This window comes from Aquarana catesbeiana, linkage group LG10 (assembly GCF_042186555.1).
Source record: "Aquarana catesbeiana isolate 2022-GZ linkage group LG10, ASM4218655v1, whole genome shotgun sequence".
Taxonomy (NCBI): domain Eukaryota; kingdom Metazoa; phylum Chordata; class Amphibia; order Anura; family Ranidae; genus Aquarana; species Aquarana catesbeiana.
The window spans coordinates 33,172,024-33,315,259 of record NC_133333.1 but is presented as its reverse complement, the minus strand read 5'-3'; the positions used below and the strand labels follow the sequence as shown (position 1 = coordinate 33,315,259).

Genomic DNA, 143,236 nt, shown 5'->3' with positions numbered 1-143,236 from the left:
TATTTGGCTCTGTCCATCTTCCCATCAACTCTGACCAACTTCCCTGTCCCTTCTGAAGAAAAGCATCCCCACAACGTGATGCTGCCACCACCATGTTTCATGGTGGGGATGGTATGTTCAGGGCGATGTGTAGTGTTAGTTTTCCACCACACATAGTGTTTTGGTCTCATCTGACCAGAGCACCTTCTTCCACATGTTTGCGTCCCCCACATGGCTTCTCACAAACTGCAAACAGGACTTCTTATGGCTTTCTTTCAACAATGTCTTTCTTCTTGCCACTCTTCCATAAAGGCCAGATTTGTAGAGAGCACAACTAATAGTTGTCCTGTGGACAGATTCTCCCACCTGAGCTGTGAATCTCTGCAGCTCCTCCAGAGTTACCATGGGCCTCTTGGCTGCTTCTCTGATTAATGTTCTCCTTGCCCAGCCTGTCAGTTTAGGTAGATGGCCATGTCTTGGTAGGTTTGCAGTTGTGCCATATTCTTTCCATTTTCGGATGATGGATTGAACAGTGCTCCGTGAGATGTTCAAAACTTGGGAGATTTTTTTATAACCTAACCCTGCTTTAAACTTCTCCACAACTTTATCCCTGACCTATTCCAGCCTAATGAGAACCTTCAAGGCAAAAGATAGCTGACATCCTTCAATATGTGGTGGGTTGTGAGGCATAGTGGGTGCAAAGGTGGTAAAAGTCATTGGGCGCCAGACACTTCTTGGATGTAAAAAGGTTTTATTTCTTTGACAGTCCTTTTTATATTTTGTAAGGGAAAGAGGGTTAGGGCCAGGACACCCTTAAGCAGTTGCAATTTCAAATGGCAGACTCCGAGACTTCAACAGGACAGCCGTACAGGGAAAGGCCCCAGCAAGGTGCCACTTCTGCACGTGCAGGATTGCTATCTCCTATAGTAACTTAACTCAAAGTAGCAGTTCTCTCAGCTGTACTACAACTTCTCCTTGTAGTTCTTCAGCCCCTTGAGCTCCTGGTCTCTCACTGGACCCTCTGATTCACTGACTCTGAATCCCGTCAGCTCCTCAAGGCTTTTGCGGGGGTATCTCCCTCAAGCATCACTCACGCTTCCTTGCTGGGTCCCTAGCTTGGCACTTCACCCCCGCTGACAGGCTCGGTCCCTGGCTTGACACAAAAGGCTGCTCTGCAAGCATCACCTCCACTGGTTGGGTCCCTGACTTGATCACCGCCTGAAGTTTCCCGATTCTCCACCGTGCCCGTTCGGTGAGAATACTGCTCCGGTACTTGCTTACGTTACTCACTGTGGTCCCTGGTAAAGGCGATTGGTCCCTTTGTGGCGACAGCTTCCCTTCTACCTCCGACCACGACAGGTTCTCCGACCGGCAGAACCCTCACTTTTGGTTGAACTGCAAGCCGCAGTCCCAACCCTGCGCTGCCCTCTTACTCTGGATAGGCCCTCACACAGCCTGGCAGCCTGATGCCCCCTAGGATAGGCCCAATTTCCGGCCTAGCAGCCCGGGGCAGACGACACCAGATGGCGGTCTGGGTGGCACACAAGAACCTGGATCACCTGACCTCACACAAATATATAGGCTCTCCCAGCAAGCCAAGGGATTCAACAAAATCCCTGCCCATTGGCTGAGATACCCCATATACCCATGACCTGACCTTGAGTTGTCCTTCTCAGTCTAATACCTCCAAGTGCCCGGCCACCTGGGGGTAGAAGAGGAAAGTACAACCAGGCCAAACTTAGGGAGAAGTCAATGGATCCCTAATAAGTAACATCAAGTTCTGACATGGAATTTAGTGAGGAGCTCCCTGACTAAACCCCAGGGCGCTACATCAGTTAGGGGTATCAGAGTAAAGGGGGCTGAATACAAATGCACGGCACACTTTTCAGATATTTATTTGTAAAACATTATGAAAACCATTTATCATTTTCCTTCAACTTCACAATTATGTGCCACTTTGTGTTGGTCTATTAAATAAAATCCCAATAAAATACATTTATGTTTTTGGTTGTAACTTGACAAAATGTGGAAAGTTTCAAGGGGTATGAATACTTTTTCAAGGCACTGTAGGTGGCACTGTGGGGGATTGGGGAGCACTGTGGGTGTTGAGGGGCACTGCTGTCCACTATGAAAGGTTGGGGGGCACCATGGAAGCTGGGAGGCACTGTGGGAGGTTGGGGGACACTGAGTGTTGAGGGGTACTGTGGTGCACTATGGAAGGTTGTTGGCACTACAGGAGCTGGAATCGACCATGGCAGGTTGGGGCATCTGCAGCTGGCTGGCGGTCTGGGAGGAGGGAGGCAGTGTGCCATGGCCTGGTGGTGGAGAACCACTAAAACAGACTATATATATATATATATATATATATATATATATATATATGTATGTATATTAAACATTGCAGGTAAGTGTTGAATGAGTGATTACATGTGAATGGCTGCCAATAGCTGTGGCAGCTGTCAGCTTCCCATTGCTTTCAATGGGGCTTCTCACCTGCAGCTAATCACAGGTAATCTCTTTGAGTCCTCCACAAGTGTGAATGCAGCCTTATACAGTACATTGTGCAAAAAATCCCTAAAGCTGATGAGCAAATGCTGGTTATGTCACATAGAACAAATGTGTATGCAAATACAACTCAACCTTTTTGAGACCAGATTCTTCCAAAACCTTTAATCCCCCAACAGTAAAAAAAAAGTTTCTATTCACACAATAAAAGAATGGAAATGCAAAATATGTATTAAAATGTTGGAAAGCTCTGGATGGGGCTGGGTGTTACTGGGGGAGGATGGGTATTCTGGAGGGGGTTAAGGGACTTTGCAGCAGACTTAGTGGACCTGTATGGGGGTGAGGTCTCTGGAGGGGGTTGGAGAGGAAACTGTGGTAGATTGTATATCTGGGGGGGGGCGTAGGTCTCTGCAAGAGGCTGGGAACTTTGCAAGGGTGCTGTGGGAGACTAGAGGATGCTGCAGGGGTGAGGGACACTGTGGGAGGTTTGGGCACTATGGGGGGCTGGAGGTTCTCTAGTTTGCTGGGTGGTACTGTGCAAGGTCAAGATTTAAGAGTACTATGAAAGTCGAGAGCTGAGTGGCAATGTGGAAGGTTGGGGGGCAGTGTAGGTGTTGAGGGGCACCGAGTTCCACTATGGAAGGTTGGGGGCACTATGGGGGCTGGGAGGCACTGTGGGAGGTTGAGGGGGGCACAGCAGGTGTTGAGGGGCATTGTGATCCACTTTGGTAGGTTGGGGGACACCATGGGAGCTGGGGGGCACTGTGGACGTTGAGGGCACTGTGGTCCAATATGGAAGGTTGGGGAGCACTATGGGAGCTGGGAGGCACTGTTGGATGTTGTGTGGTAGTGGGAGGCACCCTGGGACATTGGGGGGCACCAGGGGTATTTAGGGGCAATGCAGTCCACTATGGAAGATTGGAAGACACTATGGGAGCTGGGAGGCAATGTGGGTGTTGAAGGGCACTGCAGTTCAATATGAAAGGTTGGGGCCACTATGGGAGCTGGGAGGCAGTGTGAGAGTGTGAGGGGCACTGTGGGTGTTGAGAGCCACTGCAGTCCACTATGGAAGGTTTGGGGGCACAGTAGGAGGTTGTGGGGCATGGCAGGAGGTTGGAGGGAACGGTGGTGCACTGTGGAAGGTTGGGAGCACTATGGGAGCTGGGAGGCACTGTGGGTGGTGAGAAACAATGCAGTCCACTATGGAAGGTTGGGGGTCACTATGGAAGCTGGGAGGCAATAATTATATAACTATATATGTACTGTATATATAAAAAATTGTGCGGGAGATGTAACATGTCATGGTGGAAGAGTTGCAGAACTTTCAGCAAGAAAACATTTTCGTTGCCAAAGACGGCCGGAGCCAAAATTCATTCATACATAAAGGTAACAGGAAGCCATGGTGTTTATACATGCATTAGACCAGGACAGATGTGAATGGTTATTCGCAGCCAGTGAACATCTGCTTCTGGTTATTCGGAGAATGGCTCGGAGCTGCTGTTTTGGTTCAGAAACACTTCTTTAAGCCTCGTGCTCTGGGTTCAGCTCCCCAAGGCCTCTCACATGCCAAGTGTAGTATTTTCTCCAGTAAACTGTACCCCATCTGTGGATGTTAAATATAGACTGTGCGTCCTGTACGTATGTTTCTGTGCAGTGTTTAAAATTACCTATAAATTGGAGGGGGTTGTAAAAAGTCAATCTGAAATGTTTGTATGACTTTTCTTTTTTTTGGAGAAACCCATATACAAGGCTGAATTTACAATTTGGTCTAGTGGGCCCTGTGCCTCATAGGCTGCAGCACCAAAAAGATTACTTTTCTCTTTTCAGTCTTTGGCTGTGCATTTATTCCAAACATCAGTACACACATAGTAATCTCCTCTACTTATACAATGGATCTCATTCATTAAGGTGCAATTAGCACTTAGGGCTCTTGCACACAGCTGGGGTAAGTTCCGGTATATTTCTTCATGTGGGAGCTCATACAGCCACCTATAGTATAAGTCAATGACTGTTCTATGTATATGCAAGTACCTGTGTATGCATACAGGCATGCAACCTTATGTCCAGAGCTGTATGCAGTGCTGCTGATAGAAATCCTGGGGCCCTGTACAGCCTACCTGACAGGGCCCCCCCTCCTCCGAAAATATCAAAATATTTTTGCTAAAATGCAACGCCCGCAATGTTATGCTTTGCAGCCATGGCAGAAATTATATCCCTGTTGAAGAAGACCTATTCAAATGAATAGGGCAATATCTGCACCCCCACAGTGTTCATTTAGGGTGGTGTGTTCATTCAGGATGGTGATTCCCCCTGCTCACCATCCTGAAATAACCCACCGGTGTGCCCGCCTGTGTGCAGCTGCCAGCGGGAGAGAAAAAGAAGGAAAATGGAAGCAGTGCGGGGAAAGAGGGATACAGGGGTCCCAGACAGTAGGGGAAGGAGGCACAGATACTAGAACCAATCCTCCTGCAATGCAGCCAGAGGAAGAAAAGTAAAGAAGAAGCCAGAGGCACTGCATAAGAGTCACAATTGTCAGCAATAAGGCACTACTGCTGAGCCTCCTGCTCGACAGGTGCCCGGGCCCCCCTTTTGAACTGATGGGGCCTGGGCCCAATACAGGAGAGCTGGTTGTCCTGCCTTATTAGCGGCCCTGGCTGTATGACTGCATGCACATGCATTTTTAAGCGCATGCAAACGTAAAGCCGCATACAACCATTGAATTCTTTAGCTAGCTGTAAGCAGCACCTGTGGGTTCACAAAAGGAAAAGTCGGTACTCTGGATAGGCCATGACTAAGGCCTGACGGCTGAAACGCGCTGGATGTTTAACAGCTGTTATACATGTTTTTTTCAGTAAAGGATGACTATTGTTTGATGCCTATCCCAACTTTCCCTCTTGTGAACCATGTCATATAGAGGTATCGGCAGCCTGATAGTCTGAGCACTGGGCGGAGCTGGAATGTAGAAGGAAGGTAGAAGCACTAACACGCCTGTTTCCAGCACCTGTGGGCTCCCTGGCGAGGAAATATCCTGGAATTTACTCATTATAGACAGATAGTCCGTAGTGACTCCATCATTTAAACAAACTTGTTAGAAAAAAAAAACACTACCTGCAAGAAGCAAATAAATACTTCTATTTACTGTCCATGACGCCAAACACCACTCCATTGCACAGAAATTTTCAGGTGAAGTTGACACTTCCAGGAGTGTCGACCTCCTAAGTTCCACTTGCTGTGCTCAGACGTTCCTCCCATCATCTTCCATTTCACTACAGGAATCAATAGTAACATATTTTTTGGTGGGAGAGACCACTAAGTACAGTGGGGCACATAGGAGACAGATACACTGAAAGTGGCAGTTTTTTAATTACTGACATTCTGCCATTTCTCAGCAGTGGTGCTGTGGTTGGCAGTGTGGGCAGCAGGAGAGGTAACTATTAACTTGCTACCTAGCAGGATTCTTTAAGGCAGGGGTCTCCAAACTTTCTAAACAACGGGCCAGTTTACTGTTCTTGAGACTTTAGGGAGGCCAGACTGTGGTCATAAGGAGCACAAAATGTCCCAGCCTCAGTGGGAGTAAAAAATTCCCCATCATGGTGTCAGCAAGAGGAATTGCGCCTCATCATTGGGATCATTGGGCCCCATTGTTGGTGTCATTGGGAGGAATTGTGCCCCATCACTGGTGTCATTGGGCTCCATTGTTGGTCTTATTGGGAGGAATTGTGCCCCATCATTGGTGTCATTGGGCCCCTATTGTTGGTGTCATTAGGAGGAATTGCGCCCCATCATTGTCGTCATTGGGAGGAAATGTGCCCTCCATTGGTGTCAGTGAATAAAATAGCACCCAAGGGCCGGATAAAAGCAAGCAAAGGGCCGCAGTTTGGAGACCACTGCTTTAAGGCATGCTCAAGTGATGACATTTCTGAAAGGTCACTTTAGAATGTCTTAAAACAAAATCTGTCATTTTGCCAGATTAAGGCAAAGTAACAGGTTCTCTTTATAGCCATCTTCTACTAATACCTTCCCTGTACCCGCCAGCCCGGGCTACAGTCATCATCTGCAGAATTGACAGGCCTACAGTATCTCACAAAAGTGAGTACACCCCTCACATTTTTGTAAATATTTTATTATATCTTTTCATGTGACAACGCTGAAGAAATGATACTTTGCTACAATGTAAAGTAGTGAGTGTACAGCTTGTATAACAGTGTAAATTTGCTGTCCCCTCAAAATAACTCAACACACAGCCATTAATGTCTAAACCGCTGGCAACAAAAGTGAGTACACCCCTAAGTGAAAATGTTCAAATTGGGCCCAATTAACCATTTTCCCTCCCTGGTGGCATGTAAATCATTAATATTACAAGGTCTCAAGTGTGAATGGGGAGCAGGTGTGTTAAATTTGATGTTAGCGCTCTCAATCTCATACTGGTCACTGGAAGTTCAACATGGCACCTCATGGCAAAGAACTCTCTGAGGATCTGAAAAAAAAAATTGTTGCTCTACATAAAGATGGCCTAGGCCAGTGATGGCGAACCTTGGCACCCCAGATGTTTTGGAACTACATTTCCCATGATGCTCATGCACTCTGCAGTGTAGTTGAGCGTCATGGGAAATGTAGTTCCAAAACATCTGGGGTGCCAAGGTTCACCATCACTGGCCTAGGCTATAAAAAGATTGCCAAGACCCTGAAACTGAGCTGCAGGCCTGTGGACAAAATCATACATCGTTTTAATAGGACAGGTTCCACTCAGAACAGGCCTCGCCATGGTCAACCAAAAAAAGTTGAGTGCACGTGCTCAGCGTCATATACAGAGGTTGTCTTTGGGAAATAGATATATGAGTGCTGCCTGCATTGCTGCAGAGGTTGAAGGGGTGGGGGGGTCAGCCTGTCAGTGCTTAGACCATACGCCGCACACTGCATCAAATTGGTCTGCATGGCTGTCATCCCAGAAGGAAGCCTCTTCTAAAGCTGATGCACAAGAAAGCCCGCAAACAGTTTGCTGAAGACAAGCAGACTTAGGACATGGACTACTGGAACCATGTCCTGTGGTCTGATGAGACCAAGATAAACTTATTTGGTTCAGATGGTGTCAAGCGTGTGTGGTGGCAACCAGGTGAGGAGTACAAAGACAAGTGTAAATTGCCTACAGTCAAGCATGGTGGTGGGAGTGTCATGGTCTGGGGCTGCATGAGTGCTGCTGGCACTGGGGAGCTACATGAATGCCAACATGTACTGTGACATACTGAAGCAGAGCATGATCCCCTCCCTTCGGAGACTGGGCCGCAGGGCAGTATTCCAACATGATAATGACCCCAAACACACCTCCAAGACGACCACTGCCTTGCTAAAAAAGCTGAGGGTAATGGTGATGGACTGGCCAAGCATGTCTCCAGACCTAAACCCTATTGAGCATCTGTGGAGCATCCTCAAAAGGAAGGTGGAGGAGCGGAAAGGTCTCTAACATCCACCAGCTCTGTGATGTCGTCATGGAGGAGTGGAAGAGAACTCCAGTGGTAACCTGTGAAGCTCTGGTGACCTCCTTGCCCAAGAGGGTTAAGGCAGTGCCAGAAAATAATGGTGGCCACACAAAATATTGACACTTTGGGCCCAATTTGGACATTTTCACTTAGGGGTGTACTCACTTTTGTTGCCAGTGGTTTAGACATTAATGGCTGTCTTTTGAGTTATTTTGAGGGGACAGCAAATTTACACTGTTATACAAGCTGTACAATCACTACTTTAGATTGTAGCAAAGTGTCATTTCTTCAGTGTTGTCACATGAAAAGATATAATAAAATATTTACAAAAAAATGTGAGGGGTGTACTCACTTTTGTGAGATACTGTATGTATAGGGTAACCCCCAAAGGAGCCACTGGTGATTGGATTCTCCACTCCTGCACAGCCAGGCAACAAGCATTTACCACACGTTCTCCAGACACAGGGAACAGTCTTTGAGCTTGGTTTTTATGTGTTATCAGGGGTAATAACTTGCACAACTCTGATCTCCTCTTGGCAGCTGACAGTCTTTGATAGAAAAGCAAAAGCCCCTTTGGGCTAAGAACTTTCCGTTCCATTTGAAGGTAGTGCACAAGTTGTAGATTACATACAGGAGTGACTCCAACGCCACTATAGACACTGATGCCAGTTCCACTGACTGCAGGAACTACCACCCCACCTGGCTGCTTCTTCACTAACCCACCTGGCTGCTACTGAATATTTCCCAGGCCAAGGTAAAGGAAAGATATAAGCTCAATGCTGTCTTCCAGGAAGGCTTGATATATGTGATAGTCTTTCCCCTTGTAAGTTCCTAAATTTTGCTGCTGTACTCACACTGCCCTCCTTGCTGCTTCCCAGGCAAGATTTCTTCTGGACCGTGATGCTGCCAGAATCCTCCCAGGCCAGCCCTGAGCCCCAGCTTGAGGCAAGGCCAGCCCTGAGCCCCAGCTTGAGGCAGGGTCCCCCCCCCCAGCAGGGGTTCTCCTCAAAGGGCCACCAACAGTCTCCTCAATACTCCATCCTCCACCTGACTCTCTTCCTGCAAGACTCGTGCACATTTAAGGGCTGGCTCAGCTGCCATGCTGGGCCCACTGCCTGGGGTTTGGCTGAGCTCCCCTAAGTATACAGATCAACCCTCCTGGCCTCCGCCCTCCAGTTTCCAGAAAGTTCTCCAACCTTCCAGAACTAGGGGGTGGCACCAGAGTCCTGCCTGTATGAGTCATCCTGCCCTGTACTGTAGTTAAATTTGACCCAGATTCAAAGACTCATTTTAGCAAGAGCCAAAAACATTAATTTGCCTGCACTGCCACTAATAGCACACTAGAGGGTGCTACATATGTATCAGGTCTCTAGAAGAAAACAGAAATGCATTCAGGCAGATGAAGCCTTCAAGCTTATTCAGAGGACACTGCAAGTGTAAATGAGCCCCCCAGGGCAGTAGGCGATGGTCATGGGGAGGATGCCCGAAACACAGACTTCTTGTGTTCCATGCATTTATCAAAGGGAACATACTGCCCAAAATGTCAGTACCAATAGGTCCACCGTCCAGAACCAACCAGCAGCAGCTTTCAGCCACTCATGGTGTTTTACAGGCTCCAAGCAGTGGGGTTGGATGGTGTCTCTGTAAGGATGATGGAACTACCAGGGTCGCAAAAGTTGCACCTACAACGGGGCCCTGGTATTCTGCCACCGTGGAGGGGCCCCAAGACGGCAGGAAGAGAGACGGTGCAGAACAAGCTCACATCACACTGCTTGCGATTTCCTTGCCACTTTTCTGATTTAACATTGCAGTCTTTGGCATTCAAATTGCACCAAGGTTGCAGAAAAGCAGTGCAGTAACCTTTTCTTTGTTGCTGCAACTTGAGTCGCATTGATTAAGACACATAGCTCCCAACTGTCCCTGATTTCGAATGACTGTCCCTGATTTGGAGCAATGACCCTCTGTCCCTCATTCCTTCTCTTTTGTCCCTCATTTTGGTCTAATCTATATAGTTGTATATAAAATGCACTTTTTATCTTTCAAAACGTGTTTCCCAGAGCTAAACCTTTCATCTGATTTTTAAATTGCTGCATTTGTAAATTTTAAAAGCCAATATAAAGGAATAGTAGTGGTAAAAAAAAAAGCCCTCGTAGATTTAATAAACTTTTTTTGGGTTAATTCTCCTTTAAGGGGGTGTGGCAGGAGGTGTGTCCTATGCCTAGATATGTTTGCTAGTAGGTGTCCCTCATTCCCATCTCAAAATGTTTGATGCATTGAAATAAATGTGTTTTGACTTGTCATGCAACTTTATGTGTTGCAAGCCACGTGACAAGTCGCAGCAGTGTGGATCTGGGTTTATAAAGGGCCCTGCGACTAGATATGGCTAGGTTTACACTAGCCCACACTGTGTGTTCCGGGAATTGCATCAATTACCACACCTGCAGCTGAATCACACTGCTCTTGTGAGACGCGCAGGGCTACCATTCATCCTGAATGGCACCTCCACGTATCACAGCCCATAGCTCGATCGCAGGTGCAGGAACTGCAGGGAAACCACATGCTCAAAAAGACCATGTGGTTTCCCTGCGGCCGCATTTTTTAAAAGGTGCATGCACCTTGTGTTTCATGCAGCACGGCAGTCCATTCAAATGAATGGACTGCTGTGCCCGAGCAAATGCGGGCACTAGTGTGAACCTAGGGTTAAGGGCCCCTGGATCAGTGGGAAGGGTCCCGGCCTGGAGGGAAGGGCACTGGGACTGATGGAAAGGGTCCTGGCTGTCAGGGGGGCCCTCTACGGTTTCTTGCACCGAGGCCCTGAATGCTGTAGTTACTCCTCTGCCCTGTGCCATCCACCCATGTGCAAATGCAGAATTCTCATGCACCAAGGGTAAATGCCCAAGTACACGAGGTAAGGGAACAAACAATTGGCCGTGATGCATATTTTCAGGTGACCAGTCTTGTGCATACCTCCCAACATTTTGAGATGGGAATGAAGGACACCTACTAACAAATGTATGTAGGCATAGGACACACCCCCTGCCACACCCCCTTAAAGGAGAATTAACCAAAAAAAAAAAAAAGGTTGATTAAATCCACAAGGACTTTTTTTTACCACTACTATTCCTTTATATTGGCTTTTAAAATGTACAAATACAGCCATTTAGAAATTGGATGAAAGGTTTAGCACTGGGAAACACTTTTTGATAGATAAAAAGTGCATTTTATATACAACTATATAGATCAGACCAAAATGAGGGACAAATGAGGAGGAATGAGGGACAGAGGGACATTGCTCCAAATCGGGGACATTGCTCCAAATCAGGGACAGTTGGGAGCTATGGTCTTGTGTCCTCATAAAGTCACTAGGAAGATACCAATGTACATAATAATGTGACCGGTTGGTGGTAGGACTTTTCATTGCTCTCTTGAAATTTTGGCCAGCTGGTGTTCATTCTGGAAGAGGACCTGCTGTGAGCTAATTAGCGGGGATTGTTAGGACATCAGCAGAGTGTTATTTATCACAGTACAGACAGATTTAATCAGAGTTTGGTAATTGAAGGTTGGCCAGCTAGTATCAATGATTTACAGACAGTTGGATCCGTTAGCATATCAGTGGTGTCACGCCTTTCTCGCCCTCTGGGACCTGTTTACAGATCAATTCTGGAGCCCAGAAGTCCCAACCTGACCGTACCTGTCTGTCCTGAATTGCAGGTCCATTGAGGACGCCAGTGAGGAGTCTGCAGAACAATTCTTCAGCTTTCTATAGGATACAACAAGGTTCAGCAACCAGTCCTGGCTTCCCGACTCACACAACTGTTTCATAGCTCCTAACTGTCCCTGATTTCGAGGGACTGTCCCTGATTTGGAGCAATGTCCCTCTGTCCCTCATTCCTCCTCATTTGTCCCTCATTTTGGTCTGATCCATACAGTTGTATATAAAATGCACTTTTTATCTATCAAAAAGTGTTTTCCAGCGCTAAACCTTTCATCTGATTTCTAAATTGCTGCATTTGTAAATTCCAAAAGCCAATATAAAGGAATAATAGTCGTAAAAAAAGCACTTGGGGGTTTAACCAATCTTGTTTTTTGTACAATTCTCCTTTAAAGGGGGCGTGGCAAGGGGTGTGTCCTATGCCTGCATACTTTTGCTGATAGGTGTCCCTCAGTCCCATCTCAATAAGTTGGGAGGTATGGGTAACACGAGATGCATCGTCCAGCCGCAGCAGCTGTCAGCCTCTCGTAGAGTTTTCAGGCAGCGGGGCTGAAGGTTCACCTGTGTCGTAAAACGCCAGAGCCCCACGCACCATTCTGTTTTTAAAAAGGCTCCATTGTACCTTGTAGATTAATAGAATGGAAAAATATAATAATTATAATAATATAATGTTATCGGACATGTTTCACGGTCACTGATTAGCGCAAGCTGTGACATTTGATACCTGCAATTTGTATCCTTTGTCCCCGGTCTCTGACTTTTGACAGTTGTAGCAATGCCCCTACCCCTAGGCCTCCACCTCTGTCACCTCCTGATTACAGGATAGGACACAGAGGGCAGACAGGACACATTACTGACACATTCCTGTCTGGGGCGCTAAAAACACTTCAACCTGAAATCAGAATTCTACCGTATTGAACTCTTCCAGACATAAACAAAGAAGAGTTTGCAGCTCAATAAAAATGTAGAAATCAGATGAAAGGTTTAGCAATGGGAAACACTTTTTTTCATGGATAAAAAGTGCATTTTATATACAACTATATAGATCAGACCAAAATGAGGGACAAATGAGGGGGAAAGAGGGACAGAAGGACATTGCTCCAAATCAGGGACAGTCCCTCCAAATCAGGGACAGTTGGGAGCTATGGCGTTACCTTTGTTTATTATAATTATTATACAGGATTTATATAATGCCAACAGTTTGCGCAGCACTTTACAACAGTAGGGCCGACAGTCAGGGGCGTTGCTGGGTCTACAAAAGATCTGGGCTAGAGCCCATAGCAGCATAGTAAAGAAAGTCATATGCTTGGGCGGGCAGACACATGTATATACAGTTATATACGTGTGTGTATATATATCCCCAGAGAGCCCCCCACTTACATCAGGGTCCCCAGAGAGCCCCCCTTACATCAGGGTCCCCAGAGAGCCCCCCTTACATCAAGGTCCCCAGAGAGCCCCCCTTACATCAGGGTCCCCAGAGAGCCTCCCCCTTGCATCAGGGTCCTCAGAGAGCCCCCCCTTGCATCAGCGTCCCCAGAGAGCCCCCCCCTTGCATCAAGGTCCCCAGGGCCCCCTGCAGAGACTTGGGGCTATGGGCCCCAGATTCGGGGCTACAGTCCCAAAAGCCACCCTCTAGCGACGCCACTGCCGACAGTACAGTTACAATACAATTCAATACAGAAGGAATCAGAGGGCCTTGCTCATTAGAGCTCACAATCTAGGAAAAGGCAGTATGTGTCCAGGGACGAATTCCCTGATCACCTAGTAGGCAATCCTTTAACCTCTTAAGGACCGGAAGATTTTCCCCCCTTAATGACCAGGCCATTCTTTTGCGATACGGCACTGCGTTGCTTTAACTGACAATTGCGCGGTCGTGCGACGCTGTACGCAAACAAAATTGACGTCCTTTTTTTCCCACAAATAGAGATTTCTTTTGGTGGTATTTGATCACCTCTACGGTTTTTATTTTTTGCGCTATAAACAAAAAAAGAGCGACAGTTTTGAAAAAAAAGGAATTTTTTACTTTTTGCTATAATAAATATCCCCCAAAAATATATATAAAAAAAAGAATTTCTTCCTCAGTTCAGTCCGATATGTATTCTTCTACATATTTTTGGTAAAAAAAAATCGCAATAAGTGTATATTGATTGGTTTACGCAAATGTTATAGTGTCTACAAAATAGGGGGAAGATTTATGGCATTTTTATTATTATTTTTTTCTTTTACTAGTAATGACGGCGATCAGCGATTTTTAGCGGGACTGGGACATTGCGGCGGACAGATCGGACACCTAACTGACATTTTTTACATTTTTTTGGGAACCAGTGACATTATTACAGTGATCGGTGCTAAAAATATGCACTGCTATTGCACTAATGACACCGGCAGGGAAGGGGTTAACATCAGGGCCGATGAAGGGGGTAAATGTGTTCCCTGCAGGTGTGTCCTAACTGTATGGGGGATGGGCTGCCTGGGGAAACACACAGATCCGTCTTCCTGCATAGCAAATAGACAGGATCTGTGTGATCTCCTCTGTCAGAACGGGGATTTGCTTTGTTTATACAGGCAGATCCCCGTTCTGTCTCTGCGGGGGAGCGATCGCGGCTGGCAGGCAGACATCGAGTCCACCCCACCCGCTGATTGGCTCCCCCCCCCCGCTGGCCTTTGGGCACCTGCGCGCCCACAAACTTGTGTTCCTGAGCCGATGTACACTGACGGCGATTCGAGGAATGTGGCGAGGAATGAGCCGACCTGCCACAGTATAATGACAGAGACTGGTCGGCAAGTGGTTAAGGGCTCTTTGAAGAGTGATCCACATTTGGATCGCTCTTCAGGGAGCATTTGATAGGCGGTGAGGAGGTGTGTTTAATTCCTTTGCACTGCTTGAATCCCACACGAGTGCGCCGCAACCTAATGCAATGCAGAGTGGCCCCATTCACTTGCAAGTGACAAGGGGGCGTAATTCCTGCTGCGGCCACAAAGGAAAGCATTGTGGCTGTGGCATGTTTACACCCCCAAACACGGCTGAACGGCAGGGTTTTACTGCCCCCCCCCCCCCCCCCCCAACATGAGCGTTAACAAGCTCTAAGTTTGAATGTTTTTGTAGCGGACTACCAGCAGGTGGCGCTCATTCACTCATATCTGTACCATACACATATACTGTATACAGCAGAGTGTAAAGTTGCATTTAGTATTGGTAGTCTTGTTACAGCATGCATGGCTATTGGATCACCCCTTCTTCTAAAAGGTTATCTGATCTGATAAAGATATAAATTTTACCAACCAGTTTGGGCCAATATAAACCTGAAGTGGCTTTCCAATAACCGAACAATGGGCCAATTAAAAAAAGCAAACCCTTCCAGGTATTTATTACCCCCCTCGCAGAGATCACAGTACTCCCCCTCATAATGCCTTCATCTGCAGGACAGATCTCACCTTCTGACAACGTTACAATGTACAGTCTAATCACTGGGGCAGAGGAGACTAAGGCAATGATTTCTTCTGCCTGCAGCAGACTGCTAACATCATCTCAGCTTCCACAGTTTGTTAAAGTGTTACTAAACCCAGGACCCTGCATTCACTATATCTGGTCTCCCACAGTACACAGAACATGGAAATGCAATTATTTTAGTAAACATAAACTGCTAAATACCTTTTCTCATCAGCAGTATAAAGCAGTCATGTGACTTCTATCAGTGCCTGGTTAAAGCTTGTAGGAGGAGTTTCCATTCTCCTCTGACTGTCCTATGAGGCTGCAGGACCCCTGACCCTCTGTCTGGACACTGCTGATTGGTACAAAAAGGGTACGCCACTTGCCCCCATCTATAGCTGGCTATCACGTTAATTGCCCTGTGCTGATCACATGCACCCCCCCCCCCCAAAAAAAAAACCTCTCTAGCAATACACACCAAACTGAGCATGTGCACAGTGCCCCCAAGGCTCTGTTCTATCAGCAAATGCAATGGGGACAATAGAAGAAGGGGAGGATCAGAGGAAACAGGATAAAACAGCCTTTTTACACAATGCAGAGGATTAACCCCTTAGGTTCGACAGTGAGTATAACAAGCATGCATATTCAGACTGATTTTACCGTTGTGGGTTTAGTAACACGTAAACCGCTCGCCCACCAGCCGCCATCAATATACTGCTGCAGGTTGGCACAGCTGTGTGAATCGCCGTCGGTGTACGCTGGCCAGTTTAAAAGTGATAGGGGGAGCGCGCGCCCGCGGCACGACGCTGGAGCCCATGCGCGTGGCTGGCGGCCGCGATGTCCCTCGGCCACCCGCAATCGCTCCACAGAGAGCCAGAACAGGGATCTGTTAATGTAAACAAACAGATCTCCGTTCTGTCAGGGGAGGCGAGGGAGATCGTCTGTTCCTAGTGATCGGGAACAGCGATCTCTCTTCTCCTCCTGTCAGTCCCTTCCCCTCACAGTTGGAAACACCTCCCTAGGGAACACTTAACCCCTTGATCGCCCCCTAGTGTTAACCCCTTACCTGCCAGTGACGTTTATACAATAATCAGTGGCAATTTTTAGCTCTGATCGCTGTATAAATGCCAACGGCCCCAAAAAAGTGTCAAAAGTGTCCGATCTGTCCGCCGCAATGTCGCAGTACCGCTAAAAATCGCAGATCACCGCTATTACTAGTAAAAAATAAATGAATAATAAAAATGCCATAAATCTATCCCCTATTCTGTAGACGCCATAACTTTTGCGCAAACCAATCAATATACGCTTATTGCGATTTTTTTTTTAATCAAAAATATGTAGAAGAATACATATTGGCCTAAACTGATGAAGACATTTTTTTTTTATTTTTTTTTTTTTTGGATATTTATTATAGCAAAAAGTAAAACATATTGTGTTTTTTTTTTTTTTTTCAAAATTGTCGTTTTTTTTTTTTTGTTTATAGCGCAAAAAATAAAAACCGCAGAGACGATCAAATACCACCAAAAGAAAGTTCTATTTGTGGGAAAAAAATAACATACATTTTGTTTGGGTACAACGTCGCACGACCGCGCAATTGTCAGTTAAAGCGACGCAGTCGCAAAAAATGGCCTGGTCATTAAGGGGACAAATCCTTTGGGTCTTTAAGTGGTTAAGGACTGCTTCCTTACGATAAAAGGTGGAGCATTTGTGAAAAACATCATTGCTCCACATTTTGGCAAGCCAGGAATTTATTTGAGGAGTTTTTAAGGTCTAAGCATTTTTCCTCTTTATTTATTGGCAATGGAAAGCTGGATTCTAGGCCAGAAAATGCATGAAAAACGCACGTCTTTGCACATTTTTCAGATGCTCCCATTGAAATCTGTTAGGGCCAAAATGCGGAATTCTGTCCCAAAAGCAGTTCAATACCTTTTTTTTCGAATGACCACCTTTAAATTCCAACACTCAGGTGTGAAGGGCACCAATGTAATGGAAAGACTGGTGTCGAGTGCTACCGGGCCCAAAGACTGCTCTCTCCTATATCTTCATTAAAGGTTAACTCCACTTTTGTTGAGAAACAAAATCCTCCCCTCCGAGTGATCTATGTACATTGCGGGGATTTAACAAACTTTCTTGCAGATTCCTACCTTTTGCGATTCTGAAGAAACCCCTGTGTGTTTCTCTGTGTCCATGTGCAATATGAATGGACATGGGAGTGACTTTATAATTATCAATCAGCTGCCGCACCTGCAGGGCTCTAATAAGGAAAGCGGCAGGGTCTGCATCCCTTTAGACGGGATTTGCCTTTGGGAGTATCTCACCAGAAAAAATGAAATTATTGTTGCAGGGGATGCCCAAAATCTGACTTCTGGTAACATCAGCAAGCCAATCGCACAAGCAGGAAATGACATTCCTGGGGGTAGTTCTGACACTATCTGTATACAAAACGCCTCTAGATTGATAAACTACGTTGCATTTTACATTAAATTACAGCTCTGCAGATTGAAAAGGAAAGGGAATTTTTTTTTATATAAAATTTAATTACAATATGACTTGTGCCGCGATTGTATACACTATAGTATTTTCTTTTTTATTTGCTGGGTTCCCCCCCACAAAAGTGGAGTTAACCTTTAAATATCTTAAATAATCAGAACTTAGCCGTTCGCTCACATGGTCCTGCGTATCACATCTTATCTGAGCAGCGGCTACAGGAAATGTGATAATGATATTTATTAACACGAAACTTCAGCCAGGGATCCAGCTGAAGAAAATCCACTAAATTGAGCTCAGAAGTGTTAAGCTGGCCGTAGATTTTTCTGCTACTTTTTGTTTAAATCAGTATTTTTTGATAGTAAATTACTTATAACCCCCAAAAAAGTATACATTTTATTTTTTAGAAGAGACCCTAGGGAATAAAATGGCGATCGTTGCAATTTTTTTTATGTCACACGATATTTGCACAGTTTTTGCAAACACAAACTTTTGGGAAAAAATACACGTTAATGAATAATAAAAAAAAACACAATATATATCCAAAATGTTTTGTAAAATGTGAAAGATGATGTTATGCCGAGTAAATAGATACCTAATATGTCGCGCTTTAAATTTGCGCACGTTCGTGGAATGGCAACAAACTACGGTACTTGAAAAAACTCCTTAGGTGACGCTTTACATTTTTTAGAGGTTACCTGTTTAGAACTACAGAGGAGGTCTAGCATGGGAATTTTTGCTCTCGCTCTAATGTTCGGGGCGATACCTCACATGTGTGGTGCGAATACCGTGCACGAGCATGGAGAGATGGGGGGTGCTTTAAATTTTTTTTTTTCCTATTTATTTTACTTTTTATTTTTACACTGTCCCTTAAATTTTTCTTTTTAACCACTTCAATACGGGGCACTTTTACCCCCTTCCGGGCCAGACCAATTTTCAGCTTTCAGTGCTGTCACAATGACAATTGTGCGGTCATGCAACAATGTACCCAAACTAAATTTTTATCATTTTCTTCCCATAAATAGAGCTTTCTTTTGGTATCTGATCACCTCTGGGGTTTTTATTTTTTGCTAAACAAACTAAAAAAGACTGAAATTTTTTTGGGGAAAAAAAGTTTTTCTTTGTTTCTGTTATAAAATGTAGTTTTCTCCTTCACTGATGGGCACTGATGAGGCTGCACTAATGCGCACTGATGAGGCTGCACTGATGGGCACTGTTGAGGTGGCACTGATGGGCACTGATGAGGCTGCAGTGATGGGCACTGTTTAGGTGGCACTGATGGGCACTGACAGGCGTTACTGATGGGCACCGATTGGCACATTGATAGGCACTGACTGGCACTTTGGTGGGCACTGATTGGCAGATGTGGTGGGCACCTCTGATGGGGGCTGAGCTGATAATCAATGTGCTGATTATCGCACAGACCCCCCTTCTGACAGGAGAGCCGCCGAACTGGGAAAGCCGTTTACCGGCACTTCCTAGGTACACGCTGTGATCAGCTGTGATTGGACACAGCTAATCACGTGGTAAGAAGCCTACGTCATAGGCTCTTTACCACGATCAGAGTTGCGGCGTGTCAGGTTGATACACAACACCACCGATCGCGGTGCTGCGTGCCCCCCGCGGGCGCGTGTTCGCGGCTTATCCTGCTGAACGTCATATGACGTACAGCCAGGATAACACAAACACTTTGCGCACATCATTCTGTTTTATGGCGGGTGGGAAGTGGTTAAACCTCTCTTGTAATAGAAATAAGGATGACAGGTCCTCTTCATGGAGAAATCTGGGCTCAAAAAGACCCCAAATCTCTTCTTTACATTTAAAAGCAAAAGGTGAAGAAAAATAAAAAAAATTGTTTACTTCCACCCTGGACAGGAAGTGATGTAATGACGTTGTTCCGGTCCTCCAAGGCCATAGAGGCGATCAAAGACAATCTAGTCCGGACTGTCCGGCCGCATCCTCAGATCATTCCTCGGGCTCGCCGGTATTCCTCCTCCTCCTGCCACTTCTGAAAGCATTCCAGCAGATCACGAGCCGCTCGGAACGTTGTCATGAGAAAGCCAGCCACCGGCTGAAAAACAATTGTACAAGACCATTAAACATGTACGGCCAGCCTAATGATTGACTATTGTAGGGATATTAGAGTGTAAGCTCCTCTGACGCAGGGACCCATCAGTCTAAATCAGTGGTTATCAACGTATACAGTAAGCTAAAGGGGGCCTCAAATGTGGCCCCTGATATCACCAAAGGGCCAAACATAATGCTCAATATATGTAAGTGAGAGGATGGTCAGAGACTTCAGACCTGATAGAGGAAATGAGGGTCAGAGAGTGAGGACAGGATACATTGTTGATGGGGGAGATGCTGCAGAAGACAATACAAAGCTGGGAACAAGCAGATCTCCCAACATTTTGAGATGGGAATGAGGGACACCTACTACCAAACATATGTAGGCATAGGACACGCCCCCTGCCACACCCCATTAAAGGAGATTTAACCAAAAAAAAAAAGGTTTATTATATCCACAAGGGCTTTTTTTCCCACTACTATTCCTTTATATTGGCTTTTAAAATTTATAAATGCAGCAATTTAGAATTTGGATGAAAGGTTTAGCACTGGGAAACACTTTTTGAAAGATAAAAAGTGCATTTTATATACAACTATATAGATCAGACCAAAATGAGGGACAAATGAGGGGGAAAGAGGGACATTGCTCCAAATCAGGGACAGTCCCTCGAAATCAGGGACAGTTGGGAGCTATGGAACATGTTACATTAGGCTAGTAGAAATCACTGCTATTACCCTGATCAGTGTTCCCTCTACAGACCGCTGAGATCTGAGGGCCACACATATACCACAGGGCCACACGTGGCCCTGGGGCTGCAGGTTGGTCACCAGGGGTCCAAATTTATCTACTTTGCTCTGCAGAATTTGTTGCCTCTGCATATATAAAACGGTCTTGTGAAGACAACGATCTTCTTGGGACAAATAATTACAAATGAGCATCTAAAAGCCTTGTTTATGGTTACATTAAAGGTAATGCATGGTAAGTGCGTGTGGTCACTGCTGGACCCCATTAGCTCGGTAGTGATAGCACATATTAGCTAATCAGTGACTGCATGTATTGGACTGTTTATTGTACTTGGCTGGATACAGATGTGCTAATGGGTGCAAACACTGCTGGGGGGCTAATGAGTGCGTCAGTGCTCTCAGGTTGACGGCTGTGGTCACAGATGGAAAAGGACATTTTCTGTCGTTGCTCTGCTCTAATAATTCTACAGGGACCCCAGTGAAAACCGGTAAAGTTCTATATTGACCATTTCTTAAAATGTAGCTAGTATAAAAATCTGAAATGGTATTTATATTTGGTTCCTGGAATCTCCAAGCTGTTGTGTGTAGCTGCTAATGGCTAATGAAAACAGTAGAGATGAGCAAACGTTTGTAAGGTTCGGTCATTTCTGGTTCAGCAGAACTTTTTTTTAAAAACACAAGAACCTCCGAAGTTTGGTATTTCTGAAATGGAGATCCCAGGCTACAAAAATTGGGTATTATAGAGACTCAAATGTTGCAAACATAGGCGTGTGCACAGGGTGTGCCGGGTGTGCCTGGGTACATCCTAATCACCCCAAGCGCATTAGCATTATCACTCTGTGGGCAGGCAGATGGGAAAGATCTCCCTCTTACCGGCTCTGCCATAAGAGAAGTGTTTATGCACTTCTTTCACTATATCGGCAGGGAGATTAATGTGCCAGGGTCATACTGTATATATATATATATACAGTATCTGAAAAAAGTGAGTACACCCCCTCATATTTTTGTAAATATTTTATTATATCTTTTCATGTGACAACACTGAAGAAATGACACTTTTCTACAATGTAAAGTAGTGAGTGCACAGCTTGTATAACAGTGTAAATTTGCTGTCCCCTCAAAATAACTCAACACACAGCCATTAATGTCTAAACCGCTGGCAACAAAAGTGAGTACACCCTAAGTGAAAATGTCCAAACTGGGCCCAATTAGCCATTTTCCCTCCCCGGTGTCATGTGACTCGTTAGTGTTACAAGGTCTCAGGTGTGAATGGGGAGCAGGTGTGTTAAATTTGGTGTTATCGCTCTCACTCTCTCATACTGGTCACTGGAAGTTCAACATGGCACTTCATGGCAAAGAACTCTCTGAGGATCTGAAAAAAAAAACACGTTGCTCTACATAAAGATGGCCTAGGCTATAAGAAGATTGCCAAGACCCTGAAAATGAGCTGCAGCACGGTGGCCAAGACCATACAGCAGTTTAACAGGACAGGTTCCACTCAGAACAGGCCTCGCCATGGTCGACCAAAGAAGTTGAGTGCACAGGCTCAGCGCCATATCCAGAGGTTGTCTTTGGGAAATAGACGTATGAGTGCTGCCAGCATTACTGCAGAGGTTGAAGGGGTGGGGGGTCAGCCTGTCAGTGCTCAGATCATACGCCGCACACTGCATCAAATTGGTCTGCATGGCTGTTGTTCCAAAGGGAAGCCTCTTTGAAAGATGATGTACAAGAAAGCCCGCAAACAGTTTGCTGAAGACAAGCAGACTAAGGACATGGATTACTGGAACCATGTCCTGTGGTCTGATGGGACCAAGATAAAATTATTTGGTTCAGATGGTGTCAAGCGTGTGTGGAGGCAACCAGGTGAGGAGTACAAAGACAAGTGTGTCTTGCCTACAGTCAAGCATGGTGGTGGGAGTGTCATGGTCTGGGGCTGCATGAGTGCTGCCGGCACTGGGGAGCTACAGTTCATTGAGGGAACCATGAATGCCAACATGTACTGTGACATACTGAAGCAGAACATGATCCCCTCCCTTCGGAGACTGGGCCGCAGGGCATTATTCCAACATGATAACGACCCCAAACACACCTCCAAGACGACCACTGCCTTGCTAAAGAAGCTGAGGGTAAAGGTGATGGACTGGCCAAGCATGTCTCCAGACCTAAACCCTATTGAGCATCTGTGGGGCATCCTCTAACGGAAGGTGGAGGAGCGCAAGGTCTCTAACATCCACCAGCTCCGTGATGTCGTCATGGAGGAGTGGAAGAGAACCTGTGAAGCTCTGGTGAACTCCATGCCCAAGAGGGTTAAGTTAGTGCTGGAAAATAATGGTGGCCACACAAAATATTGACACTTTGGGCCCAATTTGGACATTTTCACTTAGGGGTGTACTCATTTTTGTTGCCAGCGGTTTAGACATTAATGGCTGTGTGTTGAGTTATTTTGAGGGGACAGCAAATTTACACTGTTATACAAGCTGTACACTCACTACTTTACATTGTAGCAAAGTGTCATTTCTTCAGTGTTGTCACATGAAAAGATAGAGTAAAATATTTACAAAAATGTGAGGGGTGTGCTCAATTTTGTGAGATACTGTGTGTATATATATATACACACACACACCCTCATATTTGAGCTTTAGGGTGCACACCCCTATGGTCGCAAAATGATGTAGAATGGTTTGGGAAGATTTTGGCAGCCCCGACTGACAAGATATTGGGGACCAAAAACGGTGTTAAAAATGCCAGTTTTGCCATGTTTTGACGCTTTTTTTTTAGATATAAGGAGGAAACAGCATTTGGTCACTTTCTCCCAAAAGCTTTTTGGAAATCCAAATTACCAAAAAAAAACCTCCCAAAAACTTGTGTTTGATGATTTTCCTAATCCATAGAAATTGATCCTAAATGAACATCATTGAAATTCAATCCAAAAAAATATGCATGTTTGTAGGAAGGTTTTTTTCCCCTGCTGTAGCAAATTGGATCATGCTTTGCTGGGTTTTTTTCTTCCTTTGGATCATATGTGGGTATAGGATTGTGTATATGGGATTGTATGATTTTTTTTTTAATGGTTGAACTAGATGGACTTGTGTCTTTTTTCAACCTGACTAACTATGTAACTATGTATTAGAGAGTGCCTTACCAATCTTACTAATAATTAAAGACTATATAGTAGACAGGTACAATTAGTTTCGGTCCGAATACAAATTCGGACAAATTTTTGGTTATTTGGAGATTCACATGTATCTGAATCTCTAAATGAAACAGTAACGAATAGTAACGAATTTCCTTGAAAATCCGCAAAAATTTGTTTCATTTATGCGTTTTCTAACAAACTCCAAGTTTTCAGTACAATAAGAATTTGGATTGGTTGAAAAACGATCGACCGATTTGAGTTCTGTGTGAAAAAATAGCTGGAAAGCCGGCCGCCCGCGTCCTTAGCAACCATGAGTGGGGCTTCCCCACTGATAGTTAAAATAACAGTTAAAATAAATGGCGTAGGATCCCCCCCCCCATCCATACCAGGCCTTTCAGGTCTGGTATGGATTTTAAGGGGAACCCCACGCCAAAAAAAACAGCGTAGGGCCCCCCAAATCCATACCAGATGCTTAACCAAGCATGCAGCCTGGCAGGTCAGGAAAGGAGACGAGTGAGCCCGCCCCCCCCCGAACCATACCAGGCCACGTGCCATCAACATAGGGGGGTGGGTGCTTTGGGGTTAATGGGGACAAGGAACTCTTTCCGACAACCCTGGCTTGTGGTTGTCGGGGTCTGCGGGCAGGGGCCTTATCGGATACCGGAAGCCCCCAGTTCCCCTCCCATGTGAATGGGTATTGGTTACATCGTACCCATTCACCAAAAAAGTGTAACAAAATAATAAAAACGCAGAAACTGTTTTTGACAAGTCCTTTATTTAAAAAATTGAAATAAAAAAAGTGTCCCCCGATGTAAATCCATCGTCAATCACAACGCCCGCCAGACCCGAAAAATAGGAAAAAATAAAAACGCTCCTCCTTCTGAGAGGCTACCCGCCGTATGCCCGGTCTGCGCTTTGACAGTTCTTATATAGGTAAGGGGCGGGGCCACCTGGCTACGTCACCCGGTGGCACCGCCCCCTTCTGACATCACGTGACGTCATGTGATATCAGAAGGGGGCGGTGCCACCGGGTAACATAGACCGGGTGGCCCCGCCCCATATCTTTTTTCGATTTTTACTTTTTGACACTTTTTTGGTGAATGGGTAGGGATACGATGTACCCGATACCCATTCACATAGGGAGGTGTCGGGATCTGGGGGGGGGGGGGACCTACGCCGTTATTAGAAAAAAAATTTGCATTTTTTTTTTTTTACATTTTTCTTTTGCTGGCATTCATTATCTTTATATTCATCTGTCAGTGGGGAAGCCCGCTGACAGATGATGACTCATGGTTGCTAAGGACGCAGGCGGCCGGCTTCCCGACCCGCTGCTTAACAACCAGCTATTCTTTACACAGAATTCGAAACAGTTGATCGTTTTTCAACCTATCCAAATTCTAATCATTCTGAAAAGTTGGAATTCGTTAGAACATTAATAAATAAAACTAATTTTAATGAAATTGAAACGAAATTAAACTAATTCCGAAACGAAACAAAATTAGTAACATAACAAATCTATCCGAAACGAAACACATTTTTCCGTTCTGCTCATCTCTACTATCTATGGTGTGGCATTTAGGGGTTAAAGCAGGTGGTAAGGAGGTGACATACCACCTCCTCTCCGCCTGCCATGCCTCTGAAAAGCGATCAGAGCATGGATTGCTTTTCAGAGGAGTGGCAGGCCTTGCTGGCAGTGGGAATGAGACCCTTGCAAGATAGTTTCCTGATCCAAATCCCATCATTTACCATTTTGAATTACCCTCTAATGGGCCCTACTATCTGACTGATAGTTATCATTTAACATTGCTTCTTGGTATGTCATGAAAAAGAGAATGATCCCATTTCTGAACACAGAAGTATTCCACCATGATGAGGATGTGTGCCATGTGCTTAGATTTTGTTATACAAATAATAGTGGATCACACAGTAAAATCAGAGAAAATGTAAAACTCCCATCATTGTACACAGAATGGGAATGGACTAATTAGTTTCTAACCTGAGGGGAACAAAAGAGTGATACTCCAAATCCATTCTACTTCATTACAAAGGGGCTTAGAAAGGACTTTGTTTTAAGAGAGATAAGGGAGTTGTGTGAGAGGGGAGGGGGTGAGAGCAAAGGGTGAGGGAGAGAGAGGAAAGAGAGAGAGAGAGGGGGGATAGAGAAAGAGGGAGAGAGAGGAGAGAGAGGGGGAAAAGAGAAAGAGGGAGAGAGAGGAGAGAGAGGGGGGATAGAGAAAGAGGGAGAGAGGGGGGATAGAGAAAGAGGGAGAGAGGGGGGGAGAGAGAAAGAGGAGAGAGAAAAAAGAGAGAGTGCAATAGAGAGAGAGAGGAGAAGGTGAGAGAAAGAGAGAGAGGGGGAGAGGAGAAAGAGAGAGGAGGGGTGAGAAAGAGAGAGGGGGAGAAAGAGAGAGAGAGGGGGAGAGGAGAAAGAGAGAGGAGGGGTGAGAAAGAGAGAGAGGGGGGAGAGAAAGAGAGCGGAGGGGTGAGAGAGGGAGAGAGGGGATGGGCGAGAGAGAGAGGTAGAAAGAGAGAGGGGGAGAGGAGAGAGAAAGAGAGAGAAAGAGAGGAGGGGTGAGAGAGAGAGAGAAAAAGAGAAAGAAGTGGGAGAGGAGAGAGAAAGAGAGGAGAGAGAGGGGAGGGAGAAAGAGAGGGAGGGGGAGGAGAGAGGAGAGAAATAAAGAGAAAGAGAGAGGAGAGAAAGAGTGGAAGAGAGAAAGAGTGCAGAGAAAGAGGGGGAGAGAGGAGAGATGGGGTAGAGAGACAGAGAGGAGAGAGGGGGTAGAGAGAGAGAGAGAGAGGTTAGAGAGACAGAGAGGAGAGAGGAGAGAGAGGGTAGAGAGACAGAGAGAGGGAGAGAGAGAGAGGAGAGATGGGGTAGAGAGACAGAGAGGAGAGAGGGGGTAGAGAGACAGAGAGAGGGAGGGAGAGAGAGAGAGAGGAGAGAGAGGGGAAGAGAGAAACCCCAAAGACTGCCCTAGAGCTATCCTACCTTCATTCCCATCCCAACCTATACAAACTCAACTGCATGGGCAATGCTAAAATGTATAAAGCTTATTTGAATTGAATTGAGAGAAGGAGAGAGAGAGAAAGCAATAGAGAGTAGAGGGAGATGAGAGAGCAAGAGGAGAGGGAGAAGAGGGAGCGAGAACGATAGTAAGGTGTGGGAGAGAAAGAGAGGAGAGGGAGAGATAGCAATAGAGAAGAGAGAGAGGGATAAAGAGACCTGAAGGAGATGGAGAGCAATAGAAGAGAGGTGAGAAGGAGAGAAAGGAAAGAGAGAGAAAAGAAGGAAGGAGAGACAAGTAAGAGCAATGAGAGGAGAGCGGAAGGGAGACTAGAATGCAGAAGGAGAGAGAGAGTGAGAGAGAAGAGGGAGAAAAGTGATGGTAAAGAGAGAGAGAGAAAGAAAAAGAAAGAGGGGAGAGAGAAGAGAAAGCAAGAAGAGAGGTAGAGCGATAAAGAGATCTGAGGGAGAAGAATAGAAGAGGGAGCACAAGAGAGGAAGGAGCAGAAGACAAAGAGAGGAGAGGGAGAGACTGAATGGAGGGAGAAGAGAGCAAGGGAACAATAGAAGGGGGAGAAAGAGAGAGAGAGAGAGGGATTGAGCGGAGAGAGGAGAATGAAAGGGAGAGAGAAAGAGGAGAGCTTGGGGTAGAGAGAGAGCGATAAAGAGGCCAGAGGGGAATGAGTGAGAGAGAGAGGAGAAGAAGAAAGAGGGAAACAAGGAGAAAAGAGGAAAAGAGAGAGAGAGAGAGAGAGAGAGAGAGAGAGAGAGAGAGAGAGAGAGCGCATGAAACTGGAGAAAAGGATGAGAGAGAGATAAGAGAATGAATAGGAGAGAAGAGAGACAGGTAGAAAAGTCATAGAGAGAGAGAGAAACTTGGGGGTAGAAAAAGTCAAAGGTTGAAAAATGGAATATGAGACCCAAAGAGGCTGAGAGGTGATAGAGAGAGAGAACTTGGATGAAGAGAAGAGAGGAGATAAGATGAACGTGTTTCCCCAATAATGATGGGTGAGAAGACATCTGTCTGTCATTTGTATTGATGGGACCCAACTTGATTGTTTGAATTAACGCAGTTAACACCTTCCCTTCCTCCTGTATTCATTGACCACATGGTGATCTTTCAACAAGTTGGAAACGTAATGTAAACCATCAACATAAGTTATTATCACCTCCTAGGAGTACCACACCCACCAAACTTACAGCAGTGTTTTAGCCTTTTTTTTTGTGTGTGTGTGTGTGTGTGTGTGTGTGTGTGTGGGTAATGGTATGCAGTTTAAAAAAGGAAAGAAAGAGAAAGACAGAGAGAGGAGTAAAGGAAGTATATGTAAAGGTTTTTACAAGAGTAGGGAAGGGTTTTTTTAATCTGTCTGTATTCCATTAAGGAGATTTCCCTTCACTTACTATCATCAAGACATGACCAGATTTAAGGGGAAATCTTTCCATATACAGTTATCCATAGAACAGGGGTCCCCATTAGTAGATTTCCCTCCTGTTCTGGGGTGACAACTATAAAATGTTGGATAACTACTCACTTTCTGTCCCAAAACAATGGTTATTGGGACAAATAGAGGGTGGATCTCCCCAGCAGGGACACAGACAGCAATAAAACATAAGAGAGAGAGCAAAAGAAACAATATAAGAAAGAGAGAAAAGAAAAAGAAAGAAATATAAAAAGAGAGAGACAAATAAGTAAAAAAAAAAGAAATAGAAAAAGATAAGGAAGAAAGAGAGCAATGAATAAAAAAACAAGAAAGATGGAGTAAGAAAGGTACAGAGAAAGATAGGGAAGAACGAGTGAAAGAAAGAAAGAAAGAAAAGAAAGAAAGGGAGAGAGAAAACGAAAGAAAGGTTAACAAAGGGATAGAAAGGAAATAAACAAAAAAAAAAAAGAAAGAAACGGGGGGGGGGGGGGGAGAGAAAGACGGAAAGGAAAGACAGAAAAGGTTAGGAAAGAGACAGAAAAGAAAGAAAGAAAGAAAGAGAAAAAAGAAAAGAAAGAAAGGGAGAAAGAAAATGAAAGAAAGAAAGGTTAACAAAGAGATAGAAAGGAAATAAACAAAAAAAAAAAAGATAGAGAAAAAAAAGGGGGGGGGGGGAGAGAGAAAGACGGAAAGGAAAAGAAAGACAGAAAAGGTTAGGAAAGAGACAGAAAAGTTATGCCCCGTACACACGGTCGGATTTTCCGATGGAAAATGTCCGATCGGAGCGTGTTGTCGGAAATTCCGACCGTGTGTGGGCTCCATCGGACATTTTCCATCGGATTTTCCGACACACAAAGTTGGAGAGCAGGAGATAAAATTTTCCGACAACAAAATCCGTTGTCGGAAATTCCGATCGTGTGTACACAAATCCGACGGACAAAGTGCCACGCATGCTCAGAATAAATAAAGAGATGAAAGCTATTGGCCACTGCCCCGTTTATAGTCCCGACGTACATGTTTTACGTCACCGCGTTTAAAACGATCAGATTTTCCGACAACTTTGTGTGACCGTGTGTATGCAAGACAAGTTTGAGCCAACATCCGTCGGAAAAAATCCTAGGATTTTGTTGTCGGAATGTCCGAACAAAGTCTGACCGTGTGTACGGGGCATAAGATAGAAAGAAAGAAAGATAGAAAGAGAAAAAAGAAAAAAATAAATAAACAAAAGGTTAACAAAGAGACAGAAAGGAAATAAACAAATAAGAGAAAGAGCAAAAAAGGAAAAAAAGGAGAGAGAAAATGGAAAAGGAAAGAAAGAAAGAAAGAAAGAAAGAAAGAAAGAAAGAAAGAAAGAAAGAAAGAAAGAAAGAAAGAAAGAAAGAAAGGGTTAACAAAGAGACAGAAAGCAAATAAACTAAACAGAGAAAGTGAAAAAGAAATGAAGAAGAGGAGAGAGAAAGACAGAAAAAGGAAAGAAAGAAAGAAAGAAAGAAAGAAAGAAAGAAAGAAAGAAAGAAAGAAAGACATATAAAAAGATAAGGAAGAGAGAGAGAGAAAGATGGATGAGAAAACAAATAAGATAGAGAAAGAAAAGGAGGGAGAAAGAGAGAAAAGAAAAAAGAAGAAATAAAAAGAAAGATGGAAAGGAAATAAACAAAGAGAGAAAAAGAAAAAAAGAATAAAGCAAGAAAAGGAGAGAGAATGAAAGAAAGAGAAAAATGAAAGAAAGAAAATGAGAATGAAAGAAAAAGAATTGAATGGGAGGGGGAAGTGGGGGAGGGGTGTGTCCCAGAGAAAGGGGCGGGGCCAGGACTCAGCCAGTATCTGTGAATCATTCACTCTGTCACATTGAGGTTTGAACTTCTCTCACACTGAGCTGGGGGATCTGTGAACTCTTCTATTGTTACTGTGTAACTGGGATCGTGCAATCTGTGCCCTGGACTGTGCTGGAAGGGTATCAGAGGGACTTTGTCCTTGGAGCTGACACTCGGGAACAGGCTTCATACAAGGTAAGACTACCAACAATCAGACCCAGAGGGGCCCCCCTGAGCCCCATCCCTGGCTGGTCTTGTGCTGGGATCAGACAACACAGATCCAGCAGAGAGTCCCTGGAAACATCAGTTCACATTACTGGCAACTTGTTGCATAACTTAGCCTTGGTTGTGTGGAACTACAAATCCCAGCCTAGGCTGAACTTTCCAGGTCCACAGGAGAGATAGTTCCGGTCCAGTTCACACCTGAGCGATTTAAAGTGTGTTTCCCAAACCACTTGAACATCAAGATTCCCATTGTATTCAGTGGTGGTCGTTCACACTTTTGTGTCGCTTTAAACATTTTTCTTTTTTGGGGCAAAGTCGCGTGTTTTTGGTTCCTATAGACTTTTAATTGGAGTGCCTTAAAACATGTGTTTTTGCATAATTTTTTTGCCTCTCCTAATAATTAATTTTCTGTTGCCCCCCCCCCCCCCAAAAAAAAAACCCTGCTCAAGCCACCTGAAAAATGCTCCAAAAAAAAAATGCTTTAAGGGTTCGTGCACAGGTCCGTACAGCGTGCGGATCCTGCGTAATGACAATCCACTGGGGCCCTTTGAGAAGCATTAGAAGAGACGGCTGTACGCCAAGGGATGTAAAATCACCCGCATGTGCACTGATGTACGATTGAACGCACGAGATCTGCTTATAGTGCAAACGTCAGTGCGTATGTGGGGGGCTCACATAACCTCTGGAGCACAATCACATACAGCTGCCTCTTCTAATGCGTCTCAGCGGACGCTTGTTTGCAGAGGGTTCCGGCAAAGTCATGACGTAGACTCTGCGCGCTGTACGCCCGTGTGTGCGAATTCCAAGATGTTCAAGTGTGAACCTTGTTCTTAGGATAAATGTACCAGAAAGTTCAGGAATTGTTTGTAAATAATGCTATTCTGTTTCTCAACTCCAGTCCTTAAGTACCCCCAACAGGTCATGTTTTCAGGATTTCTCTCAGATGAAACAGCTGTGGTAATTACTAAGACAGTGAAACTGATCAAAATCGACTGTGCAAAATAATGGAGTGCCTGAAAATATGACCTGTTGGGGCGCCTTGAGGACTGGAGTTGAGAAACAATGATTATGGAAGCAACAGGCTGAGCTGGAAAGAAGTTTATAAACATTGGGGGGAGATTTACTAATACTGGGAAGTGCAAAATCTAGTGCAGCTGTGCCTGGTAGCCAATCAGCTTCTAACTTTAGCTTGTTCAACTAAGGTTTGACCAAAAAAAAAAAAAAATACCTGGAAGCTGATGGGCTTCTATGCAGAGTTGCACCAGATTTTGTACTCTCCAGTTTTAGTAAATCAACCCCAATGAGACCGAAGACAATGTGTGTGCGATAAGTGTTTATGTTGGGTCCTTATGAACATTATTATTATTATATATTTTTCTATTATTAATATTATTGTCCATATTTTTTATATTTTCATGTTTTTATATATATATATATTGTTATTACTATAACTATTTTATTTTTTGATATTTTTTAAAATTTATTTTATGAAGTTATTTATGATGATATTATTATACATTTTTATTTTATTGCTTTTTATTAATATTTTAATTATATATTGTCCATTTTTAAAAATTTTCATTTTTAATATTAATTATTTTATTACTGTTAATAAAATATATATATTTATAAAAATTGATGATAATAAAATATATAATAATAAAAGCAATACAATAAAAATGTATAGTAATTATACATTTTTATTTTATTGCTTTTATTCATGTTTTAATTTTTTATATTGTCCATTATTTAACTTATTTTCATTTTTAATATATATTTTTATAATTTATTACTGACTATTATTATTTAAAAATATATAATAATAATTATTAAAAATGAAAATTAAAAAATTGATAATATTAAAATATATAAAAAAATACAATAAAAATGTATAATATTTATACATTTTTATTTTATGGCTTTTATTTGTCCATTTTTTAAAAATTATCTTCATTTTTAATATATATTTTTATAATTACTGTATATATTTTTGTATAATATTATTATTATTATTATTATTTTATATGTAATTATATATTAAAAATGAAAATAATTTTAAAAAATGACAATAATATTAAAATATATAAAAATGTATAATTATTGCTTTTATTCATATTTTAATTTATTATAGATTTTTATTATTATTATTATTATTATTATTATTATTATTGTCCATATGTTTTTAATATATATTTAATAATTTTATTATTATTTTTATTTTTTAATAATATTATAAAAAATAAATAACAACAATAATAAATGATACAAAAATTATATATTAAAAATGAAGAAAAAATATGAATAATAATAATTACTATTTTGTATATATTTAATTTTTTTTATATTGTGCATATTATTTATTAAATATTATTTTTATATTATAAGCCCTGGTTCACACTGGTGCTGCTTTTAAACTCCCCGCTACTTCAGCGCCATTTCAAAACCGCAGATCAGTGCGATTTGCACTTCCGATTTAATTGCGACTTAATTTAACAGTAATCTATACAAGTAGCAATGAAATCAGGAAAAAAAGTAGTGCATGAACCTTTTTCATAATCGCTGCGACATGAGTCCTGACAATCTGAACAGTTCCATTGCCCGCAATGGGGTGCGACATGTCATGCGATTTGGAACTGTCAAATCACATGACAAATCTTACAAGTATGAACAAGGACTTATTATTATTTTATCTTTATTATATAATATAGTTGATACATTGTAGCGATTAATCCTAGCACAGCGCTGATCTTGGTATTCCCTGTGGGAGATCTGGGTTATATAGACATAAGTGGAAGTGATTTTCCTGGACATATGAAGTGGTAGGACTGGATGAGCATGAGTGATTTTTTTCTATGCTATAATTGGTCACGATTGATCGATCGCAGTGGATTGATAAGATCACAGAGTGGATCATTTTGGAGTAATTGATTGCTAATAAACGCACAGTGCTGGAAATGTGTGTGATCAGATAATGCAGTGATGTGACCAGGTGAATTTTCCTTAAGAAATCCTCCTCTTTGATCCCATCCTATTAATCGCTAGAGATCACTACATCCGTGCAACAATGTGTAGCAGCGATTAATCGCTATTGGTACTACAACGTTCCACAATTGATTGCTTCTACAGTCCATTGTGACCAATATGTATCAATCATGTGACGTGTTTTAGAACATACCAAAACGGTATACACATTGCAATCACTAAAGACATTGTCGTTGCTGAGTAGTTAGCGGTGGAAAATCTTGCCATTGCTGAGTAGTCAGCGGTGGAAAATCTGCACTTTTAATGCAGGGCCCTTATTTCTCCATAGCACAAAGCTGAATGGAGCTGGGATCTCCCCCCCTAGGCTTGAGTGATTGCTTTGTAACTTTTTCTGTGATTGTGACCGACAGACCCTGCAGAAATGTTTCTTGGATTTGTAAACTGCTGCATGCACAGGTGCCCTTTTCTTCTTAAAGAGGATCTCTCAGTACCTGAATTCCTAACATATCATAATGTACAGCAGCAGTATTTTCAAAAAAGTTCTACCTTTTATCATTAAAAACCATTCTTGAGCCCCAGTTGGTGACTTGGCTTAGGCTGAGATGATGTCATCAGTCTGCTGCAATCAGGAAGAAGCATTTCCTCAGTCTCCTCTCCCCCGTGATCAGACTGTACATTGTAATTAGTGTAAAATAGACTTTGCCTAGGCTGAGATGAGGATGTCAGTCTGCTGCAGGCAGGAGAAAGCATTATCTCAGTCTCCTTTCCACCACTGATCACACAGTACATTGTAACTTTGTAAACTAGACTTTGCCCAGGCTGAGATGAATGTCATCAGCCTGCTGCAGGCAGGAGAAGTAATGTACAGTCTGATCAATGGGAGAGAAGAGACTGAGGAAATACTTTCTCTTGTCTGCAGCAGGCTGATGACATTCATCTCAGCCTGGGCAAAGTCTAGTTTACAAAGTTACAATGTACAGTCTGATCATGGGGGGGGGGCTGAGGAAATGCTTCTTCTTGCCTGCAGCAGACTGTTGACATCATCTCAGTCTAGGCAAAGTCTGTTTTACAGTTATAATGTTCAGTCTGATCAAGAGACTGAGGAAATGCTAACTGTGTAAAATAGACTTTGCCTAGACTGAGATGATGTCAACAATCTACTGCAGGCAAGAAGCAGCATTTCCTCAGTCTCCTCTCCCCCCAGTGATCACACTGTACATTGTAACTTTGTAAACTAGACTTTGCCCAGGCTGAGATGAATGTCATCAGCCTGCTGCAGGCAGGAGAAAGTATTTCCTCAGTCTCTTCTACTCCATTTCTCGGACTGTACATTATAACTGTGTAAAATAGACTTTGCCTAGTCTGAGATGATGCCATCAGTCTGCCGCAGGCAGGAGAAAGCATTTCCTCAGTCTCTTCTCTTCCATTGATCAGACTGTACATTGTAACTTTGTATAAGAGTCTTTACCTAGGCTGTGATGAATGTCCTCAGCCTGCTGCAGGCAGGAGAAAGTATTTCCTTAGTCCCTTCTCCCCCATTGCTCGGACTGTACATTATAACTGTGTAAAATAGACTTTGCCTAGGCTGAGATGTCAGTCTGCTGCAGGCAGGAGATAATATTTCCCTAGTCTCCTCTACCCCAGAGATCACACTGTACATTGTAACTTTGTAGTAGGTCCATGCTGGAAACCTGCGGCAGGGGCTGATCTGTCTCAGATATTTGTGAACACAACCAAGAACTGCATGGGATGTACATGACTGTGTCATCTCTGATCTGGCAATATTGGTCCAGGAGGTAGATGGTGACCCTGGAGGATGCTTGAACAAAGGTGGTGTCGTCCTTCTGGAGAGAAAAGCCGATGAAGGCATTTTCAGGAAGAGTAATGTGATCACAGTGAGGGTAATAAATATCTGGAGGGTGTTCTGAATGGGACTCATTCACATTTTTTCCATTGCAGTAATGCACACTACTTGCGTTGGTGCCGATCATCATACTGAACGGCACGTCGGTGCACTTTACTGATGGCCATGTGGCAGCGCCGGCAGAAATAGTATAGACATGTTTTTGGTGCGTTGGCAAAATGAATTGGTTGCCTTAATGCAATGCAAATTGATGCGCGGCAAAACGTGCGTGCATTAGGGTACTGCAGCAGTGTATTGTTGTTGTTCAGAGGTTTTGGTCATGTCCGCCTCTTCGTGACCTCATGGACCATAACACGCCAGGCTTTGCTGTCCTCCACTTCCTCCCGGAGCTTGCTTAACTTCATGTTCATTGTTTCGATGACGCTCTCTATCCATCTTGTTTTCTGCCGTCCTCTTCTCCTTTTTCCTTCCATGTTTCCCAGCATCGGGGTCTTTTCCAATGTGTCCTCTCTTCGCATTAGGTGGCCAAAGTATTCGAGTTTCAGCTTCAGGATCTGTCCTTCCAGTGAATATTCAGGGTTCATCTCCTTCAAGATTGACTGGTTTGATCTTCTTGCCGTCCACGGGACTTTCAAGAGTCTTCTCCAACATCATAGTTCAAAAGCATCAATTCTTCGGCGTTCAGCCTTCCTTATGGTCCAACTTTCACATCCATAGGCTACTACTGGGAGTACCATAGCTTTGACTATATGGCACTTTATCGGTAGGGTGATGGCTCTGCTTTTTATAATGTTGTCTAGGTTTTCCATTGCTTTCCTCTCAAGAAACAAGCGTCTCTTCATTTCATTTCAGTTACTGTCTGCCATGATCTTGGAGCCTAGGAAGATAAGATCTGTCTCGGTTTCCATTTCTTCTCCTTCTATTTGCCAAGGAGTGATGCTTACCTCCCAACTTTTTGAGATGGGGATGAGGGACACCTATCAGAAAAAGTATGCAGGCAAAGGACACACCCTTTGCCACGCCCCCTTAAAGTACAATTGTACAGAAAAACAAGATTGGTTAAACCCACAAGTGCTTTTTTTACCACCACTATTCCTTTATATTGGCTTTTAGAATTTTTACAAATGCAGCAATTTAGAAATCAGATGAAAGGTTTAGCGCTGGGAAACACTTTTTGAAAGAGATAAAAAGTGCATTTTATATGTATCTATATAGATCAGACCAAAATAAGGGACCAATGAGGAGGAATGAGGGACATTGCTCGAAATCAGGGACAGTTGGGAGCTATGGTGATGGGACCAGTTGCGATGATCTCACTTTTCTTTGACATCTGAGCTGCTTGCCATCTTTCAGTAGCTTGAATAGAGTACTCACTCTAGAATTCTTTCCAGTGTCTGGATGCCTGCTGGGTGCGCTGGGCCCATAACCTGTTGTGCAGAGTATTGAAATAATGCGCTGGAAGCTTCTTGGATGCAGAGAATAATTTACTCTCTTGGAGAAATAGCTGAACATATCTTACATGTCTTTTTATCAAGAAACAGGAACAAGGAGGATACGACTACATACACCGAGAGAGATAACACTTCCTCTGAATACATTACCATAGATACACACTACAGTGCCATCTCCTGGATAGATGGGTATAATACCTACAGTATATAGTTCAGTATATAACATTCAAAGTTCAATTTCAGGCCAGCTTTTGCGCTCTTCTCTTTCACCATCATTAAGAGACTCTTTTGGCTCTTCACTTTCTGCCACCAGTGTGGTATCATCTGCATATCTCAGGCTGTCGATATTTCTCTCAGCGATCTTAATTCTGGCTTGTGATTCGTAGATCCTGGCATTTCACATGATGTACTCTGCATATAAGTTAAATAAGTAGGGTGAAATACATCTTTGCCGCACATATGGAGCAGTGTATATGAGCCCCCTAAATAAAAAAAAAAAAAAACGAGATCCAAACTTAACCTCTTTGCGTATGCAGATTTGCGTACATGGCTTGAAGGGGTTAAAGTGGGGCGATGCCTGGCATCACCCCGCTACCGTTTTTTTAGAGCCAGCTGTTGACTTTTTAGTGATAACAACCGATGCGGCTAAAAGCCTTTCGCTGCGGCTAAAAGCCTTCCGCCGCTCCCACCGTCCCACTGGGAGACCTGAGCCACCATCCGCCGCCGTCACTTCCAGTTTACTTGGCTGCCAATGGCGCCGATTTAAAAAAAAAAAAAAAAAAAAAAAAAGACAGTATTCAGAATCGCAGATTTTGGCGATCTGAATACTTTGAAGTGCAAAGGAGGGATTTGGGGTCTTTTGATACCCTGATCCCTCCATAAAAAGTACCTGTCATCACCTATTACTGTCACATGGGATGTTTACATTCCTTGTGACAGCAATAAAGGTGATCAGAATTTTTTTTTTTCTTTTAAAAGTGCCCCCTGTCCTCGCGTAGCAAACAAAACGCATATGTAAACGGTGTTCAAAGCACACATGTGAGGTATCGTTGCGATCGTCAGAGCAAGAGCAATAATTCTAGCAAAAGACCTCCTCTTTAACTCTAACCTGGTACCGTAGTTTGTCGCCATTCAACGAGTGTGCACAATTTCAAAGCATGACATGTTAGGTATTTATTTACTCGGCGTATCATCATCTTTCACATTATACTAAAAGATTAGGCTAACTTTAGTGCTTAGTTTTTGAATTTGTGAAAGTGTCTTCTTTCCCAAAAAAAACGCTATATATATAATTTTCTAGCAAAAAATGTGGATTTTAACTTGTAAGCAACAAATGTCAGAAATAGGCTTAGGCATTAAAGGGATAAATCCACTCTTAACTACACTACAATGGAACGTAAACGCATTTGATCCCTGCAGATGTGTCCGATGGGTCACTGTTTTGCAGAGCATGATGTTAATTGGGGGGCTCAGCCTACAAAGACATCACATTTAATTAACGTCACATAATCAGCATTGTGAGCCACCATTGTCCCAGCTGATGCATTTCAAGGCGACTTTGAACTAATAAGTGGAAAAGTGAATGGGGGGGGGTGTAGGGGGACGGCATGTGGGGTGGGGGGGTCAGCTGTGTGGGCATTAATCAGTCAGCTTGCTGTAAAGCGTTGGATGGAGCAGGAAATGGATCCCAGAACAGGCCGGGTCTGTGTCGAGTAAAGTCGGTAATTGGGGGTCTGTGTTTGTATGACTGCTCCGTATATTCCAATAAATGTCGTTTATCTTTGATTCCGAGGCTGAGCGGGTCTGGCACTGATTAGGGGACTTACTGGGTTTCACTCAATGAATTGGGAAAGGAAATGAGTATCGGTTACCTTAACTGCTTTCCTCCTGTTAGTAGGAGGGGGGAGGAAAAAGGTATACATGCACTTTAAAATCAGATTGTCCAATCTGTATGCAATAAGATTGTCATACATGGTCTAATCTGATCGGCTAATCTCGACAAAATAAATTAAGGTGCCCAAACTTTATCAAATTGCGATCGAGGTACGAGTGATTGTAAACGGGCAATTCATAAATGTACCCAGGTCCAAGATAGAGGATGACGTGTGTGTGTGTGTGAGTGTGGGGGGGGGGGGGGTACAAGGAGCAGAACTCATGTGGGAGGGGGAAGGGAAGGGGGGCAGCTGCCCTGGATGCAGTACTATCGTGGGGGGGGGGGGGGAGTGGAGGTGGAGGGACAGCTCATTTGGGTGCAGCACTGTCATGGGGGGTGGAGGGGCAGCACAGTTGGGTGCAGCACTGTCATGGGGGGGGTGGAGGGGCAGCACAGTTGGGTGCAGCACTGTCATGGTGGGGGGTGGAGGGGCAGCACAGTTGGATGCAGCACTGTCATGGGGGGGGGGTGGAGGGGCAGCACAATTGGGTGCAGCACTGTCATGGGGGGGGGGGGGTGGAGGACAGCACAATTGGGTGCAGCACTGTCATGGTGGGGGGTGGAGGGGCAGCACAATTGGGTGCAGCACTGTCATGGTGGGGGGTGGAGGGGCAGCACAGTTGGGTGCAGCACTGTCATGGGGGGGGGGGGGTGGAGGGGCAGCACAGTTGGGTGCAGCACTGTCATGGGGGGGGGGTGGAGGGGCAGCACAGTTGGGTGCAGCACTGTCATGGGGGGGGGGGCAGCACAGTTGGGTGCAGCACTGTCATGGGGGGGTGGAGGGGCAGCACAGTTGGGTGCAGCACTGTCATGTTGGAGGGGCAGCACAGTTGGGTGCAGCACTGTCATGGGTGGGTGGAGGGCCAGCACAGTTGGGTGCAGCACTGTCATGTTGGGGGGGCTGGAGGGGCAGCTCAGTTGGGTGCAGCACTGTTATGTGGGAGGGGGAGGAAAGGTGGGCAGCTGCCCTGGATACAGCACTATTTCTTGTGTACGGGGGGGGCAGCTCAGTTGGGTGCAGCACTGTCATGGGGGGAAGGAGGGGCAGCACTGTTATGTGGGAGGGGGGAGGAAACGGGGGCAGCTGCCCTGGATGCAGCACTGTCATGTGGGGGGAGGGGCAGCCACCCTGTGTACAACACTGTCATGTTGGAGGTAGGGGGCATCACACAGCAAGCCACGCTCCCTGCGCAACATGCATGCTTCAGATCAGTTGCTGGCAACCATCAGGCTGTGGCTTCATATTTGCTCCAAAAGCAACTGCTGCCACATTACCACCCCATGCTCCTATACACCCACTCTACTCTACCTGGTGCAAAAAGCACACCACACATGCGTAACCACCTTCCATTTGAATTGGCTATGGATGCTCAGTGCACATTCCATGCCAATCATGAGCAGCCAGAGCATGGGGGTGAAGAATGGGTGTAGGGCAGAAGCCCATAATGCATTAGCAGCATTGGAGGGGGGGCACAGACTGCATACTTGCCTTGGTGAACCCATCTCGGTTCTGTGCATCGCTTTAAATACTATGTACATTTGCATCCGTCAACCCACATTGATACGCATTAGGATGGGATTGGGATTGGATTGGCACATTGATGAACGTTGACGTTGAAGCGTAATGAAGTGCTTCAATTGGTTTAATCAGAAAATGCATCAAGTTGTAAGTGCCTAGGAGTGATTCTCATGGGGAGGGGGGGGGATTTTCAGCTGGCATTACCATGCCGTACCCCCCAGGGCATCACCATATGGCTCCTCCAGGTCTGCATGGGCTGACACCTCCACAATGAGCAGCTGCCCCATAGCTGTGTACCTAAACACAGACAGCGTAACCCAAGTACCTGCGTCCAGATCCAGTTACTGTTTATCTCCACTTAGTCAGTGCTGACAATTATACACAGACTGGCTTTCCCATGGCGGGGACAGAGCCGATTCATCATTCCCACTCTTATGATGTCAGACCTGCCCGCTACTTTATACATACTGCAGCTGGCTCCTCTCCTGAACCTATATACAAGCTGGTAATCCATTAACAAAAAAAAGAAATTCACCCAGAGCAGCCAATCAGAACCGATATATGTTGGAAAACTGTGAACTGAAATCTAATTGGTTGCTTCAACTTAAAAAAAATAAAAAAATAAAACCAACACACAGCCATTAAGTGAAAATTTCCAAATTGGGCTCATTTAGCCATTTTCCCTCCCTGGTGTCATGTGACTCGTTAGTGTTACAAGGTCTCAGGTGTGAATGGGGAGCAGGTGTGTTAAATTTGGTGTTATCGCTCTCATACTGGTCACAAGTTCAACATGGCACCTCATGGCAAAGGAACTCTCTGAGGATCTGAAAAAAAGAATTGTTGCTCTACATAAAGATGGCCTAGGCTATAAGAAGATTGCCAAGACTCTGAAACTGAGCTGCAGAACGGTGGCCAAGACCATACAGCAGTTTAACAGGACAGGTTCCACTCAGAACAGGCCTTGCCATGGTCAACCAAAGGAGTTGAGTGCACGTGCTCAGCGTCATATCCAGAGGTTGTCTTTGGGAAATAAACGTATGAGTGATGCCAGCATTGCTGCAGAGGTTGAATGGGTGGGGGTGGGGGGGGGGGTTAGCCTATCAGTGATCAGACCATACACTGCACACTGCATTAATCTGGTCTGCATTGCTGTCATCCCAGAAAGAAGCCTCTTCTAAATGATGCACAAGAAATCCCTCAAACGGTTTCCTGAAGACAAGCAGACTAAGGACATGAATTACTGGAACCATGTCCTGTGGTCTGATGAGACCAAGATAAACGTATTTGGTTCAGATGGTGTCAAGCGTGTGTGGCGGCAACCAGGTGAGGATTACAAAGACAAGTGTGTCTTGCCTACAGTCAAGCATGGTGGTGGGAGTGTCATGGTCTGGGGTTGTCGGCACTGGGGAGCTACAGTTCATTGAGGGAACCATGAATGGCAACATGTACTGTGACATACTGAAGCAGAGCATGATCCTCTCCCTTCGGAGACTGGGCCGCAGGGCAGTATTCCAACATAACGACCCCAAACACACCTCTAAGATGACCACTGCCTTGCTAAAGAAGCTGAGGGTAAAGGTGATGGACTGGTCAAGCATGTCTCCAGACCTAAACCCTATTGAGCATCTGTGGAGCATCCTCAAACGGAAGGTGGAGGAGTGCAAGGTCTCTAACATCCACCAGCTCCGTGATGTCATCATGGAGGAGTGGAAGAGGACTCCAGTGGCAACCTGTGAAGCTCTGGTGAACTCCATGCCCAAGAGGGTTAAGGCAGTGCTGGAAAATAATGGCGGCCACACAATATATTGACACTTTGGGCCCAATTTCGAAATTTTCACTTAGGGGTGTACTCACTTTTGTTGCCAGTGGTTTAGACATTAATGGCTGTGTGTTGAGTTATTTTGAGGGGACAGCAAATTTACACTGTTATACAAGCTGTACACTCACTACTTTACATTGCAGCAAAGTGTCATATATATATATATATATATATATATATATATATATATATATATATATATATATATATATATATATATATATATATCATACATACATACATACATACATACATACATACATACATACATACATACATACATACATACATACAATTTAATATACATTTTAGTGTTTGGGGGTTTTTTTTGGGTTAATTTTTAGATGACTATGAGAGTGCTGTCAGTCCCCCGTAATTATTCCCTCAGTCATTGGACCCTTTTTGTTATCCTTGGCTGTTTTCCCCAGCTTGCTGCCTGTGTGCCCCCAATAAATCACAGGGGGAGCTCTTTTCAGTCCACATGAATGGAGAGCTGTGAAATTGGGTAAAAAGCCACAGAGGCTGGACTGCGGAGATCCTACCGGAGATATAAAAACTTCCCATAAAAAGTGTTTTCTCTCCTCCGAACCGTTCTGTGTTTTTTTTTTTTTTTTTTTTTTTTCTCTACCTTTTTTATGTTGCACCATCTGGCAGGTTGAGCTGATGTAAACAATACAGAGCGAGGACAGATTGATGGGGATTAAATACTGGCTCCACTAGTAAACTCTAGCTGTACAAGCTGCTTCCTTCAGTCATGGACAAGCTAACAGCAGCACTATTGGTCTGAAATTCCTCCAGCCACTGTGGACCCACAAGTCCCAGCGGGACCACTGCAGTGCATGCTGGAACCTATGATGTCACAGTGGAGGCCACATACCTGTCCATGCTATTCCTTGGTACAAAGAGTAGCAGGAGCTGGTCCTTTGTGTGGGCTGTGATGCCTGAGGTTAGTAGGAGGGGCTTCTGATCATGGGACGCTATGATTGAGTGCACGGCGATGACGTTGGGAGCAGGTCCTACCTTCTCCCAGTCGTTGGTAGTTGATTATGAGCTGTCAGTGACTGCTCGACCACATTTTTTTTGGGCACCAATTGAGTGTGCCACCAGAACAAAACCACCCCAGGCTGGTAGGAGGGGCTTCCGATCATATGCACTATGATTGACTGCACAGTGATGATGTCATCCTGCTGTTCTGGTTATTGATATTTGACCATGAGCTGGCCCTTTAAGTGGGCTGTGATGCCGTAGGCTGGTGGGAGGGGTTCCTGATCATGTGGTACTATGATTGGCTGCACAGTGATGTTTTTGGAAGCACGGCCTACCGGCTTTCAATCATTGGTAGTTGACCGTGAGCTGTCGGTGACAGCTCGACCTAGGTTCTTCGGACACCAATTGAGCATGCCACCAGAACTTCCAAAGACTGGTAGGGGGGCTCCCAATCATATGGCCCTATGATTGACTGCACAGTGATGATGTCATCAGGTGTGCTTCCTACAGTTCCTAGTCATCTGTATTTTACTATGAGCTAGCCCTGTAAGTGGGCTATGATGCCAGAGGCTGGTAGGAAGAGCTCCTGATCGTGTAGCACTATGATTGGCAGCGCAGTGATGACATCATCAGAAGCAGGTCCTACTGGCTCCCAGTCATTGGTAGTTGACCGTAAGCTGTCAGTGACAGCTCGACTATGGTTCTTTTGAGTGCCACCAGAACAAAACCTCTCAAAGAGTGTTAGGGGGGCTCACAATCACGTGGCACTATAATTGGCTGCTGAGTAATCATGTCACTAGGGCACGTCCTAATGTTCCTAGTCATCGGTATTTTACCTAGCCATTTAAGTGAATTTTGATGCTTGAGACTGGTAGGAGGGACTCCTGATTATAGGGCTCTATGATTGGCTGCACAGTGATGATGTCTTCGGAACCAAGTCCTACCAGCTCCCTATCATTGGCAGTTAATTGTGAGCTGTCGTTGACAACTCGACTATGGTTCTTTTGGGCACTGACTGAGCGTGCCACCAGCAACCAACGAAACCTCTCAAGAGTGGTAGGGGGGCTCCTAATCATGTGGCACTGTGATTGGGTGCACAATGATGATGTCATCAGGAGCACATCCTACTGGTTCCTGATTGTCGGTAGTTGATCACGAGCTGTCAGTGACAGCTCGACAGTGGTTCTTTGGGCATCAATTGAGCATGCTACCAGAATAAAACCTCCCAAGACTGGTAGGAGGGGCTCCCAATTATGTGGCACTATGATTGGCTGCATGTTAATGATGTCATCAGGAGCACGTTCTACTGGTTCCTGATTGTCTGTCTGTAGTTATCAGGAGCAGTTGGTCACAGTTCTGGGGGCGCTGATTGAGCATGTCCCTAGAACAACACAGGCCATAATCAGTAGGAGGGGGTCTCGATTATGTGGCACTATGATTGACTTCATAATGATGATGTCATCAGGATACGGTCCTACGTTTTGCTATATCTCATCCTGTTGTACAATGCTGACCTTGACAGCTAACAGTGTAACTAAACCTAAAAACACGAATTTTATAAAATGATACCCTACGTAGCTCTTATTTTATTATCAGCATTTTCCATTTTCTTTTTCTTCCCCCTCTTTTTTTTTTTTTTTTAACCCGGTGATCCTGCCAGTTCCTCCACTTCCTGTCCCAGGGTGGCAACCCTCCCTGATTAAATCCCTAAGCCAGAGTAGCATTGTCATCTTGTGGGGTCTAAGCTGATGTTCTAATGCACATCTTGCAATTGCCAAAGGCTTGGAGAGTGCAAGGCCTCATGAGATTCCAAGGTCATCAAATAGCTAAGGAGCAGAAGTAGCAAGGGGGAGTGAGGTGGAGTGGAACAAAACATGGACTTTGAAGGCAAAAAGGTGACAATGACCAACCTTACTCTATGATATAAATCCGTCTTTGAACCCTCCATTAAATTTTTTCCTGAAGAAACCTTAACAGGAACTCTGGCCTTTCGTGAAGGACCTGTGCCTTTAGGAACACCACCTGGGTACATTATTGGAGGTTTCCTCAACCACTTATGACTGGACAGAACTCATTCTTTTGACTGTAGGCTGACCAAATGGCCTCTTTCACACCACATAGGCCACAGGTATACTTTGTAGCAGCTGCTTAGGATGTGGCGGATGAACGTGAAGCCATCTGTGGGCCTTTTCCTGTTTTTCTAAAGTCTGATGTGCTCTGTAAGGTACATCAGTAGAGATCACTGAGCAGATTTATGGCGTAGAGTCTCTGGCAGGTCCTCGGGAAACATTATTGTGAAATACAGGGCAGGTTGTTCTCAGCCTAATGAGGAGCAATCTGTCAGCGGGAGCGCCCTTGTCTTCTTCAAAGTCATCAGTCGTACCTTCAACTCTTCAAAGGTTCCACAAACTGGAAACACATGCTAGCCTGTCAAAATTTATCAATGATATTAACATGTTTCAGTTGTTCTTCAGAATGGAAAATGTCTGAGATAAAGTTTTGATTGTGGATGATATATTATATTGAGCTCAGCTGACTTCCTGCTCAGATAAAAGGCCAAGGGTGTTTTTTTTTTTTTTTTTTTTTTAAAGCCTAACTACACCTGAATATAAGAAGGGCAAGAGCAGCACAGATCTAATGGAAGTCCAATGAGTTCTTATGGCACATGACAAGAAATTGTAAGTAAAAGCTGTGTTTCATGGGCTCAAATCCCCCTTTGTCAGGATCCTGGTAGTAAATGGTGAGAATACTGGATGACAAAATGTACAATGAAAATATATTCAGTACAAATATATATGTACTCTTTTGTATGTGTGGGATTAATTCACACAGACTGTAAATAAAAACCCGATAAAGGTTTTATCCATTCCCAACTCTGTCCAAAACAATACGTTTTCGCTGAGCTTTAAAGTCCAACCCTGGGCCAATTATTATTGTATCCTCAGGTAATTAAAAAAAAAAAAAAAAAAAGAGAACTAACAAACTGAGAACCTACGATGAGTGCTGAGTGTCTTGGACCTTCCCCCTTCACTGGCCAATCATAAGCAACCGAGGCATTCTCTGCCAAGTATCCACATGTACAAACGCCCCATGTATATGTGTGGCTGTGGGTGGGGAATGCCCTAGGCACACATGTTTGGCCAAGAACATTTGACAGCTTTCTGGTGGGCTCACTAAGTTGGCTTTTGGACTGGGCTCAGTTGGCCTTTGGACTGGGCTGGGCTACAGTAGGGTGGCTGTGGACTGAGCTCGGGTTGGCTGTGGACTGGGCGCAGTTGGGTTTCAAATAGAATCCAAACCTGTTCAAGCTCATCCTTATTGGCCAATAGACCTCTGGAAAGGTGACTTCCTGTCCCTGTAACAACTGCACCTCCCTTTTCTTTTATTGCCATCACAGGCTCAGGAAGTGAGGGAAAATCTCCCTAATGGGTTTACATGTAGGATCAAAAAACAGATATTTTAAATTTTCCACACTCTATGCAAATTTTTTTTTTGGCTGAAGCTGGTCTTTAAAAACCCTTTGCTAATGTTTCCATTCAACCACTAAATAATAAAATATGTCCTCCCTTTTTAAGAAGAACCTCCTCAATTGCCCCATCACTTGTATGGAACTTGCCCTGCCTATCACAAATCCCCCATCTGTTATAATCTAGCTGACAGGCAAACACTATGCAAAGAAAGCCAAGCTCCTTCCATGGAAATGAGGTCTAGGCTGGGACTGAGCGAGGTAGTTTCACCCACTCCATCCTGACTATTCAAATCTCTGGCAGGGATCAGTATCGCCTCGCCGGCACCCACTTACATGTAAAACCAGTTTTTGGAGAGCGTCTTCTCATGATATAAAAATGCACCCGTCCCTCCTCCCTCTGGGACAGCTATGACGGAAATGCACTGCTTAAACTGTCAGTTTTATATGATGACAAGATAAGCTCATTCTCTCCCTGTAGGCTCCTTCCGAAAACCAGGCGAAAGATTATGAAAAAGTTGCATTTCCGATAATCTCTATTCTATTACTATTCTAGTTAACTGCATCTTCAGTCCCAAAATTATAATTTTTTTTTTTTTTTAATTTTTCGAAAGAAAAATGTTCTTGTACCCCTGATAGGTTTTAATTACGATCTGACTTAGGCCAGCTTCACCTTTTTGCATTGAAGTAACACATGCATTATCGCAATGCTTAGTAGCACATGTAACATGCATTAGGTTATAGCTGACCATTTATTTTGAAAGAGCTGGTAGCCTATTCCTTCAAACTATTTAAATTTAGTTTACATACGGACCTCGTGCACACTGGACATTTTGCTATCTCTTCTTAGACACCTTTCCTCTTTGCAGTGGCGTTTTTGTCAGACAAAATGCTTGACTCTTGTAAACGCGTGTAACACGTTTGGGTGCGTTTTAGGCTTGTCAAGCGCTTGGACGTTAATTCATTTCATTGGCCACAATAATAATTTATTCTGGCAATTGAAATAAATTCATGCTCAAGCGCTAACCGCATTTAGACATGGCAAGCGTTTTTTCTGCCATAACGCCGCTGCTCCTGGACGCAGTGGCAGAGGTGTTTTTTCGTTTTTTTTTTTGCATGCACACAGAGGCTAACATGCAGGGGCGTTTAGAGGCAGAAAAAAAAAAACCGCCAGACGCCCCTAACAGCCATGTTAAAGAGGTCCAGTGTGCAAAAGGCTACAAGTAGCATAAGTACCTCATTCTGTATTCATAACAGTCTCTAGTCATCTTTTGCCTGGGAGAGGGGTCTGTATCACTCGTAGCTGGTAAGACTCTGCTGCATTCACTTGTGCAGTAAAAGAACAATGCAGCAGGATTAGAGAGCAGAGTGATGACTTATTAATTTATTGCTGCTCCTTCACTGTTTAGTCAACTGGCTGTGGTCAGAGAGGTTACATAGTAGGTGAGGTCGAAAAAAGACACAAGTCCATCAAGTCCAACCTATGTGTGTGATTATATGTCAGTATTACATTGTATATCCCTGTATGTTGTGGTCGTTCAGGTGCTTATCTAATAGTTTCTTGAAACTATCGATGATCCCCGCTGAGACCACCGCCTGTGGAAGGGAATTCCACATCCTTGCCGCTCTTACAGTAAAGAACCCTCTACGTAGTTTAAAGTTAAACCTCCTTTTTCTTCTAATTTTAATGAGTGGCCACGTGTCTTGTTAAACTCCCTTCCGCAAAAAAGTTTTATCCCTATTGTGGGGTCACCATTATGGTATTTATAAATTGAAATCATATCCACTCTCAATCGTCTCTTCTCCAGAGAGAATAAGTTCAGTGCTCCTAACCTTTCCTCATAACTAATATCCTCCAGACCCTTTATTAGCTTTGTTGCCCTTCTTTGTACTCGCTCCATTTCCAGTACATCCTTCCTGAGGACTGGTGCCCAGAACTGGACAGCATACTCTAGATGCGGCCGGACCAGAGTCTTGTAGAGTGGGGAATTATCGTTTTATCTCTGGAATTAATCCCCTTTTTAATGCCAATATTCTGTTTGCTTTGTCTGAAGCAGCATGCCATTGCTGAGCCTATCATCTACTAGGACCCAACTATAGACCCTATTGGGGGAAATAATTGACTAGGCAGTTCAGAAAGCCTCTTGTGGTCATTACTGGTCCTCCTTCACCCACCTCCACTGATAAAGAGTTGACAAAACTGACCTTACAAATTTATGGAGCAGTTTGCCGAGTTGCTGCCCTGAGGGCGGTCACATTCCACCTGCCGGTCCAGCCAATCCTCGCTGTATGTGCAGCCAAATCCAGTTCCAAAAAAAGTCATCTATTTTCTATTTTCTTTTTTTTAATTCTGCTTTGAACCCTTCTTGTTATTTATTGTTGCTTGACAAGCTGATGGTAACCTGTCATGGAGTATTCTGATTATATGCCTGCGCCATGATTAACAACAGGAACTCTAGCCAAATTGCAATGACCTTTGGGTACAGACAGGTAGAAGTCTTTCAAGAACGTTCCTTGGTCGTACATCCTTCATCCATTGATAGAAAGGGTAGATTGTAAAGTGTTGAGTCCCGAACTTGTAGGAAGTTTAGAGGGAATGGCAGCACCACAGAAATCATAAGTCAAGCAAACCTTTATTTTATGCAACAAATGGTCAAATGGAGAAGCCAAAGCATTTTGGGGGCTCAACAGCTCCTCTTCATTGGGGTTTAGATGCTGATAATAAATGGAGAGTAGAGTTGACAGCAGGTTGGATTATTTTTCCTTTTCTAGTAAAAAATTTCCTGCATACTCTAGAAAATAAAGTGGGAAGGACACTATAAACTGCAGCCTTTAATGTTTACATGGCTGGTACCACGTCTGTCAATAAATGACACTGAAAGATGCAATGGGGGTTGATTTACTAAAGGCAAATAGACTGTGCACTCTGCAAGAACAGTTGCTCCAGAGCTTAGTACATAAGGAGCTTTGCTGACTTTCATCATCCAATCAAGTGCAAGCAAAAAATGCATTTTTTTAAATTTTCCTTGCATGTGATTGGGTATTCTTTGCAAAGTGAAGCTTTATCTCATTTTCTAAGCTCTGGAGCAACTGCCCTTGCAGAGTGCACAGCAGTGGAGGCCCGTCCATTAGGGAAGCACCGGCGCCCCCCCACATCCATGAGTTTGGCCCCTTTATCTACATGCAAGGCGCATGGATTCCAATGGGGTGGGGGTGGTTTTTTTTTTTTTTTTTGTTTTTGTTTTTGTTTTTTAAAGCAGGTGATTAGAGTAAGAGGCTCTAATAGGCTTCAAAAAAGGGTGGGCTAGGGGGGCAGTGCCCACCCAGTTGTGTGACAGTAGTGAATGAATATTCACTATTGGCCGCTAGGAGAATCAGCGTTACAATCAGGAAGCGGGTCATGAGACCCGTCACCAGATTGGCTGAAAGGAGATCGATCGGATTGGTCGCCAGGAGAAGGAGGAGACGCCGGGGAAGCAAGACAGCCCTGAGAGAAGCCACCGCTGTCTGTGCGATGGAGTAAGTGCGAGCTCTGACTGACCAACTGGGGGGTGCCGTCCGTGACCCCCACGACCAAGCCGACCTGGGGGGGAGGGGCTTCTGTGCTGTCCGTGACCCTTTAGTAAATCAATGCCACAGTCCCTACGAAAACAAGCTAACAGCACTTTAAAGGTAGCACATCAAATAAATGTAATAATTTTATTTGTACAAAAAGCTTAAAAACTTTAAAAAAAACAAAGCACCCTAACAATATGGGTGTCTATTGCTAAAACTCTGCAGCATACATCTATTTACAGGTAACAAATGAGCACAACCCAGATGGTCATATAAGGTATTCCATGCAAGAGTTTTGGTGCGTTTTTCTCAGGGACAATGCTCTGCACTATCTTAGGTATTCTTTGGTGTTCTTCTAGTGTAGAACTCTGGCAAAAGCAAAATAACAATAGGTGACATGTACAGTGGGGATCGAAAGCTTGGCACCCCAGGGGTAAAAATGTGTATTAACGTGCATAACGAAGCCAAGGAAAGATGGAAAAATCTCCAAATGGTATCAAATTACAAATTAGACATTCTTATGATATGTCAAAAAAAGTTAGATTTTATTTCCATCATTTACACTTTCAAAATTACAGAAAACAAAAAAATGGTGTCTGCAAAAGTTTGGGCACCCTGCAGAATTTATAGCATGTGCTGCCCCTTTTGCAAAGCTGAGACCTGCCAGTGTCATGGATTGTTCTCAATCATCGTCTGGGAAGACCAGGTGATGTCAATCTCAAAGGTTTTAAATGGCCAGACTCATCTGACCTTGCCCCAACAATCAGAACCATGGGTTCTTCTAAGCAGTTGTCTAGAAAACTGAAACTGAAAATAATTGACGCTCACAAAGCTGGAGAAGGCTATAAGAAGATAGCAAAGCATTTTCAGATGTCAGTATCCTCTGTTCGGAATGTAATTAAGAAATGGCAGTCCTCAGGAACAGTGGAAGTTAAAGCAAGATCTGGAAGACTAAGAAAAATATCAGACAGACCAGCTCGCAGGATTGTGAGAAAAGTATTTCAAAACCCACGTTTGACTGCACGATCCCTCCAGAAAGATCTGGCAGACACTGGAGTTGTGGTACACTATTCCACTATAAAGAGATACTTGTACAAATATGGTCTTCATGGAAGAGTCATCAGAAGAAAACCTCTTCTACGTCCTCACCACAAAAATCAGCGTTTGAACTTTGCAAATGAACATATAGACAAGCCAGAGGCATTTTGGAAACAAGTTCTGTGGACCGATGAGGTTAAAATAGAACTTTTTGGCCAGAATGAGCAAAGGTACGTTTGGAGAAGAAAGGGCACAGAATTTAATGAAAAGAACCTCTGTCCAACTGTTAAGCATGGGGGTGGATCAATCATACTTTGGGGTTGTATTGCAGCCAGTGGCACAGGGAACATTTCACGAGTAGAAGGAAAAATGGATTCAATAAAGTTTCAGCAAATTTTGGATGGTAACTTGATGCCATCTGTAAAAAAGCTGAAGTTAAAGAGAGGATGGCTTCTACAAATGGATAATGATCCTAAACACACCTCAAAATCCACGGGGGATTACATTAAGAGGCGTAAACTGAAGGTTTTGCCCTGGCCTTCACAATCTCCTGACCTCAACATTATTGAAAATCTATGGATAGACCTTAAAAGAGCAGTGCGTGACAGACAGCCCAGAAATCTCAAAGAACTGGAAGACTTTTGTAAGGAAGAATGGGCAAAGATACCTCAAACAAGAATTGAAAGACTCTTGGCTGGCTACAAAAAGTTTACAAGCTGTGATACTTGCCAAAGGAGGCAGTACAAGATATTAACTCTGCAGGGTGCCCAAACTTTTGCAGACGCCATTTTTTTGTTTTCTGTAATTTTGAAAGTGTAAATGATGGAAATAAAATCTAACCTTTTTTGACATATAAGAATGTCTAATCTGTAATTTGATGCCATTTGGAGATTTTTCCATCTTTCCTTGGCTTCGTTATGCACATTAATACACATTTTTACCTGGGGTGCCCAAACTTTCAATCCCCACTGTACATCCCTATATGCAAATAAGCAGGTATAAATAGTTATCCAAACGTTTATATTATAAATAATAATGTCTGTCACAGATCTACAGAATACAAGTAGCTTGAACCAGGAAGGTAATAATGTGATCACTGCGCAACAGGGAAACCGCCCATACTTTTACGATGTACAGATTTGGGAGGGAAATCTATTTTCTCCCTAAAGTGAAGAAATTATTTTTGCAGTTATTAAACAGATACTATATATCAGATACCTTCAATGATATATTTAACGGATCAAAAAGGAGCAAATAACGAATTTCATTGGTAGGGTTTACGTACCCTTAAAAGTGGCATCATTTTAGAATCTTGAGGACATTTTCTGCGGAATGTTCCTAGGCTTGCAAAACATGCTCCACCTATCATAAAGCTTGGTGAATGCATACCTGTCCCGGTGAGGACGAAAACAAATATAGATAAGATAGCAATTTCATATTATGCAATCTGCTATTGGACAGGCTCACCCACTGCTGGAATTCTCAGTTGGAATGAAGGCTGGCGCATTGGCTGTAGACATATTCAGTGTTCTCTCCACATTCGCGTCTGCTGTTAATCATGGCATGGACATATCATGAGAACATATGGTGAAAGGTTACCGTTGGCTTGTCAAAAAAGTGATAAATAGGAAGGAGCGTGCTGTATACAGTCAGGAACACAAAACCCAAGAACCCCAACAATAAAGATCTAAAGGAGAAAAGGGTACACTATTGTTCCAGACAAGCAGACACAAAGTCCACTCCAAGGGGACTGCTTGTTTGGAACAATAAAGTTGCTTTGAATTATAACACTTGCCACTTTTTTTTTTGTCCTTCCGATTTAGTGGTGGTTGGGGCAAAGGACGAGCCCCTGCTTAGTCGGCCAAGAGATTGACCCAGTGCATGTTTTACTTTGTTTCCGGACCTCTTTTTTTAATAGATTAACTCGGTGCCCTCATGAGGCCAATTGGGGTGGGCAATCCCAGGCAGCACTCATGGAGGCATGTTGTGAGGTGGCACTTAGACCAGAGGGTCTATAGTGAACACTCGGTCCTTGATGCATGTTCAGTCCCTGAGCTGCATAGCGTCATTGGTTGTTATGGTGCACCACAACAACTAATGACACTAAATGACCCGGCCGTCTGCATCCTAGGAACCAGGAATCAAAAATGGCTGCCTTGCTTGGCATCCACTCCAGGCATGGTCCTGAGTTCACTAATACTTCAAGTGAATCATATTTTCGCCTTGCATGGTCAATGAGCTCTACATTACCCAAGCACTAGTGGTAACAATTTTTTTTTTTTTTTTTTTATTACTCACTCACCACTGGTTCAGATGTAGCTATGGCTTATTGAATAATAGATGAGGCATCTGATTAGCAGAGGAGCTCCTGTCCAAAGAGAACAGATTGGGACAAGGCTACAGTATAGTGTGTTCTAGTTGGCTTCAAGGAGCAACTACATAAGTCAACTTGGACTTGGTTAACAGGTGGGAGCTGCCATGAGTCATGTAAGGTGCAGAGCAAGGACTCAAAACTGCTTTCAACATGGATGGCTTTGGATAACCCAAGCCTACCTGGAGATCACAAGAGCTGACACTCCCGTAACAGCTCCCCATATGCCTTGATCACCTATTGTCTCTATCGTGGCACCTCTTGCATGGTGAATTACCTCAGATTTGGCCAACACTGCCACTTCAACTTGCAGTCTCTAAGGTGTTCACAGTAGGCTTCTCACCTTGCTCTTCCTCTGGCCCTTCGTCCACCACACATTGGACTGGAGCCCACCAATAAGCACCCAGACCATTGCAATCCTCAGGCATAGGGCTTCCCTACGCTAAGGATGCCCCAAACGTTCACACCACTTTGCATTAAAATATACACTTCAAGACCATGGCCCTGTCCATGAGTTTTCTTCTATCTTTTAACTAAAGTGCCTGTGTTGATGATTCCAACTGTGGTTCCAACAGCTTTAGTGTTGGCCGGATTGGAGATGACATCAATATTGTCTGAAACCGCATTGGATAATGGCTATTTTTATTTATTTTTTTCCCCCTTTTTTAAAAACCGCAAAGCCTGTAGGTGACAATTCCTGCTAAAGGTTATAAAATGTGGACAGGTATTCGTATTTTATGTTTTTTTTTTTTTTTACTTCCTGTTCTCTTTTAGGTGTTCTCGTTATTGAACTGCATTCTACGTAATACTGGTTTATCCCATACAAAAATGTCTTATTGTTTGCATGGAAGAAACGTACTAATGCACAACAGCCAATCGGCAACTGAGCTGAATTTAGAGTTGCTAATGGGTCAATAAAAGCAAATTTTTGATTGGTTGTCCCAGGCTACAACAAACATACCATTTGCTGGTAAATAGCTTCAAGCTCTATTAACACTTGTGTGCCAACAGCTGTCCAGAAAAGACATCTTGCCGTATAGCGAGGACCTTTTAACATTGCATTATATATATTCAATGCTTGTCTGTCATTAATTAGCTGACCTAGTAACCCAGCTTGAGAAGAAAATGGGGGTGGGGAAGGGTTTAATCCTTCCAAACTAAAACAGCGTGACGTGCGTTCAATCAAATTATTTTAAATTGGACGTTAAGATTAGGAAGTATAAATGATGTGGGCTTTGGAGCCAGAAAGTGCTCAAGGCAAATAGGCCAACAGAGTTTGTACTAAATATAGGAATGTCCAGCTCAGGCTGTGGAGGGAGGCGACCTCGAGCAGTCATTTGGTATGGGTACCGCAGCGGATTACGAGGGACTTCTACCTTCATGCGCGGTTTAGAAAAAATATTTAACACTGAATTCCAAGAAAATGGCTAAATGTACAGACGCCATACTAATAGGGAGCAAATTTAACCTGCTAAGGGATTTATATTTCTGTCCATCCAGTTCTGAGATTTGCACAGCCCTGTCCGCAAGGCATGAGACCGAGCGGTGGTAAGCACCTGAATTTACCTTGCTATTTTTATTCTGATAACCCAACATTTTGGGTTTTCTTTTTAAAAAGAAACAAATTATCTATGGCAGGGGTCTCCAAACTGTGGCCCACCGGCTAGATGTGGCCCTTTGCTTGCCTTTATCCAGCCCTTGGTGCACCGTGCCATACAGTGACACCAATGATGGGGCACCGTTCCTCTCACTGATGCAAACAATAGATAACTAATCCTTCCACCCTTCCACTAAAACCAATGATGGGGCACTTTCTAATCACACTGGCCATAGTCTCTTACTACCCCCCCCCCCCCCTCCAAAAGCCTCAAGGACAGTAAATTGGCCCTTTGTTCAGAAAGTTTGCGGGCCCCTGATGTATGGGCAGCTGAACGTTTCAATTTGACAAACGGAACCTCAAAGCAAGCTGCTGTGCTTGTGCTGTACTTTTAGATAACTCTTAGTGCTTTGAGAATCCTTTACTTGTATTAAATGTTTAAAACATTAAAAAAAATAAATAAACCTGCCATAAAACGGAGCCAGATCGTTTCTCTAAGGGCTCATTCACATCATGATTTGCGCCCGAGCTTGTGCATTTGTTTTGCTCGTTCGTGTGCATGAAGTTTTAAAATGTACCCTGTGCGCCTGAAATCCGGTGCCATGCGTTTTGGTGGGCACAAATGCACGTGCGTTTGCTAGATGCATGGAGGCGCCTGCAGAAGCCACCGTGTTTTTTGTGTGTGAAGCCACACACAAAATTTAGCCTGTCCCACACCATGCCTTGTGCGAACAAGCTTTAATGATGTACATATAATTGGTTATATATTGACTAAATCAACTGCTGCTGTATAATTCTTGTGGGCTTCGTGGATATAGCTGCTTGACAAAGGTCTTGGCTATACCTTTTCCCTCGCCGTGGAGTCTTACTCCTGTTGCAATATGAGTAGCCAGCTGTCCTCTGTTGCATACCCATTGATGCAAATTATAGGAAAATACAACAGGCAGAGTGATCCCATGTTATGCAGGTGGGCGGAGCTGGGAACCCAGATCCTGAAATCTTGCCGCTGGTGTTTTTAAGAAGTAATTAAACTTGCTAAGGTGAAAATTTTTTTAGTTTTTCGTGGACTTGCTCTTTAAATTTAAATATATATATATATATATATATATATATATATATATATATATATATATATATCTCTATCTCTATCTCTATCATTTACTTCCAAAACATAAGAAAAAAAATGTTTAGCTTGGATTTTGTGTACTGTACACAACAGCTGACATGCCAGGGCGGTGTGTCACCTTGTCGCAGTCTCTTATTGGACGTGACCCTCACATAATATTGACATAAAGCTGTTTTATTTGGACTGCAAGTCCAGCAATTGTTTGAAGAAGGGAGCATTGCATGTTACATGCCATGGGGCTTATTTACTAAAGGCGTAGAAGCTGTACACTTGGCATTATTAAATAAGAAGCTGTCTTCACTTTGACTAATCCAATCATGTTCTAGCAAAAGATCCTGTTAGTTTAATCTCCCCCACACGTGATTGGGTATTTAAAGGGAACACAAGCTCACCTTTTTATTTTATTTATTTATTTATTTTCATAAATTTTTATTAAAGCAAATAAGAGAATAAACCTGTAAGGCACATGTTAGGCAGTTCTGTATTAAAGCGAATAGATTACAAAATTTGGTAGGAAATCACCTTATTTATTAACATTCACTTTGTAATTTAAACAGTCTCTACCCTACTCGCTGTAGTACATCGGCCTCTATGTTTTACAGGTGACCTTGCACTGTGGTATCTGGAGGACATGTAGGGCAAACCTGACCTTCCCCTTATCTTGTTCCAGATTAAACTGCAATGTATATTTGGCTTCTGGAAATGGGGTAACAAGACAATGTACACCAGATAGAAAAGAGAATTTAATTAATTATTTTATTGTATTTAATGTTATTTCATTTTTTTAATATGAAAAAGTGTATAAATTATTTTTTTTATTTGTGTCTAAAGTCTTTATTTTACAAATAATAATGGTAGGAATCCATTACATTTAGTTTGTCAAATCATGCTGGGCTTTCTAAAAAAGTCCTCTCTCTGTACTGTAAAGCCTGCTACACATTATCAGACAAATTCTTGTCTCCCTTTTTTTTTTTTTGCATAAACATTTTATAAAACGAACAAGGAAGTACAGTAGGAAAATTCCAAGTATAGTTCACAATCAAAGAAAGGAATACATGTTGTAACATCAACAGTTCCTATTCATTTTATTTATCGGTGTATATCACGCACATTCATTTTAAGAGGGAAGTTTCTGGAAAAAATCTTAAATTTTAAATAAGGAACTTTGAAGCAAAATAAGGGTCAGTGCCCATCTGCAGCCTCACCATTGCCTTCAATGCAGCGGCCTCACCATTGCCTTCAATGCAGCGGCCTCACCATTGCCTTCAATGCAGCGGCCTCACCATTGCCTTCAATGCAGCGGCCTCACCATTGCCTTCAATGCAGCGGCCTCACCATTGCCATCAATGCAGCCTAACCATTGCCTTCAATGCAGCGGCCTCACCATTGCCTTCAATGCAGCGGCCTCACCATTGCCTTCAATGCAGCGGCCTGATCGATGCCCATCTGCAGCCTAGAGGGGACAGGGAGGGGGGCGGGACGCACTCTGACAGATTACATACAGTGAGAATTTCCTATGATAGACAGAACAGTGGTCCAATGGCGGCCCAGGAGACGGGACTTTCTATTACAGAGGCCGCCAAGTAAACAGGAGATTCTCACTGCATGTAATCTATCGGTGCTCGTCCAACCCCCCCTCCCTGTCCCCTCCAAGGCAGCTAAAACTGAAGTATTGGCGTATAACACGCACACGGTATTTGCACCCGATTTTCAGGGTGAAAAAGTGCGTGTTATACACCAATAAATACAGTCCCCATATAAAAAATGAAGAGATTACTAAGACCCGGGTCACACAGGGGCAACTTGTCAGGCCACTTAGCCGCCTGACAAGTCGTGCTCCATTCTGTACAATGGAACCATTCTAATAGTAGCGACTTAAGTCGCTACGACTTCAAAAAAGGTTCTTGTACTACTTTGGGGCGTCTTCGGAGCGGCTTGCATTGACTTCTATACAGAAGTCGTTTTGCAAGCCGCACTGAAGTCGCGATGCACGGGGCGACTTCAGAGTCCTCCGACTTTTGAAGCCGCCCCTGTGAACCGGCTCTAAAAGTACGAAAATTCTCGTAGGAAAGAAAAAAAATTCGAAAGTGATGTATTGTATTTGTATTTTGTGAAAAAACTGTACTGATGAACCACTTCAGCCCCGGAAGATTTGGCTGCTCAATGAGCAGGCAATTTTTTGCGGTTCGGCACTGCGTCGCTTTAACTGACAATTGCGCGGTCGTGCGACGCTGTACCCAAACAAAATTGACATCCTTTTTTTTCCCCACAAATAGAGCTTTCTTTTGGTGGTATTTGATCGCCTCTGCGTTTTTTTTTTTAATTTTTTGCGCTATAAACAAAAGAAGAGCGACAATTTTGGAAAAAACACAATATCTTTTTTACTTTTTGCTATAATAAATATCCCACATTTTTTATCAAAAAAACACATTTTTTTTTCTCAGTTTAGGCTGATATGTATTCTTCTACATATTTTTGGTGAAAAAAAATTGCACTAAGCGTATATTGATTGGTTTGCGCAAAAGTTATTGCGTTTACAAAATAGAGGATACATTTATGGCATTTTTATTTATTAATAATAATAATAATAATAATATTTTTTTTTCAGTAGTGGCGGTGAATATATATATATATATATATATATATATATATATATATATATATATATATATATATATATATATATATATAATATTATATTTTTTATTGGGACTGCGAAATTATGGTGGACACATCGGACACTTTTTTGACACATTTTTGAAACCATTGACAATTATACAGCGATCAGTGCTATAAAAATGCACTGATTACTGTGTAAATGTCACTGGCTGGGAATGGGTTTACACTAGGGGGCAATCAAGGGGTTAACTGTGTTCCTTCACTGTGTTCTAACTGTAGGGGGGGATGGGACTGTCTAGGAGGAGAGAGAGATCGGTGTTCATACTTAGTATGAACACACGATCTGTCTCCTCTCCCCTGAAAGAACAACCGGGATTTGTGTGTTTACACACACAGATCCCAGGTTCTCGCTCTGTCACGAGCAATCGATCTATTTATGATTTTCTGATCATGTGTGCCTTTTAGGAGGAAAGGAGAGTTATCCCATCTTTTGTAATTCAATCTGAAGCCTTTGTGTGTGTGTGTGTGTGTGTATATATATATATATATATATATATATATATATATATATATATATATATATATGTTATATTCTAATATCATTTGCGGAAACCTTCTTTTTCTTGTGCCACCTATTGGTTATAAGTCGTCGTATTTATGAAATATTAGTTTAATTGTTCATATTTATTCGATTACATTCAAGTATGAAATTATTTGTACTGAGTATAAAAATAGTAAAAGATCATTTGTACTGAATATAAAAATAGTAAAAAAAAAAATCTGTTTTGTAAACCATGCTGAACTTTCCAAAAATGAAAACCCAGCACTGCCTACTTGTTGAGCGCTTGCATATTATTGGCCAAGCCAGATAGTCCTCTCTCTCCTAGGAGGAATGGAGAAATATCCCACCTTCAAACATAGATTTGTTTGGTAATAATGAACCATGACTCAAAACTAGTTCCAGTAAAAATCAGGGCTGCTTATGATAATTAGGAACGGCTGGCCACTATGGAGCACATCAGGATATTATAACACATGCACTGTGCCAAGACAGTAATATAGCAGCACGTAATTAAATTGTCCCAAAGCCAAAACCCATGATGACGCAAAACGCTGATGGGTTTGGTCAGCCTGTATATTTAATGAGGTTGGTTGCAGTTCCCCTACCATGTAGATGTTTGACAGGACCGAGTGCTGTCAGAAGATAGTGCTGTAGGGGTTGTGCTCATAGTCATGCAACAGTTGGATTTGGCAAAAAGCTGTTTTATATAATTAAAGGGTCAGTGCACCCAAAAATTATATTTTAGCTAAAGGTAGAACCCAGTGGGCTAAGTCAGCCCTTGCTTCCTTTATGTGATATATAATCCACTGGAGATAATGCTCCGTGTCTAACAGCTCTTGCTACTGTGTTAAACAAACGATGTGATAAACAATAGCGGGACAAATAAAAAAAAAAAAAAATAATAATAATAATAAATATGTCCTAAATTGCATACATTTTTTAAACAAACAAAAGAATTGATGTGAAGTCCAAACAATGAAGTGTTATATTCTCCGTGATCATATGTGATATCCAGTATAAAAGTTCTCTGAGGCTTAGAAGATCGCCTTGGTGTATATAGCCCACATTGGCTGATGTATGGCACAAACAGTTGTTTTCCAATGAAAAGTGAAGTACAATTCCTACTCACCAGACGTTGTTGACCCTCTTTTGCCTTATGGCAAGAGGAGTCAAATGAGGCTTAATGGTCTCCATGACCAGGGAAGAAAAACCCATCAATCAGTCCTTACACTCACTCCTCACGGAAGTTCGTGGTTCCAGGGATAGGATCTCTTAGTGAGCAGGATAAAATGGGAAAAATACCTGGCCTCCTCATAGCATAAAAAAGTTCAGATGGTTTATTAAAAACTTTCAATGAGGTTACAACTGCAAAAAATCTTAAAATATCCTCTGTCACAGCCCACAATAGCGGTGATTACAGCAGGACCTGTCTCAGTCAGCATGCGTTCCACCTAGAGCTCAGTGTGGCGCGCCGTGCATCTCAAGTTGACGTGTTTCGTCATTGATATGACGTGATCAGAAGTTCATGGGCTTCTGATCACGTCCTATAATAATAAAAAAATATTGCACTTTACAACAGTGTGTTGATAAAAAAACACCTTGAGTTTGGTTTGTCACCCGGCACATAACCAAACAAACCCATCCTCAGGAGAATTAGTCTGTATGGCCACCTTTTGTGGACACCTGACTACCACATCTAAATGTCCTTGGACATCCCATTCCAAAGCCATGGATAGTGATACTGTGTTAGCCCCCCCATTATGGTTATATCAGTCTTGACTTTTCTGGTAAAGCTTTCCACAAGGTTTTGGAGTATCTGTGGGAATTTGTGCCCATTAAATGAAAAATAACTTGTAGGTCAGGTACTGATGTTAGATGAGATGACCTGACTCGCAATTGGAATTGCAATTCATCCCAAAGGTGTTCAGTAGAGTTGAGGTCATGGCTCTGTGTGGGCCACTTGGGTTCCTCCACACCAAACTGGCCAAACCATGTCTTTATGGGGCTGACTTTGTACGCAGGGGCACAGTCATTGTGGAATGAAAAGGGAACTTTTCCAAATGATTACACAAGGTTGAAGGGGAGGTCCAAAATTTGTTGGCCATATAGTGTAGTTGTGATCATCAGGTCCTGACAAACCTTTGGTCATATATTGTATAATAAATTGTCAGGTGGATTAATTCTCAATCATCAACCAAACACTGAAATAACTGTACTTATGATTTATTTACAGTCCAACCAATCTGACCCTGTACACTAGCAGAATAGTGTTTGCCTACCCTTGTAGTCATCAGATCTTGCTGTATAGACACAGAATAGGCAAGCTATCTCCTCGATCCTATCTTACACCAACCTCCATGTGCCACCTGATTTTGTTAGTGTGACACAAAGACGGGGGCGTCACATGCCAGTTGGCTTATGGGAGTAGGCAGCAAAAATCTATACTTGATGCAGCATGAATATGTCTGAAAACATTTAGATGAGCTGATTACAGAATAAACTATTGAGTCAGCCTGGACTAGGATCCCAGATTTCACCATCTACAATCCAAAGCCTTGAGGCCTCTTCTACCTGTCCTATCCAGCATGCCCATTAATGTGGGTGCATGGTGTTAGGCAACCTTTCAGGATAGGCTCCTACAGGCATGCAGGGGGTTAACCAGCAAAGCTTGACGCTGTAACTTAGAACACAGAATGCAACTATATGATGCAAACATGCTTGTGTATGTGGAAGTCAAGGACGCCAGCAGGGATTGACAGCAGCTTAAAGAGAGCCGAGGATTGATCGGGCCAGTAACTGAGTACGGTGCACCGGGAGAGCAGGGAAAATTACAAGGGGCCCCGCACTGCGCTCTGCAATTAGGATAAAGCTTTCAATCAGAAGAGCAATTACCAAAATAAATGTGTAAATGAGACTGGCAGATTAGAGGAAAAGCAGGAGGAAATTACAAGTTGATTTAACGAGAGTTTCTTTGATGCTATGGGACCCAAGAAGCTTTAAAGAAAAACCTAAGTTCATTATAAAAGGGGGGAAAAAAAAGAAAAAAATGTATGTGTGTGTGTGTATAAATAAAAAAAATATATGTTTTTGTTTCTTTTTTTCCCCTTTTAATTTACTTTATTATAAAAATAATAATAATAATAATTATTATTATTATTATCATTTGTCCTTGGTACAAGATCACCACTTCAGGGTGAAACTCATTCTAGAAGCTTCATTTACGGGAGTGTGTGTTTTTTTTTTTTGTATTTATTTATTTTTATTCTGTGACGCTCTGTTGCACATTTTTGTGTGCTGTACTGCATTGAAATTTATTGAAATTTAACATGTTTACATTTTTCTTGCACACCAACAGCACCAAAGGGCACCTAGACAGAGGTAGCATTTGCTATTGTCCTTACGCTGAGCCTGCGATGGTCATCTCCGATCACTGTAGCTCATTATACAAACTGTGAATGAGCCCTAAAATGTCAAAGATTACTGAATACGTGCAATTTGTCACCAAGATGTGTGTGGTTTTTTTTTGTTTTTTGTTTTTTTTCATTTGACAAGTGTGTGTTGTAGCCATGTACATAGCACTGCGCACACACGTGTCACAACAAGCCTGGGATTAAATAATAGCATTGTCTGATTTGGTAAATTTATACCCGCTACACCCAACGTGAGAACAAATGACTGCGCCCACTCCCAAACCGCGACATGACGGATATTTTTATTACCTTCCTCCTTAAAGGAAAACTCCACTCGAGATACTTCTGTGAACTTATATAAGATCAGGATGAGCACATTTGGACTTTTGTTTTTGTGATTGTGATATCTGAAGCTGTGGGTGCTTACAGTGTCTGGGATTGATTTCCTGTAATCAAAAGCATCCATGCAATCTGCACAAAGAAAAAAAAAAATAAATATATAATGTGTGTGTGTGTATATGTATGTGTGTGTATATATGTGTGTGTGTGTGTGTGTGTGTGTGTGTGTGTGTATGTATGTATATATATATATATATATATATATATATATATATATATATATATATATATATATATATATATATATATATATATATATATATATATATATAATCTATCTCTATATCTCTCACCTGCCACTTTATTAGGTATACCTGTTCAATTGCTTAGTAACACAAATTGCTAATCAGCCAATCACACAACAGCAGCTCAATGCATTTAGGCATCTAGACGTGGTGAAGATGACTTTCTGAAGCTCAAACCAGAATGGGGAAGAAAATATCCAGTGAGCGCTTTTAAGGTACTTCCCATTCATTTCAATGGAGAGGGGAGTTTTTGTGGTGCTTTTTTAGTGCTCCAAAGATGCTGCTTGCAGGAGTTTTTTCACCGCCCCGCCAGCGCACCGCCCCAGTGTGAAAGCATTTATTAATTTTAATGGAAATAGAATTTCATGAGCTTTTCAGACACTTTTTTAGTGCAAAAGCGCCTCAGCGTGAAAGGGGTCGTAGGGACTGTGAGCCAGGCCTTCTCGTCCAACATCAGTGCCTGACCTCACAAATGCTCTCCCGGAAGAATGGTCAAACCTTCCCATAGACACACTCCTAAACCTTGTGAACAGCATTACTAGAATAGTTGAAGCTATTATAGCTGCAAAGGGTGGGCCAACTCCATATTGAACCCTACGGACTTGAGGCCCGTACACACGGTCAGAAAATGTGAAGATAAACTTCATCTGATGAACGATCTGCCGATTTTCTGATCGTTAGCATGCTGATTTTGACAGCCGATTACGAATTTTCGACAGACAAAAACTGGATGTGCAGGGTTGAAAATTTTTGTCTGATGTGACCACAACGTGTGATTTTTCTTCTTATTAGTACGGTTTTCTGACCAAAAAAAAAAAAAATCTGAAGAGCAAGACTAGGCATGCTCAGAAATGAAAGAACACATACAAAACAATTCAACACCTTACATCACTTCTGACGTTGAATTCTGTCGCACGAAAATTTTCTGATGGTGAGTAGCTTCTTAACTTTTCACTTTAAGACCAGCATCCAACAAACAACCGACGAAAATTCGTCCAATGATCTGACCGTGTGTACAAGGCTTAAGACCCCCATACACACTATTAGAATTTCTGCAGATTTTTGTCTTCAGATTTACCAAAACCATATAATATGAGGTCAAACCTTAAGAGTTTCAATTTGTATGCAATCAGGTAGGCCCTTACACTACATAGTTTTGGTAAATCTGAAGACAAAAATCTGTAGAAAATCTGCATGGTGTGTATGGGGCCTTAGAATGGGATATCATTAAAGATATATGTGACAAAAAAATAGTTGCAAAGAAAATTTGGTAGAGAAGGGAATATCAATTGAAAGTCATATCGTCAATATAATCCTGCAGTTGTTCAGTAAGGATGCCGATTGCACGCCTAACCTATACATATTGCAACAATGTGTATACGGTGTAGAATCCAGAAAATATGACATGCCAAACGAGTGATTATGTGAAGAAAAGAGACAAACCTTGTTGACTGCACATAATAGGATCGTGCAGAGTTGCCTGACAGCACAGAGGGGTTCCAGACTCCTCCCCCCCAGACCCCCCCAGCGTAGTACTAACATAAGAAGGCGTTAAATCTGGATGTGAATGGAGGGGATGCATCATTGAGCTCCCATTAAACGACCAACAAAGGGAGAGGTTTCCAGAGCCGATATGGGATAATACATTTGGGGGGGGGGGGGGAGTGCTATGAATGCATCATTAGAGGTCTGGAAATGTACCGAATCAGTGCCTGCAAGAAATAGACTGGAACCGGAGTGCGTGTGTGCTGTAGGCAATGGTACATGTAGGCCGGCTTTGAAATATTTGCATTTTACACACTCACAGTCAAGGCACATGCAAAAACACAAAAGTCAGAATAGGCACACAAAGTCAAAGAAGGCACATAAGACCCACCTGCATTGCATAGAGAAGCACAGAGACCCAGTGATGACGTCACAAAAAAATTAGGTATGTAATGTAAACAGGTTAAAAAAAAACAAAAACAAAAAAAAAAACGGGACCAGATAAGGAAAAATATAATCAGATTTAACATCATCTTTAATAAATCAAACCTTCTAAAACTAATAGATGTAGACTATGTGGCCGGGGGTCTGTACTGTCAGGGAAGAGTTACCATGGCTTGTGCTAGAGTGTGCAACTCCGCAGATGTTGTCGCCCCCCCCCCCCCCACACACACACACACCCGTTGCCAAAGGGTGTTTTTGTAATTAAATATTTTATAAGGCAGGATTATTCTGAAGTTCATTGTTAAAATTGTCACCCTAATACTTTTTACTTGTGTGAAGCTTACTGCTGCAGGGAACAGCATGTGTCCCCCTGCCCGAGCCGGTTTCCAGCGCTGGATGGAGAGTAGTAGAATGTCACAGGCCTCAGGAAGCAGTAGACCTCATAGACCTCATATTTGTCCCCAAACCTAGCCAGCACTGAAGGAAAACAAACAAATGGCCCCTGCCCCCACCTATAACTGGCCTTCACAGCAAGGAGCACATGGAAGGGCAATCACATGAAAGACAAAAACAGAACATCCCAAAGCTCAACTCACCAACCAGTTTGCCAACTGACCAAATTAACCTGTCCAACAGTCTGCGTTTAAAAACGGGGGTTTAGTTAGCATGCATTTGCAAACACAGGCCTTGCAGTATATGCATGCTTATGCAAATACGTGCTAACTAAACCCCCTGTTTTTAACGCAGACTGTTGGACAGGTTAATTTGGTCAGTTGGCAGACTGGTTGGTGAGTTGAGCTATGGAATGTTTTGTTTTTGTCTTTCAGCACCGAAGGAAGCCTGTAGCAGCATATTCTCCACTCCAGGAAAGGCAGGCTTTCAATAAAGCTCTGATACATATTTTGCTAAGATGGGTAAAGAAAGGGTACTGGGGTTGTCTTTCCAGGAAAAAATGCTGCTACAGGCCTCCTTCAGGGCTGGTTACACAAAGAAGGCCTATGCACTTGGTTAGTTGAACTTTGCTAATGGGGAGGGTCTGCTAGATTGTGAGCTTATGACACCTTTAGCAGAGATCCACATGACCAAGTGTCTAGACCAGTGGTTCTCATCCACCAGACCATAACTCACCGTTGGACTGCAGCTTTCCTTCTCCTGGGCCTCCAGTCAGATGTAGATCCCTTAACCTTTTACAGCACCTCCTCGCTTCCATTGTGCCCTTGGAACCTTAAGAGCCTGCAGCGTCCACAGTGCCCCCCAAGCTTCCTACAGTGTCGCCAAACATGCAGCAGAGCCCCCAGCCCTCCATCGTGCCTTCAACAGTGTTCCACTGTGGCCCCTAACCTCTCACAAGGCCCCCCAGCCTTCTTCCACAGTGCCCCCCCAACACTCAACCAGCATGCTTCAGAGCCCCTAGCTTTTCATTGTGCCTCAAACAGTGTCCCACTGTAGCCCCCAACCTCCCACAATGCCCCTGTGCCTTCCTCCACCCCTCCCCAGTGCCACAACCTCCCACGGCATCCCACAACCCTCCTAAAAGTTTCAACCAGCATGCTGCAGAGCCCCTAGCCCTCCGTTGTGCCTCCCAACAGTGTCCTGCAGTGGCCCCCTCCAACCTTCCACAGTGTCCATCAGCCTTATGAAGAGCCTCTACCCCTCCATAGTGCCCCCAAACATGTACCATTGTGCTCCCAGGCCCTTGAGACCCCTCAGCTGCCACAGTGAGCCTTATCCTTCTGCAGAGCCTCCACCCCTCCATAGTGCCCCCAACCATATCACCAGAGTGCTCCCAGGCCCTTGAGACCCCTTATCCTCCACAGTGCCCCCCCAGGCTTCTGCAGAGCCTTCAACCCTCCCAAAGTTTCAAACAGCATGCTGCAGAGCTCCTAGCCCTCCATTGTACCTCCAACAGTGTCCTGCAGTAGCCCCCAACCTTCTACAGTGCCCATCAGCCTTCCGCAGAGCCGCCACCCCTCCAAAGTGCCTCCAAACATGTACCAGAGTGCTCTCTAGCCCTTGAGACCCCTCAGCCTCCACAGTGTCCCCCCCCCCCCAGGCTTCTACAGAGCTTCCACCCCTCCATAGTGCCCCCAACCTCCAACATTGACCCTCATCCTTCCGCAGAGCCTCCATCCTTCCGTAATGCGCCCAACCATATCCCCACAGTGCTCTCAGGCCCTTGGGACCCCAGACTTCTGAAGAGCCTCCACTACTCCATAGTATCTCCAATAGTGACCCCCAGGCTCCTCCAGAAACCTCACCCCCTACAGGACCAACAAGTTTGCTGCAGAGTCCTCTAACCCACTTCAGAACCCCTGTTCCCCCAACTTTGCCTCCTATATAGGAGCTTCCTGTCATAAAGACCGGTCTTTGCTGCTCTCCTTCCTTGTGCAGGGCGACTAGTTCTGTATCTGATGGCTTGTAATGGGTGGAGCCTGCTCTGCTCAGGCTACGTACAGCACAGTGGGAGGAATAGTGCCCCATCATTGGTGTTAGTTGGAGGAATTGTGCCCCATTGTTGTCAGTGGGAGGAATAGTGCCCCATTGTTGGTGTCAGTGGGAGGAATTGTACCCCAGTCATTGGCCGCATTTTGGAGACCATTGCTATAGAGGAATATATTGAAAATCTTTGTACCCGGAGTTCAGCTTTACTTTCTGCATACCGCTAAAAGGCGATCCTCTAAGTTCTGTAAATGGAGTGCGGTGTTCGCACATTAATGACTTCCTTGTTTTCGGCGCACAGAACTCTCATTTCTCCTTCTGGCACCAAAACGCGATATAGATCAGAATTTTTGTACAGAAGGGGAAGTTATAAAGTTCACGCAGAGAAAGTCACGTTACATCTAGTAACCTGTTCGGTGGAAAGTCCTGAACATTGTCCCCCCCGCTGGCTGCTGCCCCCCCCCCCATTACTCATCATTATGTAAAGTTGAGGGGGATTCTGGATGTCACTTTGGGGGTTTCCATGTGGACTTGGCACAGCTGAGCTCCCCCTCCAATGGAAGACTCCAAAAATCCCCTCTTCTAAATTTTATATAGAGAAGCAGAAGTGACGCCAAGCCAGAGCCTGGGAGCCAATCGTAAGAGCAGCTTGTCTGAGGCCGTATTGCACAACACCAGGACGCAATCCTCTCCTCTGTGTGTATGGGTTCAGGAGTCTGGATTTTGTTTGGCGGAGGGGAGAAGGGGGGGGGGGGTGAATCACTGAAGTCGGGATCTGGAGGATATTTAAAGAGCAGAAAGTGCTGAACAAACAGAAAGAAGATTCTCATTCATGGGAAAAGCAGAGGGACGCGTGGAGGGAACTGAACCGTACCCTGGGCTGTGGGAAGTGTACACAACACGCCGCTTAAAGGGACACACCACCTAGACATGGACATTGTGCATTTAAAGCGGTAATCAACCCAAAACCAGAAATGTAATAGATCGCAGCTCACCAATCATTAGATGTGGTGACTACATTTGTTTTCTTTTTTTAGGCTTTTTTTTTTTTTCTTCTGTTTTTACCTGGTGATCTGACCAGTAACACACCACCTCTATTAGTGGGACACGTCTCTGGAGGAATGAGCACAGGAGGCACAGCAAACAGTAGCATTGTCAATCAGCGCAAAGCAGATTTATCCAAAAAAATCTTAAGTTCTACATTAACCTTTTCGCTGCCAGGACCGTTTTTGGCTTTTTTTTTTTTTTTTTTTTTTTTGCACACAAGCTTAACCACTTCAGCCCCCGAAGATTTTACCCCCTTCCTGATCAGAGCACTTTTTACAATTTGGCACTGCGTCACTTTAACAGACAATTGTGCAGTCGTGCAAAGCTGTACCCAAACGAAATTTGCATCCTTTTTTTCCCACAAATAGAGATTTCTTTTGGTGGTATTTGATCACCACTGCAGTTTTTATTTTTTGCGCTATAAACAAAAAAAGAGCAGCAATTTTGAAAAAAAAAACCCCAATATTTTTTACTTTTTGCTATAATAAATATCCCCAAATTAAAAAAAAAAATAAAATCATTTCTTCATCAGTATAGGCTGATATATATTCTTCTACATGTTTTTGGTAAAAAAAAAAAATCGCAATAAGCATTTGGTGTGCGCAAAAGTTATAGCTTCTACAAACTATGGGAAAGTTTTTTTTTATGGCTATTAATAATAATAATAATAATAATTATTATTTTTTTTTTACTAGCAATGGCGGTGATCTGCAATTTTTAGCGGTATTGCAACGGACAGATCGGACACTTTTGACACATTGGTGCTATGAAAATGCACTGATTACTGTGTAAATGTCACTGGCAGGGAAGGGGTTAACACTAGGGGGCGAACAAGGGGTTAAATGTGTTCCCTCAGTGTGTTCTAACTGTACAGGGATAGGACTGACTAGGAGAGGAGACATATTGCTGTTCCTACTTACTAGGAACAAATGACATGTCTCCTCTCTTCTGACCGCACAGAGATTTGTGTGTATACAAACACAAATCCCCATGCTGGCGCTCTTAACCGCGATCGCCGACCACGCGCATCGGGTCCCCCGCCGTGCAGCGTGCCCCCTCTGGTGGCCGAAAAAAGGAATGACTTATCCATTCGGGATTTCGCCCAGGAGAGCCATTCTGCCGCAGTATATCTGCGTGAGTCGGTCGGGAACTGGTAAAAAAAAACATTTTGTAAGTCTGAAGTTTAAATCAAACCCCCAAAACATGATATATTTTCTGAAAGCAGACACCCTAGAGAATAAAATCCTGGTAGTTCCAATTGTTTTGGTACATATGAAAAGGAAGGTTGGGACTTTAGATGAGGCTATTGACTAGAGGTTAGGTTGTAAAAGCATTTAATTGCTCTAGATATATATATAAATACATACCAATAATGCAAAGACAGGTACAAAAATATAATTTAATTTATATACACATGCACACATGGCATGGGCATCAAGAAAACATATATTTCTGGCCCTGGCTCCATACTCACCATACATCAATGTACTTCATTCCATGTAAGTACCTAGGATTGGCAACTTTGCCTGTTACTCTCAGTACCATTTTAGACTAACCTATACCCTGTATCTTGTAGATGCCTTTGAGCACGAGGAAGTGTTTTATACACGAAACGCGTTAGTCATCTAGGATGCAGTCATATGCCTACCAATAGGAATCAATCTAGAACCATTATCTACAACCAACCATGTTTATACTTTTTATAACATTGCAATGTGCCGCTCAGATGACGTGTGTGTGTGTGTGTATGTGTATATATATATATATATATATATGTGTGTGTGTGTGTGTGTGTATATGTATATATATATATATATATATATATATATATATATATATATATATATATATATATATATATATATATATATATATATATACACACACAGTGCTGTCCTGGAAGATTGGTATGATTGCTCATGTGTTCATTCATAACTGAAGCATAGTAAACTGTATGTACTATGCTTTAGTTTGTGAATGAACAAGAAGCCACTCAACAGAGCACTTCCCATTCATTCTCTGTCCAGTGCAGCTGACGCCGCAGAGAAAGGGACTGGAGAATCTCTGACCAGTCTGTTTAGACCCCCCTGATATTTCACCAAAGCACCCCAATGGGGCTCCTTAAAATTCACATCCGACCAAAATGAGGAGGAAAGAGGGACTTTGTTCTGAATGAGGGTCAGTCCCTTGAAATAAGGGACAGTTGGGAGCTATGGGTATGTGATTTAGGGACCTTAGCTACTTGAGGACGGAGACGAATGGCATGTAAAGAGCTGCATTATTTGTCAATGCTAAATAAACCTTTTCTAATAAACAACTAAATAAATAATTTTTTAAGATGTTTTTCTGCATTTGGGTGTAGTACAAACTTTCACCAATAGGTGGCACTATCTTCATTACTGCCTTTTCTGCTACTTAAACCATGGCTTGTCTCATGCTTTTACTTTTATATTATGTAAACCAATTCCGCATTCGCTACATTTGCTTCAGTTTGTACATTATGTTGCTATTGTTTCCCTTCACAAAAAATCCCCCGGGGAATACCAAAGATCAGCGATAACCGAGCTGTAACATGTTTTTAGCGAGTACATATTTGGCCCTACTCCTTTTTTTTTTTTTTTTTCCGGAAAGTCCTTTTTGGTGATGGCGCGTTTCACCCCTTTGCATGCTTGCTGTGTCATTAACATGAATGTCCTAAGCCTTAAAGTGGTCACATGTACCCAGTGAAGTGACTGACCGCAGGTAATACACAGAGAGAAAACAAATCTTCCTACACAGGTTGTACCCGTTTATCTGCTGTCTTCTCTTCTCTACATTCGTTCCAAGTGCCACATTTATAAAGCTTGTCTGAAATGTCAAAAAAAAAAAAAAAGGTGGCGGGGAGGTGACGTTACACTCTGCAGAGCTCAGTGAAGAGAGCTCTGAGAGCTGATTGGAGGAAAGAGATGCACCCCCTCTTCACACAGCACACATGAATAGAGCTGAGGCTGTAAATCACAGGCTGTGTGCTGGAGGTCCCTCCCCTGTCACCTTTTATCTCTTGGTGTCAGCAAACATGTCAGAAGTGACTAATGCAGATAGTGGGGGATCGAGGCAACAGAAATGACATTTAGTGCTCTGGTTTGAGACAAGTACACACCATAGAGGGGGATATGCTTTGTTCATATTTCATGTTTCATATTTCACTTTGAGGCCCCATTCACAGTCTGGCATTTGACGTTCTGCAGTTCAACTAAAAATATTGTTTGAAAATACAATCAAATTAATAATAATTAATAATCAAATATATGAGCAATCAGAAGTGATCAACAAAATTCTACCAGCTGGCAGAGTCCAAATTGATCGATTTGGAGGGTCTTTGGGTTGCGATTTCCATTCAGTTTAATAGGTTTAGCCTCATTGATTGATCTGTCATATGAATACAAGTGTGGCCACCATTAACTGGTTGTTAGCTGAACAGGTGTCCCCATTGGAGGATTTGCTCTCACTTCCTGTTTCAGTGACTACAGTAAACTTTCAATCTCCATGAACAGGGACCCCCCCCCCCCCATTCCTTCTTTATTTAACTGTACTGTAAATAAACTGTCCCCCTTTATATTGTAAAGTGCTGCCCAAACTGCTGACGCTAAAATCCTGTATAATTTTATTTCAAGGTGTACAGCAGAGCTCAGAGGGTGGGAGGGAAAAAGCAGCACGACGAGCAAGTCGGGTGTGTTGCAGTGCAAGGAGCACCATGATGGGAGGAGAAAGCAGAGGTATGGACAGATGAGATCATTGGTCTTCTGCTTCTCTTTGGGGGAGACCTGTAAGTGAAAATGAAACTGCAACATAGAAAGATCAGATATGATGGGGCTGTGCTGTGTGGCAGAGCTGTGTAAATCTCAGGACTGGTTGGGCAGGTTTAAAAAAAATGTATTTAGTGGTTACCCCAGAGTTTGGTTGTAATGTAATTTTTGTTGCTGTCCTTAGAGGTAAAATGTGAGTAATGTGAGGGGCCTGCCCTGTGTATCTAAACCTATGTAATGTGGTGTTGGCCAAGTGTTTGGGAGTCTGAACATTTTCATTTATTACTATGTTACCATTGTGATGTTTGTTATTTTTAGGCGATTGTTGTATATAGAATATATTTTTGTACTATGGGTACTGCACAGTCAGGCTGCCAGTGAAGTCCATGAAGGAACCTTGTTGGGTATGACTCTACTTGTTTGTCCTCTCTCGGCAGGTTGCGTGCGTTGGTAACCCATGGTGGTCGGACGCCCAGGGACACTCCTGGGGCAGCCAGAGCTTCCCCTTTGCCTGGAACCAGCCAATCGCAAAGCTAAATCCATGTCCCCCGAAAGAAAAGAAGAAAGCCTGTGGGAGCCTGTGGAGGAGGTGGAAGGGGACTCAACGTCTTCAGAGGGAGGGAGGATCACCGACAGCACCGACGACGAAGAGACCAGCAGCACAGAGAGCGCTCAGGTGAGTTCCTCTGCACTGAGCAGAAGAGATTTTAGAGTGAATGTATAAGTTGTAGTAATGGGAGGCAGAGAGCAAGAGTGAGCGACTTCTTCCATCTCCCTATTCATTAGGATTCCTGTGCCAGTTTCCCCTACCACCTCCCCTAATGCAATCCGACATGCTGGTTAAGAACAATTGTTGGGTGGCCGGATCATACTTGTCCAGTTGGCCGTTGTCTGGTGTCTCCTGCAATCCTGGAACCTGGTCCTTTTAGCACTACAGGCAAAAAGGCTGAAGTTCCCTTTCCCTCACTTCAGTAGCAAAGGTTGCAGGTCCTGTCTTTCTTGCACCCACTTTCTGCTTCAGTGCCCAAGGTGGTCACCTCTTCTGTCTACCCTTCGGCCGGGCACCTGTGTTGCCAGCACTGGAAATATGTTAATGCAGGTGTGTCTTGCTTTTTTTGCTCTTTGGACTCCCAGCAGACTTCAGACACACCTGCTTTGCCATATCTCCAGCATCGGTGACACAGGTGCCCGGCCAAAGGGTAGAAAGAAGAGGCGACTACCTTTGGGCACTACAGCAGAAGGGGCGTGCGAGAAGGACAGGTCCTGCAATCCTTTGCTAGGACTTCAGTAGCATAGATTGCAGTTCCTGTCCTCCTTGCACCCCCCTTTCTGCTATAGTGCCCTTGGTGGTCGACCCTTGCCACCTTTCCCAATGCAAGCCCACATGCTTGTTCAAGAACGATTGTTGAGTGGTCTGATCATATTTGTCCAGTTGGCCATTGTCTGGTGTCTCTGGGCACCTGCAATGTCTGGTCAAGGTCCTTTAGCACTACAGGCAAAAAGGCTGAAGTTCCCCTTCCGTCACTTCAGTAGAATGGAATTCAGGTCCTGTCCTTCTTGCACCCCCTTTCTGCTGCAGCGTCCAAGGTGGTCACCTCTTCTGTCAACCCTTCGGCCGGGCACCTGTGTTGCCGGCGCTGGAGGTATGGCTGTGTCAGAAGGCACACCTGCTGAGAGGCCAAAGAGCAAAAAAGGTCAGACACACCTGCATTGCCATATCTTCAGTGCCGGCAACACAGGTGCCCGGTCGAAGGGTAGACTGAAAAGGCGACCACCTTCGACCAGACACCTTTGTTGCCAGTACTGGATATGTGGCAGCGCAGGTGTGTCTGAAGGCCAAGCTGAGGCCAGGAAAATAGTTGCAGGCTCAGAAACTTTTGTCACTGTCTACAGGATGGCACCCTTGTCTTCTGCAGCATGTGGGCCAGAAATGCAAGCTACATCTATTTTTAGATATACAGAATAAGTAAATGTGATCAGCCCAATGTTAATAATGAATTTGGTGTCATGTGTAGTTTGTATTGTTATTTGTGTGTGTATGTGAATATAAAAAAAAAAAAAAAAATATATATATATATATATATATATATATATATATATATATATATATATATATATATATATATATATATATATATATATATATATAATGAAATAATTATTTATATTTAATTTTATTAATTTCAATGGGCTGCCCTATGCACAAAAAAATCAAATCAAAAGAAGGCCCTGCATGTAGTATTGCGGCACCATGCATTTTGACACGCATGGGGGTCTTGCTTTACAGATGATATATATTGTTTTGTTTTATTTTAATATTTTTAATTTTGTTATAAAATAACAAATGTAGCATAAAACCTATAATAACAAATCTAAAATAAAAAAATAACAAATCTAAAACAAAACACAAAATAAAAAAAAAATATATAAAACTAACTAACTAGACTAACTTTTGAGCGTTTTCTCATGTGTAGGACAGCCCATTCGTTTTAATGGGCTACATGCAGAACCACGGGCAGATGCACAAAATGTGAACCTAGCCTTAACGACACCGCCGCACGTTTCTGTGTGTGGCGGGAAATTCCTGAAAAGCACAAATGTGAACCTAGCCTGAGTATAGGTCTTGCTTTACAGACATGGTGTGGGAGTGGCTGCCCTGTATGGAGGGGCTGGTAAATAGGTGAACCAACAGGATAAAGAGATCAGGATGGGTGTGGCCATTGTGGTCAGGTGAGGAGGCGGGGCAGTGGCACAGTGTTTGCAGCATTTCAAATTCTAAAAATCGTCTCCTTCACTGTGCAGCCATAAAACAGCGAAAAACAAGCAAATGTGCGTTCCCTTTAAAATAATTAATAGTAGCAAAATCCGTTCTTCTTGATGCGTTTCAGATGTATACTTTATCTGGTTGGGGTTGTCCTTGAAGTAACCACAAGGCTGCCGTCCTCTTACATTTCTCACCCTCTGAAAGAGGAGCTGTAGCTCTCATTCATCTTGCTTCAAACAAATTAGTCATTAAATACTGAAGAAGAAGAATTAGTCGTTCTTCACATTCTAGAGCTCTTCCAGCAAATTAACTCTTTTGAAGGCGATAGTTTGGTGTTCACCCCATTTATTTATGGACAGGGCTATTTCATTCTCCCTCTTGGGAGTTAAATGTTAAAATAGGGGACTGCCAGGCGTTTTGGAACAGGAAGTTTCCCACCAGTGACCGTAAATAAACTATTGAAGAGGGACAGACTTGGTATTACAGTACATGGCTTGTGTAGTTGGGGACACTCGGAAGAGAAAATATATAATGGTCTAGGTCAGTTGTGCTAATTTTCATTTTTAGAGCCCATCTCTAGGGAAAAGAACAATCCTCCCTTGCAGTTTTGCTGCCACTGCACTGCAAGGGTTAAATGCTGGGGACCCCCCCCCAATCCCCAATGCTAATCCAGGGGTGGACTGTCCCTCGCCAACCTCATGTTCAATGCAGGGCTCTGCGTTGTACTTGATGACATCAGAGGACCTGTGACCACCAAAGCATAGCTGGTCTTGCAGCCTAGAGGGTGCCTGAGGGAATGGAGGTTTGGGTGAGTAAAAGTTATTTTTCTTGCCCCCTAGACACAAATGAGCTTTGAATCCTTGCAATGTAGGGGCAGCCCCACTTCAAGGAAGAATTTTTCCTTTCCCTGGAGTTAAGCTTTAAAAGTATCTAAGCTTGTTGTTGTGTTTTCAGGACAGGCAGTGAAAGAAATCTTCCCAAAGGAATATCTGCACAAGAAGCATTTCCATGGTCTCTGACCATCTCTCTTGTAGTAACTCCATGGTTTCTGACTGTCTCTTGAAGCATTTCTAGGAACTCTGGCCATCTCTTACAAAAAGTCTGGCCTTCTTTCGTAGCATTTCCATAGTCTTTAACCATCACTTGAAGCATATCCATGTCTCTGACCATCTTTTGAAGCATTTCCATTGTCTCTGACTGTATCTTGTAGCTTTTCCATTGTCTCTGACCACCTCTTGTAGTGTTTCCATAGTCTCTAACCATCTTTTAAACCATTTCTCTGGACATCTCTTGTAACATTTCTATAGTCTCACTCTGATAATCTCTTGAATAATGGCCATGGTCTCTGACAATCTTTTGTAGCGTTTTAATGGTCTTTGTCCATATTTATTACATTTAAATTGTTTCTGCCCTTCTCTTGTAGTGTTTCCATAGTCTCCAACCATCTCTTGTAGTGTTTCCATAGTCTCAAACCTTCGCTTGTAGTGTTTCCCTAGTCCCCAACCATCTCTTGTAGCGCTTCCATGATCTCTGATCACCTCTTGAACACTTTCCATGGTATTTGATCATCTCTTGAAGCATTCTCATGGTCTCTGGCCATCTCCTGTAACATTTCTTTAGTCTCTGACCATCTCTTCTAGCATTTCCATAGTTTCTAACCATCTCTTTAACCATTCCCATGGTCTCTTATCATCTCTTTAACCATTCCCATGGTCTCTTATCATCTCTTTAACCATTCCCATGGTCTCATCATCTCTTGAACCATTCCCATGGTCTCTGATCATCTCTTGAACCATCCCCATGGTCTCTGATCATCTCTTGAACCATTCCCATGGTCTCTGATCATCTCTTGAAACCTGTCTATAGTCTCTGATCATCTCCTGCAGTGTTTCCATGGTCTTTGACCATTTTTTATTACATTTCCATGGTTTCCGCCCCTCTCTTGTAGCATTTCCATGCTCTATAACCAGCTGTTGTAGCATTTTCATAGTCTGATGTTGCACAACTGCAGTCTCTGACAGCTATTAGTAGACTTAAATTCACAGAATTTTATACAAGGCCCTTTGGTGATGTCAGGTGGCCCCACTTGAAGCTCACTATTTTATGTAGGTGACCACCACTGCCATATTCTATCAAAAAAGTAGTTGGAACTTATAGTTTACTTTCATGTCTTGACGTTTATTTTTAGATCTCTTTTTGTGTCTATAAAATCTTTATTTTATAAATAAACATTGAAAAAAAATGTTTCTATTGTTTATTGTATTAGTATTGAACGCTATAAATAACAGACATGTATACAAAATACACTACGTTTCACATAAAACTGGTAATCCAGGTTTATGCTTCTATTTTGGATGCGGAGGTGCTGGTTGGTTATAGAATTGTCTATCTATTAGTCCTTACTAAGCTGTATGGGCTCTGGGGGTAGAGACACACTCAAAGATTGGTATTGTCAGAAAATACATTGAGAGAAAATCCTGGATTCGTTATTATTTTTAAAAATAACATTTCCGTGCCTGGTGAACTGACCATTTTTATAACACATCATTATTAAAAATCTAGTTTACTTTTGGTAGTGCGGTGTTTCTTATTACAACGTTGGGAGTCCTCATGCAAATAGTGCTCGTTGTGGAGGATTTTGGCAAGAGAACTAGAATAGCCTCTATAGAGTCTGAAATGTCATTTGCTAAAATCCTCATAATGTGTATAGGCCTGGCGGGGGTCTTGCATTTTAATTAACACATGTTAAAATTTTGCTTTAAGGTTTTCTCTACAACTGGCAAACCCCCGGAGATGGTACACGATGAGGGTACAAAGTAGAACATCAAAATTCATGGCATGCTTTTATCAGGATGTTAGGGAATGGGGGAGATGTTTCTCCTAGGATTGCTTATCACTGTTTGAATCTAAAAACAGAACATAGCATCCATTCTAGCTTTTGAAAAGTAAAACTATTTTAGTAAAAAAAAAAAAACCTAAAAAGAAAAAACCCTTCAAAAGATTTGGACATATTACCTATAGATGAGTTTTTTTTTTTTGTCTTCTTTGGCAGCAATTGGCCTATGTAATGGGCCTGTCTTGACTTTGAAAGCTTAACTGGCATCCTGGAGTCTTGTATGCATTTTGTATTGTCGGTATCATGGTAGTAAGCCTATGGATAATCTGCCACCATGCCTTGTTCATCTTTATTTAGGATGAGCAGTCAGATTTGGTCATGAGGTCATCCACTCTTAACCAAGGTTCCAGAGAACCCCAAAGTTCCTCCAGAAGTGTCTAGGGCTTCCTTGAGCTGTGAGTGATCAACCTCTCATCTGATAGTTCTTGTATGGTTTCAGGTGCAATGCTGCTTGGCAGAGCCAGCAGTATAACACCAATTATCTTTTTAGCTGGCTAAGGGTGGCATTCCGACCACCACTGTAGAGGTTTCATTCTTCCCACTAACCTCCAATGGATTATCTGCTCATTGGGCAGCTTCTACACATGGTCACCTTGGGTTGGGCTAAAGATGAATAAATGCTAGATATAAAGCACCATGCTTTGTTCATCTTTGTTTAGGATGAACAGTCAGATTTGACCATGACCACAGAGGTCATCCATTCTCAAAGAAGGTTTCATAGAACCTCCAGGTTCCATTGGAAGTCACCACACTGTAATATTTTAGCCCAGATAAAAGTTCTGACTCTGGATAATCTGGCCATTGGGCAGCTTTTAAAGATTCCCACAATCACTTTGTTTTGGACTAAAGATGAACGAGTCTAGAAGGCAACACACTGTAATATTTGAGTCCAGATAGAAGTTTATTTTAAAGACAAGGTTGGTGCTCCCTCTGTTTCTGCTTTTTCTAGTGTTCCTTTTGGGCTTCCCCAGACCTTGACCAGCTTTGAACTATTGAAGACCTAAGATTCTTCATTGCTGGAACATCCATATTGTGCACAAGAGGTTGTTTGTTTTGTTTGCATACTTATGTGCTTTGCAACCACCTACACCGCCCCAGGGATTGGCTGAGACCCATAAACATTCAGGCTACTCACTTAATTTGCTACACTCCTATGTTCTGGAACCTTCCAGAAGGCAGGAAGAAGTTATCAAGTCTGTAGCCTGTGAGACCCTGATCAGCCCAAGCAATCAACAGCTGCTCCATTGATTAAAGAAGAGCCACATAAGAAAGGCTAAATTTACCTAGCAACCTAGTACCTAACTAGGAGGGTGCTACACAGCCAATCATGTCTTCGGGGTGGATACACACCACGCCTGTCCAGTTTTTTTTGCGGTCTGTGCTTCCATGCTCATGGAAATTCCCCCCACTATTTTTCCTAGTGACTGTTAACACTGAACATGAAAGAAAATCCCATATTTTGGGTTGTCATCTGACATTGGGGGACATTAGTTCTGACAGAAACCAGGGATTTTCTCACTGTGAAGGGATTTCCTCACACTTCCTGTTGTGACAATTGGACAGGAAGTGAAGGGAAATCTCCCCAACGGGGACACAGATGGCAAAAAAACAAAAAAAAAAACTGAAAGGGACTTAACCCTCCCTTACTCTATCGAAAATTGGGAAAAAAAGTTTTGCTTTGGTTCTACCTTTCACAGTGCAAGCTTCAGAGCTGTCACCCATCTCTCACATTGAACCACCAGCTGTCATCAGTCAGATTATCAGCCAAAGAAAGACAGACGGCAATAAAAAGCTGACGGGTAGCTGAGAAGGTAGTCATGTACAAGTCAATGCAATTATTTCATTATCTATTGTGATGGTGGATCTACCTCGCGGGTCTGCCATTGGCTTTCGTGCAGCCCCTCCCCCCTTGCAGTAAAGTTCATAAATATGGCAGGTGACTGCGCAGTTTTTTTATTGTCTGCATAATCAAAAATTTGATGTGTGACTATTAAAATCCCTCCCAAATCCCTGATGTGACGGGCTGCGAGAGTAGATAGTAAAAATAATTACAGGTGTCAGATTTGGACACAAAAAGAGGCGTTTGTGAGATCCGCGTTCCTCCCTCCACACCTCTCCTACCAAAAATCATCGCTCATTTAAAGTGGTACCGTCCCTGTCTAGTCCCAGATTCCGTAGTCATGACTTGGCAGCCAGATCTTCCACTGCAGGATCATGGCATAAACACGTGTGATTGTTCTAGCCATGTGACCGTGTTTATGCATTAAGCAGACATCTGTAGTGTTGGCTTCTTTTGGGGTAATAATGCCGATCACTCCGGAATATTATTTGGACTTTCACTTTTTTTTTTTTTTTTTTTACCCACCAACCTGCTGACATTTAAAGCTGAACCCTGGGCACAAAACTTTAAATACAGTTGTGTGAAAAAGTATTTGCCCCCTTTCAGATTTTTAATTTGTTTGCATATTTGTCACACTTAAATGACTCAACTCGTCAAACAAATTTTACTATTACACAAAGATAACCCGAGTAAATACAAAATAGAGTTTTTAAATGATGGCTTCTTTTATTAAGGCAAAAAAGCTGTCCAAACCTGCCTGACTTTATGTGAAAAAGTAATTGCCCCCTAAACCTAATAACTGGTTGTGCCACCCTTGGCGGCAATAACTGCAATCAAGCGTTTGCTATAACTGGCAATAAGTCTTTTACATTGCTGTGGAGCAATTTTGTTCACTCTTCTTTGCAGAATTGTTTTAATTTAACCACACTGGAGGGTTTTCCAGCATGAACGGCCTGTGTAAGGTCATGATACAGCATCTCAATTGGATTTAAGTCCGGGCTTTGATTAGGCCACTCCAAATCCTAAATTTTGCTTTGTTTGAACCATTTGGAGGTGGACTTGCTATTGTGCTTTGGATCATTGTCCTGCTGCATAACCCAAGTGCACTTGAGCTTGAGGTTACGAACTGATGGCCGGACATTCTCCTTTAGGATTTTCTAGCAGAGCTCAGAATTCATGGTTACATCAATTATGGTAAGTCGTCCAGGTTCTGAAGCTACAAAGCAGCCCCAGACCATCACGCTACCACCACCATGTCTGACTGTTGGTATGATGTTCTTTTTATGAAATGCTGTATTTGTTTTATGGCAGATGTAACGGGACGCACACCTTCCAAAAAGTAAAATTTTTCTCTCATCAGTCCACAGAATATTTGCCTAAAAGTCCTGGGGATAACCAAGATTTTTTTTTTTTTTTTGGCAAATGTGAGACAAGCCTTTTGTGTTCTTTTTGGTCAGCAGTGGCTTTGACCTTGGAACTCTCCCATGGATGCCATTTTTGCCCATTCTCTTTCTTATTGTTGAATCATGAACACTGATCTTACCTGAGGCAAGTGAGGCCTGCAGTTCTTTAGATGTTCTGGGTTCTTTTATGACCTCCTGGATGAGTCCTCGTCATGCTCTTGGAGTCATTTTTGTAGGCCGGACACTCCTGGGAATGTTCTCCACTGTTCTAAGTTATCTCCATTTGTGGATAATGGCTCTCCCCGTGGTTCACTGGAGTTCCAAAGCCTTAGAAATGGCTTTGAAACCCTTCCTAGACTGATACATGTACATTACCTTGTTTCTAATCTCTTCTTGAATTTTTTTAGATTGTGGCTTTTTGTGATCTGTTAGCGTGCTTCACTTTGTCAGACAGCTTCTATTTATGTGATTTCTTGATTCTACAGGTCTGGCAGTAATTAGGCCTGGGTTTGGCAAGTGAAATCTAACTCGGCTTTTCAAAAAATTGTGGTTAATCACAGTTCATTTATGATTCAGCATGGTAGGGGGCAATTACTTTTTCACATAGGGCCAGGCAAGTTTGATCAGCTTTTTTCCCTTAATAAATGAAATAATTTTAAAACTGCATCTTGGATTTACTCAGGTTGTCTTTGTGTAATACTAAAATTTGTTTGATGATCTGAATCTGCAGTGGGCGATGGGTTATGAGCTATGGATTATCTCCCCAGTGGGTGCACTATGGGCGGTGGACTATGGGTGATGGGTTATGGACTATGTACTATGGACTATGCGTTATCTCCTCAGTGGGTGCACTATGGGCAGTGGGCTAACACTCATAGTTCACTGCCCATAGTGCACCCACTGAGGAGATAACCCATAGTCCATGACCTCTGCTATGGGTCATGGACTATGGGTTATCACCTCAGTGAGTGGGCTATGGGTGATGGGTCATTGACTATGGGTTATGGGCTATGAGTTATGTACACTATTGGTGATGGGGAATGGGCTATGGACGATGAGCGATGGGTTATGGACTATGAGTTATCTCCTCAGTGGTTGCACTATGGGCAGGGGGTGATGAGAGATGGGTTATGGGTATGGACTATGGGTTATCTCCTCAGTGGGTGCACTATTGGCAATGGGCTATGGACGATGAGCGATGGGTTATGGACTATGAGTTATCTCCTCAGTGGTTGCACTATGGGCAGGGGGCAGGGGGTGATGAGAGATGGGTTATGGGTATGGACTATGAGTTATCTCCTCAGTGGTTGCACTATGGGCAGGGGGTGATGAGAGATGGGTTATGGGTATGGACTATGGGTTATCTCCTCAGTGGGTGCACTATGGGTGGTGGGCAGTGGGCTATGGACGATGTACGATGAGCGATGGGTTATGGGCTATGGACTATCTCCTCAGTGGGTGCACTATAGGCGGTGGACTGTGGGCAATGGGTTATGGACTATGGGTTATCTCCTCAGTGGGTGCACTGTGGGCTATGAGCGATGGACTATGGGTCATGGGTTATCTCCTCAGTCAGTGGGCTATGGACTATGGGCAATGAGTGATGGGTTATGGGCTGTGGGTTATCTCCCCAGTGGGTGCACTATGGGCTGTGGGCATTGGGTTATGGGCAATGGACTATGGAATATGTAGTATGCATTGAGCAGTGTACAGGACTGCAACTAACGTACAATGTTTCTTCCAAACAAATGGGGGGGGGGTTAGAGGTCCAGAAGCTCATGGAGGATTTTACAAGGAGGCAGAAAAACACAGTAAGAAACAATTTCATTAAAGATAGATTAAGTAGTAGATATGTATGGATGATTGTTGGAGGATAAGGAAATTGTTTAGTGTCACTTAAAAAAACAACATGGCAGCCTGGCAAGCAACATTTTTAAAAGGAGTGGTCAGCAATGACAGTCAGATTGTAATTTTCCCATTGGGGGGGGGGGGTTCTGTGTCGGGGCTCCCATAGACTCGGCTGGATTCTCAGTATAAATTCTTCCCACATTCAGAACAATAATTGTATCATTCAGCAAGTTTCCAGTGTTGCAATCAAATCACATGTATGGATGACCCCGACCTCCTCCATGGATGATGGAAAGTCACATTCTGTAAAGTTGCTGAAATGAGTGTTGGACATAGATCACTAAATTTCTACATCAGGGTCACCACAAAGACCGGGGGTGGATGGCGGATGAGATTAAATGTGGATGGAATTGCTCTATCTGTGGTCAAATAAAATGTACGTTTTTCTAAATATTGACATAGCGCGTTTCCTCTTGCTCCTTTAAAAAAAAAAAAAGTGTGGGCTGTGATCGTTACTTAAAGCAGAACTCCAGCCAAAAATAACTAGGTAAAAATGAATAGGTCGATTAAAAGATAAAATACCAAAACCAGCTTTTTCTGCAATAATCACGTTTAATCCAGAGTATACATTTCTGCCACTAGATGTCCTCAGTCTGACAGCCGCCAACATTCAACCCACTTCCTCTGATCCCAGGTTGTCCTGGACCCACCCCGGGAGAAGCAGCACATTGATGACTCCATCTCTCTGTCACTTTGCTCTCTCCTCCTATCAGCATGCTTCTGGTCAGCACATGACCTGATTGGCTCCTTGTGCTGCTTCTTCCTCTCATACTCCAGCCCTGCACATTTTTTTTTTTAATAGAAAAAGGAAGGGGTTAGAACCTCTGTCACGTTTCTATTGCTGTGCTGTTCCCTTTTGAGAGATTTACTCACTTCCTGTCCTATTAACCGTGGTCACCAAGACAGGAAGTAGGGAAAAATCTCCCTAGTGGAGACGCAGTAAAAGAAAAGCCTAAGAGGCTAAATTCTATTCATTACAGTAGTACCTTGGATTACGGGCATAATTCGTTCCAGAAGAAGGCTTGTAATCCAAAGCACTCGTATATCAAAGCGAGGAGTTTCTCCATAGGAAATAATGGAAACTCAGATAATCCGTTCCCCAGCCACTGCTTGTCTATGCAGTGCCGCAAGTGGCCAGGGGTGCGGGGTCGCCAGAGACACTCAGAAACACTGACGCTCGGAGACGCTTGGAAACACTCGGAGACGCTCAGAGACACTTGGGAACGGATCGTCTCCGAGCGTTTCCAAGCATCCCTGAGTGTCACCAGCGCCTCCACACCTCTGGCCAAATGCAGTACTGCACACCCCAGAGGCTTGAATCCTGCTTGTCTTGCCAGACAACGCTCGCAAACCGAGTCAGAATTTTTAAAAAAATAGCTTGTATTGTGAAACGCTCGTAAACCGAGGTTCCCCTGTATTTCACAAGGACTAAACCCTTCTCTGCTCGGTCCACCTCAGCAATAGAAACCTGACAGAGCATTTATCCTCTTGCTCACTTGCTGCAACTCGTTGACTACTTAGTGGGATCCTTTTAAAGAATCTACAAACAATCGGTCTGGAGTCTGGGCATGCTGGGACTTGTAGTCCTATGGAAGGACTGCGTTGTTCTCGATGTTTGGAGAGCAGAGTTGGGTTTCCTGGAATAAGAGATGAGCTCAGAGTGCTGTTGGCTGTCTGCCCGATCGTTTCTTCACCCCGCCATGGTGGGAGGATGAGATTTCCCGGGAGGCCCTCTAAGTCGCACTGATGGAGGACGTCCGGTATGGGGATTGTCACCTGCGCCCTCCAACTTGTCAGAGCCACTTCAACACGGCGTCTGTCACGTATCAGCGTGCGTCATATCGCCACTACAACCAGCGCCGTCTCTGTACAGCGCAGACACTTGGCGGATTGACCCTTTATGGACTGGCAGCATTTAACACCTAATGCTGGCCATACACTATACAATCGGCTTTAGATGTAGGACCCGATCACACTGACGCTATCCATATAAATCTGCATTCAATCAAAATGTAAGGCTTGCCATACACATAATTCTGGCCCATACATTATACAATCTTTCTGTACAGTTTTCCTTTTAGATTTAGAAAAACATATAATATGAGGTCAAACCTAAACACTTTCAATGTGTATGCAATCCAGCAGGACATTGCACTACATAGATGAAGGTAAATCTGAAGGAAATTGAATAAGAAAATTGTACAATGTATGGCCAGCTTTACAGTCCGACCTTACAACTTTTGTACATTAGACTTACCAAAATCATGTAATATGAGCATGTACCCAATCGGGCAGATCCTTGCACAACATATTTGTTTGGCGATCTAAAGGAGATAGCACAATCAGATTGTATGGCATATAATCCACCTAATAACATATACATAAATATACATAAAACTGGACAATCAATGTGTGATTTGGCAAAACGACATTTAGACTAGACATGTGCGGTTTGTTACGTTCCGAATTAAAATTCGAACGAATTTTAATTTTTTTGGAAATTCGGATATATCAGAAACCCCCCCAGTGACGTCAAAGCAGAAACGCCCCCCCCCCCAGTGATGTCAAAGCAGAAACGCCCCCCCCAGTGATGTCAAAGCAGAAACGCCCCCCCCCCCCAGTGATGTCAAAGCAGCAACGCCCCCCCCAGTGACGTCAAAGCAGAAACGCCCCCCCCAGTGACGTCAAAGCAGAAACGCCCCCCCCAGTGACGTCAAAGCAGAAACGCCCCCCCCCCAGTGATGTCAAAGCAGAAACGCCCCCCCCCCCCAGTGATGTCAAAGCAGAAACGCCCCCCCCCAGTGATGTCAAAGCAGAAACGCCCCCCCCAGTGACGTCAAAGCAGAACCCCCCCCCAGTGATGTCAAAGCAGAAACGCCCCTCCCCCCTAGTGACGTCAAAGCAGAACCCCCCCCCCCCCCAGTGACGTCAAAGCAGAAACGCCCCTCCCCCCCAGTGACGTCAAAGCAGAAACGCCCCCCCCAGTGACGTCAAAGCAGAACCCCCCCCAGTGACGTCAAAGCAGAACCCCCCCCAGTGACGTCAAAGCAGAACCCCCCCCCAGTGACGTCAAAGCAGAACCCCCCCCCCCCCCGTGACGTCAAAGCAGAAACGCCCCCCAGTGACGTCAAAGCAGAAACTCCCCCCCCCAGTGACGTCAAAGCAGAAACGCCCCCCCCCCAGTGACGTCAAAGCAGAAACGCCCCCCCCCCAGTGACGTCAAAGCAGAAACGCCCCCCCCCAGTGACGTCAAAGCAGAAACGCCCCCCCCAGTGACGTCAAAGCAGAAACGCCCCCCCCCCCCCCAGTGACGTCAAAGCAGAAACGCCCCCCCCCAGTGATGTCAAAGCAGAAATACCCCCCCCCCATGATGTCAAAACAGAAATAACGCCCCCCCCAGTGACGTCAAAGCAAAAAAGCCCCCCTATTGTGACGTTTATGTGGCAGCGCAGGTTTGGAAATGTGGGTTGTACGGAGCAGTAAAATTCCTATAACTTGAAGCCAAAAAATCTGAAGCCAGAGAGAGCCAGGCCAGTAGCATTGCACTGGGTGTCATCCGACCTGGAAGACCGAGGACATCTAGTGGTGGAAAGGAATTACTGTGAATCGGGGCGCTTTAAGTGCAATTATCCTCCAGCTCATGTTGCTTATATAACGCTGATCACACTTGTATAAAGGTCATAAAATGTTTTTACTTTGAGGATCATATTGTTGTCACTAATTGGTGGTGTCACCTCTGTGTTTTATATGACTCAATATACAATGCAGGTATTAACCAATAAACACAAGTAATTGGAGGATGGGATTTAGGACAGTGCGGTATTAGTAGGAGGTCAGTGGACTCCGGGTTACAGATTACACAATGTTCCTCGGTATGACAGATCGATGTGAAATGTGTCATGTTGTCGGGCCAGGAGGACCTGATGACTACACTGATGGGAGTCGCCAGGGCAGGAACAGTCTTCTTTCTTTACAATTCCATTCAGACAAGGTTATGGGGTGTGATTAGTAGGAGCATTTGTCAGGTACAAAGGATGTGTCACATGAACTTCATTTAAATGACTTGTAAATTTAAAATAAAAAAATGGACCATGTATACTTATAAAACACATAAATATATAGACAATGCAATGCAGGTACCTTCCTGCAGCCAGTCATGTTGGATGTTCTATACTGGTTACTATCTCATCAAACCTCCCACTAAATGCAACAGACTCCATTCACAAAGCCTTACAGCGAGGATAATGAGATTTATTTAAGCCGTGGCTGCAATTTTCAAATCACATTGGATTACACTGAAAATAACTGACACTTTTTAAATTAAAGAAGTGTATGCACACTGGTTACTATTTCAGCGAACCTTCCACTAAAACGCAACGGACTCCATTCACAAATCTTTACCACAAAAATAAGGAGCTTTATTTAAGCCGTGGCTGCAATTTTCAAATTACATTGGATTACACTAAAAATAACTGACACTTCTTTTATGATTAAAAAGGGAAAAAAAGTGTCAGTTATTTTTCATTGTAGTCCAATGTGATTTAGAAATTGCAGCCACAGCTTAAATAAAGCTCCTTATTCTTGTGATAGAGATTTGTGAATAGAGTATGTTGCGTTTTAGTGGAATAGTAACCGATAGGTACGGTACGGTAGATACTTCTTTTATAATTTAAAAAAAAAAAAGTATATACATATTGGTTACCGTACCTATCGGTTACTATTTCAGTGAACCTTCCACTAAAACGCAACATACTCTATTCACAAATCTCTACCACAAGAATAAGGAGCTTTATTTAAGTGGTGGCTGTAATTTTTAAATCGCATTGGACAACAGTGAAAATAACTGACACTTTTTTTTTTTCTTTAAATACTAAAGAAGTATATACATACTGGTTACTGTTTAAGCAATCCTTTCACTAAAATGTAACAGACTCCATTCACAAAGCTTTACCACAAGGATAAGGCGTTTTATTTAAGCAGTGGCTGCAGTCTTCAAATCTAACTGGACTTCACTGAAAATAACTGACACTTTTTGTATTAAAAAAAAATTATATATACACACACTGTATATATAACATACATACGAACGTGTGTGTGTATGTGTATGTGTATATATATATATATATATATATATATATATATATATATATATATATATATATATATATATATATATATATATATATATTATACACACACACACGTATGTATGTTATATATATATATATATATATATATATATATATATATATATATATATATATATATATATATATATATATATATATATATATATATATATATATATATATATATACACATATGTGTGTGTGTGTGTATATATATATATATATATACATATATACACAGTGTGTGTGTGTGTGTATATATAATTTTTTTTTTAATACAAAAGTGTCAGTTATTTTCCGTGAAGTCCAGTTAGATTTGAAGACTGCAGCCACTGCTTAAATAAAACGCCTTATCCTTGTGGTAAAGCTTTATGAATGGAGTCTGTTACATTTTGCATTTTAGCAAAAGGTTTATTGAAATGGTAAAATATGTTTATACTTCTTATGTATTTGAAAGAAAAAAATTATATATATATATATAATATATTATTATTATATTTTCCAAAGAGTTGGATGTTGGTGGGACTCAATATTTCTTATTTAGAGAGGGACTCTGTCATGAATTTGAAGAAATGCAGGTAAAATCGCAGAAAAAATATGTAATATAAATAATATAGAATAATACAATTTAAATATGTTGAATGCTTAAAATAATTTGCAACCACTTACACTGTGCTTTTGAATTTGCTAGCAAATTAGATTTTTTTTTTTTTTTTAGGTGCCCTTTCCCTACTCGCTCCATGCACACTGTAGCCCTCTTCTGGAGGTGTCTATTGTCTGTGCTGGCCCAGCTCCTCCAAATCTCACTTCCCTAGAGAGCTGGTCTTCTGTAAAATGGTGGTGGAGACAATTCACTAGTGCCAGCCCCGGACCTCTAGCAGCGGCTCTGGCCAAAATGACAATTTCCCATGAATTTTCCCGGTAAGACCGGGACAAGGGTCTAAATACCGGGAATGTCCCGGGCAATTCGGGACTTTTAGCAACTATGAACCTATTATGTGGTTGAGAAGTGAAGGGCAATAATGCTGCCATTTGAGTGACAGCTGAATCTGCTGGGGCTGCTGATATCACATCCAAGATGGCAGCGCCAGCAGCAGTCTCATGGCTTTTGGATGTCCACACAAGGGAGGCTTTTACAGGTAAATAACTGGCATAAAATTCAAGAAATGTGCATATAATCTAATGGCAAGTTTGATGACATGAATGGTCTAGTGACAAGGTCTCTTTAAGGGTCAAGCTGCAAGCTTATTCCAGCATGAACCCGTCCTGCACAAGGGTCCCCAGCCTAAGATGGCACAGGGGTCGGTACTGGAGAACGCAGGTTGGTGGCTTTGGTAGAAAAGAATAAAAGCGGTTATTTACTGTACACTGATAGATGTTGTAGAGATAAAAAGCTTGAGATGAAAGGAATGGTGCTATAAGAAGGGCTTTGTACATGGCTTCTTCTCTGTATCCCCAGCATGCAGAGGCAGCGAGCGCTCAGGTCGAGCGGCGGCTGGAGGACGAACAGATGAAAGTCATGGGCAGAATCTCCCAGCTGGAACAGGAAATCCGAGAACTGCAGCTGCAGAGACGTGAGCTGAAAATCGAGGTAACTCGAATAATGGAACCTTTGTGAACATCAATACATTTGTTTATAATGGCTGAAAACATCTGACACACAGAAGAGGATGAATTCTCTGTTCAGTATGTCAGTCTGGACCAGGGGTAAGTAACCCTGTTAAGGTGGAGTTCTACCTGAACAACATGGAGGAGATCAAAGATTACCAGGGTGCATCACCTTTTTTTTCTAAGGAGATAACCTAAAAAGGCACCATTATAATGTGAGGAAGGTTTGAAGAGTGCAGAGGTCAGTAGTAAGTAGTGCAGAGGTCAGGGTTAGGTAACACAGAATGCAGGGGTCAGGGTTAGGTAACAGTGTGCAGGGGTCAGGGTTAGGTAGTACCAGAGTGCGGGGGTCAGGGTTAGGTAATTCCAAAGTGCGGGGGTCAGGGTTAGGTAATTCCAAAGTGCGGGGGTCAGGGTTGGGTAACACCAGAGTGTGGGGGTCAGGGTTAGGTAACACCAGAGTGTGGGGGTCAGGGTTGGGTAACACCAGAGTGTGGGGGTCAGGGTTGGGTAACACCAGAGTGTGGGGGTCAGGGTTGGGTAACACCAGAGTGTGGGGGTCAGGGTTGGGTAACACCAGAGTGTGGGGGTCAGGGTTGGGTAACACCAGAGTGTGGGGGTCAGGGTTGGGTAACACCAGAGTGTGGGGGTCAGGGTTGGGTAACACCAGAGTGTGGGGGTCAGGGTTGGGTAACACCAGAGTGTGGGGGTCAGGGTTGGGTAACACCAGAGTGTGGGGGTCAGGGTTGGGTAACACCAGAGTGTGGGGGTCAGGGTTGGGTAACACCAGAGTGTGGGGGTCAGGGTTGGGTAACACCAGAGTGTGGGGGTCAGGGTTGGGTAACACCAGAGTGTGGGGGTCAGGGTTGGGTAACACCAGAGTGTGGGGGTCAGGGTTGGGTAACACCAGAGTGTGGGGGTCAGGGTTGGGTAACACCAGAGTGTGGGGGTCAGGGTTGGGTAACACCAGAGTGTGGGGGTCAGGGTTGGGTAACACCAGAGTGTGGGGGTCGGGGTTGGGTAACACCAGAGTGTGGGGGTCGGGGTTGGGTAACACCAGAGTGTGGGGGTTGGGTAACACCAGAGTGTGGGGGTCAGGTAACACCAGAGTGCGGGGTTCAGGGTTGGGTAATGCAAAGGTTAGTAGTATGTATCGTAGTACAGAGGTCAGTAGTGTGCAGCTCAGAGTGCAGAAGTCAGGATTATGTAACACAGAGTGAAGTGGTCAGTTTATGTAATGCAAGGAACAGGGTTCAGTAATACATAACACAGTACAGAGGTCAGTAGTATGTAAAGCAGAGTGCAGAGATAAGGAATGGGTAACACAGACTGGAGTGGTCAGCAGTATGTAACGCAGAGTTGCGGGGGTCAGCAGTATGTAATGCAGAGTTGCGGGGGTCAGCAGTATGTAACGCAGAGTTGCGGGGGTCAGCAGTATGTAACGCAGAGTTGCGGGGGTCAGCAGTATGTAACGCAGAGTTGCGGGGGTCAGCAGTATGTAACGCAGAGTTGCGGGGGTCAGCAGTATGTAACGCAGAGTTGCGGGGGGTCAGCAGTATGTAACGCAGAGTTGCGGGGGTCAGCAGTATGTAACATCTCCTTCCCAGCCAGCAAAAAAAAATACTTTCCCAAGTCAAACATTTCCCCCCTCTATCTGAAAGACTCACTCACAGACCTTAAATGTAGAATTCTCTACTCTCTCTCTGGCTTTTCGGTATCTTTTCAGCCTTTGGGGGTAAAAATACACAACTATTTTGTAAGAACACAATTTCCTCAAGTAATCAGGCTGCTGGGAATTGTACACGGCTGTTCTGAGCAGTTTTCGTGCATCTGGAGTCTCTGTAATTCTAGACGTATACAATGCGCACCAATACAATCAAGAGAGAAGAAAAACACTTGGAGGACTTTCATTGCATTGTGGTGTTTTGTCCTGGAACACCAGAACACAGGAAATCTCTTTTCATTCCTCATCCCCCTTTTTTTACCGCTGTGTGTTTTGTTTTTTGTTTTTTGGGGTTTTTTTTTTGTTTTTTATACTTTCCTTCATGACCCATCCTGCACATGTCACAATGGATTCCCTATGCCAGCTGCTTTGCGTCACACCTCTGTGCCTTGACAAACCAGAATTTCTAGACCGCTCGCCCCGGGGGGAGGGACCCGAAACTGAAGGAGGAAAGATCATGGCACTGCAGTCTGGGAATATCAATCATAAAACTAAATAAACAGGACAGTCATTTGCATTCTATCATGTCAAAAACATAGCTTTACTATACCCCCCAGTTCATAATGTCCTCATTGTAAAAAAAGATCACTTCACCCAAAAGTCACACGTGAAGCCTGGTGGGATGACACTTGGCCCCCCAGGTTCACTTAAAGTGGAGTTCCACCCACTTTTACAACTCTTCAGCATCCCTCACTAAACTGTGCACTGTAAACGAATTGGATATTTTAAATTTTTTTTCTCAGCACTTACTGTATATCTGCTGTATTCATTTTTCACTTCCTCCTCCCTGGCCGCGGCCCATCGCATCATTTCCTGTTTGCAATGCCTTCTGGGAAGGGGTGGCAACTTCCTCTGACACTGCCGTTGCTATGGAAACCTGACCTGAAACCTATTACACTGCTTGTGCTGCACTGAGCATGTGCGAGATCTGCAAGGATGAGATCCAGAAAGAAATACAGTCTGGCTTCAGATGCCCACACTTAAGATGGCCACGGCCTGCTGTAAGTTTATAAAATAACAAACTACTGCTATAAACTAACAAAACAGACCTTAGTTTACAGACTAACTTTACTAGAATACATTAAGCTTGTGTATTATAGGGGTATTTTTATTTAAAAAGCATAATTTCGGCCGGAACACCACTTTAAGTTAAAACTATGGGAGGGGGGAAAATTTATCTATCTATCTATCTATCTATCTATCTATCTATCTATCTATCTATCTATCTATCTATCTATCTATCTATCTATCTATCTATCTATCTATCTATCTATCTATCTATCTATCTATCTATCTATCTATCTATCTATCTAACTATCTATCTATCTATCTATCTGGACCGCCTTTGGCCTTCAGAACTGCCTTCATTCTTCATGGCATAGATTCAACAATGTGTTGGAAACGTTCCTCCGAGATTTTGCTCCATAGTGACATGATGGCATCACGCAGTTGCTGCAGATTTGTTGGCTGCACATTCATGATGTGAATCCCCCGTTCCACCACATCCCAAAGGTGCTCTATTGGATGATATCTGGTGAGTGTGGAGGCCATTGGAGTACAGGGACCTCATTGTCCAGTGGTGAGATGATTTGATCTTTGTGACATGGTGCATTATCCTGCTGGAAGGAGCCATCAGAAGATGGGTACATTGTAGTCATAAAGGGATGAACATGGTCAGCAACAATACTCAGGTAGGTCATGGTGTTTACATGATGCTCAATTAGTACTAAGGGGCCAAGAAAATATCCCCCACACCATTACACCACCCCCGGCCGTTGGTACCGTTGATTCAAGGCAGGATGGATCCATTCTTTCATGTTGTTTACACCAAATTCTGACCCCACCATCTGAATGTCGCAGCTGAAATCCAGACTCATCAGACCAGGCAACATTTTTCCAATCTTCTATTGTCCAGTTTTGGTGATCCTGTGCGACAGGAGTGGCACCCGGTGTGGTCTTCTGCTGCTGTAGTCCATCTGCTTCAAGGTTCGATGTGTTGTGTGTTCAGAGATGATATTCTGCATACTTTGGTTGTAACGAGTTGCTGTTGCCTTTCTATCATCTGGAATCAGTCTGCCCATTCTCCTCTGACCTTAACAAGGCATTTTCCTCTACACAACTGCCGTTCACTGGATATTTTCTCTTTTTCGGACCATTCTCTGTAAACCCGAGAGATGGTTGTATATGAAAATCTCAATAGATCAGCAGTTTTTGAAATGCTTAGATCAGCCCGTCTGGCACCAACAACCATGCCACGTTCAAAGTTGCTTAAATCTCCTTTCTTCCCCATTCTGATGCTCGGTTTGAACTTCAGCAAGTCGTCTTCACCACGTCTAGTTGCCTCAATGCATTGATTTGCTGCCATGTGATTGGCTGATTAGCAATTTGTGTTACCAAGCAATTGAACAGGTGTACCTAATAAAGTGGCCGGTGAGTGTATAGGACAAGGTCGTATGAGATAACTGCAGCGTTCTCACCCTGTGGGCAGCAGAGTGTTGAGGAAGCCGGGCATATCATTTTTCATGGGGTTCAGTCAATTTTCAAATAGACTTTTGTCAGCCGGGGTGGTGCTTGCAGGGCCAATCACGGCTAAAAAACAAAAAATGTATCTTTTTTTTTTTTACTAACTCTGTTATGTAGAACAGAAGATATAACAGCCAAAAAAGATGTCCAGAGTCTTAAGTATTCAATGAGATACAGCGCCTTAAATTGGGACATTCATAGTATATTTAGCATGACACCACTTTTTTTTTTTTTTTGTTTTTGCTTAAAAACATCACTTCCATATTAGGATCTGTATTTTGTATGACATTATTGCAAATAACTTATACTTTGCTTGAAAAGAACATTTATAAACAAGTGATGCAAACACAGATCCTAATATGGATGTGATTTTTATTCGCAAAAAAAAAAAAATTGTGTTTTTACATTTTAGTCTCAGAAAAAGAACAGGATTTTAATAAAATGTGCAGATGTCAGTATCTGAGAGTCCTAATTTAAATAGATGTATTTTTGGATTGAATTGTAAGAGATGTGGATACTGTAAAAATAAAAATGAATAATCCGGAGCCGAAAATTCAGAATGCACTTGGCCAAAACCGAAATTGACGTTTTTGTTTTTAAATATTTTAATATATAATTTTTTCTTTATATTTGTTTTAATTAATATCATGAATTTAAATGAATATGAATTTATTTTCGGCCATTATCGGCACCTTTTTTGGGGCATATTTGGTAAAAAAAAAAAAAACGCACCAAAAATGGACCGCCCCATTCAAATGCATTGAAAATGCAGCAAAATCGCACGTTTTCGCCAACCATTATCGGCACGCTTTTTTCTATTGGCAAAACCCAAATAACCATATTTTCACCCGAAAATAATTTCGGTGCATCCCCATTTCATATTCTGGATATCATGAGTCTACCTGAAAATATTTTTCCTGTGCTATGGGATATCACCCATCTAATCCATAATTGGGAGACTGTAATCCAGAGGTAAATATAAAGTATATCCTAAAGTTCAAATAAAGACTTTTTTTTTTCATTTTGGAATTTTTTTTTTTGTCAACTGTGTCCCATTGGGGAGATTTCCTGTCGCTTCCTGTCCCATAGCCACGACAGGAAGAGAGAAGAAATCCCCTAAAATTAGGGAATTCCTGGTTGTCATCGGCGTCTCTATTTAAAAATTCTGCTTCTATTCCTGTTCTGGTAACAGCCAAAAATTCTGAATTTTTGCTTACTTTCACATCCTGTGATAATGGTAAACAGGACAGTTAAAGAGGGTAAATCCCTCCCTGAGAGAGGTTTTTATTCCCTCTTTACTCTATAGAAAAATAAAAAGTTTTTCGCTTTCTTAGTCTTTAAGAACCTTCCACAGAGTCAGCAAAAAAAAGTGAGATTTCAGAGTAACAAAAAAGATGAGTAATGGGACTTTTAAGGTTCTAGCCATACTTCCCTCACAAAACAAAAAAGATACACTATATTACCAAAAGTATTGGGACACCTGCCTTTACACTCACATGAACTTTAATGACATCCCAGTCTTAGTCCGCAGGGTTCAATATTGAGTTGGCCCACCCTTTGCAGCTATAACAGCTTCAACTCTTCTGAGAAGGATGTCCACAAGGTTTAGGAGTGTGTCTGAGGGAATGTTTGACCATTCTTCCAGAATAGCATTTGTGAGGTCAGGCACTGATATTTGACAAGAAGACCTGACTCGCTGTCTCCGCTCTAATTCATCCCAAAGGTGTTTTATCGGGTTGAGGTCAGGACTCTGTGCAGGCCAGTCAAGTTCCTCCACCCCAAACTCGCTCATCCATGTCTTTATGGACTTTGCTTTTTGCACTGGTCCAAATCATTTGGTGGAGGGGGGATTATGGTGTGGGGTTGTTTTTCAGTTGTTGGGCTTTGCTCCTTAGTTCCACTGAAGGGAACTCTTAAGGCGTCATCATATCAAGTCATTGTGAACAATTTTATGCTCCCAACTTTCTGGGAACAGTTTGGGATTGGCTCCTTCCAGTTTCAACATGACTGCACACCAGTGCACAAAGCAAGGTCCACAAAGAAATAGATGAGCGAGTTTGGGGGGGAGGAACTTGATTTGGTCCTGACCTCATCCCGATAGAACACCTTTGGGATGAATTAGAGTCGAGACTGCGAGCCAGGCCTTCTCGTCCACATCAGTGCCTGATCTCACAAATGTGCTTGTGGAAGAATGGTCAAACATTCCCATAGACACACTCCTAAACCTTGTGGACAGCCTTCCCAGAAGAGTTGAAGCTGTTATAGCTGCAAAGGGTGGGCCAACTCAATATTGAACCCTACAGACTAAGACTGGGATGCCATTACAGTTCATGTACATATAAAGGCAGGCGTCCCAATACTTTTGGTGATATAGTGTACATGGAGACATGTTTAAAATCACACAATTGATATTATTATTAAAGTTTAAAAAATGTGTAAGAAGCACTAAAAGTAGATAAAAACATATTGGATAAATCTTATTACAAATACAGTCAGCAACCCCATACACCTTCCCATAACTAGCATAAGCATAATACATAGACCAAAAACACAAATAAGAACTTGATATGTAGTGAAAGCGTAATAATCCCAACGCGTTTCACAAGTTGAGCTTCTTCAGGAGTTCGTGGGGTATAGAATAGTGTATGTCATACAAAGAATATTTTTGTGCCAGTGGGTAAAGACCCATGGGGGAATATGCGGAGATGGGATCAGCGTGTACCCAAAAAGGGAACACCTGGCAGTCACGGCTGAGCTGTGTAGGAGTGCCGAGCGGCAAACAAGGAGATGGGTCATCATGCCCAAGGCAGTTGCATAAAGCCATATGGTCCTTAGACAAAAGTGAATTATAGTAAGGCTACTGAGGATGGCTTGCCACCACGAATAAGTCCAGAACAATCACTTGAAAAGAATAAAAACTGTACAGGATTTCTTTAATTGCACATCAATCCGACCACAACCTAGAGGCACCATCCACTGGTCCCAAGGAAGAAATGAAATCCATATGTAGTCCATGGCAAAAAGGAAAGGATTATACCCATCTGTGACACGAAAAAAGTGAGATCTACTCACATGCCCCAGTGATGGATTTAGTTCATTTTATATCATTGGTGGGACAGCGCAGTGGCTTAATGGTTGGTGTTTTCAGCACTGGTGTGCTTGGTTCAAGTCCTGGCCGGGACACTATCTGCAGTGAGTATACAAGTTTGCATAGGTTTCCTCCTTTTCTTCTGCAATCCAAAGATATGCTGGTGGGTTAATTGGCTTCTGTCTATATAGGCCTTAGTATGTGTGTGCAAATTGGATATGCACATGTGTTATCACACACTGCATGTCAGCCCCAATTACATGTCATTGATAAAGGTTGGAGAAAGAACTGATGACCTACCTACAAAAAAAAAACCTCTACGAAAATGTAATGGACAGAGCGGAACAGATCTATACATATACAGTACATGTATGTCGTCGATATACCTCCTGTTCTGTTGACATGTTGGTCCGGACTTAGGTAAAAGCTGGAGGAGAGCAGTCCTTCTTTTTTTTTTTTTTTTTTTTCCTTTCAAGGCCTCAGGCTTCTTTCTTTCAACATCTGACGTCTGTTTATTTTCCTAGTATAACCTCCTCTCTGCATACTGTTTATAAAAAGAATAGTCCTTTGTTTAAGGCTGTTTTAGTACTCAGGGAGACTGTCAGAATAGTGTAGACCAAATGAAAATGTAAACAGTCAGTTTTACGTGGAAGACCTCCCTGGTTCAAAGACTCTGGATGTAGATGTTGGACAGCGGATGGACATACAGATGCAATGGGGGAGATTTACTAAAACTGGAGCACTCAGAATCTGGTACAGCTGTGCATGGTAGCCAATCAGCTTCTAACTTCAGCTTGTTCAATTTAGCTTTGACAGTAAAACCTGCAAGTTGATGGTTTCTATGCAGAGCTGCACCAGATTTTGCACTCTACAGTTTTTGTAAATCGCCCCTTCCCCCATTTGACCATCAGATGATTTTTTTTTTTTTAAATCACATTTAATGTACGTAAACCCTAATGATGAACTTAATTTATTTGCTCACTTTTGGGCAGTAAATATACAGTCCCTCTCCGTGTCCTCTGCTCCTTTGGTCCACCTCCCTGTCCCCTGTGCTTCTCCGGTCCCCCCTTCATGTCCTCCGTGTCCCCCCCCCCAGTGCCTTTCAGCTGCTTTATTAAAATCTATACAAGGAGATCGGTGCTTGTAACTCCCCCCCACCGCCACACCAATCACCCCTGACTGTCCCCTGTCTCCGTGTCCCCCTCCCTGTGCTCCGCCAGTCCTCCTCCAGTCCCCCTCCGTGTCCTCCGTGCTCCTTCGGTCCCCCTCTGTGTCCTCCGTGCTCCTTCGGTCCCCCTCTGTGTCCTCCGTGCTCCTTCGGTCCCCCTCTGTGTCCTCCGTGCTCCTTCGGTCCCCCTCTGTGTCCTCCGTGTTCCTTCGGTCCCCCTCTGTGTCCTCCGTGTTCCTTCGGTCCCCCTCTGTGTCCTCCGTGTTCCTTCGGTCCCCCTCTGTGTCCTCCGTGTTCCTTCGGTCCCCCTCTGTGTCCTCCGTGTTCCTTCGGTCCCCCTCTGTGTCCTCCGTGTTCCTTCGGTCCCCCTCTGTGTCCTCCGTGTTCCTTCGGTCCCCCTCCGTGTCCTCCGTGCTCCTTCGGTCCCCCTCCGTGTCCTCCGTGCACCTTCGGTCCCCCTCCGTGTCCTCCGTGCTCCTTCGGTCCCCCTCCGTGTCCTCCGTGCTCCTTCGGTCCCCCTCCATGTCCTCCGTGCACCTTCGGTCCCCCTCCGTGTCCTCCGTGCTCCTTCGGTCCCCCTCCGTGTCCTCCGTGCTCCTTCGGTCCCCCTCCGTGTCCTCCGTGCTCCTTCGGTCCCCCTCCGTGCTGTATGTATGTCATTTACTGGCTCCTTCCTTTTCTGAATGAACAGAGTCATTGATCACTGACTGTCCATTCATAACTGAGCAGAGTAAACTGTAAATAAAGTAAATTGTAAAAAATAATTTTAAAAAAATGTAAAAAATATAATAAAATGGTTAAAATAAAAATAAGCTACTGACACAGTCCACTGTCACATGACATTAAAAAAAGTATCGGTAATCGGTATCGGCGAGTACTTGAAAAAAAGTATCAGTACTTGTACTCGGTCTTAAAGTGGTATCGGTGTAAAACTACTGTATGGCAATCATGACAGTGTCGCACTGCGTTTGAGGTGCCATTAAAAATAATGGAACCCAAATGCGGGTCACACATTTTGCAGTGATTTGGAATCACGGCAATTCTGCTTCTGATTCCAAATTGCTCAATGTGAATGGGGCCTTAAAGCTGGCCTTCTACTTTTATTTTCACAATATATTCCAATGCCTATATCTTTAAGACCTACAATTCCATCACCGGTTACGGTAGACTTCCGGCTTAAAAGCTGTTTACCTCTTCTGCTGGGAAACTCTCCCATGCGTCTGCCTCCTCCCAGTTGTGTACAGTGGTTGGATGTTTATACTGTGTGTCTGCACAGGTGTATACCGCTGTGTGGGTGTTGTATGTCGCTGAACAATACGCCAGCTTAGCACAGCTATATACAGGCTCCTTTGTGTAATGCCTTCCTCAGAAGCAAACTGCCGGGAGCCCGATTTTGCTTATTATCCGGGATCCGTCCATGAAGACGCAGCCAGTGTCGGAGACAAAGGATCAGCTCTGGGGAGGTCTGTGACGGGGTTATCACCTGAACCAATAGCAACGGGTTTAGCTTTTACCAGCTGGTGTAGCTATTGTAGTTTGGGGGCGGCTGGGAAAGTGAGGCATTCGGTAATTGCTCTAGTCGTTTACAAGATACTTGTATATTAGCCTACATCAGAAAAAAAACAAAAAAACTAATTGTTACTGTAACCAATCAGAATCTTCCTTTTATTCTAAAACTGACATGAGAAAGGTAACCCTTATTTTTATCTAACTGGTTGCTATGGGTGACTTTTTTTTTTGCCAATCAGACTATGCTTGATTAGTGGTCATCACTTTGGAATCAAGGATCTAAGATTGAAGCACTAAACCAGAGAATAATAATTCAGATATGAACTTGTTCCAATAATAGGATCAATTCCATTGTAATAAACTTGTATCTGGACTTTTACTGTGTATTTTAAAAACCATTCACTGCGCAAATGCCTCAAGCATTCCTACAACTGTTGCGAATAATTGTGTAATGTTTCTAATATGTTTATTTCCTATGATCGTCAGCTCCATTTAGTGTTCATAATGTGGAATTTTCCTGGAATACCTCCATCAGGAAAGTACTGCAATAGGGCCACTAGATGGAGCTGACGATCATAGGAAATAAACATATATTAGACCCAATATGGCGACTATTGGTAGCAGCTGTGCAAATATATATATATATATATATATATATATATATATATATATATATATATATATATATATATATATATATATATATATATATATATATATATATATATATATATATATATATAATTTTTTTTTTTTTTTTTTTTTTTTAAATGGACCCCTTAATTTGTGGTTTGGTGCTTCAGTCTTAAATACTTTCTTACATTACATAACTAAGGACGTTATGGAAATAATATGGCATGTAAAAGCTGCCGGACCAAAAGCCATAAACTTTGATTGCACACCATTGCAGCATTATTGGACAGCAACACCAATAAGACAATCTTAGTGTCCCAGTGCTAGATATCCATTGCTTAGGAAAAGAAAGCCTAGATTAGGGTTTCTCAACCAGGGTTCCATGGAACTGTAGAATTTTTTTTTACTTCTCAATGAAAAAAGTTTTAGTATTTGATGCATGGTAGTGGACAATTTGTCATTCTAATATGTGGTTAAAATGTGTTAGAATGCATTATGGCTCCTCAGGGGTGGGGCTTGTTTCACAGTGTTGTCCACTTATTACCTTTCAGGTGGAGATGGAGCGGGCTCTGTTGGAAGGAGAGTTGAGGACTGAGAAGAAGGAGATAGAGAAGGAGGAAGAGATGATCCATGTGTTGCATGAACAGCTTAGAGAGACAGAGAAGAAATGGCAGGAGGAGAGACAAAAGGTAAAGTAGCGACACCTCTTCAGAAAGACCTCCTGTGCACAACTGATAATTTTTATAGTGAATACAAACATAGGACACCGCTACAGGCGGTCTTTTAGGCCACCTTCACCAAATGCAGGTGCTGATTCAGCGAGGTCTGTTATTTAACAGTGCACTAAATTTAAATCAAAGAAGTCCTACATCTGCAACATCTTCATTTCTTCAAAGAGCTTTATTCCAACAACAGTACATTCACAGAACCATGTCAAAGTACATAACCCCGCTCCCTTACCTTTGATGTGTTTCACCCCAATCTCCATGATTAAGCTTCTGTGGGGGTTAAACACATTAGAGGAGACAAAGCGGGCTCTGATGGAGAGTTGTGTGCCTTGCCTTGGTCATGTATCATTGTTGCAATAAAGCTCTTTGAAGAAATAAAAAAAAAAAAAAAAGACATACAAATGTGCGCCGTCTTCAGTTTGATAATTTCCATAGTCTGTTAACATTGAATCAGTGGGTTCATTGCAAGTGGTCATTTACTTGTCACACTATAAATCTCTTAAAGAAGTAATTAGAAAAAAAAATAAAAAATTCAAGTCTGCATTGAATATCTTTGCTGTTCAAATACAAAAAAAATGCAGTCTCTATATCAATTAAAGATGCCGTTATCCCTAATGTTCTTCTTGACTTAACCTAGCCTTATATGCATGTTATAGTCCAGACCCAACGGTCACATGTGTGAAGGGTCCTTCAATCACCGATGTGTACATTCGCTTTTCAGTATAGATCATGTGATCTCCGTCTTCACTGCCTATGAGGTAGTTTAGTCTAAGTTTGGCTTCAGCTACAGAGTTTAATAGGAAATTTCCAAGTGTTGGCTTTTTTATGTGGTTATATGATGAATCACTAAAGCTAATAGGACTCTTTCATCGTTTAATCTGGGGCTTTTGTTGTACTTTTTTTTAAGTTTTAAGTCCTTTTCTGGTTACCGACTGATGGGGAGCCATGTTTTTTTTTATGTGAGCAAAGATCTAGTGAGCTTGTTGGATGATAATTTTCTGTGCTTTATTGAACTAATACGTTTTGCAGTCCAACGCCTCTTGTATATTTATCTTTTGGATCACAAGACTGGCTGCACATAATTAAAACCTTTGACAGTTTTACTGTGTGTGTGTGTGTGTGTGTGTGTGTGTATATATCTATAAATAATCTATATACAACAACTGTATATCTTAAGCTGGATGGGTTTGAGCAGCCTGCCAAAGTAGTGACATCCTATATCCAATACCTGCATATGATGGACGGAATAGATTAAATACTGTACATAAGGTATAATTTTTGCACCCATGCAGTTGAATGTAAAGTCTTCCATTGTTGGTGCAGGATAAGGTCCAGCTACAGCATGAAAAGAAGAAGGTGAAGGACCTGGAGGAGAAGATAGCACAGTGTCGTGCACAATTGGAAAAGCAGCCGGAGAGTTTACGGGAACAGCTAAGGAAGCAGATCCAAGAGGTCAGTGAAGGTCCAAATCGTCACAATTACTTTGCCATAGCAAATACAGTGGGTCACTGTATTTCTAAACCTGAACTATGTATGCAGTAGATTTTACCAGTTATAAACAAGCCTGGTGCAAAAAGTTCAAAAAGTTCAGCTCTACAGATCTTTGTTTTTGCTTTTGTAACCTAGAAAATAAAAACCTGCTAGAAATTAGATAGTCATATTGTTTGCTGTTTGGCAACCTTCGTGTTTTCCTACTCAAGCATAATAAAAAAAATATCCAGAGGGAGTTCTTGATTGGGAGGAGTATTAAGGTGAGTTGTTGTCTTCTAGCTGAAGGTTCTAAGTTGGAGGACTCATCGGTATATAGAGCTCATTTAGGCAGGAATATTGAGTGGAATGAGCATTTTAGTGAATGGTTTCTTTCTAGATAGTTCATTAGGCTGCAGAGTTTATCAGTATGCAGTTCTTAAGATGGAAGTTTCTATGTGTGCGGGGTTTAGATGTGTGTAGGTCTTGTCTAGATAAAGCTTCTTACTGGATAGGTCTTTGGACATATGGTTCTTCTTTAAATGATACCAGTTGGACATGGCTTGTTGACCACTAGATCAGGGGTCTCCAAACTTTTCAAACAAAGGGCCAGTTTTCTGCCCTTCAGACTTTAGGGGGGAGAATTGTGGCCATTGGGAGTAGAAAATGTCCTGGGCCCAGCACTAGTGAGAGTAAACATGGTCTCAGGGTTGGTGGTCAGTAGAAGGAGGAATAGTGCCCCATCATTGGTATCACTGGAAGAAATGGCGCCCTATTGTTGGTGTCAGTGGAAGCAATAGTGCCTCATATCATATGGAAGAATAGTGCTTCAAGGGCTGGATAAAGGCTAGCAAAGGGCTGCATGTAGCCCTCGGGCCTTGGTCTGGAGACCCCTGCTCTAGATTATTGGCTCCCAACCTCAGTCCTCAAGTAGCCCTGAAAGGTCATGTTTTTATAATTTCCTTCACCTTTCACAAGTCTTTTTTTTTTATTATAATAGTCAATGGCTTGGTATTTATGACAGTGTGTATATATAAGGAAATTCCTAAAACGTGGCCTGTAATGCCCTGTACACACAGTCGGACATTGATCGGACATTCCGACAACAAAATCCATGGATTTTTTCGGACGGATGTTGGCTCAAACTTGTCTTGCATACACACGGTCACACAAAGTTGTCAGAAAATCCAATCATTCTGAATGCGGTGACGTAAAACACGTACGCTGGGACTATAAACAGGGCAGTAGCCAATAGCTTTCGTCTCTTAATTTATTCTGAGCATGCGTGGCACTTTGTGCGTTGGATTTGTGTACACACGATCGGAATTTCCGACAACGGATTTTGTTGTCGGAAAATTTTACTGCCTGCTCTCAAAGTTTGTGTGGCAGAAATTCCGATGGAAAATATGTGATGGAGCCCACACGGTCAGAATTTCCGACAACAAGGTCCTATCACACATTTTCCTTCAGAAAATCCGACCGTGTGTACAGGGCATTGGGGTTACTTGAGGACTAAAGTTGGTGAACCACTGCTGTAGATGGAAGCTTTGAATGCCAAGGGTTTACCAGTGAATAGCTTGTCCTTATATGGAGGTTCTGTGGGGGAGGAAAGTAGCAACTTACCACCTTCTTCTTCTTCCAGATGTCTGAGATGATGGAAAGCGCTGTGAAATCCTTTGAAGACTTGGAGTTCCAGCAGTTGGAGAAAGAAAGCAGTCGGGAAGAGGAGAGAGAGGCCTCCTACAGACAGATCACGCAAAACCTAGCCAAACGGCAAAACGAGTTGAACAAACGGAAGGTAAGATTTGCAAGAAAGAAATATGTTGGCATTGGTTGCCTGCGGTCATTCCCAACGTGAAAACGCCTTGCTGTTGCATTAGCCCAACAATGTGGCTTGATTTATTGTAATTCATTGTTTTCAAATAATGTTCATTGGAATTTCATTTCCAAGCACCAAAAAAATGTTTCCATTGCAGGACAAAATTCCACGCTTGGAAGAGCAAATACGTGGTGCAGAGGAACAGGCGCAAGCTGAGAGATTAAGGATTAGCGAGGAGAACACACGAGTCTTCCAGTCTCTGAATAAGGTAAATTAGTGATGCGAGAAAGCCTTCTGTAAGCTCCCAAGTCATTCTAGCCTGAGCTTACACAGTGCTGACATCCTCCTATATGGTCATGTGACAGCGCCAGGCCACAAGGGGGAAGTGTCATATACCCCCCTTCATCCCTACTTACACACACACAAAATCACTTGTGGTGATTGTCAACATAGCTAAAGTACTTGAAGTGTGACTTTTATATTGCAAATATTTGCATGCAATCTATCTATACAAATGTAACTATATGCAACCTATACCGATCTAATTATTTGAGGTGTGACAAACAAACCTCCTATATGCATGCTTGTCAACTCATCCTAAAGTGATGGGAGTGTGTGTGTGTGTATGTATGTATGAGTGTGTATATATGTGTGTGTACCACACGTATACCCAATCTTCTTGTGTGATGCACGCATCTCCCTTTATTCATGTTAAGGTTCTAAGTTTTAAACCATATGTAATTCTAAGTATCTGTTCTTATTCTGTATGTATGGACTCTTCACAGTAGAACTTCTCTTGTTCTGTATGCTGCATGTGATTATCAGTATCTATTTTTATTTTTAACTCTGCCATGGCTGGCCCCAAATCTGTGCTAATAAAAGAAAAGTGTTGGGTGCTGGGCCAACAACCCAGCCCTGTAAAACCCTTTATTGCTATGGACCCTGCACAGAAGCTCTTCTCATCCAGTATTCTGTCATTCTCAGTAAATCATCTTCTTCTGTTTGTATGGACCCTGCACAGTAGAACTTCTCTTTTTCTGTAGGTTGGGTGATTCTTATTATCTCTCTTATTCTAACTCCGCCATGGCCAGTCCCAAGTCCATGCTGAGAAAATAGGAGAATTGGGTGCAAGACCTGAAACTCAGCCTTGTAAAACCCTTTACCACTATAGAGTCTGCACAGTAGCACATCTCCTCCTGTATACTAACTGTCATTATCAGTATCTGCACAGTAGGACATCTTTTGTTGTGCATGCTGGTTGTGATCCTCAGCATTTGTTTTATTCTAACTCTGCCATGGCCGGTCCCAAGTCCATGCTGAGAAAGGAGGAGAGTTGGGTGCTGGACCAGCAACTTAGCCTTGTAAAAAACCCTTTACTAGTATGGACTTTGCACAAAAGCACTTCTTGTCTTGTATGCTGTCATTCTCGTATCTGTATGTATTTTGTATGCATGGACTCTGCAGAGTAAAAACTTCTCTACTTCTGTATGCTGGGTGTGATTGTCAGGATCTGTTTTGTATGTACAGTAGCACTTGCTCTGTATGCTAGATGTGATTCTCAGTATCTCTTATTATGTCTACATATACACAGCAGAGCACTACTTCTCTTGCACCCTAGAAGGGATTCTTTTTTTTATAAGTCACACCTCAAATTATAAAATGTCATTATATTTAATACAATGATAATAAAGGATCTAATCTGAATAAATGAGCCACATTGATATCTCTGTGCAACAAAATGCAGACAGAGCCCCTTATTGGCCATCATGACGAAGGTTAGAGTTTAGTTCCGCTCTAAGAGACCGAACATTACTTGGGAAATCTTTTAGATAAAAACATGCAATCCAGGAAAACCACAAAGCCCAAAGTCGTGTCTCTCTTCATGATAGGTGGGCTGCAGGCTGTCACAGATAAGAATAGATACACACATTGGTTTTAAATTCTAGAATAAAACTGTCAGGGCTCAGAAATCCTCTTTCACTCCAATCTGGCAAACAAAGACTGAATGGGATTCTGGCATGGTGCCATATTGCCTTGGTGAGTGCGTCACCCCCAGCGTGCACAGCACTGTGAAATGTCATCCAGGCCTTGTGATTGTGAGCTGTAGCAGAGCCCTGTGCGGGAAGCACCTCACATGTGATGAAGGAATCCAACACATTGCTGACAGTGCTAATAAAGGAACTTCACCCTCTAAATTTAGCATTTTCTTGTTGTATATGGCATAGTATCTGTTAATTGGATTATGAAAATATTCTGGTCCTGGGACTTTTCCTAGTTTGACGTATTAGAAGTCACTGGGTCCCTGTGCTTCTGTGAAATGTAGGCAGATCATGGCTGGTGGAAGAGGTTGGCAGGTACCTACCTTGCAGAAAACATCACAGTACCCTGCCTCAGTACTCCTTTGGAGAGCCCTTGATGTAAGCAATGAGCGGCTCTGCGGATGAGTTGCGCAAATATCAAAATGCCTCGATGGGTGGATGTCAGTCTGGAAGTTGCATGCAGACCATCCTAGGTACCAATTAATGCCCTAAACAGCACCCACATCAGGTTTCCAGGTGCTGTAGTACAGTCACAAGCAGTGAAGACTCTGAACACAAGGACTTTTGCATACCGTGCAATGGTAATGGGACTCGGCAACACTGGGGGCTCAGTACTGTCTGTCCAAATAATCATATATGCAACTTGCAAAAATTTTCAGACACAGTGTATAAATATATCAGTAAACATGCTGTATATGCAAATAAGGTTCTTTGTCTTCTAGAGCAGCCTTTCTCAACCTTTCTACCCCAGAGGAACACTTGAAATAATTTTTAGGTCTCGGGACCTCCTAAGAAAATCAGTTTATCAGGGGGATAAATTAGTAGTCACAATGCCACCCTTACCAACCACTAAAAAGATCTTTGGTGTCATGCCGTTGGCTCTGCCAAGTGGCATTGGACATGGGACTATCCAGGCACCATCAGATGGAATATTAATCAGTTCAAGTAACCCTTGTTCAGAGTGGCTGTATTTGAGTGGCTTTGAGAAAGATAGTAAAGTGACAGGGACCGTTCATGCTAGAGCATAACCATGAAATTGCTAAGGGGCCAAGCAGTACTGGGGCCCCCAACACCATCTTCTTATGTAAACATTTTCACAGGTTGCAACAGCATGCATGTATCTACAGCTTGGGAACCACTATAACATAATATGATGCAAATGGCATTTTCTTGGGGATGGGGAATACAGTAATAGGCCTCTTAAGCTTTGGTGTAATGTCATTGGCTCTGCCAAATGGCATTGGACATGGGACTATCCAGGCACCATCAGTTGGAAGGTCAATCAGTCACAGCTCAAGGAACCCTGAGTAACTAAAGAAACCCTAGGGTTTCATTAAACCCTTGTTGAGAACAGCTGTAGTAGAGGGATTGCCTTTGAGATGGAGAGTAAAGTGACAAGGGCCCTTCATGCTAGGGCATAACCATAGCCATGAATATGCGAAGGGGCCAAGCTGCACTGGGAGCCCCAACATCATCTTCCTATGTAAAAATGTTCACAGGTTGCAACAGCTTGAGTGTATCTACACTGTGGGAACCTCTATAAGATAATATAATGCAAATTTTGTTAGGGATGCAGAATAGAGCACAATAGGCCTTTTAATAGTCGGTGGTCTCCTGCCTTCATGTTTTGTTTTTTTTTGGGCCCCAAGATGCATAGTTATTCCACTGCTGGAAGAGTTTTTGGAGTAGGACTGCGGGATTTGCATTTCCACTCTGAGAAAATGTATTTTAAGGTATTTACAAATGATCTATACTCCATGTGCGAGTTCAGCATATCCATAATGGCAAGCTGGTTTGTATTGTAGGAGAAGGACCGATTGTTGGCTCTTGGCGCTTTGTATGGGAAGGATTCTGAGAAACAGGAAGAAAACGAGAGCACCCACAGAAAGGTGAGAACAAATTGCTTCATAAATGGACAAGCTACCGCTCACTAGTTTGTGTCCAACCCCACCGACATAAAAGAACACACCACGTTTGGGATGAGCTTTCATCCTCAATTGTGAAATACCAAAGAAAGGTACTGCCTCCTAGTGGTGGCTTTATGAACAGCATGCATTATTCATCCCAAAAACTACTTTCTATTTCGTTTTTTTTGCCTGGGACTTTCCATTGTTTTTCAAAGTCAGTTTATCTTCCTTTGACCCTTGACATTCATATTTTTTCTATCAATCTCAAAATTTCTTTTTACTGGAAACCTTTTTTTGTTTTAGTTTTTTTTTTATTTGGCCATGATAATAAACAGGACTGTGTATCTGAAGTGAGATCTGTTTGTAATCTTTCAAAGCAGCCGAGACTTGGATGCTTATTATGCCATTGTCAGTAGCTTGTCCAAGCTGCGTCATGAATAATGTCTCCGCAAAGGTTTACTAATAAATGAAGGTGGAAGCCAGCTAGGTCACTCGCATGTCTTGGTTTCATGTTTGGATTGTGGGAGGAAACCAGATCACACAAATGCACTGTACATACTCCATGCAGACCTCCTGGAAACTGATCCAAAGAGTCCAGTGATGCCCACTGTGTAACATTTTAATTTCCTAAGAACCCTAGCAGACCGTATTATTCTGAATACACATCCATTTTTGTGTTTTAGACTTTTTATAACTTTTGGCAAGCCACCAGTAATCTTGCAGACAAATTGTTGTATTCTACCCATGTTTCCCATGTCATTCTCTTACTTTTTTAACAGGGACTTCAGAGGACTTCCAGTCTGCCCAGAAGAAGTAGAAATGCAACGTTTATGCGGCAATCTGACCGTCCATTGTCACTCCACGGCAACAGTAAGTGGCCAGTTATTACATTATTAAAGTAAATACTGCTTCTTACATAATTATTTGGTCTGTCCAGTCTTACATTGGTTTATTGGTCAGGTGTATGAAAAGTATAGAGTCCCAATACGGGGTGATTGGCGCTGTTCCACTAAACCTCGTCTGATGTGCAGAAACTAGTGAGGTGTATCAAGTAAAAAATGTGAATAAATAAAAACTGAACATAAATTATTATATATGTAGGAATGATAAAATTACAAACGTGTGGGAAAAACTATTCTTGGTGTATATGCAAAAAATGCCCACATATATATAAAGTGCAGCGTGTATTATCACCTTACTAGATTAGAGGTGATCAAAAACAAAACATTATAGGTTGGTATAAAGAAAGTGGTATGAATTCCCAAAAAACCTTCAGAAAATCCTTGAAAAAATAGCGTAAATATGTGCATAAAAAAGCGTAAATATGTGCATAAAAAAGTGCTGAAATATATAAATAAGAACCTTATAATCATAAATGCGCATAAAAGTGTTTAGAAATAAATCATTAAATCATCAGTCCAAAAAATGTCCCAAAAGAAAAAAGGAAAAAAATCCATAGAACGTTCTTCCTAAAGTGCAAATAGTCTCTTCAAACATCTAGCAGTACTCTTAGTGTTGTAAACTCTTCCAGCCTTCCAAAGGACCCCCCAATGTGCCCTCACTCACCGGAAGAATTCACCCCTGCAGGGGTATCAAGCCTATCAGCCGTATCCTGCAGCAATGGTCCCTGGTGACAGTCCTCCGTTCGGATCTCCACTCCTGGTATCCCGATCAGTTCCAGTCACTCCCTTGAAGAGAAGCGTTGTATACAGCCTGGGCCTAGGATCCAAGGTATTTAACTGTATATATTCCTTCAGCTCCTCGTAACGCCTCCCACTGATAGAGCCGCGAATGATTCATATCCTCATAGCAAAGAGCGGCTTGAGATGGTCAGAACATAGAATGGCTGTGCGTACCGCAAGCAGCTCCCCGCACAGCTGGAGGAAACAAAGCCTAAAAGAATCCCGATGGGCGGCTCACGTCCTCCATACTCCGGGCTTTACAAGCAATTATTTCCACTGTCTGATGTCTTCATATGGAGAGGATCTGATTCATAATGTGGTTTGTAGTGAGCAGAGGTGACCTGACAGTAATTAGCTGACACCTGAGCTCCTCTGCTCACTACAAACCACAATATGAATCAGATCCTCTCCATATGAAGACATCAGACAGTGGAAATAATTGCTTGTAAAGCCCGGAGTATGGAGGACGTGAGCCGCCCATCGGGATTCTTTTAGGCTTTGTTTCCTCCAGCTGTGCGGGGAGCTGCTTGCGGTACGCACAGCCATTCTATGTTCTGACCATCTCAAGCCGCTCTTTGCTATGAGGATATGAATCATTCGCGGCTCTATCAGTGGGAGGCGTTACGAGGAGCTGAAGGAATATATACAGTTAAATACCTTGGATCCTAGGCCCAGGCTGTATACAACGCTTCTCTTCAAGGGAGTGACTGGAACTGATCGGGATACCAGGAGTGGAGATCCGAACGGAGGACTGTCACCAGGGACCATTGCTGCAGGATACGGCTGATAGGCTTGATACCCCTGCAGGGGTGAATTCTTCCGGTGAGTGAGGGCACATTGGGGGGTCCTTTGGAAGGCTGGAAGAGTTTACAACACTAATGCCCCGTACACACGGTCGGATTTTCTGATGGAAAATGTCCGATCGGAGCGTGTTGTCGGAAATTCCGACCGTGTGTGGGCTCCATCGGACATTTTCCATCGGATTTTCCGACACACAAAGTTGGAGAGCAGGAGATAAAATTTTCCGACAACAAAATCCGTTGTTGGAAATTCCGATCGTGTGTACACAAATCCGATGGATAAAGTGCCACGCATGCTCAGAATAAATAAAGAGATGAAAGCTATTGGCCACTGCCCCGTTTATAGTCCCGACGTACGTGTTTTACATCACCGCGTTGAGAACGATCGGATTTTCCGACAACTTTGTGCGACCGTGTGTAGACAAAACAAGTTTGAGCCAACATCCGTCAGAAAAAATCCTAGGATTTTGTTGTCGGAATGTCCGAACAAAGTCCGACCGTGTGTACGCCCTATAAGAGTACTGCTAGATGTTTGAAGAGACTATTTGCACTTTAGGAAGAACGTTCTATGGATTTTTTTCCTTTTTTTTTTTTTTGGGACATTTTTTGGACTGATGATTTAATGATTTATTTCTAAACACTTTTATGCGCATTTATGATTATAAGGTTCTTATTTATATATTTCAGCGCTTTTTTATGCACATATTTACGCTATTTTTTCAAGGATTTTCTGAAGGTTTTTTGGGAATTCATAACACTTTCTTTATACCAACCTATAATGTTTTGTTTTTGATCACCTCTAATCTAGTAAGGTGATAATACACGCTGCACTTTATATATATATATATGTGGGCATTTTTTGCATATACACCAAGAATAGTTTTTCCCACACGTTTGTAATTTTATCATTCCTACATATATAATAATTTATGTTCAGTTTTTATTTATTCACATTTTTTACTTGATACACCTCACTAGTTTCTGCACATCAGACGAGGTTTAGTGGAACAGTGCCAATCACCCCGTATTGGGACTCTATACTACTTAGAATTTCACGTAGGTGTTATTCTGTGCTGGGGGGGCTGCAGTTCCTTTATTACCTAAGCGCGGAGCTATTTGTTTCTTACAGGTGTATGAAAAGTGTTGCACTAGTTTATTGGTTAGAGGAAGTCTTCTCTGACACAAACATATGAAGGTAATGCCTTGGAGGAAGGAACAACCTTCAACATTCTTAAGACAGTACGCCCATAGTTGAAAATATAGAAAGAGAAAGAAAGAGCGATGAGTGCCGCAGCTCACGGACACGAGAGGACAGGCTCAGGTAAGTATTTTAGTGCAGAGAATGCATTATGGTAAAAACCTTCTGCCTTTACAACCACTTTAAAGTCCAGAGTAAAACGATTGGACTTCAGCTACATATCAAGAAAACTAAGGTTCTGACAACAGGACAGATCTCTAACTTCAGACTTCATGGTGAAGATGTAGAAATAGAAGACAAGTATCTGGTTCATTGGATTATTTATGGGTATCAAGTGTGGGTGGAAGACAGCACCGGCCTGGTGCCGCTGGAGGCTGTCTCTGCTTCACAACCCTGTCACACTGCAGAGACACTGATATTTAACCCCCTCAGTGTCTAACCATTTTTCAAGAAACACAGCCCTGAAGAAGGGGGATGCAATCCCCCTGAAAAGTGTTGGCTCTACTTGTATATTTTTAGCCTCAATAAGCTATAAAAATCATCAAGTGAGACTTTTTTTGGACATTGAGCATTCCTCTCCAATCACCAATTGGATCATTTATGAATAACAAAGGATCCAGCAGTCAAGAAATACAATGCAGACTGCCCGGAGAAGAGCAGGACTAAACGACCTAGAAAGGATCTTGATCATATTGATGTATAAATGTTAGAATTAGCCAGACATTGGAGTTTTTTCACTCTATGGATATGAAAGCTGGCGATAAAGAAGCAAGCCTGGGACGGTTCTGAAGTCTTTGAAGTTTGGTGGAAACCAATGGATCCTTCAACAAATCAAGCCAAACCTTTTTACTAAAAGCTATTGACTTAAACCTCGTGCACTCTGTAATCAGCATAGAATTAGTCGGACACACCCCCTTTCTTCCTCTGCTATACAAGTCGGTCTACTGAGAGAAGTTCTAGACTTCAGTTGAGCTTTCCCATGGATCAGATGACAATCTCATTTCCATAGGAGCATCCAACTGCTGCTGGTTGTCCACTTTCTGCAGGAACATCCAATCCTGATTGTTTCTCCCACATTAAAAAAGGCTCTGTTCTCCCAGTCTGTGAGAGGATTCTTGTGATGGGGGCATGGCTGTTACTTAGCTGTGCCAGCACAGGAAACTGGTGTGGGAGGCAGGAAGAAGCATTTTCAATAAGAGGTTTTTGGCTACATTCAAGCTTTATATGGCTTTCCCATGCTTCAGATGACAATCTAATTTCAGTAGGAGCCCCCAGTTGCTTTTGGTTGGCCACTTTCGGCAGGAAAACCCAATGCTCGGTCATTTTCTCCCCTCATTTGAGCTATACAAGTCTGTGAGAGAATTCATGTGAGGGGGTGTGGCTACTACTCAGCTCTGCCACCACAGAGAACTAGTGTGGGAAGGCAGGAAGAAGCATTTCAGTAATAGATGTTTTTGACTTCATTTAAACTTTAAAGGGCTTTCCAAGGATCCGTTGACAATCTCATTACCATAGGAGCCCCCAACTGCTGGTAGCTAATCATGATTGGATCATCTTGCAGAAAGTGGCCAGCTATCAGCATTTGGGGGCTGCTATGGAAATGCGATATTCACCAGATTTATGGAAAAGTCCCTTTTTAAAGAGCAAATATAGTCAGAAACATCTATTATTGAAAATGTTGCTTCCTTCCTACCCACGCTAGTTGCCTGTGGTGGCAGAGCTGAGTATTGGCCTCGCCTCCATCTAAAGAAGCCTCCCACAGACCTGTATAACAGAGGCTTATCTCAAAGGGGGGGATGATCAGAAGCCTTGCTAAACAATTCTGTGAGAGGCTTCTTTAGATGGGGGCATGCCTGCTACTTAGCTCTGCCACTACAGTACAGGGAACTAATGGGGGGGGCAGGAAATAGCATTTTAAATAATATACAGTATGTTTTTTTATTTCATTTGAGCTTTAAAGGATTTTTCAATGGATCAGGTGACAATCTTATTTCCATAGGAGCCCCAACTGCTGCTGGATGGCCACTTTCTGTAGAAAATGTCCAATCCTGATAATTTTTGCCCCCTTTGAGAAAAGGCACTGCTATATAAGTTGGTGAGAGGATTTTTGATGGGGGCATGGTCCTTATTCAGCTCTGTCAGCAAATGAGAGAAGATTTTGCCTTCGATTGAGCTTTAAAGAGCTTTTCCATTGATCTGGTACCTTTGGAGCCCCAAATGCTGTTGCCTGGCCACTTTCTGCAGGAACATCTTAATCCTTTTTTTTCCCCTTTAAGAAAAGCCACACCAATTTACCATATTTTCTCCTAATGATTTTCTTTACATAAATGTATTTTGGGAAGTCTTTATGTATAACGCAGTATAAATGTTTTTGTACCGTTTGCAGCCTGTCTGGAGAGCGCTGGCCTTGCTCTGCACCTTGCTGTATCCTCCAGCAGCTCTGGAGGTAAAATAGCCCTTGCCATCAGCCCCAATCTCCAGTTGGCACGGACCCGGCATCTGCAAGGAGAGGACAGAAGATCCTGTGGAGGAAGACTTCAAAATGGACATCCCCGACTACCTCTGACATATGGGTAGGGCAAAAAGACCTGAAATATTCTACCTTCTGATGGCGGCAGCATTTGATCTGAGCCTAAGGTCTAAACACAACCCTTCATCAGAGAGTTTCTCAATCCTTATTGCATGCTGTATGAAAGGATATTGACTTCTGCTGCAGTGTCGAGCTAAGCCTCGCCCCTGAACTTTAGCAATCCAGTGTGGGAATCTCTATTGGGTGCTAAGGCTCTTCCCAAAGGATTGGTGAACTGCAGGGGCTGGGCTTATCTCTAAGTCCTGCAGAACTCCTGTATAATATACATCTGGGATTGAGGTCTCTCCTCTCAGACAGAATTTAAATAATATTTTTTATGACCCCAGAGATTTTCTTTAAGGGGGATTATTAAGCTGTCTTTTAGAGGGGTGTGTATATCTTTTTATGTAGATTTTTTCTCCCCAGAAAAAAAAAAATCTTAGGCGCTTACTCTATGCTCATACATTATACTTTGTTTTCTTTACTCCAAAGGCCAATCCCTCAGCTAGCAGAGATGGAACGCCAGCTACGTGAAGCCATGGCAGAGAAAGAGCGCCTCCTGAAGGCCAGGGTGAGTACATTTCTGTTCGCAAGAAGTCTGCGCATACATATATTTAAAGCCCAAACTTTCTTTTTCTGTAATTTTCGATACGGTGGGGGAGGGTTAGAGCTCCTTTCAAGTTTCTGTTGCGATTCCCTCTTTCTATTTCTCCTGATGCCCATTTTTCCTGGGGCAAAAAGTGACGGGAAATCCAAAATTATACAGTGGTTACCAGAAAGGGAATACAGCAGAGATACTCCTATGAGGAAACTCCTCCCGGAGAGGAGAATGCTCCTCACTTTGGTGGGATTTCTTCTCCCTTCTTGTTGTGTCTCCCGGACAGGAAGTGAAGGTAAATCTTCTTAGGGGGTCACAGAGCAAAAAAAAAAAAACAGGTATTTAAATGTTATCTACAAAACAATACAGGTATTTAAATGTTATCTACTCAAGTAAGAATTTTTTTTTTTGGGGATATAGATATACTGAAAGTTGACCTCCAGCCTTTCCTTCAGTCTTGCCCTGTTGTACAGGCTCCTCTCCTGGACTGAAATTGCATACTCTGATTTCACTGCACACTGTGAGCTTCTAGCAATGTGCATTAGAAGCTGCAGCAAGTCAGAGCCCGCCTCATTTCCTGGCTGGAGGACATCCAGCACCATCTAGCCCAGGGATATGCAATTAGCGGACCTCCAGCTGTTGCAAAACTACAAGTCCCATTATGCCTCTGCTTCTGGGTGTCATGCTTGTGGCTGTCAGAGTCTTGCTGTGCCTCATGGGACTTGTAGTTCTGCAACAGCTGGAGGTCCGCTAATTGCATATCCCTGAATTCTAGCCCTTTCTCCTCAGCCTGACTGTCCCATGCCCACCTCTTTCATTCGTTGGTTTTGCAGTTCTTGCAATCATGGAGGTTCAGCAGCACATGTAGGCATTACCTAGGGAAAATTGCATGCCTAGGAACGCCCTGTCCTTCAGGGTGACGCCCCCACCCATCAGGGCATTTTAATATTTGCATAGCTCCTCCCAGGAGCCAGCCCACTGCTTACATCAGGGCTGGGGGATCTTGAGTGAAGTGTTGAGGCAGGGTGCTGCTATATTTTCAGGAAGCCTTCAGCTTCTCCCACCTGCCATGATCTGCCTGCATTGCATTTAGAAGCACAGAGACCTTGTGATGACATCACTGGGTCTAAAATAATGTAGGTCCTACAAATGTAAAGATTAAAAAAAAAAATTAAGTTGCATGTTGATGAGGATTGGCGGGCTTTAATAGGGATAGAAAAATATATAAGTCGATTAAACTCCTTTTTGTCTTTTTTTTTTTTTTTTTTTTACCAACAAGGCAACTGTGACCTATAAGGGAACCTTTTTGTTTTTTTGTTTTTTTTTTTGTTTGTTTTTTTTTTTAGGTTAAAAAAAAAAAAACAACCTTAAGGGTTGAAAAGTTGTCCCCTACATTGGCGTTGTGTGGATTGGGTGCAGTATAAAATGATAGGTCCCTTCCCCTTTAACAGCAGTCGTCCTCCATGCAGTCAGCCATCCAGTGCAGCCGGCTGACCTGCCGTCACATGACTGTAACTTAATTGCTTCTGCTTTCGGAAGGCGAGCCTCCAGCTCTGGCTCTGCGCTCTCAGACACATTTGGTTGCTCTACAGAGCAGGTAGGAGACATGCCTGGGTGGTGTGTGTTATGGTGAGTGTACACAGAGAGCTTGTCTATAGGCAACCTCCATGCATGCATGTGTACATACATGTAGAGATTTCTACATAGATGATTTGGGGAAGGGACTTTATAGGAGTTTACAGTGTAATGTACTTCGCCTTTGTTTGTGGGCAACGTTGGCCTTTGCAGGAGCAGAAGAACTGGTTTTTCATGTTTGCTTAGGGCTTAGCTGCAATGGAGATCACCTGTAACAGGCAGAGGGGATATAATCCCATTACACAGGAGATATATATATATATATATATATATATATATATATATATATATATATATATATATATATATATATATATATATATATATATATATATATATATATTTAAGGTGGGTATTTTTTACTTTATTTAAATCCGATTTTTCTTTATTTAAATCAGATTTTTTTTTTATTTAAATCAGATTTTTTTCTTTATTTAAATCTGATTTTTTTTTTTTGTTTGAATCAGATTTTTTTTAATTAAATCAGATTTTTTTTTTTTTTGATTCTTATCAAATATATTTTATTAAAATGTTTTTGGAGTAAAAATCCATCTAAAATATAGTTTTCTAAGGATACATTAATAATTTACTTAATTCAGCATGAAATGGAGCTTAGTTATGTAGCATGAGGCTGTATATTCTGCAATTTTTACATTTTTGGTAAACTCATTCAATGAATCCAAGCTCTGTAAGCTGAGATAACATGCACCGCATTGATGCATTCACACAATTTCACAGTAACCATGAGATAAAACAAAGTTCAGGAATATTTCTTTATCCCATTGTTTTGCAAATCTATGTACACTACAAACTGTATGACCGTATCGGTTCTGATATTGCTGTTTTACTAACCTGACAGCTTATTATTCCAAATAGGAAACCTTCATTTTGTTTGCAAATAATAAAGATTCTAACTACCAGCAAGAATGAGTCCTTACATTTGAAGGGCACCTGTCATTTCAAATCCATCATGGCCGCGCCTGTTAACGGGCATCCACTCACCTGCTACCGCCACCTACCTCATCTTGTTGTGTCACTGCCACATCACCAGCCGTCCCATTATAGTGAATAGGACTGTCGGTGATTCAACAGAGGGTCAGAGGAGAAGCCACTGCGGGACAGAGATGATAGTTGCTCTCTAAAAATTATGATTTAGATTGAGTTGAGTTAATTTAAATCCACCCTGATGCCAAGACAGTAAACGTCCCGACAGTCTTTTCTAACTTTCTGGGACCCTATGGGTGAGATCTCTGCACTGATTCCCTGGGTCTGCACACCTGCCGTGCCCATTATGAGGGGCTTTTGCCTTCCCTGCATGGAGTTCCTGAGCTTGCAAATTTGTGGTGGCCATTATGGGGGTTCCCACCATCCTTGCACTAGGTACCCCAGGCTGTGCACCTGCTGTTCCTATTATGAGGGGTTCCCACCATCCCTGTTCTGAATTCCTGGTCTGCACACCTGTTGTGCCCATTTTGAGGGATTTCCACAATCCTGGGGCTGAGTTCCCAGGTCTGCACACCTTCTGTGCCTATTACAAGAAGTTCTCACCATCCCTGGTGCCCAGGTTTGGAAATTTCTGATGGCCTTCGAGGGGTCCTTACTATCCTTGCACTAGGTTCCTGGGTCTGCACATACTTATGTGCCAGTTATGTATCTACGTTTATCATTATGAGGGGTTCCCACCATCCCTGTGCTGAGTTTCTATACACCTGCTGTGCCCATTATGAGGATTCCCACCATCCTGGCACTAAGTTCCAGCATCTGGAGTTTGGGGGTTGCAAGCTTGTGGTGGCCATTATTAGGGGCCCCCATCATCCTTGCAATATGCTCTACGGTCTGCACACCTGCTGTGCCCATTACAAGAAGTTCTCACCATCCCTGGTTCCCAGGTTTGGAAATTTTTGATTTAGGCCTTTATGAGGGGTCCTTGCTATCCTTGCACTAGGTTCCTAGGTCTGCACACCTTCTGTGCCAATTATGAGGGTTCCTACCATCCTGGCACTGAATTCCTGAATCTTTGCATCTACGTTTATCATTGAGGGGTTCCCACCATTCCTGTGCTGAGTTCCCAAGTCTGTACCCATTATGAGGACTTCCCACCATCCCTGTGCTGTTTCCTGGGTCTATACACCTGCTGTGCCCATTATGAGGGGTTCCCACCACCCTAACACTGAGTTCCAGCATCTGGAGTTTGGGGTTTGCAAGTTTGTGGTGGCCATTATTAGAAGCCCACATCATCCTTGCAATACACCCCACGTGCCAGCTGTCAAACTCTGTATGTAGCATTAACATGGCAATGTGTACGCACCTGAGCAGCACCATGTCCACTACTAGGTGGGAGTTTGGGGGGCAGCAAAAACGTGGATCAGCCGCCTGTTTACTGCCCCCCCGAACGCCTGTTTGAAAGGAGCCTTAAATCTATAGAATGTGGGTCAGAGTTCCCCTTTCTGTGAGTACATGGAGGCGTGAGACAACTTCCTAGAATTTCTTTACTGCCAGCTGTTCACAAATACTTTCCAGGGCAACCTTCATAATGCTCTTGTATTAAAGTGACACAACAATTGTTACCAAAAAAGTTACAAACTTTTTTTAAACGAAAAAATGAATTCCATCACCGAGCTCCATTCACATTTAGCGTTTCTGCAACGTGCGACAAAGCACACAGAAAACGTTCATCTTGTGGAACTGCATGAGCATTTGTTCTATGTGAATTGGAAGCAAAATTGTTAGGCTATTTTTACTCCTGGTTTATTGCTATTAAATTATTAAAAAAGAGTGGTTGGGAAAAATATTGCATTATGACCACTAGATGGAGCTGACAATCATAGCAAATAAGTATTTATTTCTTGTTATCACTAGCTCCATCTAGTGGCCATAATGCAGTATTTTCCCATTGTGTAGGAATGAAAAGCATTGGACATAGGGAGAAAATAGTCTAGTACAATCAATTATGCCCCTATTTGTACAGAACAAATGCAGTTTCATAGGATGAATATCTTTTGTATTTTTTTTTTTTTTTTTATAAATGCACCCCTCCATGGTTTCACTATCCTGCCTTAAGGTAGGGACCCTGCACGGTCCCTAAGTGTTGGTATTCCTTTGACTTGTGACGTTGACTTCCTAATAAATATGTGATGTGCACTTATTTGGAGTGCTGTTTACTTTGTATCTTCCATATATCCCCGACATTTCCAGATACTGTACAGTATAAATGGGTTTTCTCATCTCTACCACTGAAAATAATAAAAAGCCTTTTGCGTGTTTTGCAGGAAGAGAAGAGAGCAGCTAAAGAGATGACCAAACGGCTGGAAGCAGAGCAGAGTCATATGAAAGAAGAAGCTCCTGTACCTGTCCCACCCATGGTGCAACCGGCCGTCCTCGAGCCTGCTGTTGAGATGGTAAGTTCAGCAGAAAACTGTACACACTTAAGGGTTGATTTAGAAATAATTTGCATAGTCATTCACCCAGTCAAAGTGCTAATACATTCATTCTGTGCAAATGGGGCACAAAAAAAACTATTGGAAATAAGCTATACGGTATATTGTGCTGTTCAAATGTAAATAATTGATTTTAAATGGAAAAAACACGTTCAACCCCTAGATGGAGCTAAATTCTACAGGAAATTATTATGATAACTGAGCTCCATCTAGTGGCCAAATAAGGTATTTTCTATTTAAAATTAATGATCTAATAGCACAGGATATAGCCTATTTACATTAGATTTTTGCCTGATCGCACATGCACTGTCACTGGGTGAATGACTATGTGATTTTCCTTTTCTTTTAATTTTTTTTTTTTAAATCAACTTCTTAATGTTGACCTTGCATTGTGATTACATTAAAAATGCTGTCTCATATACTTCCCTTCTCCTGATGTGGGCACCTTGACCTATACCTGTTCAGCACACCACCTTTAGGAACCTGTGTCAGTGGGCTTTGGGCTGGTGTCAATGACGTTGGTTTGAGACCTTTTAGAAATCACTCGAGTATTCATTTACAGGTGCCTTCACCTGCAGTTGACCACCTTCTGACCTGCATTTAATCTAATGGGAACAAAGGACCATTTACACAGGCCTTTAACATACCTTTTTCAATCCTGCTATTCAAAGTGCTAAGACAAAAGAATTAGTACAACAGCCAGGCAGATAGCATTTTTTCAAGGGGAGGGGGTCATCAATATATTTTTTCAACCCATTTTTTCTTTTGAAGACCATCTGTCACTTTGCTAATCAAGGGCGGAGTAACAGAGCCTTTTACTAGCACACCTCCTGACCCACTTATACTCAGCATCATTAAAGTGACAATCAGTCCTCCTTTTAAATGAATACCAGATAAAGTGTATAGAGCATGTGAATTATATAAATCACCAATACATGTAAATAACAAGTAAATAAACCATTGAAAGTGCATTCTTCATGTGGGACAGTGAAGAGAATACATATGTAAGTCCATGTAAAAACAACAAGATGAATCACCCAGGTGTTTATTAGAATACAATTGAGGTCCTGCTGAATAAGGACGAGGTGCTTGGTCCACCACCACATATAGAGAGAGACTGGCCGCTTACCAGAAACTCCTGACCCCCCACTACAGAGGGTCAGAGTGAGCTGTTAGAACTGATTGCTCCGGACCACCACCGAAAGACCGAATGTTGGCACTGGGATGGAACATCAGGGGCCTTGATATAGGATGGGTTGGTTCACAATAGCAGTACGTCAAACTCTCAGCAGAGTGGTTAAACCAAAAAACGGAAAAAGCTCCAATAGTGTAACATCATATGGCTTTATTAAAACAAAAAAATGTATACACTCACATGTAAAATTCAAAGTTGAGCGCCTAGAAAGATGTCTGGAGCGCCGGCCGGATGCTCACAGACAGCCCGTCCTGCTGGTAACACAACAACGGTAGGAGGTGACGCCAACACGCGGAGCGACATTCCATCCCAGTGCCAATTTTCGGTCTTTCGGTGGTGATCCGGAGCAATCAGTTCTAACAGCTCACTCTGACCCTCTGTAGTGGGGGCCATGAGTTTCTGGTAAGCGGCCAGTCTCTCTCTATATGTGGTGGTGGACCAAGCACCTCGTCCTTATTCAGCAGGACCTCAATTGTATTCTAATAAACACCTGGGTGATTCATCTTGTTGTTTTTACATGGACTTACATATGTATTCTCTTCACTGTCGCACATGAAGAATGCACTTTCAATGGTTTATTTACTTGTTATTTACATGTATTGGTGATTTATATAATTCACACGCTCTATACACTTTATTTGGTATTCATTTAAAAGGAGGACTGATTGTCACTTTTATGGACACCAGTTTTCTCATTAGCGCGATTCCATTTTTTCTAAGTTGATTTTATTGTGTTTGTGTTACATACAGGAATCCGCAGCTTTTCTAATCTCTTTAGCGTTCACACAATTTCACTTATGCGCAGTTATAATCCCCCTCCTTTTTTTACTCACCATCATTGCACTCCCCGAAGCATGGCTGCTCCTATGCAGCTCTTGGAAATACCCAGCATTTCTGAGTGTAGGGGAGTTTTTGATCTCCTCTTGGGGTGCAAGTCTCGGGCCTGAGTGGGGAACAGGTATAGGGGAGCTTGTGACCTTCTCTTGGGTACATTTCTCCTGCCTGAGCAGAGAACAGATATAGAGGAGCTTGTGACCTTCTTCTCCTGGGGTACAATTCTCAGGCCTAAGCCAGAATTGTGTATAGGGGAGCTTGTGACCTTCTCCTGGGGTGCAGTTCTCAGGCCTGAGCCAGAATGGTGTATAGGGGAGCTTGTGACCTTCTCCTGGGGTGCGGTTCTCAGGCCTGAGCCAGAATTGTGTATAGGGGAGCTTGTGACCTTCTCCTGGGGTGCGTTTCTCAGGCCTGAGCCAGAATTGTGTATAGGGGAGCTTGTGACCTTCTCCTGGGGTGCGTTTCTCAGGCCTGAGCCAGAGTTGTGTATAGGAGAGCTTGTGACCTTCTCCTGGGGTGCAGTTCTCAGGCCTGAGCCAGAATTGTGTATAGGGGAGCTTGTGACCTTCTCCTGGGGTGCAGTTCTCAGGCCTGAGGGGGAAATGGTTATAGAGGAGCTTGTGACCTCCTCCTGGGGTGTCGCTTTCAGGCCTGAGTGGGAAATGGATATAGGGGAGCTTGTGACCTCCTCCTGAGGTTCTGCTCTCAGGCCTGAGTGGGAAATGGGTATAGGCAAGCTTGTGGCCTCCTCCTGGGGTGCTGCTTTCAGGCCTGAGTGGGGAATAGCTATAGTGGAGCTTGTGACCTCCTCCTGAGGTTCTGCTCTCAGGCCTGAGTGGGAAATGGGTATAGGCAAGCTTGTGACCTCCTCCTGGGGTGCTGCTTTCAGGCCTGAGTGGGGAATAGCTATAGTGGAGCTTGTGACCTCCTCCTGAGGTTCTGCTCTCAGGCCTGAGTGGGGAATGGGTATAGGGGAGCTTGTGACCTCCTCCTGGGGTGCTGCTCTCAGGCTTGAGCGGGAAATTTACAGGCTCACACACTGTCACCTAATAAAAAGGTCAACATCATCCAACTGTGTGTAAGCCCCAACATTATCCCACTTGGAGCTTACACAGGTGTTGATGCCCAAAGGAATGTCACTTTTCCCAGAATGAGCAAAGTGCTGGTAAATAAAATGCATAATCTGTCCTCTTTCCAGGCACCTTTTGACTTGCGGTCATATCTGGAGGCCTCAGGACACAGCGTAGAGACGTGTCCTAACGTGAGGGTCAATGCCATGTGTTGTCGGGGCTACCTTGTAAAGATGGGAGGACGCATAAAAACATGGAAGAAGAGATGGTTTGTGTTTGACAGACAGAAGAGAAGGCTGGCGTATTATGCAGGTACGGGTCTATACAGTATATGTAATGAGATCTTCTCAGTGTTCCTCCTGGTCTCTCCTTCTACCACTCTTCTTTTTTCTCTCTTTTCCTCTTTCTGGCTCAATTTTTTCCAGTCCTTCTTTTCTCTTTTTCCTCCCTTTAGACATAGGGAGTGTTTGCAAAGTGCTGGACTTAATGTTGGGCAGGATAGAGTTTAGAATCCAACTTTTTAGAGGCAACTCTTTGTCAACTGCTGTAGCCTTGTGGGCCGCTGGAGTAGTGTAAAAAAAGCATGGGAGACAACATAGTTTTAATGCAAGTCCCGTAAGTCTTGACCAGCAACACAAATCGGGACACTTTGTACCCTTTTTTTCCTGTTTTGTTATCCAGTATTCTCTTAATTTACTCCCAGCACATAAGCCCTGTTGAAGGGATGTTTTGAGCTCTCGGAATGAGTTGGAAATATCCTTCTAGTATCTTGTCATGTGTAATAGATCTGTGGCATGCAAATTTTTTTTAAACCCTCTTCCCTCTCTTTTGAGATTTATTTTTTGTCTGTGTCCATCCCTAATGATGTCTATCTCTGCAGATAAAGAAGAGCAAAAACTGAAAGGAGTAATCTACTTCCAGGCCATAGAAGAGGTGTATTACGATCACTTGCGAAGTGCTTCTAAGGTAACCTATAGAACGAGAAATTATTTTATTCTAGCCTTTTTTTTTTTTTTTTAATTCAAGTGTTTGTCTTTGTATAAAATAAACTCTAAGTGCTAAAATACCAGTTAATCCTGCTAGAAATACGGTGAGCTGATAACGTCCTGTGTTGCACTGTTATCAGTTAGCATTGTTCCCAGCTCTCTCTGAGGATTATAAAACGCCTTCTCCCTATCTAATGGAGAAAGCTCTCTGACCTTTTATAGGTTTTATGGGAACAGTTGGTTGGTTTCCATTAGACTTGGGGTATCGATAGCCAAATTATTTGTATTTTTTAGTTTTGGATAGAGTAAAGGAGTTAAAACCCCTGATACATGTTTGCTATTCCATTAGGGAAATTTCTCTTAATTTCCTGTCCCAGTGGCACAACAGGATGTTGAAGGAATTTTTCTCCTAGACAGGTGTCCCCATGGAAAGATTTCTCCTTACTCAAATCAATGATTTTCCTTTACTTTCTTCCCAATGATCTTGCATACCACAACAAAAAACTGGCAGATTGCCTAATCCAGCCTTTCCCAACTTTTTTATTCCAGAACAGTGATCTCCAAACTGTGGCATGGGGCTAAATGTGGCCCTTTGCATACCTTTATCCGGCCCCCAGTGTACTATTTCTCCCACTGACACCAATGATGGGGCAGTATTTCTCCCACTGACACCAATGATGGGGCACTATTCCACCTACTGACACCATCGGTGGGGTGCTATTCCACCCACTGACACCAATGATGGGGCACTATTACTGACACAAATGATGGGGCATTATTTCTCCCACTGACACCAATGATGGGGCACTGGTCCTCCCACTGACGCCAACAATGGGGCACTGTTCCTCCCACTGATGCCAACAATGGGACGCTGTTCCTCCCACTGACACCAACGGTGGGGTGCTATTCCACCCACTGACACCAACGATGGTGCACTAATATTTCCCCTAAAAACAAAGATGGGACGTTGTTTACACCCACTGACATAGGGGCATTTTCTACTCGCACTGGCCACGGCCTCCTAAAGTCTGAAGCACAGTAAACTGGCCCTTTGTTTAAAAAGTTTGGAGACCTCGGTTTCGGAGGAACCCTTGAAATAATTTTTTTATGTCTCGGGGAACCCTTGATAAACCAATAAATTAAAGTAGAACTAAAAGTCCAAACTTTTTTTTTTCCATTTTGTCTAGAGTAAGGGAGGATTATAACCCCTGTAGGTTTATTGTGGGCCATCTGTGCCCGGTTAGGGAGATTTAACTTCATTTCCTGTCCCATAGCCAAAACAGGAAGTGAGAGTAAAATTCCTGCAAATTAAGGGGATCCCTTGGGGACCCACAGGCTATCGGAACGAGTGTCCCCATTGGAAGATTTCCACTTTATTACTTTCTGTAGACACCCCAAAATGTGGGATTTACTTTCACTTTTAATGAATGGTAAACAGGACACATAGAGAGGGTGAATCTCCCAAACAGGGGGGACAGGTGTTCTAATCCCTTTCCACTCTATCCAAAACTAAAGAAAACATTTTGCCTTTAGTTATACTTTAAGAGTTAGTAGGAAGAATACTTTATTGTAACGCATGATACATGTGTTGGTGTCGTGTGGCACCATTCATTTTAAATGGCACCCCAATGCACCTTGCTGATAAGCGTATGTAACACGTTAATGTATAATAATAATACGTGTTGCTGTGCACTACCAGAAAAGGTGCATGCACATCCGCCGGAAAGGTGTGTTGGGGCGCCTTAGAGAATTAATGGCATCACATCACCCCAACACATTTAAATGTTTAAAGCAAGTCTACGCAACATGTCCACACTGGTGTGAACGTGCCTTGGGTGTGACGTTTAATGCAGCAAACTGATATACGGAATTCAATGTTACTATGTGTAATAAAACAATTATTTTTCCTCCCCCCAGAGTCCACACCCCAAACTGACGTTTTGTCTGAAGACCTTCGAACGCCTCTTCTGCATGGTAGCGCCGACCCCGGAAGCCATGAGGATCTGGATGGATGTCATGGTGACAGCCGCTGAGGAGAACCACCGCTACTGAGACCTTATTTTGTGATCGGTGCCAAGCGTTTTGGGGAAGAACGAAGGAGCCTGGGAAAGAAATAGAGGAACACAAAAACATGAACACAGACGGGCTTGTGAAAAGAAGGAACTTGTGCGAGAGATGTGACTGACAAAAGGGAAGAAAAATGAAGAAAGAACATTTTCTAAAACCCGTGACAGAAAATCTGTGAAATTTTTAGCAGACATTCCTCGGTGAAAAACATTTTTTTTTAATGCCTGTATATCCAAACAGAACAATTTTTTGCAACACACCATGGTACTCACCTCAGGAATGACTATACCAAAGCCTTGTAGCCTTGGCCATCTCTAAGGCCCAACTAGCAATGTCTTCCACCGTTGGTTAGAATGTTGATGGACCTTGTGAATTACCACTAATGTTGAATGTGTTAGGCATATCTTCTAATGTCTGTGATATTATATACATTATTTTTGTAAAATGTTGACAGGATATTAATGGGTCACATATACAGCTTGGAAGCCACCATTTTGTAAGTTGGCCTGTCATGACCATTTTAGACAAGAGGCTGACTAAAAAATGGTGACATCACCAAAGCACAATATGTCTGCCCCGTCCCGTCTGATTTATCTACTGGATGTTGCTGAACATGTAGCAAAAAGTAGCATTTGGTCTAGTGAACCAGGGGACCTCCCACCCATAGGGTTCGTACCAAGTGGCTTCCAAGAAAGAATTTGGCAAAAGGTGCTTGAACACACCTGTCAAAGGATAATGCAATATATAATCCACAAGAGTTGGAAAAACAAAACCATTGTTGTACTAGATTTCAGCATGTATAGTATTTTGTTCTTGGGTTTGCAAACACTACAACTATCTAATGACTGGCTGACCTGAATGGATAAACATCACGTGTTCCAGTTCTTGTGGAGCCCATTCTTTTGTCCTCCAATATGGACCTCATTAGGGATTTAAAGGTTTTGGAATTGCCTTAAAGGAAAGCTGAAGTTGCCACCATGGGTCTCCAAACCAGATAGCCCTCCATGGTTTGATGCTACTCCAACCTCTTTGCTTTAATATTAGAAATTGTTGCATGCAACAAAAGCTTCCTTGACATCAGAGGCTAAACAATCCTAACATTTTATTGTGGCTCTGTGGAAAGTAAATGGTGTTGCCCAGAGCCACAGTCTACATTTGAGAAGTGGCTGAGAACTTTAAAGGTAGGTTCAAAAAGCCTAAGAAGTCAAAGGGCTCCAGTAGGTACAAAAAAACTGTGCAGCTTTGTAAGATGCTCATGATCTTTATTGCCATACCCTGTAGGCCCACCTGGAAGTCTGGGTGAAAAACTCTGTTAGCAACCCCCACAAGCTGCTTTGCTGCTAGGACTTGAAAACTGTTGGTTATTGCTCCTGTAAGGGTCCTAGCACACCAGGCAGCTGAAAAAATGCCAGAATCTCTGGCAGAAAAAGCAGCTAAAGAATGCTTATAGTGCCTCGTATTTTATTTATGACAGGTAAGTACGGTATATAGCGCCATCAATTTACATATATTTTGTACATTCACAGCAGTCCCTGCCCTCAAGGAGCTTACAATCTAAGGTCCCTAACTCGCATACATACAAATACTAGGGCCAATTAACCTACCGGCATGTCTTTGTGTGGGAGGAAACCGGAGTACCCGGAGGAAACCCACACAGGGAGAAACATGCAAACTCCATGCAGGTAGTGTCGGGGTTGGGATTGAAATTGATGACCCTAGTGGCAGAGGTGCTAACCACTTAGTCACTGTATTGCATAAGCATTTGAGAGTTTATGGGCATTTTTTTTTTTTAATAAGCGTTTTTTTTTTTTTTTTGTCAGGCGTTTCTCTTGCTCAAAAGCTCTTTTTTTCTGCCTCTAAACTCCTGTAAATGCCTATAGTGTGCATGGACACATGCAGTAGGTTAATATGGAGGGAAGTTTAGAGACAGAGGCAAAAAAAAGCTCAAACACCTGTAAAAGCAATGTTTTTGAGCTCAAGTGTGCACGAGGTGTAATGCTGGGAGTGAGCATCCAACGGTTTTCACATCCTGGAAAAAGTCAGGACATGGGGATTGCTACCTGGGAGTTCTTTGGCCAGGCTTTTGGGGGGTCCAAATGGTCTACAGTTTTTACCATAAAATAATGAGCATTTTACATAGGTGCACAGTTTTATAATATATACTAGGGCCACCTGACTGCATAGGCTATTTTCTGGAAAAGATGAACTTGGCCTTTTAAAGTCATTTAAATAAGAGCTGCTAGCAGATATAAAGTGCAGGTAACTAGGGGTGCTTAAACATCGCTTGCAGCGGCTCTCTGTCCCCGTGCCCTAATGCCAGGCCTTCTGAACAGCCAAAGCTTGCTGTTATCCTGTGCCTCTATTACATTCCTATTGGCCCACCACTATGATGGCCTGTTTTGTTAACCTTGCAAGATTTATTTCAACCTGGAAATGTCTTTTGAAAGAGCTTTGGCTGTTCAGAAGGCCCTGGTTCTGGCTATAGCAGAGGAGTGCAGAAGCTGAGCTGATTTCATAATGGATACTTGGTGCCCCAACTGCAGAAAATAGAACCTTTTGTCTTTGGATTTCGGTTATGCCGAATTGGTAGTGGCGGTTGTTTCAATGGTCAAAGATTTTTTTTTTTCCATAATCGTTTTACAGTGCAAACTGGATACTGGTCATGGAGCATGATGGAAATGTGAAAGTGTGTTTATAAAGTTTCTGTTGGGTTATGTTGTTGGTTTATGACCACCAATCAACATTCATTCACCATCGTTCTTAAAGTTGATACTTTATTTATAGTGGGTATTGCACATCATTGGCCTGTGTGATATTCAATAGACCACCTTGCTAAGATGTGGAAGATGAACAACGTGGAGGCACCTTGGGCACAGCAGGATTAAAAACTGAAAATTGTATCAAATACCCTAACTTTCCTTGCCCATGGCAAGTAACCCATGCAATTTGTTGCGAAATATTACAAGCTGGTTATTGCACAGTTTTATGCATGTATCTGTATAAGGATGTAGTGGCCTTTTGAGAAATCTATTCAGCATCCCTGACAAGCATCTGGACCATGAGATTAAATGGATAGAGGCCAAACATTTTCCTGGCCCCAATCCATGGTAGCATACTACCACATGTATGCTGCCATGTGGGCACCAGGAAAAAGGAAAATTGTATCAAATACTTACCGTAATGTTACTTTCCTGGCACCAATCCATGTCTGCATACATGTGGTAGTATGCTGCCATGTTGATGCCAGGAAAATTACTTTGGAACATGTTTGGCCTCTGTCCATACAATCTCATGGTCCAGATGCTTGTCTGGGTTGATGATTAGGTTCCTAAAATGGCCACTCTATCCTTATGCCGCGTACACACGGTCGGAATTTCCGACGGGCTTGTTGTCAGAAAGTCCGACTGTGTGTAGGCTCCATCGAACATTTTGCTGTCGGAATTTCCGCACACAAATGTTTGAGAGCAGGTTCTCACATTTTCCGACAAATTCTGAGCGTGTGTACAAAAGTCTGATGCACAAAATTCCACGCATGCTCGGAATCAAGTACGGTGGTGCACTGGCTATTGAACTTCCTTTTTAAAAGCCACGTCATGCGTGTTGTACGTCACCGCGTTATTGACGTTCGGAATTTCCGACAATGTTTGTGTGACCGTGTGTATGCAAGACAAGTTTGAACCAACATCCTTCAGAAAAAAATCCACGGTTTTGTTGTCGGAAAATCTGATTGTGTGTATGCTGCATAACACAGAAGGCACATGCATACAACAATGCAGTAACCAGCTTGTATCATTTAGCAACCAATTGCATGGGTTACTTGTCATGGGTCATGAGGGTATTTTAACAAAATGATGGTACTAGGTATTCAGGTCAATTGCAGTCCTCGTTTTCCAAAGGTCTCATGGGACCCAACCTTTTAGCACCAGGTCCCTTGGACCCCAGCAATCAGAAGTTGGAGTGAGATCACTGGTTTGTTAAAGGGTTGTGTGCCTTTTGGAGCCCAGTAATCAGGAGGGGGAGTTGGATCACTGACTTGTAAGTGGGTTATAATGGTAGTGATCTTGAACCAAAAAGAACAAATTCCTTTGCTTAAAAGAGAAGTTCTGGCAATAGTGGACCACACATCTTCAGCCACTCCAGAACTGGCAAAACTTTGCAGCCCCCTGGGGACTGGGGAAGTCCAAAAGACACGCTGGAAAAATAAGAAAACAAGGGCATACCAGCCTTGCGCATTACCTTTTGTGATTCCTTTTATTGAAGTGATAAAACAGATACTGTATCTACTCGCATATACCATAAAATCTCAAGACCATCAATATCAACAGTCCTGCATGACCTCGTCCACTGCCCAAGTCCTAACTACAGCAAGACATCCAAAATTGCTGACACATTTTTAGGGGGGTTCCCTCTTCCTCAGGGCTGAGGAAGAGGGGAATCCTCCTCGAAATGAATCAGCCATTTTGGACGTTTTCCCATGTTGGGACTTGGGCAGTGGACCAGGTCATGCAGGACCCTGTGGCTATTGATAGTTCTGAGATTTTTTTGGTGTATGTGAGCATATATCTGTTTTAACACTTCGATAAAAAAAAATCACAAAGGTAATGCGCAAGGCTGGTGCGACCTGTTTTTATTTTTCCAGTGATCTTGAACGGTCTCCTGCAAGGTGTCTCCAATCACAAATGTAGCCCTTCCACAGTCTCAGACCATCTTCTGAAGGATGTTTGACAGTGTTCTGTACTACATATACTGAATATTATATATGGCCACTTGGTGATGTCAGGAGCCACAGTTGGGGCAACCTAAACTGCCTAGGTTGATCAATAAATGTCTCCATTTTGTTACCAGTATCTAACAGATCAGTAGGCACATATGTCATAAGAAATAGCTGTATGTTGGTGGTTATCATTGATGTACTTCTAAAAAATGCTAGATGATTGGCTGTCATGTGGATTCCTGGAATTCTGAACAGAGTCACTTGTGCAAGATTGAAGACCGAAGTTTGGCATGGCAAACCATCAACTGGTGTTTTTTAGCAGGAGTTCAGCATTGACAATCCGCATATGTATGACCATAAAATGAAACCACACGAGGTTTAGCTGTCATTCCCCAACCCACACTAGAAAAATCTGAACATGCAATCTCATTGGTTGTTATGGTCAGTTTTTTGTTTGTTTTTTGTCACCGTGTATAATGATCCAAGTACTCTAGACTATTGTACATATTTATGCGTTATATGTGTGAAAATGCCGTACTGGAAGCCTTCCTGTTCTCAGGACCTGAGAACAGGAAGTTCTTTAGTGAAGTATGTAAAATTTGTATATTTAGATGGACTTTTTTTCCGGTGAAGGGGTCAGGGAGGTACTGATGTTTGTAAGAAATGCCATATATATTTTTGTTTTATTTATTATATATGAATAAAAAGAGTCTCTTTGGATGATTCTCTGACTGGTGGATTGCTCATTTCAACCAGGCAAATCACAGCAAGAAAAATGCCCAACTATATGGGATGTGAGTCAAGGCAGGGGAGGACTGTGTGACCTTATAGCTCGGGGGGGGGGGGGCAAAGACTGCCGAATAGCACTTTCATAGTAGGGACAGATATCTGTAGGCAACAGAAAATGTACCATGGTGTGGTGCATTGATAGACATACCTATTTATTATTATTGTTATTATTATTTATTGTGACGCACCATTTCATATTCGGCATCAATTTCCTTTGCGACTTTCAACATTCGGTTACATGACATTTCAAAGCTGCAAAGAAAGCTGGTGATGGAAGGCTTTATGCACACCGCCATATAGGGGCCATGCAGAGCCTGCATAATAACACTCCTATGACCTGCTGCCACCCATAGAGATGCATCATACACCACATTGTATCAGTGTGAAAGCAGCCTAGGACTCAGGACAGTAACAACTCATTTACAGTTGCGGTTTGGGGCGGTAAAACTCCATAGTTCATTGTGGCCCACTACTGGTTACCAAATCACTTAAGTGGTTCTTCAAAAGGTTGAGCACCCTTGGTGTACAGCCTCCTCTTCTAATGCCTATTAATGGGCAGCTTTATGTGGCAGTAGCGGGTCCCACAAATGTCATTATGCAGCCTCTGTACAGCTCCTGTACAGGCATGTGCATAAACCAAAGACTTCTCTATACCAGATGCTTTAATCCCAGTTCTGAGCAGGTAGCTATATAGTGCAGAGCATATTTCACTAACTGCAGGTCCCACTCTGATGCCTGAATGATTAAGCATCTCTATTAAGGGCCACCAACCCAACATATCTTATTAGTACTAGCCCAAGAGTCAAACACTACCTGAGCCCTAGCTCAGTCCTCCCTCGCGTGGCTGGCATATTAGGGTTTCCACACCTCAGATTGGGGAAAAGTCAGATCTTTGGCAACTCTTTATTGGAGAACGCTCATAACCTCAAAAATTGTATTATAGGTGATCTCGCAAGCTGTCTGGATAAAACGCGGTTGTGGAAAAGCCAAAAAAGCACCAGAAAGAAACGTCCGCTTGGTAGGCAGAAAGAAGAGCTTCTTGTCTTTAAAAAAATTAGACAATTAGGTAGGAGCAGTCTTTTTTTTTTTTTTTTTTCTTTCTCCACTGTAGGTGGCGCTTGACCATAGCGACATTACAGTTGGAGGAGAAGTCAAGAGTAACTTGGTTCCTTTTATGGTTTCCGGGGTAACTGGGAACTATCCAAATAGATGCTGCCACCCCATGGGAATCTGGCAGCCATATTGAGTCAAGCAGAGCATATTTAAAGCCCTGACTCCCAGGCTTGACGTGCATTTCACATGTGGGTAGTGTACAGACAGGTCACCCAACTGACAGGCACAGTGATTAGCAGCAGGGAGAGGTGCAAGACGAAAGGATAGGGACATGCCATCCTTCCTGGAGACCTCCTCATTTAGGTATGGACCAGCTAGGCTGCATTCTGCCCCTGAAGGCAGACATTGTCAGCACCTTGGAGAACCACATATCTTTTCTGTGAGTGTTCCCGGTCAGGTACCTTCCCACCAGGCTTGTTGTGAATTATAAAACTCTGAAATGAATACAAGTTCTGTTTTCTGCAACTGGACTTTGAGTGTTTACTGCTGTTGCACCTCCTCACAGACATGTCTGCCCATTCTCTCTCCTGAGTAGCCACAGCCTTTGAGGCTCATCTGTTACATCTCTGACTTGCATCACCTTCAGAATCTGTCCCTGGTCTGTTCTCTATGAGTTAAAAACCGGTAGTAAGTACAACAATGGTGCACTACAGCTGCTGGATGATACACAGCTGACTTGTCTGAAGGAAAACCCGATGCATCAGACCAAAAGAAGTACCAGCAGACACAAAAGAAATGAGGGATAGGGGATTTGTTCCAAAAGGGGTGCTATTTTTTAGAGAGCTCAGCCTAGGCTTTAATGTTTGTGGTCAGCAAGGATGCAGTAAGCAAATTAGGTGGATAATGTTCTTGAGCATTCGACTTCTACAGCTGAGAACTTCCAGCCAGTTGAACACTTCTTGATGAACTTGTGGTGTACTACAAGAAGCCAATCATGGTAGCAGGCCATTAGACAATGATTTCCCATTTAATCAGATTTGAGAGGAAAGAGGACCAGGGAACTTGTAAATTGTGGTGGGGGACCAAGCCAGATGAGTTCAAGAAATCCAGGCAAATTGATATTGCTGCAGAGAGCTCAGTGATATACTGTATGGAAGCCAATGTGGCACATACAGGCAGTGTATTGGTACACTATATGGGAAAATGTTTGTATACTCCTGACCATGACACCTGCATGAAAGTGTGGAATATCACATTTTGAAAACATAGGCATTAAAACCCAGTTCTTCCAGACCCTCCTATCCATCTTGCAGCTTTAGCAGCCTTCATGAGATTTTGGAGTATGCCTGTAGTGTGTGCCCATTCAGTCAAAATAACCTTTGACAGTGGTGGAACTACCAGGGTCGCAAAGGTCCCACTTGGGACTGGGCTCTGGTGTTCCACCACCACAGGGTGCGGAACCGTAAGGCTCAGTTAACACTGGTGTGACCCCAAAGTTGTGCGGTTTATTTGCGATTTCCTTGCAACTTCCTTGTGACTTTTATACTTTTATGTGATTTCCTTGCTACTTGTGTGAGACTTTTGTGATTTAACATTGCAGTCTATGGTACTCAAATCACAGAAAAGTAGTGCAGGAACCTTTTTTTTGTCACATTGATTAAGACAGCATCCATTAAAGTTTGTGTAATTTTATGTGTCGCAGTGTGAACCGGGGCTTATAAAGGGCCCCTTGACATTAATATTATAAGGGCCCCGGGACCAATAGAAAGGGCCCCAACTGTCAGGGGGCCCTTAATGGTTTCTTGCACCAGGGCCCTGAAGGTTCTAGTTACGCTTCTGCTTTATGATATAGGATACTAATATTGGACCAGAAGACCTGGCTGTCAAACTGCACTATTTATCCCACAGGTGTTCAGTAGGATTGAGGTCAGGGATGTACGTAAGCTACTTGAGATCCTCCAAACCAGACTCATCAAACCATGTCTTTATGGGGCTGATTTTGTACACAGGGGCACTGTCATGCTGAAACAGAAAAGGGCCTTCACCAAACTGTTACCACAAGGTTGAAAGTAAGAACAGTCTAAAATGTCTTTGTATGTTGTAGCATTAACAGTACCCTTCACTGGGAACACCTTAATTCAATATAGAAGAAAATCTCCATGTTTTATTATTATTATACAGGATTTATATAGCGCCAACAGTTTGCGGGCGCTTTACAAATGAGGGCAGACAGTACACTTACAATACAAATCAATACAGCAGGGAACAGAGGGCCCTGCTCGTTAGAGCTTACAATCTAGAAGGGAGGGTCAAGTAGAAACAAAAGGTAATAACTGTGGAAGATGAGCTGATGGAAAAAATGAAAATACAGCTGTTAGGTGTGGGTAGGGTCGTCTTTCTGAAGAGAAGGGTTTTCAGGGATCGTCTAAAAGATAATAAAGTAGGAGATAAGCGGACAAATTGGGGTAAAGCTTTCCATAGGATTGGAGAGGCTTTGGAAAAGTCCTAGAGGCGAGCATGGGAGGAGGTGACGAGGGAGCTAGAGAGCAGGAGGTCTTGAGCGGAACGAAGAGAACGAGTAGGCACACATCGGAACTATCCTATCAATCTGTGGTGTGTGGCAACCTCAGCTTGGGCTCCAACCAGACCACCTTGGGGGAGTGACCTGGTTGGAGCCCAGGCTGAGGTTGCCACAAACTACAGATTGATGGGATACTTCCAATGTGTGGCTACAGGGAGATTTTCTTCTATACTAAGCGATGGTAGGAGTCAGGACGAGCTCCCTCCCAAGCCAGCACTCACAGCAGTGGATACAGAAGACTTGCACCCCTTCTAAATCCTTAGTGTCTTTTTGGATATCCTAAACTCAATAGTTTGAAAGGGTGTCAACATACTTTTGGACATATATGTACGTGTGATGGTAAGGTGTTTGCATACTCTTGGCTATATATATAGTATATACAGGAAGCTCAGTTACATACACAGGCACTTCAGCCTTGGAATCATCCTTGTTCATTATCTCCTTGGCAGAATAACTTCTAAAAAATGATGATATACAATACTCCACTCGTGATCAGATCCTGTGGTAATCATGTGGTTAACATTCCAACAGTTAAGGAAGTTGCACACAATAACCATTGTATGTGAAGGCATGGAAGAAAAGCGGTATTAGAATTACAAAGAATATGACAAAGAAAATCCTCCATAGGTCAGATCTGGTTCTTCATTGGGACTGGTCAGTACAGCAGAAACTTGACCTGATAATGGACTTTTATCTGTGTAGTAGCCACATCAAAATTACAAACAAAACTGCCAATGTCATTTATATTGAGCCAACTGAGTATGCCATATTAGATTTTTTCAAAAACACACACAGATCCATAAATCCACTTAAACTGTCCTCTCCTGCACATAGACAACCTGGTGCCGGCCATCACAGTCCCTCTCCAGCATCCACCACACTCCAATTAGCTTTTCTTGCAGTGTTTATAATAATCAGTGAATTGACTGCATACAGTGAAGTCTTTAACCCAAAACCAACCTTCCTTGATGCGTTTCACCACTCCTGGCTTACTCACAAATATATGTGAAGTCCCCTTCCCACTATCCCTATCTACTTCCCCTATTCTTGTGAGCAAACCAAGTCAAGGATAGTGAAAGACCCTATCCTACTATACCTACATACTTCCCCTATACTTGTGAACAAGCCAAGCCAAGGATTGGGGGGGGGAAGTCCCTATCCTACTATACCTATCTACTTCCCCTATCCTTGTGAGCAAGCCAGGAGTCATGAAACACATCAACGAAGGTTAGGTTTGTATTGGAGACATCACTGTATGCAGTCAATTCACTGGTTATTAGAAATACTGCAAGAAGAGCTAATTGGAGTGCGGCTGATATTTTTTCCTAAATTACATTGGTTTCCAGTTAGCATCATATGTCAGCCATATGAGAGGTGGGCCAGTTGGCACTTTTTTTTAACAGAAAAGTTTTTATTAATCTCCAACGGGAGAGAAGTTTCAGTACATAGTACAGCCTAAATGTTATTTACACGTGTTTCTTAGTACATAACATCAATAATACATTCTCTGTAGAAAAGGAGGTTATCTTTAGTCAGAGGATGAGGTATCATATATTTACAGATAATCCTATCCTATACCAACCCTATTTGCGATAATAGGATTGAGGTTCCCTAGGGGGTGAGGGTGGGGGGGGGGGGGAATAAAACCCTGCTCAAGGTTTGCCCATCTGTCAATCTGAGGCAAAGTGGGGACCTCCCATGGTGTGAGCAGGATTTTAGCCTTTGGCCCAAGCTCCCAATATTTTCCCAATTTTTTTTGGGCTATTACGGCTCATATATGTAAGTTTGTAGAGTGGAAGGGTAGAATCAATGAGAGTTCTCCACTGTCCAACCGTTGGGGTTTCCAATTGAGTTAATACACTGCACCACCTCCCTCCAGAATTGTTGAATAAGGGGACAAGACCACACTACATGGAAGAATGTACCCAGTTCAGTATTGCATTTTGGACATCTGTCAGAGTGGGTAGGATATATTATATAACAAGCCTTTGGGGGGTGTAATATGCCCTGTAAAGGAATTTTAGCTGGATGTACGTGCCCCTAGCGGATATCATCAGAGGGATATATTGTTGGGTTTCTTCTTCCCAATCATCATCCGTCACGGAGGGCACATCCGCCTTCCATTTGTTAAAGAGCCTAGTCCCCTGGCGGTCAGTCTCACAGGATATTCGAAGGTACAGGGACGAGAGGATATGGTCCGCACTGGTGGAAATAAGAAAATGCTCCACTACATGTGATTTTAAGTGTATGTCAGTGGAAAATTGGGCTTGTATTGCATGTATTGCAATTGTAGGTAGCGAAAAAACATTTTCGCTGGGAGTTGGAAAGCGTGTTTCAGTTCGTCATATGAAAGAAGTTGGCCTTCTGGCATGATATGTTGTAAAATTTTAATTTCATATCTGGCCCAGACAGCTGGGTCTGGGATAGACAAGAGTTGCGGTGATTTAGGATTATCCCAAAGTGGCGTATAAGGAGAGAGTGTGTTAGGCGGATTGAGTTTAGCTGTCAGCTGTTCCCAGACCTTGGTCATAGTACACATGGGGATGGTCATTGCTGCTTGTGCTCTCAGGCCTCTGAACACTAGGCTGCTAAGTGCCGAGTAGGACCCCAGGATGGCTGACTCTAGATTAACCGATGGGTTATGTCGCGATTGGGTGAACCACCAACGCACCATTACCATCACCGCTGCCCAATGGTATTGTTTGAAGCACGGCAATGCCAGTCTGCCTGTGGACAGGGCGAGCTGTAAAATAAATTTAGCCACCCTGGGGGTCAGACCGGCCCAAATGAAGGTATTGATCACTTGATCCAGTTTGTGAAAAAAAGACTTAGGAATGTGGACTGGAGTGTTTCTGAAAACGTTCAGAAATTTGGGGAGAAATTACATTTTGAGGAGGTTGATCCTCCTCACCGGTGTTAGGGGAAGGGACTTCCAGGCCAGGCATCTCCGTGTTAGTTGATGTAGGATAGGGTATATATTATCTGTTAGATAGCAGGAGGGATCCTTCTGAATCCTAAATATCTGAATTTAGTGACCGACTGTAGGGGCATATGGGGAGGAGGGAGGAGGGGCGGCTGGGATAATGGGAAGAGTATGGATTTGTTCCAATTAATACGTATCCCGGAAAAGGACCCAAACAGGTCAATAACCCGCAGGGCCTCCTCAAGGGAGCTTGAGGCATCAGGGAAATAAAGGTGGGCATCATCCGCATAGAGGGAGATCTGTTCCATCAGTGGGCACGCCTCCATCCCCCTCGTGATTGTAGACGACCTAATGAGGATGGCCGGGGGTTCGATAGCCAGGGCAAATAGTCCAGTGGACAGCCTTGCCTGGTGCCCCTGTGCAGATTGAAGATGGGCGAGAGGGTGCAATTAGTTCTGACTCTAGCAGTGGGACTGGCATACATTAACTTTATCCATGAGCTGAATTTGAGCCCAAAATTGAACTTCTCTAATACTCGCCAAAAGAACTCCCATTCAACCAAGTCGAAAGCCTTTTCGGCATCTAAAGAGGCCACCACTCCCGGAGATTCCGTGGCCACCGCGTGGGATATGTTCGTATATAACCGACGCAAGTTGATGTCTGTGCCCCTACCTGACATGAAGCCTGTTTTTTCCATGAAGGATGACCGAGTTGAGACGATTTGCTTAAATTTTGGTAATTATCTTGGCATCGACATTAAGGAGTGATATGGGTTAATATGACTCACAGAGCTCAGGGTCCTTATGTGGTTTAGGGATCACCATGATCACTGCCTCCGACATAGATGGAGGGAGACACTGATCTTCTAGTATGGATAGTAGAAGTTCATGAAACTGTGGCGCAAGGAATTCACTATTTGTCTTATAAAATTCGGCCAGTCGGCCATATGGACCCGGGGTTTTTGCAGGTTGGAGTGATGAGATCGCCAACTGCACTTCTTTAAGGGTGATTGGTGCATCTAGTTTAGTATTGGCCGCGTCCGATAGGGTAGGAAATTCTATCTGGGCCAGGAAATCTTGTAGGGAATCTGGTGTATAGTCTGTCCTGGACTTGTATAAGTGTCCATAGTATTGTGCAAATCTAGTATTAATCAGGACAGGGTCAGCCTGTACATGTCCCTGATCATCTTTGATATTTGCAATGTGTGCTGTAGTAGAGCGTTCCCTAGCCAGCCATGCTAACAATCTGCCTGATCTCTCCCCTTGCTTGAATATTCTCTGCGACTGTGACTGCAAAAGCTTCCGAGTCTCTCAGCACAGAGATTTCTCGGTGGAGCGTTGGAAGTGCTGCATATGTCCCTGCGTCTCCAGTAGTCACATATTTGTTTTCTAAACTAGTGCAGTATTGTCCTTGTGTATGTGCCTTATAAGCATCCCATACCATTGGCGGGGTGATGGGGGGCGTCCCCCTGTTATGCAGCCAGTATGTGCCCTTCTCTTCCGCAACCTCAGGGGCAACCCGCTCGTCTGTTATCCAGAAACCTGAGAGTCGCCAGAGGCTAGTGCCCACCGGTGAGTCCGTGTTAAGCTGTAGGAGAAGGGGAACTTGATCAGAAATGCCACGTGGCAGGATTTTAACCTCTTGGGTGCGAGAGAGTAGGGGGCCGCTGGCATAGAATTAGGGGGCCGCATAGAATCTAGAATATTCTAGAGAAGGAGGCATATGCGGCATATTACTGTGCGCATGTGCGGGAGTGACGTCACGCGGCTCCGGCGAATCACAGAGCCAGAGTCCGCGGCCCAGGAGGAAGAGGGGCTTGAAGATGGACGCTGCCTACTCAGGGGACATCGCTGGATTCTTTTGCAGGTAAGTGTCACATAATGGGCTAGTATGCGATGCATACTAGCCCATTATGCTTTTAATTTAAAGGCTATACAGGGAGAAAAAAGAGGAAGTGAAACCCATCAGGGTTTACTTCCTCTTTAAGGGGGTTCATTTGGTCATCATGATGAATATCTGACAGGACTGGAATAGCCTTAAAACTATAGAGAGTTTACACAAAATATCAGCAATTCTAGTAGTGAGTTCAGTTATCCATGCACATTTAGTTAGGTATCCTGCTCCCTCTAGTGGCGAGAGAGCAACATTATACGTTTTACTTTTAGAAAACATATCATAAGAAAAAAAACTAAAAGAAATAGAAAAAATTGGAGTAGAAACAGCCACTGGGGCACGTGAACAGTGAAACACCAGAGCGACACAGTCTGTGCTCAGAGAGTCCAGTCAGTGAGACAAACAAAAAAATCAGGATAAATGATCCCTGCAGATCAATGGGTCTCCCAGAGTGTTTCGGGGGTATTACTCTTAAACTGGAACAAGTTGCTGACCCGGAACTTCAATCACTACTGTCAGAAGTATTGACAGGAGCGGGAGGCTCACTCCATCACAGTTTCACATACAATACCTGTGCAACACGTTATATACTCACAGTACAGGTTCTTATGAAGAATCGGGGATGGCTTAGTCACAGGTGGATGGAGGAGCTGAGGAAAAACAAGAAATTTAAAAGTTATGCAGGCCATAGAGCCATCAGGCAAGTCAAGCCTGTGCTGAACAGTAGATCAGGATATATTGAAAGGGGAATCACAGTGTCAGCAGGGTCATCCTCTTGGTAATGTTTCAAGCCATCTGGACGCCTCTTCAGAAGTAAAAAAATGCACCGACTCCCCATCTTGGACTCTAAGCCGGGCGGGGAACAGCATGCTATATTTAATTGTACGATTGCAGAAGTCCATCTTAATTTGGCCAAAGGATCTTCGCAGCTTTTGTGTATCGACCAAGTAATTGGGGAATATCATAAGTTTCGCTCGCTCATGGCGGAGCACCTCAATTTGTCTTGCCACCCACAGGACTAAGTCACGGTCCCTGAAGTTCAGGAGCTTTAAAATAAGTGTACGTGGAGGAGCTCCCAGGGGCCCCTGGGTAGCATCCTGTGTCCCCTCTCCACTACAAAAATTTCCGAAAATCAGGCATCTGTAAGAAGGGTACGCAATAGATGTTCAGTGAACATTGTGGGGTCTTTACCTTCCACTCCCTCAGGTAGTCCAACTATCCGGAGGTTGTTGCTTCAGTTCCTGTTCTCAGTGTCCTCCGCACGCGCTTCCAGGGTTTTCATTTTGGTCTTCAGCGTGCGGAGTGAGACTTTGTGTGTTTGCAAGGTGTCCTCCGCCTCCCCCACTCTCCTCTCAGTTTCAGTCAGCCTGGAGTGGAAACAGTCCATGTCCCTGTGGACAGTGGTGTATTTAGGTTTTGTGCTGCCCTAGGCCTGACTGAGCTTGCGCACCCCCTAATTTAAATATGACCCACCCCTTCCTGTCAAGGCCACACCCCTTCCTTTTAAAGATCCGCCCTGTCGTCTTCATTGGAGGAGGACAGAGGGACGCCGCGGGAAGAGGACAGAGAGGCATGCAGCATCTTTTCATTTGGTGGTAAGGGGATATGTGCTGGTTGCTTTGGGAGGGGAGGATCAGACCCCTCCCAAAGCACCCAGCACATATCCCCTTACCCCCCCTCCCCTCATCCATGTGTGCATCTGTTATCTGCCCCCTTCCCGGTTACTGTGTCCCCCTCCACTGTAAACTATACACAGACCTCAGAGCAGAAGTGCGGCTCTTGCACTGAAGTCATGTCCCTCCTCTGTGGCTCCTTCTCCTCCTGGCTGTGTACACTAGAACATTGGAGCTGAGAAGGAGGAGGAGCTAAGGAGTGTGTGTGGCTGACAGTGGGGAGAGAGGTGGCGGCTGCTACGGAAAGCCGATCGCCGATTGTGGGACCCTGGGTGGCAGATGTCCTGGGTGCCCACGCTAGCGCACTCTGGCTGCCAGTTACCGAAGCTCAGTGCCGGAACTTGTTGTGGGCTCCGGGACAGTGGCGTCACTAGGTTTGGTGTCACCTGGAGCTGTAAAAATTGTGTCATCCCCCTTAATTTTTTGACTGGAGGCCCAGCGTTGGAGCTCATTGTGGCGGTCAACAAGGCCCAGAGGATATTAGGTTAGGCACTTCCTAATGGCTCAGTCCCTGGGAACAGTAATGAATAATGGCCAACAGGCTCTCTTACCAGACCCGGTGAAACCGCAACAGTGATCCCTCCGGCTGGACGTTCGCTCACTCTGGGTTGCCCAGGCTGACTCTGGTCAGTAGTGTAGCATGTCTGTACCCCGGCAGTGGCTTCATCTTTCTCCCCCTCTGGTGGTGCGGGTACAGCGTGGCTCTCTGGTGGTGCGGGAACAGTGTGGCTCTCTGGAGGTGCGGGTACAGCGTGGCTCTCTGGTGGTGCAGGTACAGCGTGGCTCTCTGGTGGTGCGGGTACAGTGTGGCTCTCTGGTGGTGTGGGTACAGCGTGGCTCTCTGGTGGTGCGGGTACAGCGTGGCTCTCTGGTGGTGCGGGTACAGTGTGGCTCTTTGGTGGTGCGGGTACAGCGTGGCTCTCTGGTGGTGCGGGTACAGCGTGGCTCTTTGGTGGTGCGGGTACAGCGTGGCTCTTTGGTGGTGCGGGTACAGCATGGCTCTTTGGTGGTGCGGGTACAGCGTGGCTCTCTGGTGGTGCGGGTACAGTGTGGCTCTTTGGTGGTGCGGGTACAGCGTGGCTCTCTGGTGGTGCGGGTACAGCGTAGCTCTATGGTGGTGCGGGTACAGCGTGGCTCTTTGGTGGTGCGGGTACAGCGTGGCTCTCTGGTGGTGCGGGTACAGCGTGGCTCTATGGTGGTGCGGGTACAGCGTGGCTCTTTGGTGGTGCGGGTACAGTGTGGC

The 143,236-nt window shown here is 43.3% G+C and overlaps 1 protein-coding gene across 5 annotated transcripts; it reads left to right on the top strand.

Annotated features, from left to right (window-relative positions):
* Positions 1 to 29,783: 29,783 nt before the first annotated feature.
* On the top strand, positions 29,784 to 130,941 carry PHLDB3 (pleckstrin homology like domain family B member 3). Of its 5 annotated transcripts, XR_012236301.1 has the most exons (16): positions 29,784 to 29,971; positions 72,582 to 72,820; positions 89,544 to 89,675; positions 100,888 to 101,025; positions 102,388 to 102,516; positions 104,174 to 104,329; positions 104,508 to 104,618; positions 108,195 to 108,278; positions 109,076 to 109,166; positions 114,363 to 114,549; positions 115,038 to 115,116; positions 120,048 to 120,176; positions 123,443 to 123,626; positions 124,195 to 124,280; positions 126,218 to 128,674; positions 128,834 to 130,941. XR_012236301.1 is itself a non-coding variant. In XM_073601957.1 (15 exons), the coding sequence occupies exons 2-15, from the start codon at positions 72,602 to 72,604 to the stop codon at positions 126,350 to 126,352; spliced, it is 1,860 nt and encodes a 619-aa protein (XP_073458058.1). In that variant the 5' UTR covers positions 29,784 to 29,971; positions 72,582 to 72,601; the 3' UTR covers positions 126,353 to 130,941. The 5 variants fall into 5 exon arrangements, 4 of the variants coding, with proteins under 4 accessions (XP_073458058.1, XP_073458060.1, XP_073458059.1 ...); XM_073601957.1 differs by having other exon boundaries at positions 126,218 to 130,941; XM_073601958.1 differs by lacking the exon at positions 29,784 to 29,971 and adding an exon at positions 68,146 to 68,265 and having other exon boundaries at positions 126,218 to 130,941.
* The last annotated feature ends 12,295 nt before the right edge of the window (positions 130,942 to 143,236 follow it).

Bases quoted from the DNA above. Each gene is read 5' to 3' on its own strand.
- PHLDB3 (XM_073601957.1), top strand. From the start codon at position 72,602: ATGGTGGTCGGACGCCCAGGGACACTCCTGGGGCAGCCAGAGCTTCCC. The intron at 72,821-89,543 runs GTGAGTTCCTCT...CTGTATCCCCAG, and splicing joins GCAGCACAGAGAGCGCTCAG to CATGCAGAGGCAGCGAGCGC. The intron at 115,117-120,047 runs GTGAGTACATTT...CGTGTTTTGCAG, and splicing joins AGCGCCTCCTGAAGGCCAGG to GAAGAGAAGAGAGCAGCTAA.